Here is a 121,896-nt window from a genome sequence, read left to right as displayed (position 1 = left end):
ACTTGCATAAACAGACCCCAATCTCAGAAGTGGTGGAGGACAATTTGGTAAAACTGACGTAATTGTGGTTTATTAACATGAATTAAAATGCCCAACCAGTGCTTCAATGTGACAGTATATTTAAAATAGAGGAATTAGCCATATACTGTACTACTTTCACAAAGATCACACAGTTCTGCAAAGACATGTCATATGTACAGTGCTATATGTCAAATGAGAAAAGCTGTAAGCGATTATATACGCAAAAGAAATGCAGTATTTACAGTTTGTCAGGAGACATTAAAAATCATCTATACATTAAATTACATTTTGCTTGCAAATAACCGATAAAACAAAATGAGCCATCTTCACACCAAACTAAAAATCTGTATTGCATTTTTTTATACATAAGATGCACTCACAGAACTGCTGATAGAAAATCCTCATACTGCCCTTACTTAGCCGTGTGTTTGTTTAATGCATATGTATAAAATAATATAGAAAACATTCACTAAATGAATTTAATTAACTCCAACAATAAAATTTAAAGATCATGTGGCATCAAATCTACTGCCAGAAAAACAGCTGGAATGTTCACTTACAAAATAAAAGATACCTACACTGGCTTAACAGCACATTTTTTTTTTTAAGGAATTTTTTTTTAAAAAGCAAAAATGGGAAAAATACAATGAGAGAGCACTGGTGTTTTTTTGTTGTTTTTTTATACAAAGTTTCATGTACAAGCTTTAAAAAGTACCTTAACAGGTACATATGAAATATACAGTTTATCTTACAGAACATTTTAAAAAATGTTGTTGGAGTCCATTTTAATGCCACCCTGAACCATGGTAATTGTTCTGAAATGTTGGTGGCACCTGTGCTCTGTGAATTGGAATCTGTCCAGGCACTGGAGATGCCTGCTGAGGGCCTTGAACCCCATGTGGCAGGGCCACAGAGCCAGGATGAGGACAGAACCCTGAAGCGGTAGGTGTGGGAATACTGTTTGGTCCTTGGGGCTGGAGATGAGGACCTGCGACTGGTAAAGGACAATGTGGCCCTGTTCCAGAAGGCTGGTGTTGGGGTCCCGGTCCCAGAGTGGTGTGATGTGTAGTAGCTTGTGAGGGGTACGGTGGTACGGCTGGATGTGCACTCGAAGGAAAAAGTGGAGGTCCTTGATGAGGTGGGTGGTGTAAGGCTGGGGCCGATGGGGTGTGATGCCCGGAAGCCAGAACGCCGGGCGGCGGCGGCGGCGGGGGCGGTGGAGGGGCTGAGCTCACCACGTGCTGGTGCTGTGCTTGCAGAGCTGGGAGCCCCGCGGAGGCGTGGGGCGGTGGGTGGTGATGCGGGGCGGGCGGGGGCGGGGGCGGGGGCAGACGGTGTCCAGCCGTTTGAGAGTGGACGTGGGACCCCGGGGCGACGGCGTGGACAGGCCCCACGCCGTGCGCTACGGAGTGTGGCTGTGGCTGTGGCTGGGCGAGGTGTGGTCCCGGAGCGGGAGGCGGGGGTGGCGGCGGGGGGACCCCGGCCGCGGGGGTCTGGTGGTGGACGGGAGGGGGCTGCGAAGGCAGGAAGTGCCCCGGAGTCACGTGGTGTCCCGGCGCGGCCTGCTGGCCCGTGGTGCCGGGAAGAGCCTGATTTGGTCCGGGTGTAAACACGGTTTGTTGGGAAAGGCCGCCTTTCAGCTGATGATAGCTCTGGAAGTTCGCGGAGGGCTGCTGGTTTTGGTAGTACGAGGAGGGGGGCGGCGGGGGCGGCGGGGCCGCGCCGCCCGGGCTCGGCTGCGTAAACTGCTGACTGAGTGCCGCCGGGGGCTGTCCTGAGGGCGTCTGCGGGAACAGCGCTCCGGCCGGGGCCTGCTGCGGACTGGCCTGAAGGGTCTGTGCTGCTGGGTAAAAATTTCTGGGAGGCTCTCGCTGAGGTGTTCCCACTTGAGGGGGCTGCGAGTGGTGAGGCCTGTAGGGAGAGCCTAACTGCTGCGAAGGAGGCTTTGGTGAGAGATAACCGTGTTGTACAGGCGTGTGAGGCGTCGACGACTTTGGAGGATTTTCTACGTGAGGTGACGGGGGACAGTGCGACTTCCCGGGCGCAGAAGGCAGCTTCTGGGAAAGGTGCTCAGAGGAAGTGCGACCCAGCGGCTGTGCAGGAGGATTCTTCGAAAGTGCTTGGGTGTTGCCTGACGGCTGTTTCTGGTGGAGCTCTGTCTTCAGGGGGACACCGTTCTCAGCTTCTGACACAGTCACTGCTCCCTCCCAATGGGAATCTGCTTTTGTGAGTATTTTCCCATGTGGCTGGGCAGGAATGACAGGTCCCGGTGAACCAGGCTGTGAGAAGAAAACAAATTTGTATAAACTTTAGAAACATTTTATGTACACTGAGGTTTGCTATGACTGGTATTGAATGTTAGCTAAATATTCATTTTAACGGGGGCAGGGAATAAGAGGACAACTGCAGAGGCTTGGGATGTTAAAAAGCCAGTTTTTTTAAGTAGTTCAGCAAGTTCCAATAATAAGCTTCAACTGAATTCCCTGAATTTTTATTGAAGACAAGTTAAGGAAATTAATCTGCCTTTTTTTTCCCTGAGCACTGAAACCTGTCTTTGACTCCTATTCTGAAAGAACCACACTTAAACACTGCAGGCAAGTTTCAATTCCATAATTGAAATGTCTGTACTCCACCTAAGGATACATTTGCTTGGGTAGATAAACTTGCTCCCCCAAACTGTTTTCATTTGTAATACCTTGTCCATTGTTCAAATACAGGTAATCCAAGGATAGACTACTTGAATATATAACAGCGTTCTTTAAGGAAAAAGAAAAAATCAATCTGAGACTTCCTCATCGTTAGTTTCCAAAGATACTGCCCCACTGGGTTATCATGTCTTCATGACCCAGGATAGAGGCAGCATTTCTTTTAAATTAAGAATGTCACCTGACCGTTTGTTTTTAGAGAACTGGCCGGTCAAATATTTTATGAAAAGACTATGAATTTCCTAGACACCAGGATAAGGAAGGGGGAAAGGAACTCTTGGAGCCAATGTAAGCTGCTGCAGTACATTCAGCACATTGGAACTTTAACAGGAAAAGCGTCCAGAAATGAGAAAAACCTCCCGTGCACATTACCATCCACTTTTCTGAAGGGCCGCGTTCAAAGGTCAATGTTATTACCTTGCTCATTTTTGAAGGGCTTTTACAAGTATTTTGGGAAGTATCTGGGGATACACAGTCACTTGTAGTCGTGGGTTCTGGATTTTCAGGATCAGGATCTGTAAAGCATAAGGAACCACAGAAAATGTAAAACTGCACGATAAATACCGCTTTTTACTAACACTTCGACGTACATTCTACTATTCAAACCAACGTCTTATAAAGGCTCTCTCTTTCCTTTCTGAAAAGGTATTTAAAACAACAACCATGATAGGTCATCTGCTTACTGACCTTCCATAAGTTCACTGAAAGAAGGGACTGGGCCCTTGGGTTGCAACTGGGGAATGTGATTTGAATGAGATGAAGGTGAAGACGGAACATGAGTCGGTGAACATGGGACACAGGGCGACTCTCCCCCTAGAGATGAAGCAGAAGCAGACCCAAAGAGAACATTAGAAGCGCAGAACGGGGGTGCAGAGTGATGAGCTGACTCCACTTTTTGGCAAAGGAACAAGCTCACTTACCACTATCTTTATCTTTTCGGTGATCGCTGAGTAGTAAAGCTCTCTGGTAACTCCTCTCTCGCACTTGCTCCACTGAAGTTGAGGCGGTCCTTTAAAATCAAGTCATAACATCAGTTTGTGTCCCTTGATGGCCAACACAGCCCCTCAGATAAAGGCTTTTGCTCTTTGGGGAAAAGCTTTGAAAACAACTCCCCAGCCCAGCCCCCTACACCTCCCAAAACTGAGACTTTTATCCTCATTGGTCTGCAGAACTCGGGCAGACGCCATTCCTTTGTCTTAAGCAATTTCTTGGTGAAAAGGAGGGGGCTGTTGAAGGGGGCGGGTAGCAAAACAACATTCAGAACGTCACCACAGGTTACCAAAGGGACCACATGTACCCCTGACAAACTACCTTGGGTCTGGATTATAAGGCTAGCAGGAAGCTCTGAGGTAAGAGGACCATGGAGCAAAATGAATGTGGCCTCCTGCACTTTGCAGGACCCTTCTGTATCCAGCTGCTTCTATTCCTATCGAAGAAACACTAAACATGGCTGTTCTCTCAAGGCAACTGGTAAGGGTGGCAAAGAAACTGCCGGACGTTGACTAGGATAAAGGTTCTTTGGAGAGGAATACTTGTGTGAAAATTATCAAGGAGTAGAGATATAATGGACCTTTAATGGTGCAGGGAAATACTTAACTGGCTTAAAACTCTTATCAGCAAAAAGGATCTGTCAAAACTATGATCACAAACCTCTGCTTTAGGAGAACGACAAACAGGAAGGCAGCTGATTAACAAAAACTTTGTTTTTCAGAATAGCATACTACCAATCTTTACAAATATAGCTCCGTTCAAAATCAGCTATGTAAAAAGTTAAGATCCTGACTGGATGATAAAATAACAAAGACTACTGTCATTATAAGGTATATTACTTGTAGTTCTAAAGTTACCAGTTAGTTAGGTTTTTTTTTTCAACAGGCAGCTTACCATTGGACTTCTGGTTCATTCTTTTCACTGGCAGAAGCTTCCTTAACAGGACAGTTATTGCTGGTTTCTTCCAAAGTAGCATTATAAACTGTAGCTGGTGTTGGTAAAGGTAGGCTAGCAGTGCTTTCTACCTGCTCCCCATTTTCATTCCCGTTGGCACACCCATCAGCATTGTTGCTGCTCAAGTTTCCACTTGTGTGAGGTGATACATTAACCAGTGGAAAGTGTTCTGCCTTAGAGCCACTTTTCCTAGCTTCACGTTGTCTTTTCCGGTATTCTAATAGAGAAACCTTAAGCAAGAAAGATAAGGGAAAAGCAAATCTTTTATCCTTGTTTTTATATGTCAGTGTCAATCTATTTTTTTTCTAAAGAGAATTACTATATTTACATTAAGAAAATTATATAAAATAATTTGATTCTGAACAAACAATAATAATTAACAATTATCAAATGCCTACTATATGCCAGGCATTGTATTTAGATGATTTACATACATTATCTCATTTAATCCTCACAACAACCCTATGAAATAGGTATATTATCATCCCCATTTTACAGATGAGGAAATTGAGTAACTCACTCACTCAAGGTCACACAGCTGGTGAGTGTTGGAGCCGGGATTCGAACCTAGGTCTTACTTGAAAGCCCGTGCTCTTTCCACTATACTATATTGCTTCCCACAAAGTTGCCAACTGGACTCTGTTATAAAAATTAAAAGCACACATCACTAAAATTCTTTCGACTTGCAAAGCAATAAGCCTATTAACAAATAAAATACGTGTTGTAGTTTCTCCCACTGATCTGAAATAAGGCATTCTAATTGTCTCGGTATGTCTGCCAACCAAATAATGGTGGTAAATCAGGGAACTTATTATTTATATAATAAATACTTTTATATCCATGGCCTAAATACTGTAGGTATCAAGGATGAGGAAAGACGCATTTCTTCCTGTTCTATGTAAAATAAGGGTAGTAAGAACACAAATATTATTCAATTCTGTTTATTTGGTTGGGAAGTGGTTATCTTTAAAAGTTACTCTTTCAGTGAAATAAATCACCTTGAGGTTTCGATCTCTGAAACCATGCTCCTTATAGGAATTTTCCATATCACTAGCTCTCTGCAAACATTATCTAATTCACTGAGCATTTACAAAAGGTTTAAAAATGTACATATCAATAATTTATGAATGCCTTACACAATACATATTATAACTACTATTACCCTCAGAAGTAGTATGAAAAAAACACTATTAAAAGGACTATAAATCGTTAAATTTGTAACCTTTTTCTTTTGTGGTGGATTCTGGGGTGTGCAACTTCCGTCGATCAAATTGTCATTAATAGTCCGTCCAAAACCAGATACAAGCCCATCTTCTGAAGTACAAAACACAGGTGTTTCCATAAACATGCCTCTAGTATCATCCTGCATCAGGCACTTTGACTCACTTATTCGGAAGCCTCCTCCAACCTCCAACTGATGTGAGGGTGTCAGGTCCCTCAAGTTGGAGTTTACTGAGAAGTTAACTCCTGCTCTGTCGGGACTCTTTACCCAGGAAGAATACATTGGGCCCCGTCCAGCGTGAGCAGATTCCAGTTGGCTGTTAGACTCAGTCCTATCATGTGCAGGTGTTTCCATGGTTTTATGTAAGGCAGCTTGCTCGACCGTATCGAGTCCCAGTTGAAGGTCCGATACAGATTCCTTTTCTCCAGGGCACTGCCTACTGACGTCAGTCCTACTCCTAGGGCTGGTATAACCAATAGTCTTTATTTCTTGCAGACTGAGCTCAGTTAAATTAGAATTTCTAAAAGGCCCCAATGTTAACATGGTTGAAGATCTGTCAAAGCCCTGTTTACAGAATTAAAAAAAAAAAATTACACAAATAACCACAATAACCACATTTGGAAGCTAGTTACATTCAATCTACCAATAATTTATAATGATACTAGGGAAAAGTCGCCGATTTATAAAAACCTTTTTAAATATCTCCTTACCTCTTGACTATAAGTGCGTCTCTTAATTTCTGGAGAACTTTCTGGGGAAGAAATATTCTACATAAAAGAAATAATCATAATTGAAAATTGAAATGTTAACAAAAAAATTAATTAATATATTATATTTTAATACATTAATATTTATAGAAATGAGAACGTAAAATGAGAAACTCCTACACAGACTTTGGTCTTAAACTTTTTTATTTCCATTCCCCTTATATTTTGCTTTAAGGTCACTTTGATACACATAGTCATTCAGTCTGACTTTTGTATATCAGTCAGATGAAATGGAAGTTATGTGCATTTTAATAAAAAATAAAGTTTAAATTCACAAATGCATGTTCCAAATTTTTGCTCTTAGATTCTTAAGAACTTTTTTTTCTGCTCTCAGTACGCTAATTATTAAAGGGAGAAAAAAACAGCTATTAAAGAAACCCCATCCCCATGGGTTTTTGTTTCTGTTTTTTCTCACCTCAAAGTGCATGGTATTTCCCGGTGTCCCAGGAGTTACTGGGGTAACTGGTGAATAAATGGGCTTATAACCATTTCTACAAGCTTCATCGTCTGACTTCACCCGTGGAGGAGTGGCGAACGATGGATCCGTCGGAGTGACATCTGTGTGAGTTGGGGTAGCATATGGTGACGGAGTAGGCGTGGAGGTCTCTGAGTAAGCAGAATCTAGGAGCTGATAGAGTCTTCGTTTTTTTAGTGGGGTAGTTAAATCTGTTGGTGAAATACGAAATTACACTGCTGCTATTTGCTATAATCTGTAATATATTCTGGGAAAGATCAAAAAACTTCAGCAATCGTAATTATGATTTTCACCCCGAAACTAAATTCCACGGTTTTTAAAGATAACAGGGGGCTTCCCTGGTGGCGCAGAGGTTGAGAGTCCGCCTGCCGATGCAGGGGACGCGGGTTCGTGCCCCGGTCTGGGAGGATCCCGCGTGCCGCGGAGCGGCTGGGCCCGTGAGCTATGGCCGCTGGGCCTGCGCGTCCGGAGCCTGTGCTCCGCAACGGGAGAGGCCACAACAGTGAGAGGCCCGCGTACCGCAAAAAAAAAAAAAAAAAAAAAAAGATAACAGGAAGCAATCTCTCCCCCACCCCCCCGCCCCCCAACTTAAGTCATTTTCACTGTTAGCAAGCATATTATCTTGCCAGAAGGCTTACAGGCCTGGTGGGGGGGGGCTCTAAGAAATCTTGCAAGTACAGCTGCTAATTTAACTGATTTCTAAGAGTCCTTTTGAATCTTGTTGAAAAACAGCTGGCCAACCAGGCCCAAAATTCAACCATAAGCCCCAACATATTGTACATGGTACTTCAAATTAAGGTTTTCATGTCCACCTTCGTCTAAAACTTTGGAGGACAGAAAAGAGAAAATATATGTAACAATGTGCTTCTTTTGAAAGGTACATAATAATTAGAATATATATATATATATATGCTATATATATCCTGCCACATTCTCCACACTAGAACAACACTGAAAAGAAATTCTACCTGGAAGAGAACAGCTATCATTTAATAGTAGTGGACTTCTATTTTCACCATTGACTGTAGGACTTCTGGATCTTTCTTGACAGGGTGAATTAAATCTGTGTAAAATTGCTGAGTTTTCTTCTTCCAGAGCTTGTTTCAACCACCGCTGAAATACATTAGAACAATAAATGAAGAGAAATCAGTTTGTAGCTGTCTACATATCCTATAACTGTACAGCCAAGTCCAAAAGCATTTCACTACCAGGCCTGGTAGACTAAGGAATGAGAATGGCCTCGGGCTCGTACTGGATTTTCATCTCCAAAGCAAAGTTTACCTTCTTGCACGAGCCAGAAATGTTTTCAGGAGGTTCTTTTCTTCTCCTTTTTTCTGAAAGGAACGGGGAAGTGAATCGAATGTAGTGCTTAGGAGTACAGTAGACGTGCGGACTGGAAGTGAGACCCGGTAAAGAATTGAGCTGCGTAGCTAACACTTCAGGATCTGTAGTTATGCGCAGAGGCTTTTCGGAAAGGGTGTCTGAAGGTTTTCCTGTCTTCTCATTCTTCTCACTTAACCATTCATTGACCAAGTGCTAGAGAGAAGGAAGATCCGGATCACTATATATGTAATTATACAGATTCTCCTATAGAATATTCTAATACCAAATTTGTAACTGACATTATCTAAAATGAGAGATTAAATCATTCATATATGATGTCTAAGAAGTCAATATAAGTCATTCTGCATTTCCTTGGTTACCTACACTTATTACGAAAATTTTTTTACACAATTATACTTCGTAGGAACAAAACACATGATAGTTTTTATAAAATAGTAAAAATCTAGGAGACCTCAGTACTATCTTAAAAACACAAACCCTAAACTGCTTCTATATTATGTGTAAAATGTTTAGTTTGTCAGACTTTAGGCAGTGTTTGTTTGTGGTACGTGGGCCTCTCACTGTTGTGGCCTCTCCCGTCGCGGAGCACAGGCTCCAGACGCGCAGACTCAGCGGCCATGGCTCACGGGCCCAGCCGCTCCGCGGCATGTGGGATCTTCCCGGACCGGGGCACGAACCCGTGTCCCCTGCATCGGCAGGCGGACTCTCAACCACTGTGCCACCAGGGAAGCCCTAGGCAGTGTTTTTCTACTCTGGCTGCCCATCAGAATCTCCAGATGAGGCCAGTGCATGCATGCATATATATATATATATATATATATATATATATATATATATATATATATATATATATATATATATATATATATATATTAAAGCTGTCAGCATTGACAATCACTAATGATTTAAGGGGGTTGAAATCTCTAAGTTCCCATGCTTTGAAAATTCACATAATCCCTTTCTTGATTCTGTTTTTTTTTTTGCATCTACAATGTACATAGTTCAGTCTTTACTGGCTGTATGAATATACCTGATCCTAAAGTATAATGATTACTCAACTTTTTCTTTTTTTAAAAACTAGTTATTTAGTAAAGTTCATATGTAATGGGCGTGGAAATAAGGATTACATTTCTCAGCTCAAGCACATTTTCTTTGCTGTGTGGGCATTTATATCTTTTCTATCTAGCTATCAAATTATACTCCTTTTATTTTTATTATAAATGTAATTTGTAGAATATGTAGAAAAACTATATGTATTTACACATACATTCTCACAATACACATACAGAAATACATACATTAAAAAAAGTATGCCCACATCCTGTCTTCTAGAGATAATCACTATAAGCATTTTGGCATCTTTTCTTTCCTTCCTTTTTTCAATGTATGTAAACTTCCTTTCTAGGACAAGCAACAGTGGGGCTATAAAGCACTTGGGAGTCTGCAACAGACTGCCCCGGTGTGAATCCTGGCTTTGCCACTTACTGTAACCTCAAGCAAGTTACATAACTTTTCTACATCTCAATCCTGATCTATAAAAGAAGGGTCATGAGAGAAACTAGCTCTACAAATAGGGTTATTGTAAGGATTACAAGAGTTAAATAACCAAAGCTCTTCATAGAGTATCTGGCACAGAATAAGTGCCATGTATGAAACTGAAGAAGGCCTTTACATTATAGGAAATCACGATAATTTGGTATTCTGTCAAACAGTAATGTTGTTTAAGATAACAGTATATATCATACGCAAAACCTGTGGGAAAAAGGCTTATTTTTATTTTATTTTATTTTTTAGAGAATCAGGATACAGGAACCTATATCTCAAGACCAGGGAATTAAATCTATAGTGCCACAATAGTTTAGTCATTTAATAATTAAAGGGCAGGGACTATGTCATATTTGTAATCAAGAAAGCAGCCTTTTTTTTGTTTTCCTGCACTGTGCAGCTTGGTCTTGGTTTCCAGACCAGGAATTGAACCCAGGCCCTCAGCAGTGAGAGTGCAGAGTTTTAACCACTGACCACCAGTGAATTCCCAGAAGTAGCTTTTCTTTTAAACATGAATCTTTTTTCTTTCTCACTAATCCGAATTATGGAGAAAATCTGCAGCTACTTTTTGTCCTCCCAAAGTGGGCAAAAGTAACTGCTCATTGTCAACATCAAGTGCTGGCTTGCTTGTTCAGGATCCATGGTGCAAAGGTGAGCACAGACTTCAAATCAGAGCTGTGTTTAGATCGTCTCTGTCTAATCCTCTGACTCGCCACTGAAGTATACTCCCAGGTTCCTCCTAGATACTTATGAAGTATACTTCTCATGGGTTTCACAGTACCTACGAACTATACTGAGTTTGGTAAGAATGAAGACCAGGTAAAGTGGGTTTCGAAGCATTCTGTTGTAGAAGGGCGTGAGAAGGATCCATTTATGATCCACCCCACCGCCCAAAGAGCCTAAGGGTTGCACTTTGGTATCTCGGCTCCAATCTGCTGTACTCAGAATGGAAGAAAAACAAAGCTTCATAAGGGTGTTCTGTATTTCTGGCCTTCCTGTAAAACTCAGGTTGGTTTATCTCAGTGATTGTTTACCACAATTACTTTATTAAATCTGACAGTTTTTGAAAGATTTTTATTAATAAATTGATCTAAAACTACCCTTCCTGAAACCCTCCTACACTGTTGGTGGGAATGTAAATTGGTACAAACAGTATGGAGGTTCCTTAAAAAACTAAAAATAGAGCTACCATATGATCTGGTAATCCCACTCCTGGGCACATATCCGGAGAAAACCGTAATCCGAAAGGATACATGCACCCCAGAGTTCACTGCAGCAGGACCTAGAGATGATCATACTAAATGAAGTAAGTCAGAGAAAGACAAATATCATATGATAGCACTCATGGAATCTAATTTTTTAAACAAAGAAACAAATGAACTTATTTACAAAACAGAAACAGACTTACAGGTTACCAAAGGGGAAATGGCGGGGGCGGGGGGCGGATAAATCAGAAGCTTGGGATGAACACATACACACTATATATAAGATAACCACCAAGGACCTACTGTATAGCACAGGGAACTCAATATTCTGTGATACGCTATATGAGAAAAGAATCTAAAAAAGAACACATGTACGCATGTGTATAACTGAATCACTTTGCTGTACACCTGAAACTAAGACAACATTGTAAATCAACTACACTCCAATAAAATTAAAATGAAACTACCCTTCCTTATAAATTTTCACATCCTACTACATTCTATGGAAATCAACAATTTCTTCACATTTAGTTGTTGTAATCTACCTTTACCATGAAATTTATAAAAACTACAAAGAATAAAGAAAGGATAACACATCTCAAACTAGCTGTTTCTGAGAAGTGTAGTTTAGTACGTAAAGTAGGCAAAATTAAATCATTAGAAATCAGAATTGCAACACTACAAGGAAGCCTTGATATACTGGATATTTTAATGATGCAAACATTTCTATTAACTGATTTTACAGTTTTGCAATTCTCATTCTTAGTTTAAAACTTTGCTAGTATAAAAACTATGACTTTATCACTCTTCCTTATGAGATGTTATAGACTGGATTCCTAAAACATGAATATATTTAACATCATAAGACATCTGTTAAAAAACAGTTCTTACATTCATTAAGAATCATACCTTTTTTGTTTTGGGATACTTTGTTGGACATTTATTAAGTGCTGGAACTTCAGTTTCACTAATTATTTCTGCTAATGCAGTTTCACTTTCTGGTTCTATTGCAAGTACAGTATTTTCAGTATCATTTTGTTGTGAAGTAACTTCTACATCAGGAGAAGACGGTTGGATATCTGAGCACATGCTGACAGTTCTGTGTCTCCGACGCTGCTGTCCGATGTGAGTCCTACTTCGAGAAAAACTTTTTCTCTGTTTAGTTCTATTTACTTTGGCAGGAGTTGGCTTGCTAGCAGTTTCTTCTTTTGCTTGTTCCTAATTCAAAAGAGAATGGAACTTTTAATACGCTGTTTATATAACTTAGTAGTTGAAATCTAACGGCATCAATCTGCTTCAGAAGCTAACTGCCCCAAATGTCTTTATGAATTGATATATATTAAATTGACATAATTAAAAATTTTCTTACTCTCAAAAACAAAGCAAGTAGAGTCTCATAGCTGAAGTCTAAATTCTCATAGGATTTGAAAAATGCTACTGAAAAGCTAGCATCACATCAAAAATCCTTTATAGATGTCATTAAATTGTGGAAATTTTATTGGAAAGTGGTTAAGTGTGACAATAAAACTAGACCTGGATAATAATACCTGAATAACTTCAGCATCAGTGACGATCTGTGCATCTTTACACTCAGTTTTAACTTCAGTTTTGGCAGTGCTGATCCTTTCCAAAGCTTGTTCTCTTCTTTTCTCTCTTTTTTCAAGTCTGGCAAAAGCTTGCAGAATTGCTTCCATTTTCCTTTCTTCTCTTGTCTACAAAATTTACAGTAACATAATAAATACTGCTCTGAAGTAAAATTCAAAAGTCCAAATGTTCATGGCAAATTAAAAAAAAAATTCTATGATGGTGTTAGCAAAACACCTCTTTTGATGGTAGATATGGGATTAAAAACATTTATACTCATTTGAGATCTTTGAGAATCCCAAACATCTTGGTAAACCCTGTCATTACAAATATATTTCAATGAAAGGAATGTTTGGATGATTGTATGTCAATGATAAAGGTAAGGCAAAACCAAAAAAAGACTCAAGAACGACCCTGCTTTATCAAACCAAAAATCTTTTTTTCTCAATAATACATTAGGCAGCCTTTTAAAAATAAGATCAAAGTTCCTAAGGTAATAATATGTTGAAAAGGTTAAACCCATATGAACGTAAGGAGTGAATATATTCACATGTCATAGCAGGATATTGTGGGGTGAAGTCCTGGGTTTAAATCATGATGCTACCAGTCATTTACTATCTCTGTGATCCTAGGCAATGTAACAACCCTGGTTATTAACCTTTTTGAGCATCTTATAAAATGTGGGTAACAATATTTACACTTCACAGAATTGTTAATGAGTTCAAATATAAAATATCTGTGAAGTTTTCCAACCTTACTTGGAAAATGGTAGGCATTTCTTAGGTGTTATTATTTCTCCTTTGGCTCTCTTGCCCTCCGTTATAATTGTTATAAGGCATTCCTCTATCTTCTGCTCTTCCTGTCTACACTGACAGTTCAAGGCAGAGACTGGAAAACAGCAAGAGTTCCTTTGAGCGTCAGTTCTCTTTGCAGAGAGAACATTAAAAGCAAGACCCAGAGCCTTGGCCAGGGGGCCTGGCAAATGCTTCAGGTTTCAACCAGAAACAGGAAGCATGTCCATCAACTGTCCAGTTCTCCAAATGGAAAGAACCAGGTCCTGAGGCTCAGATCCATTCGTCTTTCTTCCTTTATTGTCATCGACATGGGAGAGAAAAATCAATAACTCAAGGTCTGGCTGCATGGTCTTCTCAATATCAGAGCTTTAGAGTTCGGGTAATTATCAGCAGAGATTCAAGCATTAAGACACCGACGGTATGAAAACTATTACTTACTCTTTCCTATATTTTTGTCTTTCATTGTTCCACTAGGTAAGGGAAATTTGTAAACAAAACTCTTCTGAGAACTTTATAATTAGTGAAAACAAACTACCCTACTGCAAATGTGTCAGTCTTATAAAATGTGTTATCCTCACCCTCTTTATTTTACAGGTGAGGAAACTGAGATCCAAAGAGGTAAGATTACTTGTTCATGGACACATATCTGCATCTTAGCTCTCTTGGTCTGGGATGGATAATAAGACACTAAAATAAAGGACATAGGCAAAAGAGGATCACTTTACTGGAACTGGAAGTTTCAAAGCTGAATTCTTTTTCCTTAGATAACTCATGTCTCTGGTCTTATAAAATCACTTTACTCGACTCCCTCTCATTTATGGCTCTCTATAAAAATCCTGTCTCAATATATTAGGGCTTTTCTAAAACCCTAAATTTAGAAGTCTGGAGTAACTAAAAAATACGATTTTCATAATTGCTTCACCTGTGGAACGGGGGTGGGTAGAAAAAGAAGGGGTTCATTAGTGTGCTTATAAATTTAAAAATAAATCTGGGAAAAGTACATTTTTCCAAAAGAAACAAACTTGTCTTAGCAAGAATCATTTTATGTATAAAATAAATTTACCCACGGGCCAGGCACCCAAAGGAGATATTTTCTATGTCATGATTATCCAAGGTTTCCTAAGATAAATACGAATTTATGCCAAAAGAAGTTTCCTTGACATGGTCCATTATTCACTTGTTTTAGATAGAGTAAGGGTCAAAGATAAAATTACTTGATGTAAAGACAAAATTAATTCATTTAAAAATTGAACTCCCTTGGTAAACAATGCAGCTAATGGATAGTCAAAGCAAAATCCTTTATTTCAAGATGACTCGATCTTTTTGAGCTGGTCAGGATCTTAAAAATAATCTAGTCCTACACTGCTGAAGAAACCAGAGCCCACGTGTATTAAGTGAATCACTCAAAGGCAGAGCCATAATTATTATCCAAGTTTCCAGGCTCCTGGTTTGCTCTTCTTTCCAATTATCAACCACTGACACACTACAAAATGCAAAATAAAGCATAGCTCTTCCTACATTTATACATCTATTAACTGAAAGCACTAAACAGGTATCCTAATAGCTTTAACCCAGCTTCATCTTAAAACACACACTTTAGAAAATGTAAACATGCTTTTTATTATGTGAAGAAAAAAGAAACATTAGTTACTAATCTACTTTTATTTTAAATTCCTTAAGGTTCATATGTCATTCAGCTTTTATATTCACCAGTGTATTCTTTGATACACACAACCAGATATACAGTATGTAATGACTGAAAATTTACCACCCACTTTATAGATCTGATAAATAAGTTTTATATATAGCTTCAGATAATTACAGCTGATTCTGCAGGGGACTAGAGAAATTAGGAGTCTTAATTAGTCCCAGCAGACTGTCCATAGACCCTGACATCTGAGCTGGATGTAGTTTAGATGATACTTGTCACATAAGGCTACCACCAGGACCTGCATGTTTCATTATCAGGACTTATTCCAAGCCACTGACTGTTCAGACCTCAAAAGTCATTTTTACTCTCTATGAGCTTGGCACCTGATAGACCCTGATATATAATTAGAATCAGACAGGGTCGACTTTTGACTTTTGTTGTTAACACCAACACTGTTGTTAACGCTGGGGTGTTGGGTGCTGAACTAAACAAACTGTGAGAGACCTCTGATGAGATCTACAGATTGCTTTTATGACGTTTTTCAGTTTATGGCTTTACAGTAACACACAAGAGTACAGTAATTTTCTGTAAGCAGAAAGTCTGCTTAATATCCCTTTACAGGATTTTATCACTTGAGGAGTGGGTACAGTGAGAATTTTTATTACAATTTTGTGCTTCAATGTATAAACACACTGGAACACAAATTTAACTTGAAATCATGTCACCTTGTACTTGGAAGAGACTATGGAGATCTTCTTGTATGAGCCCCTATTCAACAAATGGTGAGGGACTTCCCTGGTGGTACAGTTGTTAAGAATCCGCCTGCCAATGCAGGGGACACGGGTTCGAGCCCTGGTCTGGGAAGATCCCACGTGCCGTGGAGGAACTAAGCCCGCAAGCCACAACTACTGAAGCCCCTGCACCGCAGGGAAGAGTAGCCCCCACTCGCAGCAACTAGAGAAGGCCTGTGCACAGCAACAAAGACCCAACACAGCCAAAAATAAATAAATTTTTTTATATTAAAAAAAAATGGTGATGGGCTTCCCTGGTGGTGCAGTGGTTGAGAGTCCGCCTGCCGATGCAGGGGACACGGGTTCGTGCCCCGGTCCAGGAAGATCCCACATGCCGCGGAGTGGCTGGGCCTGTGAGCCATGGCCGTTGAGCCTGCGAGCCATGGCCGTTGAGCCTGCGCGCCCAGAGCCTGTGCTCCACTACGGGAGAGGCCACAACAGTGAGAGGCCCGCGTACCGAAAAAAAAAAAAAAAAAGGGTGAAAACCTAAGGTCCATATAGTTCAAGGACTACATAATAAAGAACATGAATTAAAGTTTTATACAATATCACAACTGAAAAAATAAACTACACTGACTAAACTGTTAGAATTCATCCCAATTAGAGATATTTGGTAATTTGAAGCTGAGTGAAAATAAGCTTATGTACTCTGGATGCCTTACAGTGGCTTTAGAAGGAAATTTGCTAGTAGTAGGATGTAAGAATTGAGAAGGAAACAAAATGAAGACACTTAGGTATTTTGTGATTTCCTTTTTTTTTTTTTTTTTTTTTTAACCTTACTACCAAGTAGGAAGTGGCTCTTAAAAACAAAAACAACAGGGCTTCCCTGGTGGCGCAGTGGTTGAGAGTCTGTCTGCTGATGCAGGGGACACGGGTTCGTGCCCCGGTCTGGGAAGATCCCACATGCCGTGGAGCGGCTGGGCCCGTGAGCCATGGCCGCTGAGCCTGCGTGTCCGGAGCCTGTGCTCCGCAACGGGAGAGGCCACAACAGTGAGAGGCCCGCGTACCGCAAAAACAAACAAACAAACAAAAAAACCAAAAACAACAAAGTTGCCTTTTAAAGGAAAAGGGAAATGGCAGGGCCAACCTACCAAATTACTTACAGCGCTGAAATAGAGAAATTAAAAGACTTCTTACTCAACTAACTTCCCTTAACCTTTTGAATGGGAATTTATTAATTTATTAATTTTTTTAAAATGCTAAGATTACTGCTTACCAATAAACTTGTTCCAACAGAGTAAGCGTCTCCGTCTCTTCCACCACATGCTGGTCTAGTCTCACTTCACAGTTACTCTTTCCTGTTGGATGTTTGCTTTCCCTTCCACCCCATCCTGCGTGAAAGCTGCTCCAGAACAGGGATCTTGCTTTCTTTTGTTCACCCAGTACTTTAAATGGTGCTCAGCATATAACAAACACCCGAATTTTTAAGTGAATAAGAATTGTGTATACATTCTATAAACCATGTATATCACTGTAATTTGAAGGTATGTAATGAAGTCTTTAAACAAGATTTTGGAAATCTTGAATATTTACTACAAGGCAGCTGAAGCTGAATATCCTCATTTCGTTTGAACAGACAACCTATAAAAATAAACAGGTTCCTTTTTGCTAGTCGATACTACGATTAATTACCCATTCATTAATTATTCATATTTGGAAAAACAATTCCTAAACACTGTGATGAAGAAAATGGGACTTTAGAAAATTAAAACTAGTAATCAACATTAACTTAGTCATGCTCTGAGGAGAGAAAAGTAAGATGGACAATACATGTCAGATGACTTTTCTGGCAAATTTACCCTCCCTATAGTTTACTATTATTAAAAATCCTTTTGCATCTTCTAAACTGATCTTCTAAATCAAGTCACTTCCTAGAGACATTAGTAAGAGCATGGATTCTGTATAGTAGTGTTTTCTCAGAGTGTTTTTTCTATGGAATAAAAATCTGCAGGATGTCAAAGGTGTCACTACAAAAAAACAAGCTGAGGAAATGCTGACGTAAACAGAATTTCTCAAGAGGTTTCAAACACACCATGTATACTGGAAATCTCGAAGTTGGGGGCAAGGTATACTGTTTACTAAAGTCAACTGGCCACAAAACTCTTTCACAAAACATCTTAAATTAGAGTTCCATGGAATACTTTTTGATGTGAAGGATCAAGGCTGAGAAAATTGTGGGGAATCCTGCATCCTGCCTGGACTATAAGCTTCAGTTAGTTCACACTCATGGGCCTATCTATAGCTTTCCTCAAATGGCTGCCAGGAACATCTAATAAGCTCAATTATAGACCACCTACTTTTATAAAATACAGACCTTTTTTTTCCCCTAGAAGCTAGGGCTAAGGCAATGAGCCCTACAAATCCTTGCCCTTACGTAGTTTATATTCTAGTGATATACAGTTAATTCTAGGTTGTCCTAGATGCTTGACAGGCTTAAGAAACTCATAGCTAGGTGACTATCCCTCATATCCTTTTGTTGGTCTCAAATTTCTATCCTCCTACATGTGAAGACCACCTGAACCACCTTGCAGGGACTCCAGTTTAAGTAATCTGACTATAATAGGCCATCAAATATTACCAAGACTATATTCCCAAAGTAGTCTTTCCATAAGGTTGTGGAGAAGTATTTTGAAAATAAAATATTAAAATATACCACAAAGGAGGTTCTTTTCATTTCGTTATAAGTGGGGTGAAGGAGGGGAAAGCAAGACTCCTTTTGAATTTAAATCTTTCAAAGGTTTTATATCTTTCATCAACCACCTGTTCATCAAAACAAGGTGAGCTTCCCAATCTCTAACCCCCTTCTGTACACTTAACCTCTGACAAGGTTATGGCCACCTAACTTCAACTCAACTACCATGGACCTGGGAGAGTCTACTCAGTAGTACCCCGGTTTGGAAACCAGGTGAGTGTAAACAGCCTGCTGTATTTCAACTTACCGTATTATTGTATTTCAACCCACTGTATTTCAGCTTAAGATTCAAGAATTCTAGGATGCATGCTTTTGCATTCTAGTCATTTGAGTATAGCAAAAATTCTATAATTAAAACATCCAGGCAAACATAGCAATTACAACTAACCTCATTACAGTGACTTTGAAGGCTACAGGTTAAGGAGCCAAGGATTTTTAAATACTTACTTCAAAAGGGAACCCTCGTACACTGTTGGTGGGAATGTAAATTGGTGCAGTCACTAAGCAAAACAGTGTGGTGGTTCCTCAAAAAATTAACAGGATCCAGTAATTCCACTTCTCAGTGTGTAAAGAAAACAAAACCACTAATTTGAAAACATACGTGTACCCCAATGTTCACAGCAGCATTATTTATAATTGCCAAGATATGGCAGCAACCTAAGTGTCCATCAACAGATGAATGGATAAAGATGTGACCAATATACACATATATATGTGTGTGTATATATATATATCACACACATACAATGGTAGTAGTCCACTCCCAATGGACTACTACTCAGCCATAAAAAAGGAATGAAATTTTGCCATTTGCAGCAACATGGATGTGGAAGGCATTATGCTAAATGAAATAAGTCAGAGAAAAACAAATACTGTATGATATCGCTTATATGTGGAATCTAAGAAATACAACTAGTGAATATAAGAAAAAAGAAGCAGACTCACAGACATAGAATAAACTAGTGGTTACCAGTGGGGGGAGGGAAGGGGGGAGGGGAAATATAGGGGTAGGGGATTAAGAGGTACAAACTACTAGGTATAAAATAAGCTACAAGGATATATTGTACAGCACAGGGAACACAGCCAATATTTTATAATAACTATAAATGGAGTATAACCTTTAAAAACTGAACCACTATTGTACGCCTGTAACTTATACAATATTGTACATCAACAATACTTCAATAAAAAATATTTCATATCCCTTCAAAATACCAAATTCTAAATATTTACGTTTGTTTATTCCTATGAAAAATACTCAGCTGCACAACCGCCTTAGTGGCATATATTAAAATGAATATGCTGAAACAGATATAAAAACATGAAGTATGGGGCTTCCCTGGTGGTGCAGTGGTTGAGAGTCCGCCTGCCGATGCAGGGGACACGGGTTCGTGCCCCGGTCCGGGAAGATCCCACATGCCGTGGAGCGGCTGGACCCATGAGCCATGGCCGCTGAGCCTGCACGTCCGGAGCCTGTGCTCCGCAACGGGAGAGGCCACAACAGCGAGATGCCCGCGTACCGCAAAAAAAAAAAAAAAAAAAAAATGAAGTATTCATTTATATTAATATAGCATACTAGTAGGCAAAATCTGGACAAAACCGGATTCCCAAGTACGCCTTTTTGTCTACCTATCCAAAGTTCCATCATGTTCAACAAAAAGGCATTTCTCTTTCCTTCTGCGATCTCAAACTGAGGAGGTTCTAAGTTCCACTAACTTTCTCAGCACTGAAAGAAGGAAGTATTTTAAAAGTAGCCCCAGAATCATATAGCAAACCTCCAGGTTTGAGTTTTCTTTTTTCCTCTCATTTCTCTCCCCACAAAAGCATTGTTATAGCCCTTAAAGCCGTATTTGTATCAGACGCATGCCTCATACAGAAACCAATCATACCCTAAAGTGATCTTCTAAAAGTTTCTGCAGGATTATTGCAAAGACAAGGCTGTGGCAACTGTGGACTGAACTGGCCAATATTGAACATCTAGTCAAGAAAGGGCCATAGGTAATTTGGATAGGTACAGGTAATTTATTAGATGTAACCCAATCTTGAAAAAGGTTCAAGATAATTCCTTTAGGTAGAGGAAGAACTCCTTTTTCTTTATAAGCAAGCTCCTCCAATATTTTCTCCTATATTTGTTTTTCTTCTCTCCTATTCCTAACACTACCCTGTCCCACCAGAGCAGTGCTTCTGAAATCCTGAGGCTGTGAAACAGTTCTGCATTGCTTTTGCAATTTTGAACATCAACAATACATCAGTGTTAGAGGAATGACCATCAAGGCAATAAGAGAGAGTTACATTTAAGCAGGCCTACAATGACCAAAATCCAAAGATCCTACCGCTAAGTATATGACACCTGAGATTCCATGAAATACAACATGAAAATCACTAAAACAGGAAACAAGGGAGCATATAAAGGGGAGTGGGGAAAACCCGTACTAAGATCATCAGCTGGTATATAAAGTCATTTTCAAATCTTAAGGCAAACTATATCATAATATCTTCTTAACTGGCCTAGTAGACATTCTATCAATTGCTAAGTTACCATGGATTTTTAAGAAAATATCTTGTCCTAGTTTTTATATACATTAAGATATTTCAAATAAATAGTACAAGGAGTATAAATACTAAACTTATTTTAATGAAAACCTTATTTTATGATAGCAGTATGAGATGCAAAAATAGCAGCTGCCAAACAGTGGGTTTTCTTCTTTTTTGCATAACCCATTTATTTAGTGCTATTATAAGCTTTAAAATTCCATTTTTGTTTTACATTAAATTATGAAGAGAAAGGATACATTTAGTTAATGAAAAACATTTTGAACAGTAATTCTGGCATTAAAATTTATTAATAGTACTCTGCTTCAAAAATGTTAAAAAATTATTTCTTAAATGTCAGAAATTCTAAATTGTCTAATGAACACACAGTGAAAATACAAAAGATTAGTGGAAGTTACTTGAATGGTAATGACAAAGCCAAATAGAAATGCTCAGTGACACATCATGTTTGCTAACTTCAAAGAACAAGGTAAAGGCCCTCCTAAAGGCAGCAGCAGCAAGTATTTTGGGAAGAGCAGTGTCACTAAACCCATGTGACAGCATGAAGCTGCTACTGGCCTTCCAACTTACCATCTTCCTTCTTCTTTCTGCAATCTGTTCCTCTGACTCCATTTCTACTTCATTGCTAATGGGAGTTTTTTCTTCTATATCATCAATAAAATCTGGTTCCTGAAAGATGGAAATGACTGCTTTATAGAAACTACTACTCCATCTACAAACTAGAGGCACAGAACCATGTATTTTAAATGTCTTTCAACCAGAACTAATTAAACATAAAAATTACAATAGTACTTAAATCCATTTCAGAAACTTAAAACTGGCTCCTAATTCAGGAAACTTTTCAAAATCATGCAGTCAAATCATTTTGTTTTTCAAAGTTCTAGTCAATAATGTTCTTTATCAATAGAGTCCACAAAGCCTTAAGTTTATATTCTTACCAACACATAAACATACAAATTATTTCACAAAACCCAGTGCCTACAAATACCAAGTGCTTAATAAAGGTTTGTTCAATTTAACACTTAAGGGAAACTATCCTTAGAAGATAAGACACTGGAGACGAATAAAAGCTTACTTAATCTTCACATTTAAAAGGTCCCTCCTAACTAACTTCCATTTGTTTAGAGGGCATATAACAAAATACTTCCTGGTGAAGCAGAAGTACGGGCCAAACTCTTTCCCCAAATTTATCTTATGTGTTTTTAAAAGAACTTCCTCTCAAAAATCATATGTCACCCCTATAGAACTGATTTCATTATGTCCCAAATATTAAAGGAAAGGAATCATTATGGCTTAAGACTTTAAATAAGAACATTTATTATAAACATAAGGACAGTGGCATCTGGAAGAATGTTTTTAATTACCCAGTCTTAAGGAAAATCTTGTATTCAGTTCTACAAGGATTTGCTGGGTGAGCTGTTTCTTAAAAGTTTAACAACTATTGTACAAATTCTAGCAGAACCTGTAGTTTACATTTATAAGTACTTCATTAAATAACAGAATGGACTTAAAAGGTTTAAGCCATTTTATGTAAAAAAGAGGATAAAATATGACAAACTAATTTTCTTCTGTTCACTTCTTTCACCAAGGATCAGCAGAGCACAGTTCAGTACCTGATTATTTGACACCGAGAGCCTCAGAGGAGAAAGCTTTCTCTGTTTAGTTTCCGGGCTCTTCATTTTGTTCGCTGTTCCTTCACAATCCAAAGTAATATTCTGATTTTGTGTATCTTTTTCTTTTGAAATATCCTTTTCTTTTTTTCCTTTCTTCCTTCTGGTCTCATAACCACTATTGATGTTTTCCGTGGATTCAGAACTACGTTTCAGAACAGGGCACTCTGGATTTTCTTTGAGGCATGCGCAATCCACCTTGTACTTACTGGAAAGAAAACCAGTTAAATATTTGTTCAAGATATAGATTGTAATACCTTCTAATCCATTTTAAGCTACATCTCCACAAAACTGTATGCTATTACTAATTATAAGCAACCGTTTTCGCTAATTTTCATTCCTTGTAACTATGACAAAATAAATTTTCTCATAAAGACAATATAATAATTAGAAGTTGACTTCTGACCAGAGGTTGGGCCCTCAATCATAAGGATAACCAGTGATGGGTTACAGAAGGAAAAAACCCCAATAAATTAAAACGGAGTCTTTTTAAGTCAAATGATACCATGGCATATATTAAGGCAAAAACGCCAGGTTACCTCAGAGTGCTATAAAGTGTATATGCAGAGTATGATAAAATACTCTAAATCTGACCTAAATAAAAAACGCTAGGTACAATAAATACCAAACCTTAACTAGTTTGTCTTATACTTTAAGGAATGATTTCAATAACCAGGGTTCTTTAAAAAGCCACCTTGAAAAAACTGAATGTCATGTTTGCCTTTGCCCTTAGGTATTCCCTCTTTCAAATAAACGGAAGCTTGAAAAATAATTGCAGTACCTCTCATCTTCACAGTAGTGATAATTATTACTCCCATTTTACAGATGAGATGAAAGCTCAGAGGGCCAGTATCTTGTCCAAAGTCACACATTAAGTGGTAGGGATGACATTCAAATACAGGTCTGAGTCCAAAGCCCACACTTTTCGGCTCTTCAGTATTTCTTAACTCTCTACCCTCCTGTCTATCGTCAAGAGTCAGTTCATCTCTAGGATATAGGCTGAATGCCCAAACCAGAGTTAAACAATAATGGAAGGCTCCCACTTTGCATGTTTTGAGTAGTTTGTTCATAATAAAAAATAACTTACTTTTCCAAGTTTCTAATACGCCCAGCTCATTCACTTTCAACACTGGTAGAAAGCTACAAGTCAAACTGTCTAATTCTGTGAACCAGGGGTAGAACTCAGACATCATGGTCTACCCCTCACCTCTCCAAATCAGGCAGTAATAGAAACTAGCTGGAAACTTTTTCTAGATATTTTCTTTGATTTTAGGACAACAGAACTGCAAATAATAATGATGACAACTGCTAATATTTATTCAGCGCTTATTTTGTATCAAGAACGGTTTTAAACCCTTTATATGTGTTAACTCAATCTTCGAAATATTCCTGTTAGGTGAGTATTATTTTTCTCATATTATAACGAGGTAATGAGGCAGAGAGAGATGATGAAATCGGTCCAAGGTTATTACATAACTAATATAACTGACTGAGCTAGGATTTGAAACCAGAGAGTCAGATTATAAAAAGCTTATATTTTTAACCACTGTGGGAAACAGTCCCCCAAAGCAATGAGCAAAGAGCTATTATGCTCAATTTTCCACCTTGGGGGTGGGGCGGAGAAAGAGCTAAAAAGGAAACACTTTAGTTATCAGGATAAATCTGACTCCAACAATCAAGCAGAGATGCATATACTGAAGGAAGAGGGATTTCATTGACAGAAAACATAATGGACATTAAAAATGTCTGCATGTAAAATGGATACCACACAAACTTTTAAAAATAAAATACAGGAGGATATGAACTGAAATCCTTATAACCCAAAAGATTATAGAATATATAAAGAAGTGCCTCCACCCACACTGGTTTAAAAAAAAAAAGACTACCCAGCAGAAAAATGAACAGATGATGAGACAAGTCATAAGAGAGGAAATCCAAATGACAAATGAATATATAAAAGGATCCTTGGGCTCTTAAAATAATCATGGAAAATGGTAATTACAAATATAAAAAGATACTATCTCACACAGATTAACATCGATTTTTAAAGTACAGTAAAGAAGTGTTGCAAGGAAGTAAAGTTATGGGAGTATCAACTGGTCATTCACCCACGTCTGGTAAAAACTGAGGCTGTACACATTCTACAACCCAGCAATTCCACCTCTACGTCCCTATCATGGAGAGAACATGTACACATGCAGCATTTTTCGTAAATCTAAAGGTCCACCAAGAGTGGAATGGATAAATGCCATCAGCAGTGAAAATAAATGAATTAGAGCTACACATAACAAAAGAACTGAATCTCACAAAAGTAATGAATGAGAAAAGATGAATGCAAAATAATACAGATTATAATTTCCATAAATTTTAAAAATATACAAAACTACTCGATACTATTTAGGGACGTCTACAGACATAGTAAAAATGTTAAACTCATAAAAATGTTAAACTCACCAAATTAAAGATGGCAGTTATCTCTGGTAAAAGACAGAGGATAGACGCAATTGGGCTGCTAAACATATGGGCCTTTAATGGATAATGTTTTGCTTCTTAACTTGGAAATGAGGCACATGGACTTTGTTTTTTTGGCCGCACGGTTCGTAGGATCTCAGTTCCCTGACCACGGATTGAACTCAGGCCACAGAAGTGAAAGCACGGAGTCCTAACCACCAGGCCACCAGGGAACTCCCTACATGGACTTTTGTATTACTATTTTTTACAGTAAGTTTTTTTTGTGTGTGTGTGTGTGGTACGTGGGCCTCTCACTGCTGTGGCCTCTCCCGTTGCGGAGCACAGGCTCCGGACGCGCAGGCTCAGCGGCCATGGCTCACGGGCCCAGCCGCTCCGCGGCATGTGGGATCTTCCCGGACCGGGGCACGAGCCCGCGTCCCCTGCATCGGCAGGCGGACTCTCAACCACTGCGCCACCAGGGAAGCCCTACAGTAAAACGTTTAAAATTTAAATTGCAGTTTCTCTACTCAGGATTAACTTTTCTTAGTGTTAATTAACTCTTCTTTAGTGTTTCAGAACAACAGTTCTCAGAGTTTCCTCGGACGGTCTCCAACAAACCCTTTCAATTTATACTGCAAAGAGACTTTGGCACAATTCCTTCTCTTCTGAGAGGCAGTAAGTGACATTATCCATTTCTACTGATTAAACCAAGTTAACTGAACGAGTAAAACTCTATACTCTACCTAAACTACAAGAAAGAAAAGAAGGAAAAAGTCTCACATAAACAAGGTCAGTAGTGCTCAATTAGGATTCCTAAGTATTATACTATGAGCATTACATTACAATAATAAGAACGTTTGGAAGAGCAAAGCAACCATGCTGTAATGGAAGCTGATATCAGAATGCTTGTTTCCAAGTATTTTTAATTGCCTAATTGTAAATAAAAATAAAAAGCTAAAGCAGTAATGACAATACCTACATTTTTATAAGGACATTAAGGAATTATTTCAAAACAACAGGTATCATATTTACAGGCTTGAACTTACCAATTCCCATAGTCAAAATCAAAGGCAATAGTAATTTCAGTTCCCTTTGGAATACTTTGTACGGAATAAATGTAAAGATGTATGGTTCCATCCTCAATTTCATGCCTCACCTGTTAAAAGGATAATTTTGTATTTCCATAAATAGTTATATATCTCTATAAATTATTTTCTACCTTTAGAAGCATCTCATCTTGCAATTTTGAAAACTATTCTTTTCAAAGTAATTCACAAATACAACATGGAAAATATGCTTTTAATTACAAGACTTGTACCTAAATCAGTGGTTATCAACTGGGAATCAATGCAAGTTTGATGCAGGCTCTATGAACATTAAAAAGAAAATAACTCTATTTTATCAATTCTATGGTGCATATTTTTTCCCCTTTTAAAATCTGTGAAATTGGGAGTTTTACAAGTGATGGCATCTTTGATTTAATGAAACGCATTAATGGTACAGTTTATAAGTATACAGTTAAAGTACAGTTTAACACTATACTTTTCTGTGATATACACTGTTCTAGGTACTCTACATGTATTAACTCCTTTAGTCCACATAACATCTTTTTACAGATAAAACTGAAGCACAGACAAGGTTACAAAGCTAGTAAATCAAAAAGAAGACATGAATCTGTAAGTCTTGCTTCAAAACCTACACTCTTAACTGTAACATTATATAACTAGAAAACATTTATTTTGGTACGTGAAAAACAAAACCAGAAATATTATTTTACACACCACTTCTAAAACATAATTTTATAAAAAATTTTATACTAGCACATATAAAATCTACTTTAGTTTTCAGCTTCGTCATCTACCTTGATCAAATCAGAGCATATATTTGACTCATAAATAGAGCTTCCAGAATAAACAGAGAAGTCCAGTATTTTCTCTTATAAGTAACATCACAATTTCTTCAATGCTCAAAGTAACTTGAGACCTCACAGCCAGTTATCACCTAAATTTTCGTAATGGAAAGATGTTGGGCAGTATAAAATGCATCAACAACTAAAAATCGGTGGTCTGTTTTAGGCCACCAGACTTTTTTGTGCTTAATACTCAGATTCCACACACTCCCTACCCCTGCCTCCCCAAAGGATTTCTATACGCTTACCTCTGCATTCGGTGTACAAGAACGCCTAATGAACCGAGCTTCATTCCCAAAAGTCCTTGCATCAACACACATTTCTAGACCATGAAATTTAGAATAGAATAAAACAAAAGGGTATGGTCTACAAAAAAAAGAAATGCATTAGAAACTATTAACATTTTGAATTTAAGAAATTTCTAAAAGACTCAGACTAAGTAGGGAGGCCAAGATTTGAATATACGCAGTCTGATACCAGAACCCATTCTTAACCACTAGGCTAATTCATGCTAATAAGATTTTTACCTGCTCCTATAACCTTACCTAAACCAAAGGTAATTAATTCAGGTGGGAATTCAAATTTACAAGGAATGATAAAAAGGGAGTGACCACTGCCTTTACATGAGGATTCATAATGAGATGCCATTAAAGTTCCTATCAGGGCCTCCCTGGTGGCGCAGAGGTTGAGAGTCCGCCTGCCGATGCAGGGGATACGGGATCGTGCCCCGGTCCGGGAGGATCCCATATGCCGCGGAGCGGCTGGGCCCGTGAGCCATGGCTGCTGAGCCTGCGCATCCAGAGCCTGTGCTCCGCAACGGGAGAGGCCACAACAGTGAGAGGCCCGCGTACCGCAAAAAAAAAAAAAAAAAAAAGTTCCTATCAGTGCACTTACGTGTTTGATTTACAACACTGTTTCAGATCAAATCTGCTATACGAAAGGGAAAGATTCTTGTATATCTTTCATAACTTAAGTAACTCAGTTATAAACAATATGAAATATTTTAAATAATTATAGTATATAGGCTGAGAATGTTATTTCCCTAGAGATGCAAACATATTTCTAGACCTCAGGGAAGCGATGGCTATCACAAGATCACATCAATTCCCACCCCCAAAATCACAAACGATAGAAGAGGGCTCCAAAGTCCTTCCAGTACCAAGAAAGTGGCAGTTGAAAGTGGTGACAATAATGTAAGACCAAATCTAACATCCTCTGATAAAAGAAGGACGTGGTCACCAGTGGTCTTTGCAGGTTCTAGCAATTATAAGGAATTAGGAAGGGTCCTAGATGGAAAGGGTTCCTTATAATCTTCAGGTAATCAGACTTTTTCATTAATGTCCACCTATATTGCTACAGTTTATCTTTGAAGTAGATTGTTTTAGAAGTGTCAGCAAGATAGGGATGGGGAAGAGACTAAGGAATAGGGACTTCCCTGGTGGCACAGTGGTTAAGAAGCCACCTGCCAATGCAGGGGACACGGGTTTGATCCCTGGTCCGGGAAGATCCCACATACCGCAGAACAACTAAGTCCATGTGCCACAACTGAGCCTGTGCTCTAGAGCCCATGAGCCACAACTCCTGAGCCCACGAGCCACAACTCCTGAAGCCCGCGTGCCTAGAGCCTGTGCTCCACAACAAGAGAAGCCACCACAATGAGACGCCCGCACACAGCAACAAAGAGTAGCCCCCGCTTGCCACAACTAGAGAAAACCCACACATAACAATGAAGACCCAACACAAGCAAAAATTAATTAATTAATTAAAAAAAGAGACTAAGGAATATATCTGCATCTACAGTTTTAAATATTAAAATAATCCCTTAGAAAACAAAATACACATAAACAATAGCTTTGTGCTTAAAACAGCCAAAAATTCAATACTTAACTACAGAAAAATAATATGGAGAAATAAATGAATATACCTCTTAAAGAAATATCCATTTGCTTCAAACTGTTCTCTTAACATAAACTTCCCTCTGTATTCAATGATAAGTGCATCAGGAGGCAAGTCTTTTGCAGATCTCAGAATTTTCTTATTTTTTTGTATATGGCTCTACAATCAGAGAAAAGTTGAGATTAACTAAAACCAGACTGCTTTCAGTCTAAGTACTTAAGATATACAGTAGAAAAAGGTTTTTGCTTTATCATCTCTTGGCAAATGATATATTTACCTCTACAGGAGGTTTGAAGATCAAATTATTGGTATTCAAATCTGATTTATTTATCTCTTTTTTGTCATTTCCGTTGCCCAGTCTCAGAGCTATTCTTTGTGCCTCCCTCTGAACACCCTCACTATATTGGTTATTATTTGCCTCTTCATATCGATCCATCCATGCTTTGATTTTTGTCTCCCATCCAAAATTTGAACCATCAGATGAAGGATCAATCTCTGGAGCTGAGCCCTAAAATCACAGCAAGCTAAGCATTAATATCTGGATTTTAAGTATTTACACACACACACACACACACACACACAAAATATGACAATCTATATAAAAGAATATAATATAAACCAGAAATAATGACAGGCTTTCTAAGTTGGTCCTAGTAGGAAAAAGAAAAAAAAAAAAGACCATAAGTGAGCAGCTTTACACTGATGCCAGACACATGAGTTGGAAAACTGAAGGAAGCAGAGTTAAGTTGAATAGCAGAAATTTAAGTTTCACTACTGTAGCCAAATGGGGGCTTTCAATAAAATTAAAAATACCCAAAATTTTGGAGTCACTGTCAGCTAACGGTTAAAAAAAGATAGCGTATAATAATTTTTTTGAGACTGCCAATATCTACTCTGTACTCACAGTTTTATTTAACCAGAATAAATTTGCAATTATTATGTAAACTATACATACTGCATATTAAGCATAAACTTATTTTCTGATATAATACTTCAACTTTTAACATGTTTTATAATAAAAATATACTTTGATATCTTAATTTTGTATAATTCCAAGATGTATAATCAACTGTCCACATGATAAATTCAACATGAGAATAAAATGTCTCACAAAATAAAGACCTTTAAGCTTAAGTGCTTGCTCCTCCTCATACCCCCCATTAAAATCTGTAAGATAACACTGCTAAATGCCAAAATGCAGCAAGATGTTTTTTGATCTATCTCTTAGAGTAATGAAAATAAAAACAAAAATAAACAAATGGGACCTAATTAAACTTAAAAACTTTTGCACACCAAAGGAAACCATGAACACAACGAAGAGACAACCTACAGAATGGGAGAAAATATTTGCAAACAAAGTGACCAACAAGGGATTAACCTCCAAAGTATACAAACAGCTCAGGCGGCTCAATATCAAAAAAGCTAACAACTCAATCAAAAAATGGGCGGACGACCTAAATAGACATCTCTCCAAAGAAGACAAACAGATGGCCAAGAGGCAAATGAAAAGATACTCAACATCACTAATCATCAGAGAAATGCAAATCAAAACTACAATGAGGTATCACCTCTCACCCGTCAGAATGGCCATCATCAAAAAATCTACAAACAATAAATGCTGGAGAGGGTGTGGAGAAAAGGGAACCCTCTTGCACTGTTGGTGGGAATGTAAATTGGTACAGCCACTATGGAGAACAGTATGGAGGTTCCTTAAAAAACTGAAAATAGAGCTACCACATGATCCAGCAATCCTACTCCTGGGCATACGTCTGCAGAAAACCTTAATTCGAAAAGATACATGCACCCCATTGTTCACTGCAGCACTATATACAATAGCCAGGACATGGACAACCTAAATGTCCATCGATGGATGAATGGATAAAGAAGAGGTGGTACATACATACAATGGAATATTACTCAGCCATAGAAAGAACGAAATAATGCCATTTGCAGCAACATGGATGGATCTAGAGATTGTCAGACTGAGTGAAGTAAGTCAAAGAGAGAAAGACAAATGTCATACGATCTCGCTTGTATGTGGAATCTAAAACAATGGTACAAATGAACTAATTTACAAAACAGAAATAGAGTCACAGATGCAGAAAACAAACTTATGGTTTGGTTACCAAGGGGGAAAGGAGGGAGGGATAAATTGGGACATTGGGATTGACATATACACACTGCTATATATAAAATAGATAACTAATAAGAACCTAGTGTATAGCACAGGGAACTCTGCTCAGTACTCCGTAATGACTTATATGGGAAAAGAATCTAAAAAAGTGTATATATGTATATGTATAACTGATTCACTTTGCTGTACACCTGAAACTAACAAAACATTGTAAATCAACAATACTCTAATAAAAATTTTAAAAAAAAAGAAAAAGAATGCTAAATGCCAAGCAGTGAAAAGTTACAACCTCTCAATAGGTTTTAGGAAACAAAAAGGGAATCCTTTTCTCATTGGAATGCAACTTATAGAAAGGCATAATTACCACACATTTAAAAAGTTTATTAAAGCCTGGACTCCTTCAATTAATTATTTGCAGTCTTAAGACGAAAATCAATTAATGCAGATAACAAAAACATATATCTTATCGATAGCATAATTCAAATTTATAATGGATTTATTAACACAAGAAGTTTCAATTTAGTTGTTTGCAAATGCTGTTCATCAATTTTTCTACAGAATGGAACACCTTTATGAGAAGATAGATTATTTCTATAATGTGTACAACCTACCATAACTGTGAAATTTTAAAATCACATATAGATTTCATGAAAGTTCTTATATATGCTGTTAGACATGTACATGTGTATGGTAACACTTACTAAAATTTACCATCAGTCCAACTTCCATATAAGTAACTAATCTTTATTACAAAAAGTATTCTTTTCTATAATGAAACAAACGATAGTAAGTTGCTCAACTATTTGATAGGGGTAGGTTTCTTTTACTAATTGATCTTTTATGGAATTATATTCTACATTATAATGACCACTTGATAAAGAACAGATTTTTATACAAATATGAAATATCACATATTTTGGGGCCTTTATTTATTTTTATTCTTTTTTTATTTTTCAGAATTTTCTATAGTGAATATGGCTTATATAATACAAAAATATTTTTCAAATACTATATACAGACACAAAAGTTTACAATCACTTTTTTTTTTACTACCCCTATTATTTATTTGTTTATTTATATATTGAGGTATAACTGATTTACAATATTATATTAGTTTCAGGTGTACAACGTAGTGATTCAAAATTTTTTATTGATCATACTTCATTTAAAGTGATTATAAAATATTGGCTATATTCCCTTTGCTTATTATTATTATCCTTGTACCTTATTTATTCTATACATAGTAGTTTGTACCTCTTAATCCCCTAACTCCATCTTGCCCTTGTCCCCTCTTCCCCCACTGGTAACTACTAGTTTGTTCTCTGTATCTGTGAGTCTGTTTCTATTCTATTTATTCATTTGTTTTATTGTTTAGATTCCGCATATAAGTGATAATATACGGTATATTTGTCTTTCTCCTATACGACACTACCTATTAAGGTTTTCATCACCTTTATTAAAGAAATCTACTCAGTTTTTAATTTGTTTTCTTTTTTGCCCTCCTTCCCCCACCCCCCAAAATAAATCCTCTACTAACTTGGTTTCTCTTCAATACAGTTCTTCTATATCTCTTGAGCCTTTTTAATATGACAAAATTACTTATTAGAAATGTAATGATCTTAAAGACATATTCAAGTTAACAAAAAAATTTTCAAAGATGAACAAAGCATTTTTCAAATTTTAATTCCTTAGTCACTCCTTTACATAATAAATGAAAATATTTCAGTTAAGTAAAAGATGCTCCTTCCTCATTAAGCCTGCTATTCAGATTAGATAAAATGGGAAAAAAGGAAAACCACTGGAGTATCAGTAGTTCTAACAGCTTAACAAAAAACCCTTTTTCAGACCTCTTCGTTCTGGTGTCAGAGAAAGTCCCATAAATACAAGTTTAATATAGTAAATATAAAACCCCCAACTTTAACATATACAGCACATTTTATAAGACTTTGGACTTGCAGTATGCTGAGTGACACCATGTATTAACATTCTTAAGAAAGAGTTCCAAAACTATGCAAGAATAATCATTGGACAGCTGCTTAATGATCTGTTTTCCAGGAATGTGAAATAACTAATAATTATGACACTTTATACTATGGGGACAACAGATGTATTCTAACATGCTTCCCACATCCTATTTTAATATCTGGCAACTTGAGATACTCCTTCTCCTTTGCTACCTAACCTAGAAAGATAAGAGTAACACTGAATAGCTGACCTCCGTGATCCAACAGAAACCTATCTTTTAAGGGGATGCAGAGCTGGGGGGGCTTGTTTCTCTCAGCAATCTTGGCATCTACAACATTGAGGATGTATTCTAATTAATTCAAGGCACACGTGACTAGTTTGTACGTACACGGTGAATCTATGGTGATTTCATAATATTTTATAACTACTGACAACTAAATCACTACAATTCCAACTTTGCAAAAGAGCAAAATTTCAAATTCCAAATATTATTTTGCATTTCTATGTCTAGAATACTAGTGGTACTGGAGACACGGAATACAATGATAAATGAAAATTTTTAATTTTAGTATTCGAAATTTTACTATTAGAAATTACTTATATATCTCCTTTTGTTTAATGTTTTAACAGTGTTAATAAACTCCAAGAGTCGTATATTAACCGTATTATAATTCTCTATGGTCCCACTTCTGGTAAAGATAATAAGCAATAAAATGACACAGAATTAAGACAGCACAATTTACTTTATTATGAACAAGCAACCACTTAGTTAAGTTCCTAGATATTGGACAACTGATAATAAAGGCTTAAATTTAATGTGTTTACCTTAACTCTTGATGATTTCCTAGATCCTTCACGAAAGGCCTGAAATAACATGGAATTCTGAGTTAGTTTTTTAAAAACTGGATATAATTAATATTTAAAAATGAGTTCACTCAAGCTTTTTATTGAAGTCACATAAATAACACAAAATATGGTAATAACCAATAGTGTGAATGTTGAAGTAAAGTCATCTACTAGAACACTGTACTACTATTAAAAATAAATACAGACTATGTAATAACATGAAAATATGTATAAGATACAATGCTAAGAAAATTTCTAAATTTTCTGTGTGCTCAATATTATAATCATGGAAAAATATGTGATAAAAGTTGGAAGGTATTAAAAATATTGCAGTAGTTTTAAGTCATGAGCCAAGTTTTGGGGTGGGTTAAAATAATTTTGTTATTACTTTAATTTCTAAGTCAACTAGCAAGTAATACTTGAGCATTTACTAGTAGGGACTCAAATTATAAGCACTGTGGTGAAAAGAACTGTACTTACTCAGTAAATATTGAATGGGAGCTCTCTAATCTGCCAAGTCCTAAAGTGTTATCTAAGACTTACTTCACCACGCCACTCCCCAAAGTGTAAACTCTATTTCGAGAGACTTACGAACACTAAACCTAGAGTAAGCAATATAGTTCCTAATTTATTTAAGTTCCAAATTTGTGTGCAGACTATATGTTGGAAGACAGCAAGTTTTATTAAGAAGAGGAGGAGGAGGATGAGAAGGAGAAGCAGCAGCAGCAGCAAAGAACCTTCACGTAAAACACAGAAAAAGAGCTAGAACTGTGAAGAATAGATATATTCAGACAGATGGACAACTGAAAGAAATACAATTCTGATACTAAAGACATATGAAAGAAGGCACGCAATAGGAAGAAATACGTTGCATTCAAAGAAAAACTAATATACTGCACTTGTTACCTACTGAAAATAGTTATGATGTAAGACTGGCTAAAAAAAATGTAAAAGTAGGTCATGAAAGCCTTATTTAAAAAGTCGCATTTTAAGATTCTGACTTAAATACCGTATGTTCTTCACTATGATGGAGGGATCCATGAAATACCTCTGAGCAGAGAAGGGATATAAAGACGATATTCACAGAAAATGTCAGAACCAAATGCAGAATGGACTAAAGTAGAAAGAGGATAAAGTTGGAGAAATTGAAGAAGATATTACTGTACTGCCAAGAGGTAATAAGGGCGTAGACTGGGTTTATAGAAGCAAAAAGGAAGAAAAATAACAGTATACTGAAGAGACATTCCCAAGGAAAAATCAATAGTGCTTTTGACAATAACTCTGAATGTCAAAGACTAAACATGACTTAAAGATTTTTAAACCTGGATAATGGCTGTGCTGCTGAAACAAAAGAAGAATTTGAAGTATGATGAAAGAGGATGCAAGTTTGGTTTACAGAGGAAACACTGAAAGAAAAATAGAACATTCATAAGTAAGTAACATGTGCTGACCATAGTTTTATGAAAAAATTAATATCAAGTTTGAAAAATTCAAGTAAAATTAGAAAATTTTAAAAATTAAAAAAAAATTAAAATCCTAATATATGGGTCACAATACACAATCCATGTTTTTTTTTTTTTTTTTTTTTTTTTTGCGGTACGCGGGCCTCTCACTGTTGTGGCCTCTCCCGTTGCGGAGCACAGGCTCCGGACGCTCAGGCCCAGCGGTCATGGCTCACAGGCCCAGCCGCTCCGCGGCATGTGGGATCCTCCCGGACCAGGGCACGAACCCATGTCCCCTGCATCGGCAGGCGGACTCTCAACCACTGCGCCACCAGGGAAGCCCACACAATCCATGTTTTTAACAGTGTTAACGCTTCATGCCAAAGGCCAAATTGCTAAAACACCAACCAATACCTTAATAGGGTTTTATGAGTATTTTTTAAATGTCATCTGTCCAGAATGTCTATTGTTAACTCCATTCACATTTTTAACAGTTAGCCATAACAACAGGCTGAATAAAAAGCAAAATTAGATATATCCTTTTGCTATATATTTTTAACTACATATTGCCCCCAAATAATAGTAAAAACTTAACAGTAAAGCAAACTAAATCTTTTATGCCCAGTTCCTGGATTTTTTTTTTCTAATCCTTATCAAGTATTACTAACTTAACATGAGAGAAAAAATTCTCTTTTTAAATGTACAACAATATTCTGAAACAAATAAGATGTGCTCTAAGACAGAACTGATTCATTTTAAATAGCCAAAAGTCATTCCAGCCAGAGAAAATGCAAAATCTATGTTTTATTTAAAAAGTAGATTTGTTAATCTAGATGACCTAAAAATAGAACTACACAAGGATAACGTTTCCAAGTAACTTTTATACAGTAAACAAAGAAGGCATAATTTAAAAGCAGTAGATGAAAAAATTAGGTCAATACCTAAACATGAGTTCCTAAATTGTAAAAAGCACTTAAGAGACAATCATTTCTCTGCATAAGTTACAATCTGAGATGAGGAAAATAACAATGAAATAAAGCAAAATGTGCTTAAGTGCTGTAATAATAGGTTCAAGTGCCATGATGAAATGCAAAGAAAGATCATCATAGCAAATTTCATAAAAAAAAAGTAGTGCTTTAGATGGGCCTCAAAGTAGAGTAGGAGTTTAAAAGATAAAGATGGAGAAGAGAATATTCTAAACAATGAAGGGAACAGCTTAAGTAAAGATAACATATCAGAAATCAGAGGTAGAATTTGGTAATAGTTGTCCAGACTGAATAAAATACAGGGAGAAGAATAGCAAAATTAGAGAGAGAGACATATGTGAAGACTGCTAGAATCAAGACTTATTTTAAACAGGGAGGTGAAATTAGAAAATGAAAAAGGTATTTAAAAGTACATGCTGCCGGGGCTTCCCTGGTGGCGCAGTGGTTGGGAGTCCGCCTGCCGATGCAGGGGGCGCGGGTTCGTGTCCCGGTCTGGGAAGATCCCACATGCCGTGGAGTGGCTGGGTCCGTGAGCCATGGCCGCTGAGCCTTGCGCATCCGGAGCCTGTGCTCCGCAACGGGAGAGGCCACAACAGTGAGAGGCCCGCGTACCACAAAAAAATAAAAATAAAATAAAAGTACATGCTGCCGGACTTCCCTGGTGGCGCAGGGTTAAGAGTCCGACTGCCAATGCAGGGGACACCGGTTTGAGCCCTGGTCTGGGAAGATCCCACCCGCCGCGGAGCAACTAAGCCCATGTGCCACAACTACTGAGCCTGCGCTCTAGAGCCCACAAGCCACAACTACTGAGCCCATGCACCTAGAGCCCATGCTCCACAACAAGAGAAGCAACCACAGTGAGAAGCCTGTGCACCGCAATGAAGAGTAGCCCCCGCTCACCTCAAGTAGAGAAAGCCTGTGTGCAGCAACCAAGACCCAACGCAGCCCCCAAAATTAATTAATTAAATGTAAAAAACAAAAAAGTACATGCTGCCTATTAAATAACATCATAAAGAATTACTCAAAAAAATGATTTTATACCTACGTATAATTTCACTCTTTAATAAATATATAGTCATTATGGAAAGTATCTTTTACCTTACATGACAAAAAACTTCATTAGCAATTATAACAAATTTATTAAAAAGTGGCTTATAAATAGTTTTCTGCCATCATATCCTGGTGATATTTTAATACAAAAATTTAAGTGAGAAAGATCTAGGTAGTAAGAAATTCAACAAATGTGGAGCCTTATTAAAATGATTAAATGTGACTCAGAGACAAACAGCTATAAACCACCGTTCACAATCATTACATGCTCCTCCACCTCTTTATAAACTAGCAGAAATTTAGAACTGTTATTTCTGTTTTCTAAAACAACAACCTTCACTAAATCTTATTTTAGCTTTTGCATTTCTCTGACTAGTCTCATCAGAGTGATGATTTAAAGCAGTTTGCAAACATTTTCTCTACTCCATTTCAATCTTTAAAACACATTAAAAATTTTAAATGAGTGTGATTAAGCTTAGATCCTGCTACCTTCTCTAGCTACTATCCATTACTCCTACGACTTCCTATCTACTCATCTTCAAAATAGGAAAAACTTACTTTTTTACATTTTGAAATGTTTTGTTCTTTCTCCCCACTTTTTTTCCTTCTTTTATCATTAACCTTGGAAACTCTTGAAGCAGTTAAAGTAATCGATGTCGGGGTATGCTGAAATGCAGTATATAATTCCACAGGAACCTCATCACCACTCTCAGTTGCACTGGTATCACCATCTTCAAAGGCAAAATAAAAATTATTGCACAAGTAATACTTCTGCTTCGAACAATAAAACAGCATTCCACATGACAAACTATTATTCCCCCATCTTTCTGAAGAATAAACATTTTTTTTCACTTCCTCACTCAGTAAGACACACTTACATGCAAACTGCAAATATATTTCTCAAATGTTAAACTAGAAAGGATACAAAATCTGACAACACAGTCAGGTGGTGTGACTGTGGGAAACAGACACTTACAAACATAGCCAGTGGAAATTCAAAATTCTCTATGAAGGGGAATTTAGCTATATCTAGCAGAATTCTATATACACTTACCCTCTTCACCCAGCAACCCCATTTCTAGGGATCTATCCACAGATAAACTGGGAAAAGTATAAAAAAACCCTTATCCAAGAGGGTTTCATGACGTTACTATTTGTAGTAACAAAAAACACTGGAAACACCCCAAATGTCCATCAAACAGTTCAATAAACTATGGTTATTCAAAACCAGTTGTATTGGTGGCAACATGTTTTATAAGCCAAAGTGGAAGTTTAGCATATGTTACAACTTCAAATCCTGTTCCTAAAAATGAAATAAACACTATTGCACATGATCAACAAACAGATCACCATCTTTCAAAAGAGCAAACATATTTTACTTCTTTAAACCAATAGGTTACCTATGTGCAAGAAAATATGGATGATTTTAGATTTTTATTTATTTTCCATATTTCCTAAAATAAATAAATTATTGTTCTATAAAATATGTAAAATAGAGTATTTAAAATCTACACTTGAGATTGTAAATTATATATACAATCAACGTTCATTAGCAAGGAGTTTATGTCTGACTAAAAAATATGCAGGCCACTTATTCTCTCAATCATACTGAAGTTAATTTAGTATAGATCCTTTTCACCCACCTGACATATTTTCCCTTTTCCGGCGTTGTAGTAGCACCGCCCTCTCTTTATCCAAACTCCTATATTAAAATATTAACATGATTATTTATAAACTTTCATAAATTTAGATATAAAGCAGATTTGTTTTAAATGTGATAAACTTTATAATTTCTCTAATGTTCTTATTGAAAATGTACAGTATAAAATATATGTACTATCACTTGCCTTACAGTTTAGATTTGATCTAGCAGAATTAGCAGTAGATGCCAGTTAAGTGACTCTGCTGTGTTAAGAAAATCATTTTTTACTTTGGAAACTAGTACTTTTTTTTTCCAAACTGAAAAAAAAAGCAAAATGTCTGGGGGGAAATGTTAGTGTACTTATTGCATTATTACTATTTGCCTAAATTATTTCCAATTTTGAAGTAATAAACACTAAACATTTAACAATTGGGCAAACTGTTTCATTAACCTCCCCCAGCCTCCGCTCATGAACTGCATCATCCATAGTAACCGTTTACTCGCCCCCCTCTCCGCCCCCAAAGCATTGTCACTGTCTAAACTTATTAGTCTAAATGTCAAGTAACTAGATATAGTTCTTAGATGGGAGCTGAGATGGGGGAATAAGAGCTTTAGACTGAAATACCTACTACTCAGTAATAAGACTTGCCTTAATATCTAGTAGGACATAAAACTATCCTAGCATCACTGATAATTCTAGTTATCACAGAAGAATAAGCAGATAACACTCAAGTGACTGTCCTCCCTAATGGTCAGTTTTTAAGCAACCTTTACTGAAAATCAGCAGATATTTACCCCATGATTAAAAAGAAAAGATTTTAATATGTGAAAAAAAAAACCCAACTATCTGGAAAAAGGCAAGTAACTATTATAAAGTGAAACAAAATCAAAGAAAAACCTCACTCATACAAGGATGTCCACTCTCACCACTCTTATTCAACATAGTTTTGGAATTCCTAGCCACGGCAATCAGACAAGAAAAAGAAAAGAAATCCAAATTGGAAAAGAAGAAGTAAAACTGTCATTGTTTGCAGATGACATGATACTATACATAGAAAATCCTAAAGATGCTACCAGAAAACTACTAGAGCTCATCAATGAATTTGGTAAAGTTGCAGGATACAATATTAATGCACAGAAATCTCTTGCATTCCTATACACTAACAATGCAAGATCAGAAAGAGAAATTAAGGAAACAATCCCATTTACTGCAACAAAAAGAATAAAATACCTAGGAATAAACCTACCTAAGGAGGCAAAAGACCTGTACTCAGAAAACTATAAAAAACTCATGAAGGAAATCAAAGATGACACAAACAGATGGGAGAAATACACCATGTTCTTGGATTGGAAGAATCAATATTGTGAAAATGACTATACCACCCAAAGCAACCTACAGATTCAATACAAACCCTATCAAATTACCAATGGCATTCTTCACAGAATTAGAACAAAAAATTTTACAATTTGTATGGAAACACAGAAGACCCCGAATAGCCAAAGCAATCTTGAGAAAGAAAAACAGAGCTGGAGGAATCAGACTCCCTGACTTCAAACTATACTACAAAGCTACAGTAATCAAGACAGCATGGTACTAGCACAAAAACAGACATATAGATCAACGGAACAGGAGAGAAAGCCCAGAGATAAACCCATGCACCTATGGTCACCTAATCTATGACAAAGGAAGCAAGAATATACAATGGAGACAAGACAGCCTCTTCAATAAGTGGTGCTGGGAAAACTGGACAGCTACATGTAAAAGAATGAAATTAGAACACTCCCTAACACCATACACAAAAATAAACTCAAAATGGATTAAAGACCTAAATGTAAGACCAGACACTATAAAACTTTCAGAGGAAAACATAGGAAAAACAGTCTTTGACATAAACCACAGCAAGATCTTTTTTGACCCACCTCTTACAGTAATGAAGATAAAAACAGAAGTAAACAAATGGGACCTAATGAAACTTAAAAGCTTTTGCACAGCAAAGGAAACCATAAACAAACCGAAAAGACAACCCTCAGAATGGGAGAAAGTATTTGCAAACAAAGCAACCAATAGGGGATTAATCTCCAAAATATACAAACAGCTCATGGAGCTTAATATAAAAAAAAAAACTAACAACCCAATCAAAAAATGGGCGGATGACCTAAAGAGACATCTCTCCAAAGAAGACATACAGATGGCTAAGAGGCACATGAAAAGATGCTCAACATCACTAATTATTAGAGAAATGCAAATCAAAACTACAATGAGGTATCACCTCTCACCAGTCAGAATGGCCATCATCAAAAAATCTACAAACAGGGCTTCCCTGGTGGTGCAGTGGTTGAGAGTCTGCCTGCCGATGCAGGGGACACGGGTTCGTGCCCCAGTCCGGGAAGATCCCACATGCCGCGGAGCGGCTAGGCGCATGAGCCATAGCCGCTGAGCCTGTACGTCTGGAGCCTGTGCTCCGCAACGGGAGAGGCCACAACACTGAGAGGCCCATGTACCGCCAAAAAAAAAAAAAAAAAAAAAAATCTACAAACAATAAATGCTGGAGAGGGTGTGGAGAAAAGGGAACCCTCTTGCACTGTTGGTGGGAATGTAAACTGATACAGCCACTATGGAGAACAGTATGGAGGTTCCTTAAAAAACTAAAAATACAACTATCATATGACCCAGCAATCCCACTATTGGTCACATACCCTGAGAAAACCGTAATTCAAAAGAACACATGTATCCCAGTGTTCACTGCAGCACTATTTACAATAGCTAGGATATGGAAACAACCTAAATGTCTAACAATAGATGAATGGATAAAGAAGATGTGGTACATATATACAATGGAATATTACTTAGCCATAAAAAGGAATGAAATTGGGTCATTTGTAGAGATGTGGATGGACCTAGAGTCTGTCATACAGAGAAAAGTAAGTCAGAAAAACAAATATTGTACATTAATGCATATACATGGAATCTAGAAAAATGGTAGAGATGAACCTACTTCCAGGGCAGGAATAGAGACGCAAACGTAGAGGATGGACATGTGGACATGGCTGGGGGGGCGGGAAGGGGAAGGTGGGATGAACTGGGAGATAAGGATTGACATATATACATTACCAAGCATAAAACAGATAGCCAGTGGGAACCTGCTATAAAGCACAGGAAGCTTGGCTCGGTGCTCTGTGATGACCTAGATGGGTCGGATGGGGGGGTGCGGTGGGAGGGAGGTCCAAGAGGGAGGGGATATATGCATACATATAGCCGATTCAGTTTACTGTACAGCAGAAACTAACACATTGTAAGGCAATTATACTCCAATAAAAAAGAAAAAAAGGAAAAACCTCACTCATAATAAACAAATGAAAAGTATCAATAAAACACTGAGATTACCATTTCTCACCTAGTTAAACCAGCAAAAATCCAAGTCCATCAAAAACTCTACTGTGAGGCTGGGGAAAATAGGCATGCTTATCCATGACTGGTGGGAATTCAAAACTGGACAGTCGCTACTGGAGGGGAATTTGGCAATATCTGACAAAATTTGATATATACATTTACCCTTTTACTGAATAATCCCACTTCACTTGCAATTACATAAGACTGAAAACAACTCAAATGTCCACTCAAAGGGCTGACTAAACTATAGTACATGAAGATGGAGCACCTTGAAGCTACAGAAAGAAATGAGTCAATCTGTATATTACTACTATGAAGTGATCTTCAGGATTTTTTTTTTTTTTTTTTTTTTTTTTTTGCGGTACGCGGGCCTCTCACTGTTGTGGCCTCTCCCATTGCGGAGCACAGGCTCCGGACGCGCAGGCTCAGCGGCCATGGCTCACGGGCCCAGCCACTCCACGGCATGTGGGATCCTCCCGGACTGGGGCACGAACCCGCGTCCCCTGCATTGGCAGGTGGACTCTCAACCACTGCGCCACCAGGGAAGCCCTAGGATATATTTTTAAGACAAAAAGCTAATGTGGCAACAACTCTACATAATATACTACTGCTTATCTAAGTAAGGAGGAGAATATATATATATATATATATATATATGTGCATATCTGTTTCTAATATAACAAACAATGGAAGGAATAATCAATTTTTTAAAACTTGTTACTTCCAAAGTGGAAGGGACAGGGGTCGTGTATGTTAGACTTATTTGAATGTACCTTGTCTTAAATATCTGACTTTAGAATGATGTGACTACTTCTTACGTAATTAAACAAGCATATAATTATAAAAATAAAGTATAAAAAGCAATCCTTAAAAATAAAATTGCTGTATTACTCATCCATTTCTGGTAGGAATGAAAAATGATACAACTACTCTGCAAAATAATTTGACAATTTCTTATAAAACTGAACATGCAACTAACTACCATATGACCAAGCAATTGCACTCTTGGGCATTTATCCCAGAGAAAACAAAACTTAGGTTTACACCAAAACCTGTATACAAGTGTTCAGAGCAACTTTATTTGTAATAGCCAAAAACTGGAAATGACCCAAGTGTCCTTCAGTAGGTGAGTGGTTAAACAAACTCTGGTACATATATACCACATAACACTACTTAAAAATAGAAAAAAGTGAAATACTGCTATATGCCACAAATTAGCTGGCTTTCCAGGGAATTATGCTCAGTAAAAAAAATCCAATCCCAAGGGCTTCCCTGGTGGTGCAGTGGTGGAGAGTCCGCCTGCCGATGCAGGGGAGATGGGTTCGTGCCCCGGTCCGGGAAGATCCCACATGCCGTGGAGCAGCTGGGCCCACGAGCCATGGCCGCTGAGCCTGCGCAACTGGAGCCTGTGCTCCGCAGCGGGAGAGGCCACAGCAGTAAGAGGCCCGCGTGCCGCAAAAAAAAAAAAGCCAATCCCAAAAGGTCACATACTGTGTGATTCCATTTATGTAACATTCTTGAAATGACAGAATTACTGAAATGGAGTATAGATTTAGTGGTTGCCAAAGGTCAGGGATGGGAGGGGTAAGAGGTGGGAGGTAGGTATGGCTAGGAAAGGCAACATGAGGGATCTTTGTGATTGAAATGTTTTGTAGCTTGACTATACCAATGTCAATATTCTAGCTGTGATACTGTATTAACAGTTTTGCAAGATGTTACCACTGGGAGAAACTGAATAAAGGATATGCAGGATCTCTGTATTATTTCACAAATGCATGCAAACCCACATTACTTCAAAAGTTTGATTTTTAAAAAATCAAAAATAAAACTAGGGCTTCCCTGGTGGTGCAGGGGTTAAGAATCCGCCTGCCAATGTAGGGGACATGGGTTCGAGCCCTGCTCCCGGAAGATCCTACATGCCGTGGAGCAACTAAGCTTGTATGCCACAACTACTGAGCCTGCGTTCTAGAGTCTCTGAGCCACAACTACTGAGCCCGCGTGCTGCAACTACTGAAGCCCGTGCGCCCTAGAGCCTGTGCTCCTCAACAAGAGAAGCCACCGCAATGAGAAGGCCACGCACCGCAACAAAGAGTAGCCCCTGCTCGCCACAACTTGAGAAAGCCTGCACGCAGCAACAAAGACCCAACGCAGCCAAAAATAAGTAAATAAAATAAATAAATTTATTTTAAAAATAAAAAATAAAATAAAAAAATAAAACTAATAACCTAACCCAGAAGTGTGTACCCAGTTGGTGTTATAACCACACAATAAAATTCTTTTAAGAGACTTTAAACACAAAAAATTAACTATACATCCCTGTAGAAAATATCTTACAGGAAAAAAAAGTTCTAAACTGTTTTACATAATCATATTGTTACAGGTGCTATTGTTGGTACTGTTACTCTGAGACTGTTACATTCTTCTATGGGATTAAGCAGTTGAGCAAATTACATGATACTCTAATTACACTACTGTATGTGTTGTTGAGAACTAGGATAAAAAGAGACACAGATGGAATACAGAAACAGTTAAATGAAAACCTTGCACAGTTGACCTCTGAACAATGTGAGGGCTGGGGTTCCAAAATGCAGAGTGTGTAGTTCTGTAGTATTTACTATTGAAAAAATTCCATGCATAAGTGGACATGCACAGTTCAAACCTATGTTGTTCAAAGGTCAACTGTATTCCTAAATTTAAATTGCAATTATCTGTATAAACTCATGCATTTTATCTTAAAAATAAACAAACAGACAAAACTTATAGTAGACTAGGTTCATCTACTAAAAAGACCTAGCAACGTTGAGTAGTTCCAGAGGAAGGAGCATTACTAGCTCTCAGATTCTGGTCTTGAAAACCAATTCTGAGCGTGGGGCACAGAAGTATAAGATAAGCCCGAGACATCTTGTCGTATTAGATTGCACAAAGCTAGCAAGTACTACTAGGGTATTGTCAAAAGGACTGCAAAGCCAACTTGAAGTGGTTCCCACTGACCAAAAATGGGACAAAATTTGAACATAAATAAGGATAATAGGGGGACTTCCCTGGTGGCGCAGTGGTTAAGAATCTGCCTGCCAATGCAGGGGACATGGGTTCGATCCCTGGTCTGGGAAGAACCCACATGCCATAGAGCAACTAAGCCCATGCGCCACAACTACTGAGCCTGCACTCTAGAGGCCACGAGCCACAACTATTGAGCCTGCACGCCACAACTACTGAGCCCGCGTGCTGCAACTACTGAGCCCACGCACAGCAACTACTGAAGTCCATGTGCTCTAGGGCCCGCATGCTGCAACTACTGAGCCCGTGTGCTGCAACTACCGAAGCTTGTGTTCCTAGAGCCCGTGCACTGCAACGAGAAGCCACTGCAACGAGAAGCCCACGCACTACAACGAAGAGTAGGCCCTGCTCGCCGCAACTAGAGAAAGCCCGCACACAGCAACGAAGACCCAACACAGCCAACAAAAAAAAAAAGATAATAGGGACTTCCCTGGTGGTACAGTGGATAAGACTCCACGCTCCCAATGCAGGGGGCCCAGGTTCGATCCCTGGTCAGGGAACTAGGTCCCACATGCATGCTGCAACTAAGAGTTTGCATGCCACAACTAAGGAGCCTGCGTGCCACAACTAAGGAGCTGACAAGCCACAACTAAGGAGCTGGCGAGCTGCAACTAAGAAGCCCGTGAGCCAAAACTAAGCAGCCCGCATGCCACAACTAAGGAGCCCACATGCCGCAACTAAGGAGCCCGCCTGCCGTAACTAAGACCCTATGCAACCAAATAAATAAATATTTAAAAAGAAAGGAATAACTGCAACAGACTGATATCCAATATGTTTAAATCCCTGATTTCATAATGACACTTAAAATTCTTTTCACTATTCTAAAAACTGATAAAGCCTACAAATCAACAAGCATTTATGCTGCCTTTCCTCAGTGAAATATACCTTAAGAGAACTGAACAGTTAATATGGGGAAGTTTTCTACAGAAATAGTCCAGCTAATAAGTGATAAGCAACAGAATTAACATGTCACTAATTTGCAACCCCTAATAAATTAATGGATTTTAAAAATAACCATCAATGGGTCCCATTCAGATATTATAAGATGTGTCACCTGACAGAACACAGTGTATGAAAGTCTAACCCAAAAAAAAAAGGGACCTAAATCTAATCACACACCTATTTACAGAAATATCTATAGAGAGAAATCTGTTAAATCATGATAATGCAATTGGCAAACTCACCAGGATAAATAAACAATTCAGTCCCTTAAAGAAACACACTGCAAAGGAGACTGGGGTTGGTGGGGTAAGGGGTGTAGCTTTAGATTACTAGAGACTTAAAAGAGATGTATAGCAACCAATCAATACTTTAAGAATGGCTGGATGTAATAGATTTTGCTGCATGTATCAATATAATAATCGTTTTGTGGTTATAGATTTTTGTTAAAAAATTCTTTTATAGATACATACTGAAATACACATACACAAATACATACATACTGAAATACATAAGGATACACATGAATGAAATAATATATTTGGGATTTGCATTAAAACAATATGTGAAGGAGAAAAATACACAGCAATGTAAATGAAAAAAGATTATTGACAATTGTTGAAGCTGGGTGGTGGAAACATGCAGGTTCATTACACTATTACTTTTATATAGGTTTGAAATGTCCATTAAAAAAGATTTTTTTTAAAAAGCACAAAGAAGAAATGGGAAGAAAACACATTACTGCCAACAGGCAGAATGATAGTATAAGCCCTGCAAAATTCTGTAACTAACGAAATGCCCTTCTAGTAACTTTTTAACGTAATTTGCAGTCCACTGAAAAAAAGATGTCATCACTTAAAAAATGCACTATTATTTTATGCATCATTAAAAACCCTAGAAAATAAACCATGGCACGTTATCAGTGGAAAGATTCTTCTTGATTTTAGAGATGTCAGAATGGAAAAAGAAAAAAACCCAAAAAACAAACCAAACCATACAAAGGAAACTTCTTCCATCTTAGATTTGATGAAATACAGCATCCATTAATTGTTTAATCTAGAATTCATACATAACTTTCTAATAACTAAAGATTACCTCAGTAAAATGACTGGCAATTTTACTGTATGTACAACTTACCTAGGCTGACAACGTTCACAAAGATATGTATCAGGAATATGCTGCCTGTCAATCCCCATGCAGTCAATATGTTGCCAAACACTTTAAAAAGGAAAAGAAAAGAAAAGCAGAACATATAAAATATTATTAAAATCATCCTTAAATTAAGATTTGATATTCCATTTAACTATCCGTTAATAAGTGTCTACTTTGAGCTTAGCAGTGTAAAAGGTAATGTGAAGAATTCATAGAGATATGTCCTCGGGAAGATAAAACTTTGAGATGCAAAAATAAGAGGACAAAAATAGGCTATTATATATATGATATAAATTTCTAAAGCAAATATAATTTTAAAATGTAAAAGGTATACATTACAAATATTATTAGAAATCACAAACTGGAGATGTCCACAGTGCTTGGAATTAATGGGAAAAGAATCCTGGAGAATAATGGAGACTTGAAGAGAACCTCATTTGGGAAATTAGGAAGAAAAGACCTCATTATAGCAACATTTTCTCAAGTAGACAGACACCGGGAGCAACAGCCAGAAGGCAGTTAATATATCTGAAGAAGAATGTTCATTTTGAGAAACAGAGGGGGATAAAACTGAATTAGTAAAATGCAGTCAGATTATATACAACCTGGAATGTCAGGATTTGCGGAGCATTCCTCTAATTGGCAACAGGTAACAACTATAGGTTGCTTTGATGGTATACAGTGTTAATTCAAAGAAGTTAAGAAACTGGAGACATAAAAATCAACTAAGAGGCTTTTCCAACATTCCAGATCTAAGTTAAAGAACAACAGAAAGAACTAGAATGATGGCAGAGAAGATGAAGTTAAAGAATCCAAGAGTCATTTCATGAAGACAGAGACTAAACCTATTATGAACTCTATTTTTAATGTGATACATGGACCAACTTGAGGCAAATTTCTCAACGCTATTATTTTGTATTTTATTGCTAAGACTTTAATTGGTCTAAAGTTGATATATATGCCTGTTTCTAAAAATAGTCTTAATTATTCCTTATATAATAATGAGCTACTTTTAATATACAGCTACTGAGTTAACTGCTATGATCTTGCTCTTTACTTCTTAACTGAGGATGTTGGGACGAGAACTGGTAGAATGTGAAAGGTAATGGACTATGTATCAAAGATGTAGGGGAAAAAGTTTAAAAGAAAAGCAGAACACCTGACATGGAGAGTCAGAATAACAAATCAGGTTAAATTTGGGGGCTAACTAATAATGTCATGCAGACCACAGAAGAAATAAAACTAGAAAATGAATAAATAATCAGAGCTCTAGATGTCAAACTTGAAAGAGATGAGTATGGGCAGTAGGTACATGAAAATATATAGAGGCAATGTAAAACAAGAATAGAGGAAAAAAGATTAAGCCTTGTAGTATACTACAGGTTAAGCAGTAGAAAAGTAGAATAACAAAAAATAAATTCATAACTAATAGAGCAGTTGCTAAAAAGCAAATACCTTGAATAATCCAAAATACGTGAACTGGTCCTTCAAGAATTTGTAGATGGGTATAAGTCCTAAGGACTATTTCACTCTTTTCTAATAGATATAATTCTATATTATATATAGATCATTGTAATTAACCAAAACAAAAACACTTTAGATTATGCACTAAAATAAAATATTGTCCAATGGTATGTAATTTATCACATAAGACAAAATCAGCAATGAGAAAGCTATTTTATATGATTGGCTAAAATATGAATTCAGATTTGCTAATAAGTAGCTAATTAAAAAATAATGAGGAAAACAAGTTATCAGAGAAGTTATTTTCTGAGTTTTTAAACTCACCTCCTGAATAAGCTCACTGAGGTGACTGCTTATGGTAAGAGTATGTACCATAAGTTTATTTTTAAATTTTAAAAAGCAGCACAATATATTTTTATTATGAAAATTAACTCAAAGCATTAATATTACAACTTCCCATAAAAATAACATCAAATTTCACATTCCACTTAAGACTAATTTTCCCCCTTTTTGGCAAAGGTAAATAAATCAACTTTTTCATATAAACCTAACTGCCTGTTTATATCAATAACATCCCACTCCTAATCACCTAACTTAATCGGTGGGAACAAGATTACAAATAACGCAAAGTAATTTCTATGTGGCTCAGCAATGCATTTTTACACTCACATTCAAATATGGGTACTATTTCAAATAAAATGATGAAGCTATGCCTTAAGACCAGATCCAGGACATTCTGTAAACTATCAAACTTTCTTATCCTCTACAGTACATTGCTTAAATACTCTCTGTTTCCCAGCCTATGCAGGGGATGGACTCAGTAACTTTCAGGTTGAAATCCTACTGTTCCCTCTCCATCCTCCCCAACTCCCTCCCACCAGGAAAAAAAAAAAAGAAAAGAAAACAAAACAAAACCCCACTTTCTCTCCCAATCACACCTTCTCTAGGGGAGGAGGCCTTTCTTGGTGGTTGAACCAGGGTTGGGGGAGGGGAGACTGTGGTTCTGGTTCAAGGAGACTCCAGAGTGCTGCAAGGTTCAAGTCAAAAGGAGGTGAGAGAGTCAGGTCAAACAAACATCAATCAAAATGTATAATTCCCCCAAACTGGAAAATCACAGTTGACTATACAGCACAAATAATTCCAAAGGAAATACACAGGACTCAATTCTCCTCTCATTTCTGTCTTGTCTACTTTATGTAGTTGTATTACTACCGAATGAGTAAAAAGAGAGATGTGATTCTGTATGAATAAAGTTCAGAACTGACTGCCTATTACTGAATTAACAACGAGGATTTCTAAGAAAAACTCTAGGATAGCTTTTTTCCCATAGAGGCATTTCCTAGGAGCAAACCAGAGTGCACTGACAGTAGCAAAAGTATCACTTAAAAAACGCATTTATCAATTTCTTCAAAAGTCAGTTTATTTTTTCCAACATTAACAATCACAAAGGTTAGCAGCATTCAAGAAAAATAAGCAAATGGCATGAAACATTTTACCTGCATTTGTCACAACAGATCATGTATCCATCATCATGTGTAAAACCACATATGCACCTGGTTACATCAGTACCGTAACTTCCATCCTCAGATGTGCTGATTGTAGTAGCACTGGAAGTTTCATCAAAATTCGGAGTGGTCAATATGCCTACTTCATTTTTGCTAATAAGAACTGATGGAGGAGGGGAAGCCGGAGGTGTTGGTGGAGGACGAGCACCGTAATTATGGTCCTGGATAATTAATCACAAATACATCACAATGTAATGTCAATAAAAATAGAAACAACGTAAATAAAATTCAACCCTTAATTTAAATATGTGAGAGAGATGAAATTGGCCCGCTGCTTCCTTAATACCTTTAAAATAATGACTTGGTGAAATTAGATAGAGAACCTTGGTCACCTTCACAATGCAAGACGTGAGAATAGTAGTTAAAAAAAACAACAACTCAGGAAACTGGAGGCTAAAGAATAACAAAAACAATTACAAAAGACATATTATCACTGTAAAGGATACAATAGGGAGTTTTAAAGTTTTGGCAACACTGAATAAGTTAGCTTAGACAAGCTTTCATTTTCTCAGCTATGAAACGGGTATGAAAATTATACCTATCTTATGAGGTTGTTTTTGAAGATTAAATTAGATAATATATGCAAAAATGCTTAGCACAGAGCCTGACATATAAGTGCTAAATAAATGGTAACTATATAATTACTATATAATTTAGAATCAACAGTAGATAGTACAATTCTATCTACAGTCTTTTTATAGAGAAGGTAAAGAATTATAATACTAAACTATTAATAGCATAAAAAAGCAAATAATAATATAAAAACTAGTAGGGAATTCCTCTTATAGAATTTTAATCTCTTGAATAAATATAATTAGATCAATGAAAAAACTAAACTATGAATTACATACCTAATTGTTTAGATAGTATAAAACAAGTCTGCTTTTTAAATATTCAGTTTTAGGCACAATACCACACACATCAACTTTCAACTTCTAGAAATAAAAAATATATATAGACTTATATACAGATATAAAACATACCCTTCCAGAGAAATGTTTGACACTTACCGCATAGGGCAGACCAATGTAACTGTGTGAATGATGCGAGCTGCTGGTATATAACTGGTGGGGATAACTGTTGGATTTCTCAACTACCACAGGGCTAGCTTCTACAGATTCTGGTCTGGAGGGAAAAAAGTTGCATCAAGGAGAATTGCATTGATTTTTTTCCTTTCAATCTATTTAAAATTATAAGCACTTATTTTATTGGCTATCAAATAAAATGTCTTTAAAATGTCTAGAACAAAGACACCCTGTGGATATGATATATCCTATCTAGAATCTGCGTCATTAAAACAAACTTTTAATTAAGTACAATAAATGTCCCCCCCTCAAGTTCAGATATAGTTTCCCTATCATTAAAAAAAATTAGTAGAGATTAAACATTACTTAATATACTCAGTGGCACTGGGGACACTATGCACAGGATAGAGAAAAGTGGTAGAAATAATTTAAACAAGACTAAGGACATACTGAATCCACATGGACCCCAATTTGAATGTGAAGTATACATTTCAATGTCAAAGCTTCATGTATGTGTTAGTGTGTCATGATATAACAAAGCCTTGGAAATATCAGAAAACCTAAGGAACAGGAAACCTCACAATGAACCAAGGTTTGCTTATGAAAAAAATGTAACTAGCAGCCTATGGTAGTGTAAGATCAGCAGTTCTGGCCTGATAATGGCCAAATGATGATGGTCTGACCAACCACTGATACAACTGAGAGTAACAACTCACCCACTGTGGTTAACTTATAAATTCCCTGGCCTAGCATTTTACATTCATCACTTTCCCAAATTCTTCACTTATATCAATCCTCCTGAGCCCTAGCCTGGTAATTCCTATTGATCAATGTGGTAGTGAACCTACTTCTGAGGGCAATTCACACTGAAATTAATTTCTCCCTTGCACACACACAACATGACTCATTTCTGTGCCTTTATTCTTACCAACGCCACCCTTTGAGATGATTTTTTCATAACCCTTATGCTACCTCTTATTCAAAACCTTCCCTTAGAATTTGCACTACTTGCACTCTTCATGGTTTAAGTCTTCTTAATGCAGTTACAATCTAATTGGTCAAATTACTATTGTCAATTACTTCTTGATATACTGCCCCCCTCTACTCATCCCCTGCAGAAAGTCTCAATTTTGCTCTAAGTGACTGCTGCTTGGGATCCAGTGTGCTAAAATCAGTAGAGAGAGGAGGCACAAACGGAGGTCAAGTGGTTCTGAAGGAGATTACAAAAGAAGAGTCTCCAAAATGTTCTGAATATTTAGAAAACCAGTACTCACCTATTATCTATGCTGTTATGTTAAAATTTTACTTGCTTAATCTTTTTAAAAAATGTGTTTCTTAATTCCAAACTTAATACATGCTCATTGTACAAACTTTAAAACAGAGGTACATAAGAAAGTGAAAGATCATGTCTTCATCCAAACCTGACACAACCATGTTAAGATGCCATTTATCCCCTGCTAAATTTGTCTATCCATAAATACATCTAACAGTTGTTTTTTTAAAAAAAAATGAGAATGTACAATATGTATTTACAATTTTCTTTTTCAATCTTTCACTGTCAACACATATCTACCTTATTTTTGGTAATAACTGATTATTTCATTATATGAATGTACCATAGTTTATTTAACAAATTCCCTTTTGGTAGATGTTTAAATTGTTTCTATTTTTCAGTGTTAAAGGTATCAGTGAAATTGTACACCCTTCTATACACTGTTTTCTGCTTACATGGCAGTATTTCTACAACATGGATTCCTGGAGGCAGAAATGCTGAACAAAAGGGTAAATGCACATAAAATCAATACATACTGCCAAACTACCTTTGATTACAATATTGATTCCTTTAGAATTCTTTTAAAAATACATAGAGGGAAGAAATGGGGTTTTAGCAATTCCTGACCTATTAAGGCAAGATGTAGGAATTGTGGCCATTATAGAAAGATTCACTCTTGGGGATTTAGAGTGTGGCAAGAAATTTGTATTTTGGAGTAGATAATGGTTGGGAATTAAAAAAATAAGGCTTTCAGTGAATACAGATAAATTCAAGCATGTAAACAAGCCACAAATCCTTTGCATAACCTCATGATTCAAATTAAAGCTATACAGCACTATTCACAATAGCCAAGACACGGAAACAACCTAAATGTCCATCAACAGATCAACAGATAAATAAGATGTGGTATATATATACAATGGAATACTACTCAGCCATAAAAAAGAATGAAATAATGCCATTTGCAGCAACTTGTATGCAACTAGATATTATCATACTAAGTAAAGTAAGTCAGAAAGAGAAAGACAAATACCATATGATATCACTTATATGTGGAATTTAAAATAGGACAAAAATGAACCTATCTACAAAACAGAAACAGACTCACAGACATAGAGAACAGACTTGTGGTTGCCAAGGGGGAGGGGGAAGGGAGAGGGATGGACTGGAAGTTTGGGGTTAGTAGATGAAAACTATTACATTTAGAATGGATAAATAACATGGTCCTACTGCATAGGACATGGACTATATCCAATCTCCTAGGATAAACCATAATGGAAAAGAATATAAAAAAGAATGTATATATGTGTATAACTGAGTCACTTTGCTGTACAGCAGAAATTAGCACAACACTGTAAATCAACTATACTTTAATATTAAAAAATAAAAAATTAAAGTTGTAAATACTAACAAGTTGGCAATGCAAGAAGGCAGAAATACTTCATCAAGATCCTCATTTCTAATGCTGCTACTTAATAAAAGTAATTTTAAAAAGAAGGTAACAATTGTTAAAAAAAAAAAATGGGTTGACATATTTTAAGGATTTTTCCAAACTGTAAGATAGTATTAAAAAGAAAAACAAAAAAAGACAAAAAAACAAACAAACAAAAAAGGACACCAGACATCCTTAGAAATGTTCCCTAAGAAGTCCCATGGTGCTAAACATCCTCAAAGCACACAGTGAACCTGAAAACAGCTTTGTGACAAATACCAAAAGTCAAACATCCTTTAGATCCAGTAACCCCATTTTTGGAAATTTATCCTAAGAAAGTAATTCCCACTAAATAACGACCTGAAGAATTGAGATGTTCTTTTTTTTTTTTTTTTTTTTTTTTTTTTTGCGGTAGGCGGGCCTCTCACTGTTGTGGCCTCTCCCCTTGCGGAGCACAGGCTCCGGAGCACAGGCTCAGTGGCCATGGCTCACGGGCCTAGCCGCTCTGCGGCATGTGGGATCTTCCCAGACCGGGGCACGAACCCGTGTCCCCTGCATCGGCAGGCGGACTCTCAACCACTGCGCCACCAGGGAAGCCCCGAGATGTTCTTTTTAATACTATTCATAAAACTAGATATAAGAGTAGAAATCATTTAAATGTCCAATCAATAGAAAATGACTAAATCTGAGCAACCTACCATACTTACACATGGACAACAAACAGCACAGCAAGAACTCATGGTAACAAAAGTCACTACATTATGGTTAAAGGAGTTTTCCTCAAAATCTCCTGTAATGTTACCATAAAGCTTTAGTAAATTTTTAACTGCAGGGCTAAAGAGATAATATGTAATAGTAAGTTTCTGTGTAAATAGTTGCTTCAGGGCTCTGTTTAGCCAATTTACATTGTCACATAAATGCCGAGTTAATACACAGGTATAACATTTACCATCGAGAAACTACATTAGTATAATATTTCTATAAATAATTATGTATCAAAACATAAACCATGGTGCTGTGTTCACCCTGCAAATAAGATTTCACTTACATAACTGTGATGTCACTTTTCAAAGAGAGTGTGATTATTTGTATTCATTCATATATTGTTTTGTATGTGTTCTTTTTTTTTTTTTTTTTGCTGTACGCAGGCCTCTCACTGTTGTGGCCTCTCCCATTGCGGAGCACAGGCTCCGGACGCGCAGGCTCAGTGGCCATGGCTCACGGGCCCAGCCGCTCCGCGGCATGTGGGATCTCCCCGGACCGGGGCACGAACCCGTGTCCCCTGCATCGGCAGGTGGACTCTCAACCACTGCGCCACCAGGGAAGCCCTAACGTGTCATTCCTGATTGCTCCTTTGCCCTCACCCTCCACACTAATTCTATGTTCGATCCTGTGTCTCCTTCCAATATACATTTAGAATCAGTACACTTCTCTCCATTTCTACCATTTTCCTAGTCCAAGCCCTTGTCATCTCTTGCCTGGACACTGTGGTAACACTGTGAATGTACTTAATGTACTTTATGCCACCAACCTGTAAATTTAAAAATGGTTAAAATGCTAAGTTTTATGTTAAGTATATTTTACTAAAATTTAAGAAAAAGAAAGAAAACCACAAAAGGATAGTTTCACTAAAGCCAAAAGGTACAGAGAATCTATAGCATCAAATCCTGCTGAGAGAGCAAGCAATACGAGGCCTGAAAACCATGCATTAGCTTCAGTGTGCCAGTAGCATGGTCAAAGTAAAAGCCGATTTGTATGGAGCAAGTGGAAGAATTAATAAAAGGGTGAACGATGCAAAGATTCAAGCATCTGAATGGGCCTACAATTTAGACAGTGCACAAGGAATTACAGGAATGAGTGGCACAGATAATACTGACACAAGGTCAAGACTTAATCTGAATTAGCCACTCTCAGAACCTACCTCGGACCCCGTGAGGTGATACTGGGGTCTTGGAAAAGGTAAAAGGCTGTTGCTAAGACTTGGTTAGTAGAGCAGATAGAACAAAGATATAGTAGGGCTCGTCTGCATATGGCCCCAAGGGAGTGTCAGAATATTGTTTCTTTCCCTCAGATTGGAAGTAGTTTTGTTCTGGCCTAGAATTGGTGGTAGTAGATCTGCTCCTGCTGAGTCTAGAGAGGCATAATGTGGAGGGCAGTTTCTGGACCCCCAGACAATGCTGTCATGAAGCTACGGGTTGAGGATCAGCTGCTGAGTCCTGCTTGGTGTGGCATAGAGTGCAGTAGGACAGCTACTATTCAGGGAAACAGAGTATCTGCTGCTCTAAAGTGATGTTCAGGCACTGTTCTAGAAGGTATTTTAAACATCACATCGTCCAACCTCCAGTTTTACAGACCAGGAGATGACTGATCTAAGTGCCACAAACTCTAGATCCAAGCCCTAATTTATTATTAAGTCATTGTGTATCCATGGGACATGCCACATAATCACTCTGGGTCTCAGTTTCCACATTTATAAAATGAAGTCTTAATTCTAAGTCACATGGCATTATAATAGCAAAGAAAATACTAAAGCCCATATCTCTTATGTTGGTCTAGTACTTTTCCCACCAAACTGCATTATCCCCACTATTCCTGTGAAATTTACCAGAGTGGTATTTATGCCTATGGATTAATGATCTAATGAGGTAAACAGCTTTATACCTCATATCTGTATTACAAAATAGTACTATGTGTCATTTTATTAGAGTTACACAAAGCCTGCTTTCTGGTAATTCTGAATCTATGTCACTTTAATTGTCATTACTTTACAAACTTTACAAATATGGAGAACAATTTTGGTTATTAAAGTTGAAATTATTTATGTAATATTTCCATTCTTAAAAACGAAAATAGGCTATTTTCAAATATGTTACAGTTCTAGATTATTGCTGAAAACTCAGAAAGCAGGATGACTACCATTTTGTTTACAGTAATCTAACTGATGTTACCACATTTTCCTGGAAACACTTTACAAATTTAAAACCTTGTTTATATCAAAATATCCTTATTCTTTAAAAAGCCATCAAAAATCATCATTCATTACACATTTTAGTGCAGACCTTTAAGTAGTCAGGTGAACTGAAGATATAAAAAGAGAGAAAAGCCAATCATTAAATTAAGAGAGGCATTTACAGAAAAAGAATAGAATGACTGATCAAAATAAGCTCTGATTCCTCCTGAAATTGGACTTTTATGACTTCCTTCTTCCTCATCAAAAATTTAACTTCTGGGCTTCCCTGGTGGCGCAGTGGTTGAGAGTCCACCTGCCAATGCAGGGGACGCGGGTTCGTGCCCTGGTCCGGGAGGATCCCACATGCCGTGGAGCAGCTAGGCCCGTGAGCCATGGCCGCTGAGCCTGCGCGTCTGGAGCCTGTGCTCCACAACGGGAGTTCTTTTCCTCTGGAACCACTCTTAGTCTGTATTAGTCTAGGTTCTCTAGAGAAGAACCAATTATATATATATATATATAGTCCTCTCCAATGTGAGTGGGTTTCATCCAGCCCATTGAAGGCCTGTGTTAAATAAAAGGCTGTGTAAATAAGAATTATTTTATATATATATATATATATATATATATAAAATTTATTATAAGGAATCAGCTCACATAATTATGGAGGCTGAGAAGTACAGGTAAACTGAGTTTGAGTGTGAAGTTAGATATGCAAAATGTGGAAACAGGGCTTCCCTGGTGGCGCAGTGGTTGAGAGTCTGCCTGCTGATGCAGGGGACGTGGGTTCGTGCCCCGGTCCAGGAAGATCCCACGTGCCGCGGAGTGGCTGGGCCCGTCTGTGAGCCATGGCCGCTGGGCCTGCAAGTCCGGAGCCTGTGCTCCACAACGGGAGATGCCACAACAGTGAGAGGCTCGTGTACCGCAAAAAAAAAAAAAAGAAAAAAATTTAATTTCTTCCCTGTATAAACCTACAAGATATAGTTGGATTTTAATGAGAAGCTTATACCACTGTTTTAGGTGAAACCTCTAATTTTCCTTTTAATGTTAAAATATTCAATAACAGACACCTGGGTATCAGTAACTGCACATGGACAGACTGGCTCCCTAATTGTTATAGTAATGAATGTGAAAGATCTCCATGAGTTCTCAGTATGCTCCTTCAGATCTGTGATCAAAACATGTCTATCATTCTTGTTATATTACTTTTTAAAGATATATTAAAATTACACAAACTACAATAGTATACAAGAAATGTTTTTAAATGGAGAGGTTTGGTGTGACAATTGTCATCAGTTTATCACATGTGGCATTTTACTTCATTTAACTCATCCGTTAAGAAAACTTAGCTCTTTGCATCTATGTGGCAAAATGGATCTGGAGCCAAGCAGCCTTGGGTTTAACTCTCTTATTTTTTATTAACTATGGCCTTTTTTATTAACTATGGCCTTAGTTAATTAAGTCTGTTATCTCCTTGAGCTGCATTTCTTTTGCCAAATGGGAATAATACCTGCCCAACTTTTTGCTGGGGTTATGAAGAGGTATTACACAGTATGTTACAGACAACTCTATGAATGCAGTGTGAGCTCTGTAATCAGTATCACAAGTGGGAAAAAAAATTAGAGAAAAAATGTTTTTATTATTAAGTATAAAGCAAATGAGAAATTCAACGTCATTCTAAGAGCCGTCCTAAATAATTCTAAGACAGTACTTTAAAACAGGCTTGTGAATATTAAAACAAAATCACATTAAAATGAAAGCACTTCCAAATTAGGATAAGCAAATCAACACTTTAAGAGCAGCAGAAAGTATTAGCTTCTTGATAGTAGATTAAATGTAAAGAAATCATAAGCAGAAATGTTAAGTACTAGTGGAACATGAACAAGTAAAAAGCTACTGAAAACATTTCATTATACACAAAACATTTTAGTATCTTCAACTACAGAAATTCAGACTAAAAGCAACCAAACACTTCAACAAATTAATCAATTCTGTCAGCAGGTGGCTCTAGTGACACTGAAATAACTTAGTATCAAATACTATAAACAAAATATAGATAGTAAAAATGTACTGAATCTCAGAAATTTGGAGTCAAAGAGTCACAGTAATACTTCAATCCAAGCCCTGTTTTTCAAATAAAGACACAAAAGCCTACCATAATTAAGTGGCTTAAGTCTACCATAAGTAAGTCTACCATAATTAAGTATGTTAGTGGCAAAACAAAACTGAAAACCCAGATATCTCTCTTTAGTACTCTCAAGTCAACAAAGAGGCATTTACTGTATTGCCAGGCATAGTACTAAAAGCCCTCCTCCAAAATAATTCACCTACAACTTAGATATGTCACATTTACTAATTTGTCTACCTCATCCAAAAATACACATAATTATATAAAAGCTCATTATAAAGACTTCTACAGGAATATTTGGTAGTAATAATAATGTTAAAAGGAATACAACGTTAGCAATCATGTTCCCAGTGTCTGAGAGGAAAAAGTAATTTGGCTCTTGTTTTTTAAAAAGGCTAGGAAAGAATACATTTAACACTCCCCATTTATACCTCTTCCCACTTCCCAGCTCCAGAAGGGTTTCTCATCTTTGGTTCTTTAACCAATTTAGTAATTCAGATGGAATGTCAGACGTAAAATAGGTAAGAAGCAACAGAACAGGTCAATTTCTACCCATGAGGATAAAAAACACACAATTCTAATAAATGGCCGAACTCTGGCTCACTTTGCTATCTATCTAGTGGCAATGGAGTCTAGGTCTTCTTCCATATTTCTTGTCTTTGAGCAGAGACCTGAGGAGAACACCTTTGTTACATGCAGTCATATATTACACTGAATTTACTCCTCCTAACACTGAGGCTACTACTTACATGAACCATGTATCAAAATAAATCAGTTGTTATATATATCACTTTTTGTAACAGTATTAGAAAAGGAGCTATAATAGAAATAAGCTTAAAATCAACACGTCAATAAGTTCTGCCTCTGCCACTTAACTGCTCTGTGACTTCAGTTTCCTCACCTATAATTTGAAAATAATATCTACACCTCATACTTACATCTTTATCTTTCTTATTCAGAAAGAAACAGATCATTATGATCTCACTTAGAATTTTTATAACTAGCCTAGGCTTCACTGTTCTTCTCTCTTCTGAGAGCCTATACTTTGTTATTTGGTCTAGAACTTCTCTATCCAATACAGCAGCCTCTAGACATGTGCTACTGAACACCTGAAATGCGGCTAGTTTGAACTGAGAGGCACTGGATGTGTAAAACCAACTCAGAGCAGGGTAATGGGGAACAGAAAAAAGCAAAGTACAAGATCCCTAACTCTGCAGGAAAGGTAAAACAAACCCAAGATTTTTTAAAACTTAGTAATGAGAGGAAAAGAAGTATGTAACAAAGAAGCTGGACTTGATGGGAATAATGAGTCTTATTTTAGAGACACAATAATCCAAAAGCAAACGTTACTGAGTATGAAAATACCAGACTAGAGCTTAGTAAACCCATTCTTCATAGATCCTGAACCAGACCTTCAATTTCCTATCTATAAAATGCTACAGATAGCATGAACTCTATCTAGACGAACCCAGACTAGATGAACATTAAGAGATCAAATAAATTCCCCTTTACAGCCTTAGAAGTGAGTATAAATTTGGTCTAGTACACTAATTCACTCAATAAGCAATCATCAAGTACCTCCTAAACTTAAATTAGTTTAATTTATTAGTGATATAATTTAGCAGTACAATATTTTAAAATATATAACATATAATTAATAACATTATATAGCCACATGAGTGTAATAAAGTGTAATTCTCTTTTGAAAAAACATTTTGAAATAATTATGTAGCTTCACAGGATCCTGCATCAACACAACTATAGTATTTTCTGATTACGTATTTGAAATAAAGGAAGCAACTTGTTAATTCCATCAACATTTCTTATGAAAACAGCTCTAAAAGCTTTATGTATCTGTGGGAATGGGTGGTGGGGTGATATGATTTAAGGATCTTTTTAAGCTTCCAGGTTTTATATATTTATACATACATAGAAAAGTTTTTAAGTCTGAAAATTAAACCACAAAAATTCTGATAGCTGTCATATAATAGAAACTGGTACCAGCTATCCTTTCTGTGTCCACTGAGTAGAGGATACTACGCCCAAAGGACATATACTTGCATGTGGAATAGAAAAAACTAATTTCCTAAAACAGAAATGTTCTTTTAAAAAGAGTCATTCTGGGGCTTCCCTGGTGGCACAGTGGTTGAGAGTCCGCCTGCCGATGCAGGGGACACGGGTTCGTGCCCCAGTCTGGGAGGATCCCACATGCCGCAGAGCGGCTGGGCCTGTGAGCCATGGCTGCTGAGCCTGGAGCCAGTGCTCCGCAACGGGAGAGGCCACAACAGTGAGAGGCCCGCGTACCAAAAAAAAAAAAAAAAAAAAAAAAAGTCATTCTGTAACTACCTACAAATTGATCATTTTCTTATAATAAAAATGGCCACATTTGTATTAGGAAAGATTTGGCTCCACAATATAAATCATACTTTTTCTATACATGCTCTATAAATGCATTTAATAAAGAACATAGGCAGAAAGCAATCCCCTACCTGCCCTCTTTAAATATATTATTCATTCTCTTTTAACTGTATAATTAATATGCGGCTTTCATTCTGTTTGTGAATTGCCTTACAGTACACATACTAAACATGCAAACAAGGCAAAGGTGTATCTCACATTGTATACTGGACTAATTCCTACCTGGTATATAAATAATATTTCATAAACTACATCTTGTATTCAGTGCTTAAGAGGCCAATTTAAAAAAAGACTGTCAAGGTGAATATTTTTAGGAAGCAAAGAATCTTTGATTATCACCAATAAATGCCTGTAACTATCATCAGATATAAATTTGCATCTATCAGATGCTATACATTAAGAAAAACTAGTGCTTTAGCCTGGGAACCTCTTGCCTGTCAAGCCCTGCTTCCAGGTTCTTTCCTTCCTTAGTAGTGCCACTACCTGGGCAGAATGAATGTCAATCAACTGTCATAAGAGTGCCATGTTTGGGAATCTATTACTTTACAACAAAAATAACTTAACACATAGTGTAAAAAAATGGCTTTTAAAAACTGTATTATAATAATCATATAGTTAAAAGGACTATGTAGCATATTACAGGAATACTAGAGAGCATCCCTGAGTCTTTCTCAATGGCAGAAGCAGGAGTGGTGAAAACACTTCTAGACCATTTGAAATGCCAGCAAAAGGAGAATATTAACTGCAGTTTTTGTCCTTTCTACATACCAGTTTTAGGAGCTCAAAAATAAATAAATTTGTTGTTTTTTTTTTAAACTTGAATTCAGCTTTCTGGTCAATGAGCGTCCCATTTAGCACAATACAACTACATATTGAATCCGAGAGCAAACATATGCATCTTTCCATCCTTTAGATTCCAACACTGTCACATGAACCCCTTGCAATTTCCAAAAACAATCAATTTTCACAGCAATGACTTAGTGTTAATAATGTAGTGGTCTTTCAAGATCAAAATAAAATGAAATCTATCCACACAACTGCCAAGACCAAAGAGTTAGAGGCAAGGAAGAACCTTTCACTGAATCCCTCAGAAATGGCTCCCATAAGAGCAGTAAGTGGCAAAGTACACATCTAGAAGGAAATACTCCCTTTTTCTTATTTAAAAATGGCCTGAATTTTATTTTTCAACTCAACTTTTTAAAAAATGAAGTAATTACTGTGTTTAAATGGATATTACAATTTTTTAAGATTCAAATTTAAAACCAAATTAATTTTCCAATATAAACATGAAAGATCTTACAATTTAAAAAAAACAATAACCTGTTACCTTGACTCTTGATGTCAACAATTAGCAAATGGAAAAGACAAAAAAAATCTGAAAAAGAGCATTTTGGCTCAAAAGTTATTTACAAAGTAAGTTTAGTTAAAGGAATCTTTGCCTTTAACCTTCTGACATTTTATTTTAGCCAAGAGTCTAAAATGAGAAAAAATATAAATGCAAATCAAGCAGTGCTTGGTTGTGCTAAAATAATTACATGAAATATTTTGCCCTTCCCTATCCAAAATACCTTTAATTTAAATACTTACTCTGAGCCTGCAGCCATTTCCAAGTATGACGCTTCTGCTGTATCAACCCCCAATGGGATCACTATGCTCATGACGTTCGCCTCTGGTAAATTCGATTACTATGGAGTCCTATGCATTGGTATCCAAAACACTGGGGCATGCCAGCCACAGTGCTCATTGCAAACATCTAAGTGCATCCACAAACCCTATTTAAAAGAAAAGGGAACCAAAAGTTAAGAATCATCTTCATATTCCCAGCAACAGTCAACCTATAACAAAGGTAAGTAAAATACATGAAGAAAGCATTCTTTATTAAAATATCAATACCAATTGGAATTTGCTCAAGGGGTCTCTATTTTGTTTATTTTTCTGGAATTAAGTTATGAGATTATGATCAAAAGAAAAGTTTCTGAATCATAATCTTCCTTAGGGAATGAATTTAGGATGCCAAAAGAAGGATTACTAAGGCATATTGCTTAGTGAGGAACCAACAAATATTATTCATTTTGAAAGATAAAACAGAATTTCTTATAGCACTATCCAAAAATAAGTCTTCTTGGTTCAGTGAATGATTTAACAATAAACTAACAAATATTGAGACTTACTGTGGACTAAGCACCATACTAAGCTTTTACATGGATGGTCTATTTAATTCTCACAACTCTGAGATAGGGATCTCCATTTTACCACCGAGGAATTCAAAAGCAACTAAGGTTAAATAACATAACCAAAGTTGCTCAGTTTAAGAGATAAAACCAGAATTTGAACCAATTCTACTCTATTGTTTATATATTTTTTAAAAAATCTATTTTATTTGTAATAAAGTCAATTGTTTTATAGTGGTTGTGATTTTCCATACTACATAAATACATGTATATGGAGGGAGTTTATTTCTCCAGTTTTCTCCCATGAGTTAATGATCCCTAGTACAGACAATTAAAAGAGAAATATACTTGAATATTTTTAAATATTCTTGTCATATACTTGAATACTTATTTTAAACAAACTTACCATAGTAACAAAAACATATTCAGCTTCCGTAACAATTTTTCTAATCTAAATTCACTGTTTAACACCTGCTATATGTACTATATGTGAAATATATACTCGAAATATTTTCAGCAATGATACGGTACAACTCAGAACAAAGCAGATAGAGATAACCATATAAACAAGAGAAACAGTCAACATTGTCCCTCTCAGGTTATACCTGAAATACTGAAGAGAAGTGTTTCTTCAAATAGCAGTTCTTGTATTTACCTTTAATTTTTACAAGTAAGCTTGAGAATATCTACTCAGGTTAATTCCTATTTCACAGATGATGCAGACTGCGAGCTCATATCTTATGGGAAAAAAATACTAAAATATGGAAATAACGAGGTAATAGTGGTTTGAATTCTCTAAGAAAACGAGCCTTTACTTTTAAACCATGTATAACTGGGGGAGAGCTACTAGATTTCAAGTTATAACAAAAATATACAATAACAGGCAATTGCACTTAAAAGTGAAAAACATGAGCATTGGAGCCTATCTCTAACTCTCTAACAGTAGATGTGTGAGCTAGGCAAGTTATTTAACCACTCTAAGCCTCAGGTTCCTTGTTTATAAAATGGGGTATACATCCTCCTACGATTTCTGTGAAGAAAATGAAATAATGACTGTAAAGCATTTCATACACTGCATTATGCATATTTAGCAATCAATAAGTGGTAGTCACATAAGAAGAGTTGCTCTTATTTCATAACCAAAAAACTGTGTGGATAAAAAACTCTTTAGCTCTCATTTAAAGAGAATCTTCTAATAGTTTTTGAAAATAAAGTATGTAATTATGGTTCTCTATTTGCTACGATTTTACAGTTTTCACCAAATTAAAATCATCCTCTTAAAAAAAAAATCATCCTCTAAAAACAATTAAAGCAGGGTGAGAAAAAGGAAAAACTGCCCTACCTCCTTTTCTGTACCTGCGACTGTTTTAGAATTACTTCATAAAAAGCTATATTTATTAACATGCACAAAGCTATAAAATTATAAAATTAGATTCTAAATGACAAAATGCAAGCAATATATAAATCAAATGTTATATTATTCTGTATTTCTTTAAAATACTGAAAACTTGGACCTAAGAACAGATAATTAAAATTAAAAAAAAAAAATTCTCGGCCTCCCTGGTGGCGCAGTGGTTGAGAGTCCGCCTGCCGATGCAGGGGACACGGGTTCGTGCCCCGGTCCGGGAGGATCCCACATGCCGCGGAGCGGCTGGGCCCGTGAGCCATGGCCGCGGAGCCTGCGCTTCCGGAGCCTGTGCTCCGCAACGGGAGAGGCCACAACAGTGAGAGGCCCGCGTACCGCAAAAAAAAAAAAAAAAAAAATTCTCCTCCTGTTGGTAGCATCTAGTTGGTAGAAGTTTTCTTTAGCTCAGCTTACCTTAACATTAGACTCATAGGAAATCTTATATTTTAGGTATATGTTGTTAAATATTTCGTTGTATGTTTTTTCTTAAAACCAGAGGCAGAAACTAGAAAGCAGAAGTCAAATAATTATGTATTCTTTTAGGTAACTGAGTAATATTTCCAACCTAAAACAATTTATTTGAATACGTATTTAATAGTGTCCCCCATTTTTATATAAATATACAGTCCTCAATAAACACTATATTTGAGCTGTTTTTAAATAGCAGTGAAGAGCTTGCCATAAGCTTATTTCAGACAATGGCTTATATTTTTGTGATTACTGCCTGTCTCTCAAATCCTGCACAGTGCGTAGAACATAAAAGGCACTCTACAAAGAACTGGTGAATGAATTAGAGCACCCAGGATGAAACTGCAGTTCTGGCCTCATTAACCAAGTGAGTTGTCAACCTGTACAATTACGCGCTATAAAAACAACCACATGACACCTTTTCCAGAAATGCATCTCTCATCTAGAATCACAGAAGCTCATCCCCAGGGTAACAACTCATCATCACATCTGTAACAGAACCACAGACTCTGAGTTTGATTCAGCAAACAAAATGATCTCACAAATTTACTCACAAGAGGTAAGAAGGCAAGCGGTCATATCTATTGAGACCATAAAGTGGCAAATATTTCACTATATTCATTAATATCAAAAACTCCATAGCCAGAAAACTCACGTTGTTTAAAAATCCAGCTGATACTTAAAGCATAAATTCATTAGGGTCTTTAAAAATAAGAAAAAAAGAAAGGGAAAGACAATGCAGTAAACAGAAAAGATGTGAGCTTATAACATAGGCATAACTAGAGAAAAAAAATTCAACACGATACAAACAACTACCACAAAGCTTTCATATCTTACATGTGAACAAAAAACTGGTTATACAACTGGCAAGTAAAATATATACAAAATACATTGAGAATAAATGGCAGCCATTAAAGAAATAATATAAAAGGAAATACCATGAGATGTCTGGTAAATCTGAGGTCCAAGAAAGAATAAATGTCTTCACAAAACCTGCTATCCAGAATAGACCTAGAAACCAAGTGAACATAGGAGTATTGAGCTGTTTATAAATGGCATAAAATTATAGGTATTGATACTTCTGTCTAACATGGAACCTAAAATCAAAGACAGCAGCTAATTCTTTTTTTTTTTTTTTTTTTTGCGGTACGCAGGCCTCTCACCGCTGTGGCCTCTCCTGTTGCGAAGCACAGGCTCCGGACACGCAGGCTCAGTGGCCAAGGCTCACGGGCCCAGCCGCTCCACGGCATGTGGGATCTTCCCGGACCGGGGCACGAAACCGTGTCCCCTGCATTGGTAGGTGGACTCTCAACCACTGCGCCACCAGGGAAGCCCAGCAGCTAATTCTTAAAAAAATAAATTTATTCTTCACTCTTTTATACAAATGAATGTAAACAACACAAGTAAAGGAAACAATGCTAAATACCAAATCAAACTGGAAAGAAACTGGGAAAAACCGATATTAAAAACATATTTAGGGGAATTCCCTGGTGGTTCAGTGATTAGGACTCTGCACTTTCACTGCTGAGGTGTGGGTTCAATCCCTAGTCAGGGAACTAAGATCCCACAAGCCTCGTGGCACAGCCAAAAAAACACACAAAAAACAAAAAATACAAAACAAACAAAAAACAAACAAAACAACCCCACAGATTTAGCAGAGGCATTGATACCAAAACCAAACCAAACAAAACCCTAAAGTAGCAAAAATGAGATAAAAGGCAAGAAGGAAAAGCAATTAAATTAGAAAACAGTTTATCAGAAGAACTGGAAAACTGAGGCTGCTTTTAAGACCACATTAAGAAGTTCAAAAAACAAAAAAATACCACTGAAAAGATAAACATGATACCCAAAAGGCAAAAAAGATGAAAATATGAGGAAAATTTTTTTCTAAAATTACAAATAAAGAGCCCAACCCAATTTAACATAATCTCTTTGAGGAAAGGGTCATTTATTATTACCCTTCAGTCCTTAATAAACACCTTACACAGAGCTCAATAAATATTTAAAATTAAATCCATGTTTACATTTTGGACATGTAACAAGAGAATAAGCAGGTGAATCTGGGGCTGAATTACTAAATAGAAATGAAACAAAGAAACTTGAAAGAAATTGTGAGGTACCACATACCTGAGATTTTCTTATAAATCAGAAATTAAACTGCCCTCATTATTCATTTATGATTTTAATTTTACTTATAGCTTTGACTAAGGTATAACAAAAAAGGATACTAGTTAATCAAAATCTATTACCAAGTTACTACCTACGAAACTTTGGTCAACTCATTTCACTATTCTGGGCTTCAACCATAAATGGAGGCAGGTTAGGCTGATCATCTTACACTTTAAATTTTACAATCACAAGTACATTAACAGATTAGTCCTCATAATCAAAATGACAGATAAATATCAGATTCTAAAAAGAATAATAGAATGAACTATGTATTTCTCTAACTGGGTTAATGTTAGTATTAGCCAGTGCTCTATAAGCACTTACCCGATACTCAAACGTCCCCAAATAGAGGTTGTAATAATAATGATGATAAATACTGCTTACAATGCTTAATCCTCACAATGAGCCTATGGCATAGGTACATTTATTACCCCATTTTACAGATAAGGCAGAGAAGTTAAACTTGTCCAAAGTTCCATAGCTAATAAATAGAAGAATCAGGTTTTGAACCCTAACAGTCTGATTCCAGAACCTACACAATAGTTTCCCTGAAATTAAAATTTGCCAGATGATTGGTAAAATAAATAAAATAAAATCCAGAATTTACAGTTAAGGGGGAAAAACTGACAACTGCCTCGCTCAAAAAGAGGAGAAATTAAATAACTACATAACTGTTTCACTGCAGAACATATGGACTGCATTCATTCTGGCACACTAAATGAAACAACAGTAACAAAATCTACTTTGCTCCTCCCCAAAACCTAATCTACTTAATAAACCTACATGCATTCCACAGCAATGCATTAAAACACTACAAATTAAGTAAAGATGCATGGGCTCAAAGTCTAAAATTTGCTTTAAAATATTTCAGGGACAGTGCAAAGCACATACTCAAAGGATAAAAATATTTAAATTCCCTATTATTTTCAGGAACAAACAGATGCCTTGCTAGTGAACTGAAAGCAACCCAAAAGTTAAGGGAACCAGGCTCCAAATTTGAGATTACTAATGTATATATAAGTATACTCAATTCCTTATATACATCTATTTGTTAAGCAAAGACCACCTATCTAACCAGTTGAATTTTAACTTGAGTCTCCCTTTGATAACCATTTCATTCCTAGAGATAAAGAATTTCACCAATTCAACTTACACTATAATCTTTTATAGCAAATAAACTCTCTATTTAAAAAATCTTTCTTCTGGTAGTCAGGATTAATGTTGATGGACCTACATGAAAAATGGAAACCTATATATGAAATTCAATGTTCAAAACACACAGTTTCTGGCTCTATACGAGAGTACCACAGAGTTTCACCATATCGTATTTTAGTACAATTCCGACCACTAGTTCTAAATTCAATATCAAAATAGCAATGCTTCAATTTTCACACTCTGCCACCTATTAATAATGGTTACTGATTCTCTTGAAGCCTTAGTTCCTCATCTGTAAATAGGAATAATCATAAAACATATTTCTGAATTGCTTCAAGGAATCTGTGTGCCACTCAGTTAAGTATTAGCTATGATAACCAGATAACATTTCTGGGAATTAAATATTTAGGAAAAGTCCTTAAAAAGATTAGTACTGGACCATATGATATCACTTACAACATCACTGGAATCTAAAACATGATACAAATGAACTTATTTACAAAACAGAAACAGACTCACAGACATAAAAAACAAATTTATGGTTACCACAGGGAAAGGGGGTTGGGGAGGAATAAATTAGGAGTTTGGGATTAGCAGACACCAACTACTATATATAAAATAGATAAACAACAAGATCCTACTGTATAGCACAGGGAACTATAGTCAATATCCTGTAATAAACCGTTAAACGAAAAGAAAAAAAAAGTATTGGAGAACAATTCTCAGCTATTATACTTGTAAAAGTCAAGTAAACTATTAAGAATTTCTGATCTATTCTAGAATCCATTCTTGTCAGTAAAGGAGAAAGGATGCTTCCGTGTTGGACTGCAAATCAGAGAATGTGATAGAAGTAGCTTCACTTAAAAAGTTAACAGCCAGGGACTTCGCTGGTGGTCCACCCGCTAAGACTCCACGCTTCCACTGCAGGGGGCCCGGCTGATCCCAGGTGGGGGAATTAAGATTCCGCATGCTGTGTGGTATGGCCAAAAAAAGGAGAAGGGAGGGAAAAAAAAAAAAAAAAAAAAAAGCCAACAGCCAAACCTCTTTATTATAAACTCTAAACACTGTTTTGATTATTTTCTTAAAATAAAAACAGAGTAATGGTTAAAATAACTAGGGCATCAGGCCCTTGAAATCCTTTTTACAGAATTTTTGTCAAAACAAGATTGGCTCTAGTAAGAGTAAATTCTTTAAAGAATAAGCCAATGTCAACCCTCATGATATTACCCAACAAGCACCAAACCACCCCTATACAGCTAAGAATGAGGCACTTTCCCAAATCAGCCAGTATTTGGCATTACTTCACACTGGCTTACCTTGCAACCCAGTTTACCTTATCTTCAGCTCACTAGAGATTTGATATTGTAATCAAAATAAATTAAAGTATCTAGAAGTACAACCTTTAAAAAAAAATGAATACAAAGAGTGAGGCTTAGTGTAAATTTTGGTTGATAATGATGTGCCAATGTTGGTTCATAGAATGTAACACATGTACCATAATGATGAGAAATGTTGATGGTGAATATGATATTGTGAACTGTTTGGCATCATATAATGAGGTTTGGGGAAGCTATTCTGAACACCAATTCTTCAATCTGTCAAAGTACTGGTACACTCCTCCATTACCACCCCAAAACAACCTTGAATTAAAATAATTAATTTCATAAAATAATTAATTTCAATACTATCCAGTTTTTTAACGTACCACGTCATTATTTTAAAACAGTATTCATCATTCCCTAAAGTGTTGGATTTCACTAACCTCTGGTGTAAAATCTAATAAAATGCAGCCTTTGAAGCAATTCAGTGATTGGTAACTGGTTAGTCTCTGGGTGCAAATGTACAATTTCTGTTTCCTACACACACAAACTATTTTTAGAATGAGTTCAGTCTTTGTTCATACCCGACTATATAAGTAACAAAAGTGATTTCATTCTAAACAGTTACCTATTCCCACTTTCTACTTGCCATGTGGCCCACAACTATATGTCGTAGAATGTACTCCTTGATATACAAACACAGAAGAAAAAGAATCTTCAAATTTAAGAACTTCATCTTCCCAATTCCTTAAAATCTTACTTTTATGTACAAAAGTAATGAGTACTGTAAAGCATAACACCACATACCTTCAGTGGGTTCTAAACCTTCCTTTAGTTAAAAAAAAAAAAAAGGAAAGAAATTGTTGTCTACATGAGCAATTTTTAAACTGTGCTCCCAATAGTCCTAACAGAGTTGGGGATTGAGATAATAAAAGAAAACAGAGTCAGGGAACTTAACAAAAGAAAATGAGAGACAATATGTTCTGCAGGTTTAAAAGGAAAAGTCTGAAGCTGCATGTTCTATGGGGTAGCTACGAAGTGAGAAAATAACATTATGGAATGTTAAGTAGTGGAACACTACTTAGCATTATAAAGGAATGAACTACAGATACATGCAATACCTTGGATGAATCTCAAGGAAACTGTACTGAGTGAAACAAAGCCAATCTCAAAAATGTCACACATACTGTATAATTTCATTTATCTAACATTCTTGAATGACAAATTATAGAAACAAAGAATAGTGTGGTAGTAAGAGCACAACACCAGGGATCCTTGTGGTGATGGAACTGTTCTGCATCTTAACTGTGGTGGTGGAGATACGAACCTACATATGATAAAAATGAAAAGAACTATATACACACACACACAAGTACAAGTACAACTAGGGAAATCTGAACATAATGGGTGAACTGAATCAATGTCAATATTGTGGTCATATTGTGCTACAGTTTTGCAAGATGTTACCACTGAGGGAAACCAGGGAAAGGATACAGAATTTCTATTATTTCTTACAATTGCCTCAAAATTAAAACTTTTAAAAGTGACATTAAAATTGTGGCCTTCAAACTTTGACTATTGATAGAAACTTTCCTACAAATAAAATCTTACACAGAAATCTAATCATTTATTTTTATTCTAGGATTAAAAAAACATTTTAATCTCCTATGCTTTTCCCAGTGATTGCTAGTGTCAACTTTAAATGTTGTGTTAAGGAGGCTACAGCCAGATACAAATGGGAGGTGGCCCCAGTGATTAATGATATTTGTTAATGGGCACAGTAGGCCCATTATTTGCTTTTTTACTTCATTATTTGCTATGTCTGCAGTTAAAGAAGGTGGCAAGGGAATGTCCCTGCCTGAACATCCTCCCACCTACCAGTTAAGTTCCATTAAAAACCTAAGAATTCCTGGAGAATAGTTTGAAAATCATTGGCTAAAAGAAAATACTTATTGACTCAACATGTGACATAAAAACCTTATCGCACTGGTGAATTCTCTTGTCCAAAGGCAAAAAACAAAAACAAACAAAAAAACAGTCTTCCAAAAAGTAGTGTTAAAACACTGTAATTAAAAATCAACAATAAAAATCCTGCATTTATCTTTTAGTCACTCAACCTATACAATCAAGCTGGTTCATTCTTGCCTTTTTAGCTTTCAAATAAGTATGTCACCAGGAAAGGGCATACTTTTTGACGGAAACAAACTCGGCAATAATTTTATTCTCTCATTCTTGATTCTAATCTCAAGCAAAACAAGGTCCTCACTCTTCAGGATGAACTAAGTATTCCTTCTATCACTATTTCAATCATTTCTTTTAGTCTGAACCTTGAATCCTCTCATTTCCCTATAGAAAAACAATGTGCATCAAATCTAATTAATTAATAGGATTTAAACAAATCTTTCTGATCCTACTGTCTACATTTTCTTATCTCAGACCTAGGCTACCAGAATAAGTTTCTAAGTAGTCTCTCGTCCTATTCTGACTTGACCTTTAAACCAGTGGTTCTCAAACATAGATCCACAAAATGCCACTTTTCATATACCTGGGGTTAGGGGTTGAAAATAACAGATTCATAGGCCTCACCCTAGAGATTCTGATTAAGTAGGTCTGGGATGTGGCCTGGATGTCTTAAAAAAAAAAGAAAGAAGAAAGACATTTGCTCCAGTGCTCTATTTTAGAACACTTGCTGAAACACTGAATATACTTCAAAGCCCACTAGTTTCCTAATTTTGCCCTCTTCAAAAAAGCCTAATAGCAGGCTTCCCTGGTGGCGCAGTGGTTGAGAGTCCGCCTGCCGATGCAGGGGACACGGGTTCGTGCCCTGGTCCTGGAAGATCCCACATGCCGCGGAGCGACTGGGCCCGTGAGCCATGGCCGCTGAGCCTGCGCGTCCAGAGCCTGTGCTCCGCAACGGGAGAGGCCACAGCAGTGAGAGGCCAGCGTACTGCGCAAAAAAAAAAAAAAAAAAAAAAAAAGCATAATAGCTCACAGTAATAACAGATTCCTAATCTTGGCATTATCAGGTTACCCTGTTCCATACTAATATCCCAATATATCAATCCACTGATTATGTCAGTCTTTTTGTGATTGTTGGCATATCCTTGTTCATTCTCCTTCAAGTTTTCAAAAGTCATTTTCCTCTATTTATATCCATCCCACTCTATAAATAAAACTCTTATTAAACCTTCGAGGATTGTTCAAGTACCAGCACTTCCTTGAAGCCTCAACTTCCCAACTTTGACATCTCTGCCACAAAACTAGCTTTGAGATCTCCAGCAGATCAACCTCCTGAGCACTGTTTCCTTATCTGCAAACAAACATTTGACTACGTTAACTCAAAAAACTGTTACAGCTACAAGGTCTCTCATACACTAATCTCTTCCCTTCTTAACTTCCCGAAGAATATATTACTTACATTTTTTTAACCACTGGTTTATATTTTGACACACGTTTTGGAAACAAAGGTTAGATATACAGCTTCCCCAACTAGACCATCTACTTCACTCTACAGCGAGAACTGAAATATTATATATTAGCTCTCCAGGCTTGGAACACAGTGGCTAAGATACCACCTAAGTTATTCTTGCTTAAACCACACTTTCTTTAACACATTTAATCCTCTCCTCTCCTTTTAGATGAACGTGAACATACCTTAAAAACAAAACAAAAAATCTGCCATTAAAGAATGTTAGTGACTGACTTCCTTTAGGAACCTTTTTTTTTTTTTTTTTGCGTTACGCGGGCCTCTCACTGTTGTGGCCTCTCCCGTTGCGGAGCACAGGCTCCGGACGCGCAGGCTCAGCGGCCATGGCAGCCGCTCCGCGGCATGTGGGATCTTCCCGAACCGGGGCACAAACCTGCGTCCCCTGCATCGGCAGGTGGACTCCCAACCACTGCGCCACCAGGGAAGCCCTAGGAACCTTTTTTTTAATTGCGTCTTTCTCCCTTATTACTCTAAAATCTGGTTGTCCTTTAAGGCTCAATCCTCCCCATTATTAGTCTCCACCAATCTTGGACATAACCATTAATTCCTGATTTCCTATTCCTAGCCATCTACAAGATATATATCTATTCAAATACCTGCTATCACTACACAAATCAAACTTTCAAACTGAATCTTTTTCACACACCTCTTCCATTCCATTTTTTATTAGTATGCTTTTCTCCCAGTTCTCTTTTTTTTTTTTGCGGTACGCGGGCCTCTCACTGCTGTGGCCTCTCCCGTTGTGGAGCACAGGCTCCGGACGCGCAGGCCCAGCGGCCATGGCTCCCGGGCCCAGCCGCTCCGTGGCATGTGGGATCCTCCCAGACCGGGGCACGAACCCGTGTCCCCTGCATCAGCAGACGGACTCTCAACCACTGCGCCACCAGGGAAGCCCCCAGTTCTCTTTTTAATCGTTCTTTTCTCTAGTCTATTACATTTGGTCACCCCGTCTTCTGTGCCTCCCCAGTGCTTCAGATTCACTCTTCCTCAATTTCTGTGGCCCCCACCACGATCTTCATCATCTGAATAACTTCCAACGACCAACAACTCTTCCAGCTTATCACCATCAAGTTCTGAGTTACTTTGTCTCCAAACAATGTAAGAAATCTTGAGTGTTAAGCATTACTCCAGCCAGATTATGGCAACTATTCCTTCAAAATACAATAAATTCAAATTCATTCGTTTAACATACTTATTGAGCACATACTATTCCCTGGATACTGTTCTAAGTGCTGGGGAAGGATCAGTGAACAACATTAAGCTGCCCTTCCTTCTAGAGTAATGAAAACAAAAACAAAACGGGACCTAATGAAACTTCAAAGCTTCTGCACAGCAAAGGAAACCATAAACAAGGCAAAAAGACAACCCTCAGGATGGGAGAAAATTAAGTTGCTCTTAAGACACCTCAAATGAGCTATGACAATCTAATATAATCAAGGGTATCTTAGAATAGTTTTCTTCAATAACTGCCTTGGATTAATAATTTGTGTATTCTCATTACCATGCCAAGAACTAGTCCTTTTTAAGGATCAGTGGAAAGCTATGATGATTTTCAAATGACTTGAATTAAAATTCTTGATCAGTCCCTCTTTAGCTATGTGACCCTCAGACTGTCTAGGCCTCTCATGAAAAATGGGTAAAAGATCTACCGGCAGAGTTGCTGTGCAGAGAAAATAAGATATGTATATACACTGTAGATACTCATTTATGGATGTTAGTGTTGTGCCTCTTAGAATTAAACCTATGAAGTTTATATTTTCCAATCCAAAGATAATTTAATCAATTCCAGTCCAAATATTGTTGGCTACCAAGGACATACAAATGGTGAAAGAACACGTGAAAGAACAAATGGTTAAAGAATACATGTGTTTAAAATATTTATTTTTGGGCATCCCTGGTGGCGCAGTGGTTAAGAATCCACCTGCCAATGCAGGGGACACGCGTTCAAGCCCTGGTCCGGGAAGATCCCACGTGCCGCGGAGCAACTAAGCCCGTGCGCCACAACTACTGAGCCTGCGTTCTAGAGCCCGCGAGCCACAACTACTGAAGCCCGTACGCCTAGAGCCAGTGCTCCACAACAAGAGAAGCCACTGCAATGAGAAGCCTGCGCATCGCAACAAAGAGTAGCCCCCACTCAGCACAACTGGAGAAAGTCCATGCGCAGCAACAAAGACCCAACACAGGCCAAAAAATAAATAAATAATAAATAAATACATTTAAAAATTTACTATCAAATCTTAAGTCTAAAATAAGAGTACTTTAATTTCTAAGTATCTAACAACCTACAAAGTCAGCAAGAGACCAAAATGAATAAAAAAAGGAAAAATACTTTCCATGTTTAAACCGTTTACTTTTATGTAATTTTTCCCAGTCCTTTGATCCCAGGGCTTACAGTATTCAAAGATCAGCTTCCCCCTCTTCATATGTTAATATAAAAACAAAAACCAAAACCTAGAAATGGAGGACTGATGTATTACTACTAGAGAGTTGAAACTTAGAGAAAAAGTCTATGTATCTTACTCAAAAATGAACTATGGCATTAATAGATCTAAGTCTCTATTAGAAAAGCTTTTACAGGCATATAATCACTGAGAAATTTTACAATAAAGAAAAAAATAAAATGTCAAGAATGACAACGAGCTCTATAGTGACCAGTATATTTGCTATAAGACAGGCTGCACCCACTTTCACTTTCAAACTTCATTGTAAAGACCTTTATGTGAAGAGATTAAATGAAAAATAATCCACATGTACTGAGCTGACCAGCCACTCTTATAAAAGTCATTTGAACATGAAGAAAGAAGTTGCTGTGTGAAATCAGGGACCGAACTAGAAACACTTTTGCCCAAATCCATAATGAACCACTTACTTCAGTCTATAAGAAGCATAAACCTGAAACTTCTTCTAAGTGATAGTTTAGGCTATACCAGCAGAATGTCTTCTGAAATCTCCACCATGATTCTAGATTAAATTTAAATGATAAATACCACAGCTTCTCAGATACTCTCAAAGTAAATACACAACAAAAGAACTTTCGTGTTTTGGCACAACCACACCACATCCATAAAATCTGCCAGTTTTAACACGGAATTAAAAAATCAAGCAGTTACTACATTAATGTAAAACTAAAAAGTTACTACTAACATAGAACAACTAGGTTACAACACACCAAACAATTACAGGCTGAAATTTGAAAATGAAACAAACTGATCCCAGGTTTATTAGCCAACACAATCATCAGCTACTTCCCTTAGGAAATATGTGCAAGATCAGCAAGCCAAAATTAGTAGCTACCATGATGCTTCCACATAGAGGGCATTCAACTATATGCCACTATATGAATCTAATTTATAATACTATCAGAGTTATAAATCTAATTTATAATACTTCACTCTCCTAAAGAAGAGTACAATTTAAATCTCACAAGATAACAAAGGCTATTGGATCTTAACATGTCAATGTATCTGTTAAATTCTAGAGAAAAATGAAATCTGTCATTTCATCTGGGTAGGGTCATATAAATCCCATTGGACAAACCTGAGTCTAATTCTGAGAGAACATTTTTAGATCTACAAGATACTAAATGAAAAAAGAAAGTTACAGAATACAGTTAAGATCCATCCTGTTTTGGATTAAACATTGAAATCTGGATTTATATACAAAAAATAGGGACTAGAAGTTTGAGTTCATCAAAGTCAGTCATTTAACATGGAGAATCATGAAAAAATTATATATAAATATATATTATTATAAAGACTGTATTTTTAATTTATAATATCATTCATCAATATTTTGGTGTCAAGTCAAAATATTTTTTGAATATGGCTCCCCTAATTCGTATTCTGGGTTCTCGTTCTTGTAGAAACCATACCTATAATGTATTACCTATGGTTTTTGGTTTTAGATTATTCCAAGGTAAGAAATCACCTAGACACTTGTGCAGCAGTGTGAATGTAGACTTTCTTCTAGATTTTTATTATTTTTCCCCATAATCTTTTAGTTGTCTTACCAATACCTAACTTGACAATTTTCTTCAGCAATTAATTTGCCTTTATCAAGTTTTCCAAAGCACTTAACTTAGTTTTCATTTAAACAATTCTCTTTTCACATTCACTTATCTCTGTTTTATGTAATACCTAATATAAACACAATACAAGTACAGTGGGATTCGCCAATTTGGGAACAAACATGACTATTGTCAACATTCAACTCAACTAGTGGCAGCAGCACAGAGTAGTTTATTTACATCATTCAACATGTAATGGGCATCTGTAGTTTTTACAGAAGGAATTTTTTTTTTTTTTTTTTTTTTTTTGCGGTACGCGGGCCTCTCACTGCTGCGGCCTCCCCCGTTGCGGAGCACAGGCCCCGGACGCGCAGGCCCAGCGGCCATGTTTCATGGGCCCAGCCGCTCCGCGGCATGTGGGATCCCCCCAGACCGGGGCACGAACCCGTGTCCCCTGCATCAGCAGGCGGACTCTCAACCACTGCGCCACCAGGGAAGCCCTACAGAAGGAATATTAATCCTGAAGGTTGGTTAAACGAAGGTTAAAGAAACTTCTACAGCATCTACATAAAACACCAAAAGAAAAATACAGAAATTAGAAACAGTCATCACCTCAGCATAAGAGAGAAGCTAAGGATGGGAGTCAGAGACTCACTTTTTTCCTGAAACAACTATAGCAGCAACAACTTATAGAGCTTACCAAGATTTTATACGTATTAACTCATAGAATTTCAAAACAACTCTATATCAACTATATTCCAATTAATAAAAAAGACTCTATAAGATAGGCTCTATTATTATGTCCATTTTGCAGATCAAGAACCTAAGGCACAAAAAGGTAAGTAACTTGCCCAAGGTCACACAGGAGTACAACCTAGTTTGAATGCAGTCAAATTAAAGCAGCATGGTTCTAGAGTTTCTACTCTTCACCCCTCTGCAATACGGCCTCTAAAGAAGTACTGAGTTCTTTTAATAAGCATATATTACCTTCATAATCTTAACAGTTTTAAGGAGTAAATAAGCATGTCCTAATATATCACTCCCCAAGGGTAATTTTTCAGTGGCTCTTCCATAAAAGCCACTCTTTTATCCTGGCATTCAAGACTCACCACAACTTGATCCCAATTTGTACTGCTGTAATTCCAATCCAAGACTCTTCTAGAAACCAACAGATCATCTTGAATTGGGATATAGAAAAGCACTAAATATAGAGTCTGTCACATGACATTGCACAAAGACCAGTATTTCCTCATTTAGAGAATCCAGAAGCCTGGCTTCTCAAGAGAAGAGTCAGCATGGTTTCTTGGAGAAGTATAAAGCACCAAGCATCAGGATCTAAATTTTAATTCTTGATCAACCATAATCTAATATGATCTTGGGAAAATTATTTAACCTCCCTGGGGCTGAGGCTACCTGTAATATAAAAGACAGGAGCTAAAATAGTGTAAAAATCAGCTGAGGGGCTTCCCTGGTGGCGCAGTGGTTGAGAATCCGCCTGCCGATGCAGGGGACACTGGTTCATGCCCCGGTATGGGAAGATCCCACATGCCGCGGAGCGGCTGGGCCCGTGAGCCATGGCCGCTGAGCCTGCACGTCCGGAGCCTGTGCTCCGCAACAGGAGAGGCCACAACAGTGAGAGGCCCACGTACCACAAAAAAAAAAAAAAAAAAATCATCTGAGACTAGTACTCAAATGCAAATTCAAGGCCCCTCTAGATGTGATTATGTAGGTCTGGAATGGGGCCCAAGAATGTTCATTTTAATAAGCACTCCATGTAAATGATACATGTGGTCCCTGGGCCACAATAAGAATATTTAAACAAAAGATCTCCCAAGTCAATTATAACTCTAGTTTCTTAACTTTAGTCAATAGGGTGCTACTTTACATGTCCAGATTGGGGGTTTGGGCCTAAAAGAAAATCCTCTAATTCAACATGGGACTTGTTTTTGCACCTTTCCCTTTATACTTTTTTAAAACAACGGGCTAAGATTTGGTAATGCTACAAATTGAACTTTCCTTCTCTTAAGATACAGTTGGATACAGTTGATTCAAATGAGTTTTAAGTCAACAAAGCACCTACAGAATGCTACAAATCCACTGTATCATCTTGTTAATCCTCACTATTCTGAAATATGATCATCTTAATTTTCTCAGAAGGGAATTTAAGTTTTATAGAATAAAATCTCCACTCTATAAGTATTCACAACACTTTTCTTCTACCAGTCCCTCTGAAAATTTCCCAAGAAATTAAATTAATAATTTTCATTCAATATGTTACCCAGGACCTGAATCAGTATAACATTCAAATTATCATCCAAATTCACTACCAATATTTTGCTATCAATGAAAGGAAATATGCCAAATTGATAAAAGTGTCATCACAATGTAACTAAAGTCTAAATATGTGTTTTGTTTCTTGTCCCTTTCTTGTTCTTCTGAACTTCTTTACAATGAGTATTTCTTTCATTACAAGGTTCCAAAAATCATACACTGCTTTGACCTAAGGGTTATAGATGTTTGATGCTCTGCTGTATTACCATCTTACCAACCCCTTTTTAAAAAGCATTGACTTGTGTATATGGAAGAAAAGAACCTGTCTCAATGATTTCAGAAAAAAAATACTTTAACTTTAAAAAAATTACTTAAAGGAAGAATTTTTTTAATGGAAGAAGGGAAATAGCACCATAATTAAAATATGTATTTTTAGCCTTGTGTTAGAAATCAAACTGCTAGCATTAGTAACAAATGATAAACCTAAACAACTGTTAAAGGCTCATTTAGCAATAATTCTAAAAACTGAATGAGGAATTGGAACTACATCATTTAAAAATGTTTTTAACAATCTAAGTACTTAATTTCTGTGTTCTGAATTTCAAATTAGGCTAGATTCAAGAAACTATTTTAAATCCCCATTTGTGTGGAAAGTCGTGCAGGAATACTATCGATACTATCTAAATTATCTATACTTTTCTTCCTTAAAATTCATTTATTTGTTGTGATTACAAAAGCAACCTATATGCATTACAGAAAAGCCAAAATGGAAAAAGAAACTCCCACAATACCAATTACCCAGAAACAAACCACTGCTAAAAACCTTGGTAAATGTGCAGTCACCATAGTGAAAACTTATTCAGGTAAGAATCATCAATAGACACTAAATCTAAGAGAGGAAAGTCTCATGAGGAACAGGATATTTACACAATTTCAAAATATCTCCCCACAAATTACTTAATAATGGCACAATGAGAAACAGTAACTATACAATAGAGAAACTCCTCAACACCTTAACCAAGCAATCAAAACGAACATACTGGTAGTGGGCAAACAAACATCAAGTGCCTCCAGATGAGAGAAAAACACATATTACTTATCTAGTGTTCCAGCCCAAAATGTAAAATCTGAATTTAATTATGAAGAAAACTTAGACAAACCCAAATTGAGAGGAACTGAATAAATATCTAGCCTACCAATGTTATGACAAAAGACTGAGGAACTCTCTTTCAGACTACAGGAAACTAAAGAGACCTAAGAACTAAATGCAATCTACGATCCTGGATTAACTACTGTACCAGAAAAAAATACTAATAAAGGGCATAATTGGGACAACTGATGAAAATGGAATATGGACAATAGTCTAGATAAAAGTATTACACGCATGCTAAATTTCCTGAATTTAACCACTCCGGTTACCTAAGAAAAGATGCTTGTTCTTAGGAAATGCATACTTAAGTATTAAGGGCTCTAAGAGGGCATGATGTATGCAATATACTCTCAAACGGTTCAGAATTTTTTTTTTTATATGTACAGAGAGAACAGCACATAGTGACAAAATGTTAAAAATCAGGGGATCTGGATGAAGGATACAAGGCAAGTTTATACCACTCATGTAACTCGTCTGGAAGTTTGAAATTATTACAAAATAAAAAATTAACACCCCCCAAAGAAACCTGTTTTTTTGGGAACATTGGTCAACATTCATATTTTTATATATATATATATATATATATACCATATTTGCATTTTTAAGTTAAAAATAGAATCATCATTTGATATTAATTATTTAGTTTTAGAGGCCCTCCAAGGTGTATCTGAGTATCTGCGGAAAAAAGGCAATTATTTTCAGATGAATTAGAGGTGTTTTTCTTTTGCTCTCCATACAAGGAAACTACCCCCCCCAACACACACACACACACTTATACCTTAAATACTCACCCCACTACCATCTCCTTAACCAGTCACAACTAATTAGAGGGATCAAGATGGAGAATACTGGCTCTCTGACACCTTGCCAATTCCTGTGAGGCCCAACTGTACTTTTTCAAATAAGTTCTGTGAGATTTTCCTACAGCCTTATAACAAATCTTTTACTTTAGCTAGTTGGAGCTGATTTCTGTTCCTTGCACCCAAACAAATCCTAAAACAGTAGGCTTTTGAGAAATAGAAACAAATGGTGCAAGGCAAACAGTAGCTACTCAAATTAATCTTTCGTCTGTGCCTCAAAAATAGTGTTTAGGTAGGGGTTTAATGCTAAAATGTAATAAGGCTGTGTCAAATTCAACCAATTATGCAGCTTCATTTAAAGAGAAAAGCAAATAATTCCAAAAGGAACAATCTTACTTTCTCAAGAAGAATTGCTATGTATCAGACCAACCGCAGACCCTACTGCCGGGCCATCAATTTATGGCTATTAAAGTATCTTCCCATCTTGGGACTCCCCTGGTGGGGCAGGGGTTAAGAATCCGCCTGCCAATGCAGGGGACACAGTTTCCATCCCTGGTCCAGGAAGATCCCACATGCTGTGTAGCAACTAAGCCCATTCGCCCCAACTACTGAGCCTGTGCTCTAGAACCCAAAAGCCACAACTACTGAGCCCACGTATGCCTAGAGCCCATGCTCCGCAACAAGAGAAGCCACCACAGTAAGAAGTGCACACACAGCAATGGAGAGTAGAGAAAGCCCGCACATAACAAAGAAGACCCAATGCACCAAAAACAAATAAATGAATTAATTTGTTAAAAATGTTTAATCATCTTTTGCCACATGATTATAAAGATGAAATGGGTTTTCAAATTCCTGAAACTTGTCTTTCTTTAAATGACATACAAAATAAGATAAGAGAAATGCAAGAGGTCTCTCTGTAAAATCAAAAATAGAAACTATGATCTCATTATTAGTCTGTGATATAAGAAAAAGTATTAGAAGGACGTATGTTTCTCACAGATAGTCTCCTGATATGTAAACTTTTGAAAAAACAAACCTGTGCTTTCCGGACAATATCTTAAGTGATAATGGTTAATTTCCACCACATTCCTCACTTTTTGCCAAAAACCATTGACACTAGGCTTTACCTAATTCTTACACCAAACAGTGAGAAAAATGGAAAACATATAGCTCTAAAGTTTAAACTTATTTAGTTTAAATTAATTTATCATGGTAAATTTTGTTGAAGTCTTTAAATAAAAATTGTTTTAAATACTTTTTGAAAATAAGACTCAACAAAGATTAAAAAAATTTTTTAATTTTCTGGTCTCAGATAAAATGTTAGATAACATAATTATGTGAACTTGAAATTATCTTATAAATGCCACAAACCAAAACTAACTCAATCCCACTGTTATATTATTTAGCTTCTGCCACAGGCTCAGACCTTAAATGGTGCACCTGTGTCGGTTATAACACAGGTGTGATTACTCAATATTATCTTTCTCAATAATAAACCTCAGGACCAAGAATGTTTATACGTTTGGATTAACTCTAAACTGCGCAATCTTCTAAGAGTTAGTAGAAAATTATCTCTTCTCCAGTTGTATAAAGAAAGCTGTACTTATCATTCTGTATCTCATGTTGACCTGTATATAGGTCCTTCCTTAAACCCAGATTTCACATTTGAGATAGTTTTAAAATGCAAAAATAGGTATTTTAATTTAAAATGATGGACAAGTAATTATTTACTCATTAAATTATAAATTATTTACTCATTAAAAAGCATAATGTCTGTTTTGATGGCATCTTAATGCAACACACCAAAGAAGAAATCTGTGACTGACCTGTTGCATGGAAAATGTCCAACGTCCCTAAAAGCTTAAATAGATTTGGTAAATAACCAAATGAGATTTTCCACAAAGGTGTGAAATTTACCTAACAATACAAACATGGCTTTCCTACGGAATTTAAAATAAAATTTGATTTATGAGCTATCCACAAGAACTGAAGTGATATCAAGCAAAAATACATATCAAGTGAAATATAAAACTATCTTCTTGATTCTGATTTAAGTAAAAAGCATCCTGGTTACCAATGGTTAATAAAAACCTCTCATATTCTTAAAGATACAAGTAAGATCTAATTAACCTAGCCTGAGTCACTACCATTTGATTTTTACTGTGGCACTCATCATAAGTGCTCACAATAACAGAAAACAATTTCTTTTGGTCAACTCCTACCTCTTTACAAAATACTCATCCTTAAATTGCAATGGCAAGACTGTTACCATTAAATACTGTCTACTTCAAAATTTTACTGCACTAAAAACAATTTTCAACCACAAATATTGCTCTTCCATATTAAATAAATTTTTAGGTAATACAAAAATATTTTTTTCGTTCGATATTAAGGAAAAAAATGAGGCTACTCCCAACTATTACAAAAGAGGCAGTAAAAAAGAGATAGTAAGCCACTCCAATTTTAAACCCAGCCTACAAACTGAATAACATGTACACAGCAATATCTCAAATAGTACCTGTCTTGTTATTTTGCCAGTCAACACAAAAAATAATTTTATCACAAAATAAAAATAATTCTATATTCAACATTAAAAAGTAAATCTCACAGAATACATGTATTTAACATTTATTTTCACACAGGACAAGGAACAGTCCCTGATCACCCTAAATACCTGAGATGTATAAATGTGTTCACTTAACAAAAGCTTTAAATTGAACAAAAAATTGGGCACCTACTATCTGCTAAGAATGAATCCTTTGGAGATAGAAGCTATTATATATTATTAAAATATTTTTTAAAAAGTAAACATAATGTCTCTTAAGAAGATTCCATACTAATATTCCTTAAGCAGTTTTTTGATAGCTCTTCAAAGTCCTGTTGATTTTATACAATACTTGAAACACACAATGGTAGTATACATTTTAAGTCCCAGTAGTAACTTCCAGAAAAGAAGAGCTGTTAAGATTTATAAAATACACTTTAAAAAATAAAACCATAAACTTCTTTAAGAGTTTGATGCATAAAAATGGGCAATATTATTCTTAGAAATAAGAAACCAATTTAATAAGTTCTAATTTCACTAAGACCACTACAGTATATATTGAGAGGAAGAGCTTCTCCTAACTTATTAATTGGCTTTTTGCCTCACTTCCTCATTTTTAGATTCAAGAAATCCTAGAGCTTACTGCGGTATATATGGTAAAAATTCTCCAGCTGGAAGCAGTGAGGAAAACAGACGAGGGAAAATCGTAGAAGAGTTATCAGAGACCTAAAGAGTTGAAGAGAAATGAGAAGTCCTGTAAAGGTTCTAAACTTAAATTGAGATCGAAGGGATCCTGTAACTTATACTGACAACAAAAGGGAAGCATGATCAAAATGTGGTCTCTAAAATTTGCTCTCCAATTACATTATGATTTTCTACAAATCCACTTAAACAGATAAACAACTAATCCCTCAAATTCAGCTATTCTAAGAACAAAGACCATTTGACTAGTTTTGCCCCAAGGCACCAAATGTTTCAAAACTCTCTGGGAACAAAAATTATGCCTCACCTTTTAATAAATTTGCCTTGACAATCCAAAACACAGATAGTCAATTGGGGTATACATGAATAAAAGCAAACATTTACAACCATGTTATTTATAAAGTGCAATATACAAAAAATAAATAAAAAGCCAGACTCACTTTATAGGAACCAAAAACATATCAATACAAACAAAAAGAAACAAACCACAAAGCAATGAAACAGGCCAGTATGAAGAAAGCTCGTACCAGTGAAGGCAGCTTTTCTTATCATTTCTAACTTGATATTGTTTGTTTGAAGCCAAATAAATCCAAATGCCTTATAAGTCTAGATGTGATCAAGGTCAAGATCAACAAAAACATGCGTAAAAACAGTGTTCCCTCCTCTGGCTATATAAACCAAGTTTTCCCAAGAGTATACTAATTACCTACGTTAGATAGTAAGTTTAAAGTACCAACCTTCTGAACCACAGATCTTAACCACTTAGTCTATAAAATAAATGTACAATCTTTACACAGCAGTTAAGGATCTGAATTATATGATCAGTCAGAGCATATTACAAATGAGTACTGACCCCAAATCCCTACACAAACTCTTCCACCACCCACCAACACTTCATCTTATAAAATATGTCAAAGATTCTAAGTAAAGTTGTATGCTCAGTCTTCCATGATAAAACTCCCTAAGCAGGTAACTTCTACTATTATTTTGTAAATTAGAAATTTTTCATCAGTCTAATTCATATATGAACTTCATAAACCTCTTATTCCACTGTAAGTATTTTAGAGCAGAATTTACAATGAAATGAGAGAATCCTGAAAGGGTGTATCCTCTCCAACCTTAAGTACTACTGGATTGAAAGGCACTCATCTTCCAGTTGCTCCACAATCAGAATGGTCATTAAATGCCATTAAGAGCCCACTCTTACCTCACTGCTTACTTCAGGCCAAAAAAGATCAACTTCCCACTACAGAGATGAATTCTAATTATTTACACTTTAAAAAATAAAGTTAAATGACGTCATTTAATTTTCTGCCCCAATCTGTAAGATTCTGAAAATAGCATAAAATGGATTCAAAACCCTGTTATGATATGGCTTTTATTTAAAGTCTATTAAAACAGACTAAATTCCACATCCCATAATGGGTAAATAAATGGGCATGCTTGGGAAGGAAAAACATCAAGAGCTAGAGCCTTACTTTTTTACTTACATAATTATAACAGAATGCTGTAAGACAACTGTAAGGCAGCAAAGCATGGAGCTCCACTTTATCAAATACACACTCAACTTACAAAATTCCTAAGGAATGCTTAAATATATGGGAAAAATGGATGCCAAATATAATAGTGACAAGAACAAGCATCTCCACACCCAGTGGAGTAACAGGTTTAGGCTTGTTTGTACAGCTCCCTAAAAATTTGAAAGATTACAAAAACCAAAATTCACAAAATTGGTCAAAAGTTGGATGGGAAACGTTCCACTCTAGACTTAAATGCCTCATCACACAAAATAGGTTGTACTTACACACTTACTAAACATTTTAATTTACTTTGGGTTATTGAATAAAAGACGCTTTGGATTAAACCAAACAAAAACTATTATTTGCCCCTAAATAATTTTTTAATATGTAAGAGCACCTGGCCTCACTACTGAAATTTCTATTAAAAGCACCTGAGTGTGTTTATTTTTTTCAAAAGTGGTGTCATTTTATTTGCCTCTCAGGAAAAACCCATAAAATTAATCAACTAAGACACAGCATTGTAATTTGCAGTAAAATCAACACATCTCTGTAAACGGTTTGGGGAAGAAAAAAAGCCCAGCCTTTTCATGTAAACATAATAAGCCTGTAATATGCTGCAGACAAACGCACTGCAAGGGGTGTGGAGGACCCGAGCTGATTAGATTACCACAACATCAGCCTGGGGCCGCCATTTTTAGAAGCTGTAAAGGACAAAAGAGGGAAATTTCACTTTTTACTGCCCATCTCGGAGATTAAAGGAAAAAATGGACTGTTTTCCAATTAGGTATTGATGTCTCCACCCCAGAGTTGAATGCACCTCACTTAATTCTCTCCAAGGTCTCCAGAACTCCAAACACCTTACGTTATTCACATCTCTAAAAAGGGGGGAAACAGGCAAAACGGGGTTTACTCTATAGCTAACTCTAGCGATTTCCCTTTGCCTTGAAACTGCATCGTTCTTAAGACAGAGTCTAGCAAGAACGGATCTCTACGGAGCTAAGGCCGGTGGAAGAGAGCCCTCCGGATTGTTTTCTCTCTCCCCCTCCCCCGTTTAGCACAGTGAACCGTTTGTTTCTCTTCTGTGTCTGCTGCCACAGTGTTTGTGCCAATCCCTTGGTCAAAATCAGCTTCCCTGAAATGTGCCATATTGTGGCTTCTAAGCCTCCGCTACAGTAAAGGACGGCGATAATGCGAGGCGGGGGTGGGGAGGAGACTGAGCAGGCTGGGTACTGGGGTGACCACCTCAGGGGCGGTTTTACCCTCTCCTGGGGAGAATGAAGAGCTGTCTCGTTCTCCCACAAAGGGAGATACCCAGGGCGTTCTTTCCACCCCCTTCGTATTTACGAGAAAATTAAACCACAGGCTGCCAGGCGAGAAATGGAAGCAGCAGCAGCAAATGGGGCCTAGACGGGTTCCCAGCACCTGAACGAGATGCGGTAGAGGACAGGGAGAGCTGGCAGCTCCTGGGACCACTTCGACACAAACCCTACTAACAGTCACAAGCCTCCCTCCTCCCCCGAGCGGCCCTAACCCGCTGCCAGCGAGGAGCGCGCCCCCTCCCTAACTCCCACTCTCAAGGGGGTTTAACTGCCAGTTTCCCCTTCCCCAACCCTAAAACCCGCCATAATGCTCCCTTTCTAGGGACAGAGAAGAGAAAGGATAAATTCGATTCAAACAACCAACGTCTTGCCCCCGCCAAGACACCTGAGAGCCAACGTCGACACCCCCCCCCGCCGGAAGGATAAAGAAGCGAAAGCCCCCTACCCCTGGAAACACACGTCCCTCCACCCCGCAAACCCCATGAACTCCCAAGGAGACGACAAGCACTGACCTGTGATGTTCACACACCAGACACCCGAACCCCGTTATGTGCTCGACCCCCAAGGAGTCTGTCCACACCTCCGCGGTCGGACGACCCCCCGACAGCAGCCACTGCGGAGTCAGGACCCGGCTCCACACACCCCCTCCCCAAACAGCAGCGCGCAGCCTCTTCACCAGCAACCGAGGAGTAGGGGAGGGGGCACCGAGGAAGTCAACAGGAACGCAGAGGCGACGGCGAGGCTGCTCAACAGTGTCTATACCCCCTCTGTTGCCGCTCCCGAACTCAGGTACCGTCTCGGACTCGGCCCCCTGCGCCCGCTCAGTGTCACTGCCTCTCGCTCTGGGAAAATGGCGGCTGACGGCGGCGGCGGCCGCGGCGGCGGCGGCGGCGGCGGCGGCGGCCGCGGCGGCGGCAAGTGCACGGGGCCCGCCCGCCCCGCTCCGCAGGGGCAGAGGGGGAGGGGACGAAGCTGTCCGCCGCCATTTTGCTTGTGGGCTGCCGCCCGCCGTTCCCTCTCCATCGCGGCTAGAAGACAGCCAACTGGAGGCAGAGCGGTGGACAGAATCTCCGTCTATTTCACAACAGATGCATTCAACAATTCACCGAAGGTTTGGGAAAGTTTCGGAATTTGATGGGATTGGTTCTTTATCCCCTTTCCCTGAGTAGCCCTCAAGTCTGGATATCGGTGAGCTTGGGCGCGCCACTGCTGGGTGGAAGGATAATGACTGGAGGCCCTGGAAAGACCCCCCCCCCGTGCACTTTCTCCCACTCCCAAAACCACCTCAGCCCTGGTCTGCCCTTCTCCCTCCCCCTCCTCAGTCTAGCCTCCAGCGCGGGATGAACTCGGTTGGGGTGTCACTCGACGCCCACTAGGGGCTGAGGCGGTTCCAGTGCGCAGGCTCCGAGCACCGGATAAAAGCGGAGCTGGCGAGTCCAGCGCCGTCTCGATGGAGGAGCGAGAAACGGAAGAGGTCGGGGGGAGAAGCAGCAGGAAAAATACAGCCACCGTCAGCGCCGCCTCCCTGCCACCGTGTATCGGGGTAAAAAGCTGCCGTTGCCGTCGGTGCAGTTGCCGTCTGTGCCTCCTACTTTGGCCCCGGGGAAGGATTTCCCCGCCGGCGGGACAATGTGCGGGGAGGGGAGCGGGAATTCCTTTATGCGGCGGTGATTAAACGAGGGAGGGTCAGAGAGACGGTTATCTCGAAGAACAAAGGGGCAAGCCAAAGAATAAAGGGTTTCCCCAGTAAAATGACACGCTGATTGCGGCTCCTGTTTTCGGGGTCTTTCCCCGTAATGGCGGTTTCCGTCTTCTAGCTCCACAGCCTCCCGGAGCGCTTGGTAAGCGGAGTCGGGAGAGGCAGAGGCGGTCCGTGCAGCCAATCAGTGCCCGAGGTGTTCTGTCGGGCGTGTCGTGATTGGCTAGCGGTGACCTCATGCTGCAGCAGCGGGTGGGGCCAGAGCCGTCGGGGGAGGCTGTTGCAGAGAGAGAGCAGTGACGATGGTGATCATTGCTGCCGCGGCCGGTATGGAATCCAAGCGGTGGCGAAGGGAATCTCAAGGCTTTTCCTTGACTATTTTCTCCTGTCCCTGCGCGAGGTGAGGGCCCCGGCTCGGCCTCTGCGAAACTTCGGGGTGCTGGCGTGGACGCGGAGACACAAATTCTCCCATGATTTTAGTAACTGCGTCAGGGCAAGATGGCGCTGGGTCTCCTTGGGGCGCGGGGGGAGAGGCACGTTCACCGCCGCCGCAGCGCATGTGACCGGGCTGCATTCCTGTGGGGCTTGGCTCAGACCCAGGTTGGGGCGGGGGAGGGGAAAGGGCTGGGGCGGAGGAGACTGTGGTGCGGTCGGCGTCGGCCGCCTGAAGAGTAAGAGTTGACTGTTGAGGGCGCTTCTCCTCCCCCAGACTGCTTATAACAGCGGCGGCTCTCTGGGAAAAGCCCCCGCAGGGACACTCCTTAGGGGGTGTGACGGCTGTTGGTGGAGGGGAAGGTTTGGCGTCCTCTTTTCTTACCTGCCTTTCTCCTTGCGAGGTGTATTTACTTAAGGTGGCTGGTCCCTAACGTGGGAGTCGGAATCAACCGTGGGTCCCGAAGGGCCACTGGACTGAGTAAACAGGAGAGTCTAGTTCCTGGGCCACAGCGCCGAGGAGTATCGATTATTTTCTGAGAAAACGTAAAGTTTCTCAGATCCGAATGGCAAAATAGTCCGTAAGTTTGGAAACAAGTGTAAAAGGCGCGATAGTACCCAGGAACACTTTTAGTTACCTAAAAGAAGAAACCAAGGAGTATATCATCTGAAGTTTGAGGGGCCCTCTTCAAACTTGTTTTTTTCCGTCTGTATTTACTTTCTTCCCGTTTCCTCCGTATCTGTATATTCTACAAGAATGTGAAATCTTATCAGTGGATTTGTTTTTTTAATTTAGACGTGATTAGGAATACAGAATAAAAGTTGTCAGTGTTGTACATGAAGTTGTGAGGCTGTTTTCAATACTCTTAGTCTTCTGTTTTTCTGTCGCCCTCTTACTGTGGTTTTTAAAAATAAAAGATGAAATTATAATCACTTTCGGTAAATACTATTAAGATTCCTGCACCAGTATGAAATACTAAAGCGTACCTCTATAAATCACTTTTGTATAAGTATGAATTTTAATTTTAGTATTTGGAACCTTGGTAGATAAAGATCTCCAGCAGCTCAGAAGTTCTTATGGTCAATATTGGCAGATTCAGTAAGAAAGATTAATTTTGTTTTTGTCTTTTCCCACTTGGCCAAACTAGTAGCCATTCACGGAACCAGAGAAGATTTAAAAGGGCTTCTCTCCTTGGGTGGTGTTGAGTGAGAGCTGCGAGTTATTCAACAAAGATTTTCCCACCTAACACCTGACTTGCTTTTTGACTGAACACCTGTATTTGATGCTTGGAGGAAATGCTTGTTGGACCTGAAAAGATGAGTTAACCTGGAGTCAAGGTTGCGCTCTTTCCTTTAGTCTTAGTTATAGACTTGGTAGTTTGAAAACAACATTGAATTTTTAGTATTTATTTTAAGTACTACAAAGATTTTAAAGTTCAAAACTTTTCTGTGTGTTCTATGACTATAAATTGGGCATTTACCTATATAAGAATTCTTGAATAATTTCAGGGGTCTATTACATGTAAGTAACGACTCCCTTACCCTTATAGCCATTTTCTTACGGCTTAGAAAAGAGGAACTAAATATGAAGTCAGTAGATTTAAAGGCAATTTTCAGAAGATTCTAACTTCACTGTGCCTTAATAAGGGAAAGAGGCCGCATTGCAAGCTAATGGAAACAAATCCTTGTTTTGTACTTTTAAGTAGCTTGGGTCCTCATTGTTCGTAATTGCCAAACCCACGAACCTCTTGAGCTCTAATTTTTCTTTACTTTCCTGTGGCATTTAAAATACTACTTGCAGTTACTTCTTGTCTTTGTCTATCTTCTTGCATTGTATTAATATGTTCTCCCTAGACAATTTCCTTTGTGCCTGTTCTCTAATGAAACACCCAAATTTTCATCTCAGAGCCGCAGATGCAGTGTTTAGGTTTACCAGGGGCCCCAGGCTTCCTGAACTCATAAAAATATTTATGCTTGGTACTTTATTCCAAATTGTAAAATCAACAACAACAACAACAACAACCCGTCTTTTGATCACCAGAGTTTTGAAAAGAGGTAGAAGAGGATTGATGAGACTCAGCGGGAGGGTTTCCTCCCCTTTCACATGTGAGATGGGGTGGGGAGGCAGCTGATGGGACAGCCGTACTGCTGCCCCGCGAAAGGGTGGGAAGGCAACTGGCCTTCGTATTTTTCAACATCCGTATTTCTCACATCTACCAGACATTTTAACCTGCAAACTTCAACAGCATACAAACACCAGTTGTTATTTGGGTTTACAGTTCCTTGATGTATTGGGGGTTTATCAAGTTACGTAGTACTGCTTGCTCTGATACTAGGGGATCCGATAAGTTGTGCCCTTGTATTTTTGTCACTTTTCCTCTGGTCATTTATGTGTCACCGTGCCAGCCACTAGTAGCTACGTGTGTTTTATGTATTATAAGGTTGGCATTCCAGTAATAGGGCTTATTAAAATTGTATGTAAACTGAAGCTCTGCAGTAAATCAAATTTGGGCTTTTGGCATAAACACTGATAACCCTTTTGTCTGCTCTTAAAGTTTTGGGGGGGATTTTTGAATAGTCATTGTCTATTTATCTTTTGACATACTTGCTGAAACAATTCAAAGTAAAAAACAAGATTCAGAATTACATGTGACTTTCACTGGATTTTGTTTTTATATAAAACTTTCCTCTGCCTCACCCCACCCCTGACTTTAATGGCCTTTAAATGTAGAATGAAAAGGTTTATATCTGAGAACTGTTTGAGTCGAAACCATTAAATATACCTTAAAATGTTACGGTTAAACAGCATTACAGCCTGCTTAGTTCCTGAAAAAAATAAAATGCCATCTCTCGTTCTTCCTGGGCAAGGTGTTAACACTAAACCTAAAATGCATATTTGCAAATGGTAGTCAAAAGAACTTTCCAGGGTGTGGATACCTTGAGTCAATTTGATTATTTTTCTTGAGGAGAGGTAATAAGTTTGTTCGTAAGTATCTAAAAACCATTTTGAAAATTACCTGCCCTCTGCTATCCAAAAAGATCAGGTCCATAGTCTCTTCCCTGTTGACTGTTTACGTTTAGTTAAAGTTTGAAACATCTGTAAGTACGGGATTTCACCTGCAAACTAGAAAAACTAATACTATTCTGCTTCTGCCTAGATGAAGCAGATAGGAAGTAGCAAAAACTTACAGATTTCACCATTCTCTGGAGTGGTCCAAGAAAAGTATTTTATGCCATTTTGTCCTTCAGTGGTTATGATTGCCATAAACTCTGCATACTTCAATGCTTATCTTGCACTTGTATTTCTTACAAAAGAAAAGTGGGTTTGGGGTTTTTTTGTTTCTCCTTTATTGTATGCACGCCACAAAACAGAAAAGGCCATGGTCAACATTGTCTTTTTGAGGTACAGAATATACCTTCCGTAAACAACTATCTTTTATATGGTGCTGGTCCTAATAAGTTGGTTATGGACCCAGGGTAAATGGTATTTCATACAACTGAAAGCAAGTTAAATTATGTAGTGATTTATTCCTAGAGATTATATCACTTTAATATTTTTTTTGGTGTCACTTTAATATTTTTTATTCTCAAAAGTATTTAAAGGTACCCTTCCCAAAGTATAATAGTATTTGCGTCTTAGACTTAAAACTATATTCTGGTTTTCCCTCTCCAGTTTCTTTGTTCCTGGGACAGATTGGAACTCCAGCTCTAATTTCAGTCAAATAATTTGCATTCCTACCATATTTAAGATACCTGGAACATAATTCTTAGCTGTTAACATTTTTCAGTTAGGTTGACAAGATAAACTACTCAGTAGTTTACAGAAATCCTTTGAAAAATTAGATGGCTGAGAGGAGATATTCTGCCCATAACATCTGAGGTCAAGGGTTCACTTGTGCCAGCTATAGACTTTAAATGTCTAAAAGTTAACTAGTTCCCTTTCTCCACAAACAGCCTTTTAAGTAAGTTTTATCTTACGGAATAAGAAAAGATTATATGCAATTATTTGCATCTATAACATTTTGTGAAAGTCTTGTATTCTTATATGCTCCAGGTGTGGGTGGTCTTATATAACCTATAGCAGTTGATTCCTTAGAACATAACTTTTTAAAATACCATGGTTTATATGCTAATACCCTTTGCTAGTTGCTACTCCTGTCCTGCCTGTTTTCATTAGTTGCTTTCCTCTGCTTCTTAATTGTTGCTATTTCCCAGTGTTGTGACCCCAGCCACTTTTTCACCAATTAATCAATTCCCACACCTTTACCTATTGATGACTCCAGAATTTATCATCTCTGAACTCAATTGGAACTACTAAATATCTTACCTGTCCCTTAGGTACTTCAAACTAAACAAATTCAAAACTGAGCTATTTTTTCTTTTAAACTTCTCCTTTTGTTTCCCTTTTTTGTTTTATTTTATTATTTTTTTGTTCTCCCCTTCTAGGTTAACTTACATAATCAAACATCTTTCCAAACAATTTTTTTTGCTTAAAACACTCAGCTAGTTGATCACATTTGAGGATCAAGCTAGAACACACCCTATGATATGCAGGCTCGTTCATCTGTCTCCTGCTTATGAGCCTCATGGGTCACCACTAAAGTTAAAATGACCCAAGTCTACATAGCTGCTCTTCTTATCTCCAGAAAATGAGACATTCCCTTTTCTTTGTTAATTCTGTATCTATCACACTGTCACATTCATGTTCCTCTTTTCTGTTAGTTTATGAGATATTGGTAGACAGTGTCTCATCTTTGTAGCTAAGGTGCAAAGTTCCTGGCATGTAATAGGCACTCAGTTTTGTTGTACACATAACGTAATATGCTTTGATGCTAAGTGCCTGAAAATTTCACGATAGCATGTGTTTTTGTTAATAATAGTAACTCAGTTGGATATATAAATGGACGCAAAATGCTCTGGTTGATTCCATACCATCATGTTACAAAACTTCGGGTTTGTTTCCCCTGCCCCACTTAACACCTATTTTGCCAGTGGTGTTAGCCCTCTAATCTGGTTTCTGCCACCTGGTTCTCTTCACTTAAACATTTGTACCTGTTACTAATTCTACTCTATTAATTTATAACCTAGTTTGGGATTAAGCCACGTAGGTATTTACCGTAAGCATTCAGCCAGGAACCCCAGTTAACAGGTAATGTGCTTCGTAGAAGAAATCGAATTTTTGAACTAGGAGGCAAAATGTTTGTGGATTTCAATAATGGATGGGGTGGAGACAGTGAAACACAGTGTATTTGCCGTCAGCATGGCTTTATGTGCAAAGGCATAGAACAGGAATAGAAAAAACATGTTCTGAGTATAAGAAACCCGTTTGACTAGTCTTGCATGAAGTACATTGAGAGATGAGACAGGAAAAGAAGCTGGATTAAAACCAGGTGATTTCATTAGTTTTCTTAAATCTAGAGTCCTTTTGCCAATGAAGCTCAAGCCATTTATGCTTTTTTTTTTTTCCTCTTTTATTTTGAGGAAGTAGTCTCAAAGAGGCAAATGACTGGCCTAAGTCTCACAGTAGGTTTGGCACCCAGATATTGCTAAAACGTCAACTCAGGTCTTGATGTTTTAACTTTTATGCTGAGAATCCATGTAGCACAGGCAACCTGTGTTTATACCTATATAGCAAAAGGCAGAACTTATAATTTTCTTGCTACATCAGGAAATACGTCTTTTTTTTCTTCTTGGGCGCACCATGCAGCTTGTGGGATCTTGGTTCCCCAACCAGGTATTGAACCTGGGCCCGTGGCAGTGAGAGCGCAGACTCCTAACCACTGGACTGCCAGGGAATTCCCAGGAAACATATCTTGATTCCTTACTTATTAAAATGCTAGGCTCCCAAAAACTTTTATTAAAATGCTTCAAATTTCAGGTTAGCATTTTTGTTCATGTTTGTACATCTTAAATTCATTATGCCCATGCAAATGCATTTTTAATGGCTTTTAGAACATGCGTGAACATTTGGCAGTCAGAAGAAATGATAGAATTTAAGGGTTTTTTTAGGTGATGTGTTAAACCCTTGTTTCAGCACATAAGGTATTGTTAAATATGGTACTGTATTGGTCTTACAGCTGTTTCTGAAGGTTGTTCTGCTACCTTGAAGAATGAGCCCTCCAAGGCTCCAACAGTTGCACATTTTGAAAAACAAAGCTTGACTTAATACTGCTTGTATATCAAGGGTCTGATTTGTAGTTTGTGCTTAAAACTGTTTTGTTTTGTTAGAGACTAACATTTTAAATACCCAAGTCATAATTGTAAATGTCCACAGATAGCTAAAAGTCAGAAGACGCTAAGAATGAATACCATTTATACAGTCATCCCTTGGTATCCGTGGGGCAAGGATATGGAGGGACAGTTGTACTTAATGTATGTCAGCTGAGCTTGTGTTACCTTTGCCTTATGGTGTGTCTTATAGAAATTAGTTTTTAGTGATAGAAGAGACTTATTTTGATTTAGGCTTTTAACAAATGAGGAAATTAATATCCATCAAGATCACTTGGTTTTAAGTACTTCATTTTCCTAGGTATGATCAAATTTGATATTTTCTTTTTTCCTTCATTTTTATATGAATTCAGTCACCTAATCAATGCTTATGTTAAGTAAGTCATTCGTGTTTGTTTTCAGTACTTTATCCTGTGTCTTGCTTTCCTAGGTGATCATTAACATAGAGTAGGCATCCAATTTTTGGTTCCCATTCTTACTGGCTCCCCCTTTTTTTCACCCCTATACTCTACAGACTTCCCTCTTGATTAATAACTATACAATTTCTATATATATATATATATAACACTGTATACTTTTCAAATATATGTGTGTCAAAGTGTTTTTAATTTGTTATCCTTACCTCTGTAGGCAGTAATCAGTTCTGTTTAACTAACAAATCAAACTTTGGTATTATTGAAGCCCTCAGCCTCTGTAAAGATGACCAGAGGTTAGCATAGTTAAATTGAGGGGGAGATTAAGACTTTCTTAAACGTTACTCATATTAAGCTACAAAGTAAACTGACCTTAAATTGCAGTTAGGTAGTAGATTACTTCCTAATTCATAGCTTTAGGTCCAAATAGCCGTCTCTGTAATTAAAAACAAAACCGAAAACATTGGAAGTAGTAGAGGTTTATGTCATGAAAATCAAAATTTCATGACTATGAGACTTCAATAGCTGTGGCATAGTTATTTCTGTGTATCCCTGCCTTGTTTCTGTCAGCCAAATGGTCATTATCAAATTATGTTCAAGGATAAGGACTAAATTCTGAGAGGAGTTTAATCGGAGGCCTAGTTCAAAGTGTAATTTTTTTAAGGTAAACTCTTTAAACACATGGTTAAGTTTTCTGTACCAGGTGCTTAGTAGAATTATTTATGTGTGGAAGAGAAGCAGATGCTTGGTTTTCTATGCGTAAACTCCCCCAGCCCTTGCCATCGTGTATGCCAAAAATAATAGTAATAAACAATATTAGGCTATGTCTTCCATTTTTAAAACTGTGAAACAAGTCATATGTTCTGCTTGGAATAAATTTTCCATTTGTAAATAAACCGAAATCATTTTTCCTTGCGATGCATTTTTGTGAAATAACTATAATTTGTGTGAAAATTAAAATATAATCATTCTGAAATATGAATTAGCAAAGTAAAATGAAGGAACCAGATTACAAAATCAAGTCATGAGGTAAGGCTTAAGAAGATGGGAAGAGGTCAGTTAAGCATTCATATATACATTTTTAATCTCTTTGGAAAGGAATTCTCATCGTAAAAAATATCTTCATGGCAGTCATAAAATTTGGTATTTTAGACCTCAATAATTACAGCCAGACCAGCAAAGTTCTTAAAACTTGGGGCCCCAGAATGTTCAGGTGAAGGTAAATGTGTACGGTACTGGTCCTGTTTAGATTGAGGGTGTAGGAAGAGTTTTGACATCACAGGCTGTTTTGACTTGAAGCATGAACTTGAAAGTAGTTTCATTTTTTAGAGTTGACTATTCACTCCCTTGCAGCCTCTCCCTCTCACTGGCAGAACTTATTTCCTTGCTTGCTCATTCTGTTACTATGCATCAAAGAGGCATTGTGTACCAGAAGTCTTTAAGCTACTTGGAAGAAAGGTACTTACAAGAACCGCGTAATTGTTAATCATAATAAACAGTCTGTTGAGGTGCGTGGGTAACTAACTCCCTGATGTATTAGTAGCAGTCAGCAACTAGATAGCTTCCCAACAAGCGGGTTAGATTTGTTCCTTCTAAATCAAGGACTTCAGCTTCATAATCTAGGTCTTGTGTCTCATACGAGCCTTTATAATATAGAATGGTTAAGGTGGGAAAGGCTCACACTTTATATATCCCTGGAATACAGAGCCACTGTTTTGACTTCAAGGATTTAGGACAAATGGAACAATGTGTGTCCATAGATATCTAAGATATGAGTCAACAAAGCTAAATAATGATTCTGTAGAGTTTTTTTGGTAGAATGTAGCAATCCAGTATGTAGGAGAGGCAAACTAAAAAGAAATCGTTGGCAGGATTTTAGACCTAATCAAATACATTGGTTCCTAGACTTTGGGATTTCTTGAATGAATCAAATGATAAATATGGAAACCAATGTAGTTACTATTTTTAGTTCTCTAAACAGCAACACCATATCCTTGGTTTTAAAAAATGGGTGTTAACAGCAAATAAGGACATAGTCTCTTAATTTAAAAAATTATTTTGAAAAACCTGCTACATTGTTCTTATTCTCATTTTCCTGTGGAATAATGAAAAATTATCCAGAATTCATTTTAGATTGTTATTTGTGAATCATTCATGTATCTCAACTCTCATTTTAATTGTGACAAGTCAGTCTTAGACGAATGTGTAAAAGGCTTATAAATTTTTTCAACAGAATCTGTTTAAATGAGGCTATGTCCATGAATACAGCCATTAAAATTATTTTTAAAGAATCATTTCAGGGCATCGCATACTACAAAGAAATGGTAACAAAAATATGAAAAACAGATTACAGTTTGTAGGGCTTTTGTATATTGTGTTTGCTTTCATAGAAATGGGGGTAAAGGAAGTAAAGTACAGTGGTTTCACTGGTTCTCTCCGGGTTGTAGGCATACAGATGGATTTTCTACAACAGACAGATATTACCAGAAAGCATTTTTTTCAAAGTTGTTCTAGTTTGTAATGATAAGGCACAATGCTTGGATATTATTTTTTTAAATGGGATGCAAACAGTATGGTCTACAACTTATCAGAACCCAGGAACCATCCTCAATTCTTTAATACCTTGTTATGTCCCTAAGTAATGTCCATTCTGAGTTTTTATTTCTTGGTCTGACCCCCCCCTTGTCTTCATGACCATTGCCACTACTTTAGTTCAGGCCTGGCATAGAGTAGTCAGTCACCCTGAATATTTGCCGAATAAATGAGTCTTTATACATAACTATGTGGTGATGTAGTTTACTCTGCTTTAATCTTGCCCCTTCTAATCCATCTGTCATCCTTCAAAGTGATTTTACTAAAATGTGATCTTACTTGAAATGATTTTAATGGAGTCCGTGCTCCTTAGAATGGCATAAAGGAAGGCCCTCTGATTTGTTGTCTCCTGCCTTTTTTTCCAATCAGAGATCCAGATGCTGCTCCTTTTGCTTCGACCCACATGACTGCTTTCAGTTCCCTAAACTTACCTTGCTCTCTCAGACCTTTCTTTTTGTTATTACCGTTTCATGGAATCCCCCTATTCTCCCCCTTGTGAATGCATCCTTCAGTTCAAATGTTTTTCCTCTTTGAAGCTTTCTCTGGTGTTCTTCCAAGAAGTCTATTGTTATTTATAATTCCATGTACCTTTTACTCAGTTCTGTTATAGCAGTTTGTTGTATTGGGTTGGCCAAAAAGTTTGTTTGGGTTTTTCCATAACATCTTACGAAAAACCTGAATGAACTTTTGGGCCAACCCAAATGATTTAGAATCTCCTCAACCCTGCTAGAATGTGAGCCCCTGAAGGGCAGTGTTTACCTTGCATTCTCTCTCAGATAAATGCATACAGCTTGCATTAATTCCCAGGACATATACTAAGTACTCAAATGTTTTAATTAATTAGGTCTCTTCTCGTTTTGGGGTGAGTATGAGTCTGCAAAATAGTAAAAGCTCTTGAACTTAGTGAAGAGAAGGAAAGAAGGTTAGAGATGTATTTGTGTAGTTAAAAGTTAGGAAACCTAGGGCTTCCCTGGTGGCACAGTGGTTGAGAGTCCGCCTGCCGATGCAGGGGACACGGGTTCGTGCCCCGGTCTGGGAAGATCCCACGTGCCGCAGAGCGGCTGGGCCCGTGAGCCATGGCCGCTGAGCCTGCACGTCCAGAGCCTGTGCTCCGCAACGTGAGAGGCCCGTATACTGCAAAAAAAAAAAAAAAAAAAAAAAAAGTTAGGAAACCTAAAATTGGTAATGATTTGTGACCAAGAGCAAAGCCACTCTATTCTAGAGGGGGGGAAAAAAAGAAAATAATTGAACATCAACTAGTCTTTGAAAGACTAACAATCCCAAGTGAAGCATATCCTAGTACTTTTCTCTGTCCATTGCAGATAAAAGCCTCCTTTCAAAAAAAAAGTGTTAAATTGTGTTGAGAAAATTGAAAATTCCTATCCATCCTCTGGTGTTTGGTTATAAATTCTTACTTTTCAGGTTTAATCTGCCTTTCCAAAGCATGATAATAATAAGAAAAAAATAACTGTACAGGTACTTTAACTTAATTAGAGAAGAGAACCTTCCCACTGCTAACTTTTCTAAACAGTTCAGCAACCCTATTAACACGATGGAAGTTCAGGGCTAGATTCTGGTAGCTTATTCAAAGGAATAGCTATGGTCCCCCAAATACGGATGGAGATTATAGATGCTTACCAATATGCAGCAACAAGCCTAGGGACTAACATCCCAAAATGGCATGGTAAAAACACATGTTTACCTCTGCACAGAAAGATACTTAGTCTAAATTCTTAACAGTTTACAATCAACAGATGGTGTTGATACCCATTTTTATAAAGCTGAATCCATTAATGTACTAACCAATCCCTTCCACAACACAAGCAATTTTATATTCTTCAGGCAGGTTTGGCACTAAGTTAAAAATCACTCCTAAGATTTGTAACATAAAAGTTGATATGGGGCTTCCCTGGTGGCGCAGTGGTTGAGAGTCCGCCTGCCGATGCAGGGGACACGGGTTCGTGCCCCGGTCTGGGAAGATCCCACATGCTGTGGAGCGGCTGGGCCCGTGAGCCATGGCTGCTGAGCCTGCGCGTCCGGAGCCTGTGCTCCGCAACGGGAGAGGCCGCAACAGTGAGAGGCCCACGTACCGCAAAAAAAAAAAAAAAAAAAAAAAAGTTGATATGTTCTGTTACACAGACACCAACAAATTTCTTTTCCAAAGTGTTAGTTGAAAGTACTACATACATAAAGAACTGGTAGAAATATCACACATTTAATTCTCAAGGCAGAACTTAAGTTGGTCTTGCATTTCTAACAACTTAATTGATTTTTCATTGAAGGCAAATTCTTAACGCCCAGGGTTATAGTCGTGGCTACGAAGCCTTTAAAAAAAAAAAAAAATCCACTTAAAAAATAAGTTTCCCTACTACAGGCATGTTGAACTGCTGGTCGGTAGTTCCCAAGCCAGTTTGACTACCATAATTATTTGGGAAACTTGTTAACTATACATTCCAGGGCTCCACCCAGAGTTCCCCCAAACAAGGTGTTATGTATCATTAACAATTTTCTTAAGAATGTAGCAATTCATTAAGAACCATATGCTGAACTCCTTAGTGTGACCCAGGAATCTGCATTTTTCACAGACCTCATCCTCAGGTACTTTTCATGCAAATTGCTACTTTGATAAACATTTAGATACATGGAATGAAGCATTGCACTAAAATGTGTATTTAAAGTTACAGTGCCAAGACAGTTTTGTTTTACCCATTTCTTTTTTGGTGAGTGTTGCTGTACTAGTAGACGTCTCCAACCTGAGAAGCTTGGATGTACTATTGGCGTGAACCATTTCCTTCATTTCTTCTTGGAGATTTCATCAGAACAGCAACGTAAATTGTTTTCTAAGAAATTTAGAATATTCTGATGGACTGACCCTTTTTTTCTGTAGCAGATAAGGGTCAAGTCTTGTTAGCCTGGGAATCAGTCTGTCTTTTTAATGAGTGTTTAGGGTTTTTTTGTGAAAAGCCTTATTTCTATACTCCTCCCTTCTTAATATGTAGGAGCATTTTAAACGGGGAGGAGCTATCAACTGTTACTTTAAACATAGTGACATTTCATCCTGCCTTTTTTTTTTTTTTTTTTTTTTTTTTTTTTTTTTTTTTTGCGGTACGCGGGCCTCTCACTGCCGCAGCGTCTCCCGTTGCGGAGCACAGGCTCCGGACGCGCAGGCTCAGCGGCCATGGCTCACGGGCCCGGCCTCTCCGCGGCATGTGGGATCTTCCCGGACCGGGGCACGAACCCGTGTCCCCTGCATCGGCAGGCGGACTCAACCACTGCACCACCAGGGAAGCCCCATCCTGCTTTTACAGCTAATTATTCTAAGATGCTTAGACAGTGTAATCTTTTAACCAAGGTTACTGTTTTCCCTTAAAGGTGAAACCAGTAACTTTAAATTCCAGAAGTGTAACTCAGAGTAGAAAGAAGCATCCTTTCATTTAATATTAGTAACTTAAGAGTAGTAGATCTTAAGGAATTTAGATGTCATGAGCTAGGACTTTAAGGACTCACTTCAACATAAAAAATCTAGTCCCAATACCAGTAAATATTCTCATATAATTCACATGTTTTGGTATGTTTACCAGGCAACTTTATGCATATAATTAGACTTCCTATATAATTAACCTTCTTGGAGGAAACTACTGGCCAAAGAGTTAATCATGTGTCTTTTCTTCATTAAAAAAATAAATCATCTGATTTATCAGTTTTAACACACCTGTCCCTTGGTTACTGAGCCTTCAGACTGAGATACCGATGTGCTTATTAACAAAGTCAGGTTTTTTGACGTTATATGTTAGATAAACATTCTTTTGACTTTTAAATTATTTATAAATGCCGAATATAAAGAACTAGAAATTACTTCAGCAAATTCATAGTACAGCATATGGAGATACATATGAAATATAGTAAATAGTATACCAAGAATTCATTCTTTCATCAAGCTGGTAGTAAACATTGTGTGTGTGTGTGTGTGTGAGGGAGAGGGAGGTTGCTTCTGAGAAGACTGACATATATGTTTTAGTCTTAAGGAACTCCCACTATGTCACCATATTATCCAGAAGGTTAACCAGGAATAGAAAATGTAAAATTTAACTTATCCTAGATCAAAATTAAGCTCATCCAGGTCTTTGCCTGCTGATTCTGCCAAGCTAATTGCCTTGGCAGTGTTTCCATGGATACTAGGTAGGGGCAGTGGGGGTTGTATTCATAGGCATCACTATTTAGATGATGAGGCATCTGGCTATCTTAAGAGTCATAGCTACTCCTTATCTTACCCTCACTTCATTGATTTGGTTTTGTTTTTTAATTTTTATTGGAGTATAGTTGATTTACAGTGTTGTTAGTTTCTGCTGTACAGCAAAGTGAATCAGTTGTACATATACATCCACTCATTTTTAGATTCTTTCCCCATATAGGTCATTACAGAGTACTGAGTAGAATTCCCTGTGCTATACAGTAGGTCCTTATTATCTATTTTATATATAATAGTGTGTATATCTCACTTAATTGAATTTCTTTACTTTTTTTTTTCCTTCAAATTAAAGCATAGATTTGCCTCAGATTGGAAACCAAAGTAGTCATGTCATTAGCTATGGGATTCTTTAACCTGAAAGGCAAAAGACAACACGATTGCATTTAAGAATGTATGAATAAGATAAAGAATTATGGGGTGAGATCGGAAGAAATCTTTTTAAGATGGCTGTATTTTAACACCTCCTGCCTAATAAATTCACGTCTGAAGGGACAAATGTGTGGAATTTAGTCCTTCCAACATTCCACTGAGTTAATCATTCTTTCTGTTCAAAGAGGCAGTGAGGAATAATTTGTGAGTCGCTGCCGTTGAAAATAAAGTGCCATATAAGCACCCAAGGGGCAGAGATAAGGATGGAGTTATGGGTCTTAAGAGAAGAACCTGGCTTAGTTTACACGAGTGCCAAATACATGAACAAGAACACTCCATTAAAATTCCTCTCAAACATTGTATACCTTACGAGAGTAGGTATATCTGTGGGCTTTCACAGTGGTCAATCTTGCTCCATTCAGCATAAGCTTAACAAATATTTGCAGAGATTGATAGAATTTAGGATTAGCCTAAAACCTTCTCAGGTATCCAGTGTTAATTATCTCTCCCTCCCTCTTTATGCATGCATTAGTTTGCCCAACAAGTGACTGACCTCTGTTTAAATAGCCACCGTGATATTGGGGCAGTTCATTGCATCTTTGGTCAACTCCTTTTTCCTCTGGATCCCTAGAACTGAATGCATTATTCCAAATTGGTTTTGTCCCACAAAACATGAGTAAGATGAGGAACTGGGTAGGTAAGTGGCAAACAGCATAAGTTATTTGGACATGTAGCTCACTCCATAAGTAGACTAACCAAGTAAACAGGAAGCTATTTGAGAAATTTAACCTTAATGTTTTTTTTCAAATGTTATTTTTAAATCTTTGGGAATATTTTCATAAAATAACAACTTCCACGTTACTTAGTAGAATTACAGCAAGTTTTAGGAGCTATCCGAGATGAAAGATGTTGCATGTAAAACTAAAATTATAGGGCCTCCCTGGTGGCGCAGTGGTTGAGAGTCCGCCTGCCGATGCAGGGGATACGGGTTCGTGCCCCGGTCTGGGAGGATCCCATATGCCGCGGAGCGGCTGGGCCCGTGAGCCATGGCTGCTGAGCCTGCGCATCCGGAGCCTGTGCTCCGCAACGGGAGAGGCCACAACAGTGAGAGGCCCGCGTACCACAAAAAAAAAAAAAAAAAAAAAAAAAACTAAAATTATACACATAAGTATGTAATTATTGTACACATGTTGTAATAAACTTAAATCTCAGTTTGAGTTATTTCTTACTTTATAATCATTGAGTCTTTTCACCCAAGGTAAAGTGTGAGCATGTTTTTATACTTGGCTGTACTAATTGACCAAACAAGCACTCAGTGATATTTTCAGATGCCAAAAAGCATTATGGTGAAGACCATGTTGAATTAAATATCCAGCCAGCACTTTTAAGTTACTGTGATCATACACGCATGCATGAAGTTGAGCTTTCTTTACCCTTTTTCCCATTAAGGACTAGAGCAGGAATGGGCAAGCTATAGCAAGCACTGTCTGTGTTTTTATAGCTGGGCAGTTCAGAAGGTTGTTCACATTTTTAAAGGGTTATTGTGTGTGTAGGGGGGTGACCCTATGTGACTGAGACTGTTTGTGGTTTGAAAAGCCTAAAATGTTTCCTGTGCGGCCCCCTATACAGAAAAAAATGTGTGGATTCCTGAACTAGAGCAATTAAAGGAAATATTGTGAACTTAAGACTTCTAAAAACAAGTAATGATTAATTGGTAACTGCTAAGCCAGAGAGCCTGCTCGTCATCAAGGGATCAATTGGGACATAGGAAAGATGGAAGCCGGTTTAGGCAGGAGGTCAAAATACAAATATCAAGAACTAGCTAATGAATAGGCAAATAATTATATACCCTGGGTCAGAGCCAGTAGATGGAATAATATGCTATAATTAAAATGAACTTATAACATGTAAAAATGTTTTTGATATATTTAAACTATTAGTATAAGGCTTTATACCCCATGTCTTAGTGACATATAGGGAAAAAATGTAATTAAAGAAGACGTATCACAGCAACTAGCGCAAATATAAAGTCATGTTTGATTCAGTGCATGTGTCTGTTGTGGCGGTGAGGGTTTTGCTTAGTCTCTTACCCACTGAGTGCTAGGTAATTGGTTGTGCAGCAGCATTCTCTGAAGTATCATGTCGGCACTACCTTTAAACAGAAACTGATAGGTTAAGGAAATGGTGAGTCAAGGCCTGAATCATGCTCATTATTCAAAAAGAATAATGGATGTGACATTAATAAACGGAAAAGGATTATTTGCCTCCTCACTAGGAAAATTTAACCTTCAAATACGGTACTACTAAGTAAAAGTTTTAATGCACTGGAATCAAATTACTATGATTACTTTTTATTACTTGGTAGACTAATAAAGTTAATCGGACATAATAAGCATTGTCAAGCTATTCTTTTAAAATGATGGACTCTTCGGTGAGGTGTCGGCATTTTATAAAGCAATTATTAAAGCTATATTGGACTTAAAAATTGGTCACCAGTTCATGTACATACCATGTAAGGTTGCCCTCCTTGGGCAGCCTTTGACTCATCCTAAAATTTAAAACAGGGCTGTGTACTTAATCACATTCACCAAAAAGAGATGAGGGATTAAAAGTAATATATTTTACTGACAACTTCACAGGGGAGGCTGAGTAGGGAGTTTAAATTGCAAAAATTATCCTACTTTGCTCACAAAAATCCCATGCAGTTATTTCCTAAGATGTTTTTTTAATTGTGGTAAAAGAAATACATGAGGTCTGTCCTCTTAAATTTTAAAGTGTACAGTATTGTTTCTCCTAAGCTTTTGCTTCTCACTTTCCAGTTGCCCAGTCTTTCTAAAAATGTCCTCCTCTAAGTCGTCTTTCTTATGCAGAACAATTTAGCAGTTGTGGGCCATATACAAACTTAGCAAGTATATTCTTATACTTGCTTAGGAAGTAGCAAATATGATCAGATTGTATGTTCTTCTACCTGTGGCAAGGCCCCACTGGGTAGAGGACTGGTAGTACCAAGAACCTTGTAGCTGCTTGTCACAGAGGGACACAGCTATAAAAGAAACAGAGCAGCTAACATCTTTGCGGAGTGTCTCACTGGATTTAGCCACTAATTTTACCAGGTATTTGGCAAGGTGTCACTGCAGTACAGGGTCTTTTTTTCCCCACATCTTGATTTAGGTCCTGGGCCTGCAAAGGCTTGATATGCTCCAGTGCTTTCCCTCAACCCAGGCCCTTAGTCAGCGTTATTAGGGTAATAAAGAATTGTAAATTTTAATCATATATAGGTGGAGGAGAACTTAATCTGGTTTAATAAACTTGGAATACATTATCTCTGAGCCTGAACATCTTGAATAAATAACATAAAGCATGTGTAAAGACAGGTTGTTCTATAAAAAGGCCTCATTTCTATCCAGCACATTTTATTTGGCTGTGTTCCTTCCCTATAATAGGGTAGAACTTCAAGAAATTCCAAAGCAGATTTGCACTTTTGCATAAATTCCTCAGTTTGTTGGCTGTCAGGCCTCCATAGGTTTTCTGATTATATAAAATCAGGATAACTCGGGACTAACCAGGGAAATGATTCCAAGCAACCATGATGTATTTGCCTTTAAAAGGCCAGTGGTTCTTAAAATGGGGATTCTGGGTCAACCTGTAGCAGAATTACCTGTGGTGCCTGTTGAGAGTTCCTGTTTTTGACAAACCTACCAAGCTAAAATCAAAATCAGTCCTATATTTTGAAAAGGTAACTATAATCAAAAGAAATGTTCCCCTTTTTTGAGATACTGAAACTGCAATGAAGAGCTTGTCTCTTAAAATAGTTATGAGAAATGATGCCATAATATCAGGCTCCTCATTTATGGGATGTTTTTTATGAAACCCAGATCAATATTTTAACAAGACTTGAAGAATGCAAATATTATAGGCTATCTAGCATGAACAGATGTAAATGGGAGTGTATTTGAGCAACCATGGTTTTTTAAGGGAGCTATGAATTTACAGTGCAATCCTACAGGGAAAGAAGGGAGAGAAAACTGCTATTTTGAGCTGCACACAGATGAACTGCATCACATCTGAGATTTGATAGTCCCCTCTCACTATTCTTGTTGCACAGGAAAACTACATGATTAAAGGGAACTTGATGTAAAAAAGATACTTAACTGTAGAAGTCAGGGAATCATGATACCACGTTCCAAGATTAGGGTGTGTGTGTGTGTGTGTGTGTGTGTGTGTGTGTGTGTGTGTGTGTGTGTGTGTGTGTGTGTGTGTGTGTGTGTGTGTGTGTGTGTGTGTGTGTGTGTGTGTGTGTGTGTGTGTGTGTGTGTGTGTGTGTGTGTGTGTGTGTGTGTGTGTGTGTGTGTGTGTGTGTGTCCAGAGGAGTTAAAATACAATGGGATTAACAATGTTCAAGAAAATTTGTATCAAAAAGGAAGTTATTTGTCTGCATGATGGGTTCAACATAAACAATCTGATACTGCTACCCAAGTCTTTGGTAGTCTTTAAAATTTTTTTTAACAGTTACATTAGTAATCTGTGAACCCAACCATTAACTGGAAGATAGTCGAGGGGAATCCAGGTGCAAAAAGCAGGTTCTTTGTACATAAGGAATACAGCTTCAAAACACCTCCAAAGTATGGATTAAAATAGCAATTCACCGTATCACCTACCCCGGACTAAGAGCCCCACCTTTAAGACTTCCCCTGATTCCAGGGAAGGCGGTCACAGTTCTTGAGGTGCTGGCATGCTGTGTTTTCCCATTTCCCTGGCAAAGATAAAGCTATTTTTCTTTAACTCAAAAAAAAAAAAAAAAAAAAAATCCTCAGAATCCTTCCTTTTCTGATGGTTTCATGGAACCAAATTATTTGTGGTAAGATTGTTTCAAGCTCCCAGAAAGTAAGCTTAAATGGCCTTAACCTGAGTTTCCTCCAGAGATACTTCCCTTTGTGCCGTGACCTTCTGACAGCGCCATAAAGCCTATGATCCCTTCTCAGCATGCTGTAAATGTGCATTACATAGTGCACACACAACTCTTCATTCTGTCTGCGGACTCGTGGTTAGCAATCCTTTGCCACGGCTCACAATTCTGAGAGAAGGCTACGTAATGAGGCCTGTAACTGCTGTTACCCCAGCACCCTGTTCTAGAACCCCTTCTCTGAACTGACTTCGGAGAAACTAGCTCGCTTCCAAGTGGCTGAGGTGAGAAGCCACAGTGGGGAATTTTTCTTTAGTTGGACACGGAAAGAGAAGGAAGTTCGCCCTCTTCGGTCTGACCGGAGGAGGGAGAGGTTCTGTCACCCAGTTCTGGCCTTTTGTGGAAATAGCCCCTTTCACTGTGTCCATGATAAACGGGCTTAATCATAACCTTGGACACACCCAAGACCCCCTTTCTCTTCATCGCGATCTCGCTCGCTCTTGGTGGGGTGGTATTTGCCCTCATGACCTCTACCAAGCCGTCCAAACACTGGCTCCCCCGTCTGGAAGAGCGCGCTGTGGGTGGCTGCGCAGCAGATTTAGGCTCGGGGCCTGGCCGTCTGCCCAAACGAGTCGGGACCTGGAGTTTTCGTCAGGGTGGCCGGCTGGCCAGCGCCGTCGAGAGCGCAGCCGGCCCTCTTCCTGCGTCGCAGGGGCACCGCCCTCGCGGCCGGGGCAGGGGTCGGCGCCAGAAAGCCGCTCTCCCCTCCCCAGAGCCTTCCTGGTGGCCGGCGGCCAGCAGCGTTGCAGGGTCGGAGGCGGGGAGGGCCGTCCCGCGCAGCCGCTGCGCCACTGGAGCAGCCGCCCCGCCCGCCTCGTCGCGGAGGAGCCCCGTAAACGCACTTCCACCGCGGCCGAGCCCACTTCCGCCTGCTGCTTCCTGAGGCCGCCGGGCCAGAGCTTTAGCTTCTCCGGGATTCATTATCCTGCTTAACACCCTTTAACGCCATCCTCTCCTCGTTCTTGCCAAAACCCGTATAATGCCGCTTCCACTTCGCCGTGGCGCACACTGCTCAAACTGAACCCGGCGCAACCGCCATCTTCGGAAATGCTGGTAGCTGTCATATGCCCCGCGTCCTGTGTGCAGAGCGGAAATGACTGCTCGTTATTCTCGATGCTCTACTAGGGGAGGCCAGAGCAATAATGTCCCTGCTATGGGAAGGACCTGCTTTTGAATTCTGAGCCCCCTATCACCGCTTAGCAGCTGTGTCCAAATTTAAAAGGTTACTTAATTTCGCTGAGTCTCTCATAGATGGATCAAACGAGGTAAAGCATACAGAGCCCTTAGAACAATACCTGGCATAGAGCGGTATCTAGCATAAAGGTTAAGTAAAAACAAGGAAAAGTTTAAAGGATTTTTCGAGCACCTATTTGCCCAATATTATGTTGGTTGTGTTAGGTAAGGATTCTCTCCGTCCCCATAGGTATGGCCTCCCACCTGAAAGAGCTGGTGTTTGTCTAATGGTTTCTCAGTGTGTTTACCAGCTCCCAGGCATCCTTTCAAGCTCCTGGTTCCTAAGGAAGTTTCTGCTCGTGTTCAACGTGACTTTCCCCTATTTCAGAGCTTTGTGCTGGATGAGTATTCTGTAGGGATGGTGCACAAGCCTGGGTTTGGTATGACTGTAGTATCATCGTGTTTTCATTTCACAGGGAGAATGGAGATGAACAGGTAGACAGGCCTCTTCCCAGGTACCTTTTAGGCTGCTGCCTGACAGGCCATAATGCTTCCCAACCCTGGCCCCCTACCATTTGCAACCAGGTTGTGCTAATGACTCTAGTAGTTGTCTGTGCTTCTTGTGATAACTTATAAGGGAATGATAGAGAATTAAACGTACAAACGATTTATTATTTTTCACCAAAAAATGGAGAAACTCCAAACCTGTGACCAACTCATTCATGATCCACTGAGTCTCACTGAGTCTTGACATGTTGAAGAATAATTAGAACTTTTCTGTTCCGGGCTGAGTTGTTAACTTGTTTCGATTGATTTCTGCATTCCCAGCAGGACTCTTTTTTAAGTCCTTGCCCCTTCAGACCCTAACTATTCTCACTGCAGCATAACTTGAGACTGGATGATACCTTCAAACACCACAGTTCCCACTGTGGAGTGAAATTATCTGATCCTTACACCGGTTAAAGAGGTGGAGGTTCCTTATACTTAAGAACTTTTTTTTAACGTAAGTTATACTACAATAAAAAACCAAAAATGAAATGACATTTTTAACGTTGAATGGCATGGAAAGGTGAGCATCTTGTATAGTTTGATGAAATCACATGTACAAGGTAATCTCATTTTTGTAAAAAAATGCATAAGAATATGCATCAAAACGGTAATTTTCCTCTTTATGTTTACTTTTTAAATGTTCTGCAATTATAATAGTGGAAAATAAAAGTTATTTTGTAAACTGCCTGTGTGACTTGTAAGAGATGAATATTCTGTTAGCTAACTCCTTAGTTTCCATAGAGGTAAACAAATAACGTCAGTTTGATAAATCAAGAAATAGAAACATAAACATATTATTTCGGAATCTGGAGTTACCTCTAAAAGATGTTGCCTCTTGAGGCTGAGGATGGGGTCATGTTCCTTTTCATTTTAAGCTCTTGGATATAAGTGTGGGGTTCTTCTTTTCTTTTTAAAAAATATATGTACGTTGTACTTTGCTAAATAAATTTTAAAAGGTGAAATATATCTCAGTGTGTAATTTTTTTAAATTTATTTTCATCCGTGTGGCCCTACCCTTTCCAGGTTACTCTTCCTTTCCCTTCACACTCTTCCCTTTGCCCTTCAGCAGGCAGGGCAAAGAGAAATTTGAAAACCTGGCTGAAAGGCACTTTGAATAAAAATCAGTAGAGACAAATTACAAATTGCTCAGTATAAAGCATGAGGGTTTTGTTTTTGTTTTTTAATTGGGGGCTAAAAATACAGCTGCTTAATTGTCATAAACTGCATCGTACTCTTTCTGGGATGGCCTTTTGGCTTGAATCCGTTACTGATTATATATCTTGTAGCACTGTGGGAACGGCATTATCAAAACAGTTTTAAAGTCACAGCTTGCGTATTTGGTGCCCTCTAGTGCACTATTTTTAAATGACAAAAGCATAGTTTCTCCTTGCCAAGCTGTTAACTGGAAGAGGATAAAATGTAAATTTCAATCCACCTTCCCGGTGTGATTGATCTTGTTTCTTTTCCTGACATCCAAAGACACTGATTCCTCTCTGCACATACACATTATTTCATAGTCATGACACTCACTGGGCTGTGACCTTGCACTAACTAGTTCCTTAATCTCTGGGCTTCAATTTCCTCATCTGTAAAATGAGCATGATAATCACAAGAACTCTAATGTGGATGCCCTGCACATACGAGGAGCGCGCTCATTGCTGGCTATCTTTTTTTTACATTTAATAGATCCAGTCAATACTAAACATGCTTGAAGACAGTAATCCATCTTGACTCAGGTATCATAATCTGGTGGTTGGGGAATGTGAAGAATGTTCATGAGTAGCTTAAAAGATAAAGAATAGAAGTCTAGGTGTGATTCTCATCTCTGGTCTCATGTTACTGAGTCATTTCATTCCAATTCTCAAGTCTGGAAGCATGGTAAATTGCTCTGCATCCTTCACAGTACCTGTAATTACATACCCTTAAGAAATATTTGTCTTGTTTTAACGTTCAAGGTAAATGGTGTTTTGGTTGAACCTAGAAAATGCTGAATGACAGAAAATAGTTAGTTTAAAGGTTTAAAGATTTGGATTCAAACTTGTTTTGTAAGCCAGAGCTTTCAAATGCCTCTTTATGGATTTAGTGTGGTTTCTCAGTGGGCTGTGGACAGTTTTTCTGTTATCCATGTACAGTGTGAAGGCATGATTGACTGTGGAACCCATGTGAACCAGGATTTACAAATCAGTAAGAGGTAGTAGGTTCCAGAATTCTCATCCACTCTCACCTAACTCCAGTTTTGCTTAGGCTATGCAGAAAAATCTATGTTCCCTGACACACCTCTAGGAGACCTTCTCTAGTTTTCCTGCATTGACAGACTTGGACTTTGGTGCTTAACATCACCACCTCCTAGATTCCCCAAGAGCCCGGTTACCTGAAGAAAGCACTGGGTGCTTCCGACCCCGTGAATGCCTCTGGAGTCTTTGGTCTTGTATGTAATAAATGTCCCCATGCTTATTTTTCCTATGTGTCTTATATTAGGCATGTCAGTATTGCTCCTCCTCCACTTCTACCTGCCTCAGTGCTATATCAGATTTTTTCTTGAACATCTACCTGCTGACCATTTATTGAAGCCCTATTATATGCTTGGACACTATGTAAAGCATTTTACGTACATTACTTCTAACTCTCACAACCACAGTCCAGTTAGGCAGAGGGTATTATCCCCATTTTCCAGAAGAGAAAATCGCTCTAGGTCACCCAGATAAATGTCAGAGCCACATTTCCAACTCAAGCCAGCCTCTAGAGCCCATGGCCTCAATACTGCATCAGAAACACTCCCCAAAGGGAGAATCTTGAGTTATTTAGCCTTTAGAAGTGCAGGGAGAACCTTGCAACTCCCTTCAGGCACTCAGCCATCAGTCCTGAGGCTTATTCCCTTCAGGAAAGCCCACCTGTCCAGCCCTGCCGTAATGATCATTTTTAAAACCATGATGGTTCACATTTGCTTGGCACCTTGCGGTTTTTGAAGGTTGGCCCATGGGGTATCTCATTTTCTATTCGAGAAAGCCTTTTGCCCTCATCATCCACTGAATCTCCAAGCTGGGGCAGCAACTTCTTTCCTGGCAGAAGATTGCAGCTGTTATTATTTACCCTCCAGGGGATACACTGCGCATCCCAAGCCTTTCAGCTGGGAACACTGACATCTAGCTGTGCAAGCATATAGAATAATCTTGACGAAGGGGAGGGGTGTGCACTCGCAGGCCATCCTGGTCACAGCATGTTGGGCAATGAACTCTCCCAACTGGAAGCTGTGCCGCAGAACCAAAGGCACCGTCTTAGCCATCCAAACCACATTCAGCAGTCCTTCACTCAGCCGGGCCTCCCCAGCACATGTGCTCATCCACTGGGGCCAAGCATGTGGTCGTCTAATTGCTTTACCTCCTCTTTAACTCCCTCCCTCCTTCCCCGCCATTCCCAACTCTCTCTTGTCCTTAAAAGCTTCCTCCAGGTTTACACGCCAAGGCTCGTGTGGGTGGGAGATTCTAAATCAGCTGCGGACACAGGCCTGGGGGGTGGGCTGCCTGGAGTGTAGAAGGGCCACAACTTGAAAACAAATGAGCCTCTTTTCATCCCAATAGGATTTTTGTTGTTGTTTTCTAAAGCCTGCTGTTCCAGCAGGGCACTTCACCAGAAGCTATGGTGTCTGGAACTTTTAGAATGCATAAGCACTAACAGAGCTGCCCATACATGTGTCCTCTGCAAGACTTTCAGCAGAACTTGGGGGCCTGGAAAAATTGTTTTTTAAACAAGCCTGTTTCTCCCTTAGCAAAACAGGTTTGAAAAGTATCAGTAGCTTGAAGCATATCATCCACCATCATCTTCTCCATAATTAAGAAGTTTCACAAAATGACAGGGTCAGATTTCATACTGTCAGTTCTCAATTATTTGCTGGTGGAGGGACTCCAGAGACAGAATTCCAGTGGGACTTAAACACACTGTTTGTTCATTTACATTGGTTTTACGAGGCATTTTAGTCATTAACATTTTTAAAGGGGTGTGTCTGCGGTTCTGGAAATTTACAACTGTTTACAGCAAATAACAAAGCTACTCAGTGAGGATGCTGACGGGACTGGAATGCTGTCGAATATCTTTTCCACCCTTTGTACCAACTCTGCTCAGTGAGGGCTGGAAACAAAATGGGATTTGGCCTTAGACAAAGAAAAGTTTAAACCCCGATGCTGCTGTGTGACTTTTCAGATCCCTTTCTTGGAAAATGGGGGAAATGAAATAATATCAACTACCTTCATGGTATCAGAGAATAACCTTGGAAGTTGTGAGGGAATTCTCAAACAACCATGAAATGTTTCCTGCATTCACTCAGGTATTTTAATCTGGAGGAGCCTGGATGTGCCACACATGTCCATGAATAGACCAGAGCTGCTAATTATCTTGGGTTGGGAGGCTTCGCAAACCTCTCTAAATTATGACATTCTGGCTATAGATTATAAACAAAGGGGCTCAGGATGACCCAGGAAAGTCACAGACTAGAGTCTCTGGCCGGAATCTGGTCAGTGAGCAACTCAGCTTGGAAGGTAAGCATATTTTGTGTTCCTAAGAGCCATCGAAAAAAAGCTCAATTTCTTTTAAGAAGTTGCTGCTCCGTGGTTTATGCTAACTCAACTTATCCTGTTTGTTAATACATGATTCATTTTCAATAATTCATATGAATGTATACTAAGTGGCAGATGTGGCCTTGAATTCACGATGTTGCCTGAGAGGTTAGACGGCAGACAGGCTCATTTGAGCAGCCGTCCTACACAAAATCCCCGGCACCATGTGCACAAGTTCTGAATTGGAGCGGGGTGGAGGGTGAGTATGGAATAAAGGGGGGATGGATTGGTTAGTATCAGGCAGAAAGAACTGAAAAGTGAGAACCCAAGTATATATGATCTGCCGAAAATACCAGATGAGTTTCTGCAGTTTCTTTTTTTTTTTTTTTTTTTGCGGTAGGCGGGCCTCTCACTGTTGTGGTCTCTCCCACTGCGGAGCACAGGCTCCCGACGCGCAGGCTCAGCGGCCATGGCTCACGGGCCCAGCCGCTCCGCGGCATGTGGGATCTTCCCGGACCGGGGCACGAACCCGCGTCCCCTGCATCGGCAGGCGGACTCCCAACCACTGCGCCACCAGGGAAGCCCATCTGCAGTTTCTTAATTATCCGTATTATATAACTAACATGTTCTGGATTAAGGACTCGCTCTTGATCCCCAGGGTAGAATCGGGTCCTTGTGCCCATAAACAAGAGAAAGCTTGACAAACTCAATAGTATGTTCTTTCCAAAGAGCACATTTGTTTTCAGGATCAGGAAGTCGGAGCACTGTTCTACTAAATGTTTAGATCTGTATTACTTAGGATACGGGTTCAACAACTAACAGAGATGCCAAAACACAGTAGCGGTTCAGCAGTGTCAGGGGCCCCATTTCTCTCATTTTGCTGCCACCCTCAATACATGGCTTCCATTTCATGGTCCAAGATAGCTCCTCCAGCTCCAGCCGTCACATCAACACTCCAGCAGAACGGGAGAAGGTGAGGGCAACAATCTGAATTGCTGTGTACATCACGTCTACTCCCAACTTTGGCAACATCTAGTTGCAAGGGAGGATGGGAAACTGGTGACTGTGTCCAGCTAGAAACTCTATTATAAGAAAAGTTCAGACTGGAGGGCAACTAGCAGTTCCTGCCATGATTCCCTTCCTGTGCTTTTCCACTCCAAACCTACCTGATTAATAATTCAAAGTGCTGAGCTAGAAGCCCACTGAATTCCTTATATACAGAAAACAGTTTTACCTCCTCTATTATTTTTGGATAGCATAGGTAATAAATGCTATTTATTATTCTTACGTAATAATAATATTATTATTCTTGGGCAAAGAGTAGAAAATACAAATCAGTAAGAACTTAAGGATTAGCATAGTAAGACTCCATCCCCTAGTGATAATGATGTTAGGATGTTGATGTCTTTCCTGATAGACTTACCTACTACAAATGACATAAACAACATAGAATCTTGGGACGATAATTTACATTACACGATGGCAGTGATGATAAATGGTCTATATCATCATGTGGGGTGGGGAAAGGACTTTTCACTGGTTAAACAGTTGAAAGAAAATAGAAACTGGGAGACTTGGATTTTAGTTCCACCTCTTAACTGACCCCTGTGTGACTCTGAGCAAGTAACAAATTCTTAATGTTTCCATTCTTCCATACATAAAACAGAAATTGTATTTGATTTTCTCACTCCCCGTTAGAAAGATAGCCATGAGAATCAAGTATTCCTTCCTGTATTCCTCCAGGCACTCTTGGGTGCCCTCTACACGGTGGGTGTTGGGACATGTCTCCTTGCCCCCATGGAGCGGAATCCAGTGGGTGAGGCAGAGCACCATGTTTCGACGAACGTCAGCTGGGACACACATGTCGAAGGTTACTATCGAGGGGTGACTACCAACTATCAGAATGTTCCTTGACCCTTCACTTCTCTCTTCATACCTCTCTGCCAAGACCACAGTGGTGGCAGAGGTAGGAGGTAGAGTGGTCGGTGGCGGGGAGGTGGTCTGGCTTGGTCAGGCTGCCATTTCTCTCTCCTCCTCTCCCCCCCAAAGCCCATCAGTCCTAACTCTACGACTATACAGATCAGCATTTTCTGGTTTCATCTCGTCTCTTTGCCCCGCCCTCTTGACAGGGAAGTAGGAAAATTGAGATTTGCAGAAGTTGGTAAAAAACTCATGTCAGAAGGCAGAGTTCCATTTCTAGATCCAAGAAAAACTTCCTGTTGTGTTAAGACCCTTCTTAGGAGCGGAAACTAGCTCACTCAGATGAAAACCACAATGAATAATTTCACTGATTTGTACCGTATGTTTAGTAAGCCTAAAATCCCAAGAGGAGGTTGGTGAATCAGAAGAGAAGCCATCAGAAGGGAACTGTCCCATTCACCCCACCCCACCCCCCACCGGCCAGGGCTCTTCCTCACTTCCTCCCTCAAAACGCCCTACAGGAACAGTGACAACCCACCGAGTGGAATAAGTTTGGGGGCACGTGATGCAAAGGCAAACTGGCAGAGCCTCAATGGTTGGTTCAAGGATGGCACCACTCAGATTATTCATCCCTTCCCCAGATGGATTTTTGATTTTTTTACAAAGAGATCTAGAAAAGCAGCTGTATTCCCTTAGACTATGCTGCAGTAACCAGTTAAGCCCAGAATCCTGGCTCAACACAATGAAAATGTATTCTTGCTTTCCTTATGTGACCAGCACAGGTTGGTGGTAGAGTGGAAGGTAGACACAAGGGAATCCTGCTCAACAGCCCTGGTTGACAGAGGCTCTGACATTTGGAGTCTTGGGCCTCCATCATCCTGGCTGGCAGGAGAGGAACAGAACAAGTGGAGAACACACACGTACTCTCCTGTGCACAGCCTGGAAGTGACACAGTTCACTTCTGTCCCAGTGGTTGGACAGAACACACTACAGAGCAGCTGCGACTGACGGGGAAGCATGCAGATACTTGGCAAGCAACCAGTGCCCCTGCCCTAGCAGCACTCGAACGCCAAGCGCGTGCTGCAACACGTAACGGCAGCTCAGAATCCCAGACCGTGGAAAAATCGTTTGAATCCAAATCCTCCGAGATGTATCATCTGTGGGTCTTCCCTATCGGTTTCCTGAGTGCCTAACAGGCAGCTCTCGGGTCAAAAATGGCCCACCCCATTTAAGGAAGGTTCTTCATAAGGGTTTTACTGGCACCACCTGTTCATTTGCCTAATTAGCTAGTTCACAAGAACTGGTTGCCCAGAATGGCCTCACCATAGGGTGTTGGGGGACTAACATAGCTTGGTGTCCCTGGAAGCATGGATCGATTGATCACTGGAATCAAAGTTGACTTTTCATAAGTGATGGAATTTTAAGCTGTTCACATTTAATTGCACAAAAATGACACCATAAAACTGGAGGATTGTTCTCTGAAGGACTGTTGACCAAAATTGTTCAAAATATGATTCAAGCCTCCTCTTGCAGTTGACTCATGTCTGACTCTTGTCCAATGTTTTTATGCCAAGGGAGGATGCTCTGTACTCACTATTACCAATACTTAGATATACATACAGCCCATACATGGATGATGGAGTTTTCTTGAATGAACGTTGTACGCCCCTGCCAGGGGGGAAGCAGTCACCTCCTATGTAATAGCTTATCCAGGACTGGAATTTCTCTACCTCCCCTCCCGTTGCTCCTCGCTCTGGGGACAGTTTGCCATCCACCAAAACGGCAGGAGAGAAGCAAGGGAAATACAGCTTAGTTCAAGGCCGACTGACTTCACAGGGTGGTTCGCAGTTTGTTTGACTTGGCCTGCTTTGGAGCTGTTTTGGGACATATGAGGTTCTTCAACCAAGAGGCCTTTTCCAGACCTGATTTCCCCTTGGAATGACACATTATCCTCCCTTCCAGTGTAGCAATTGTAAATTCCTGCCTGCGGAGCAGCAATTGCTTTGAATTACACACTATTCGAATAACCCGGTATGGGATTAACAAAGCCTTATTGTTCGGCAGTCCTCCACTGAAATTTGCGAGAATAATTTCTGGTGACATTACTTTTCCCTGCCTAGCATTTGACTATGCAAAGACCACTTCTCTGCACTTTAATTGGTCCTTTTTAGTTGTATGTAATAGAAACCTCTTTTTACCATTCTACCAACACTGAACAGGATGAAATAATACTATCAGGGTTTTTTTTTAGTTCACCTTTTTTCTCCCTTTCCCTCTGGCATGTTTACTATAATTCCACCCCTTAAGAGTTTCTCAGTTTTTTTGTGTCTAAAATACGACTTCCTGACCACTATATACACATGCAAGTATGCACACTGTAAGGCAAAATTTAGGATTCTCTCTTTTACAATATGTGTATATGTTATTTTTTAAATAGACCTCAGGAGCACAGAGTAAAAACAGTGATTATCCCCGGTTTGTGACACAACTCTCATTGTTGGTCTGGAAATGCTATTTTAAACATGTTTTTTTTTTTTTTTTTTTTTTTTAAGAAGATGTTGGGGGTAGGAGTTTATTAATTTATTTTTTTTTTTTTTTAATTTTTGCTGTGTTGGGTCTTCGTTTCTGTGCGAGGGCTTTCTCTAGTTGTGGCAACTGGGGGCCACTCTTCATCGCGGTGCGCGGGCCTCTCGCTATCGCGGCCTCTCTTGTTGCGGAGCACAGGCTCCAGACGCGCAGGCTCAGTAGTTGTGGCTCACGGGCCTAGTTGCTCCGCGGCATGTGGGATCCTCCCAGACCAGGGCTCGAACCCGTGTCCCCTGCATTAGCAGGCAGATTCTCAACCACTGCGCCACCAGGGAAGCCCCTAAACATGTTTTTATGATGACTTGAGGAAACCCATTTACATTTACTCTATTCCATTTCTTTAAAAAAAATTCTCATTCACTTTTTAATCATCTGCAAATAAAACTCAATAACTAAGAATAAATCTACCAAAATTTACTTCCTAACCAAAGTTATTTCTTTTCTCTTTTTTTTTTTTTTTCCCGGTACGCGGGCCTCTCACTGCTGCGGCCCCTCCCGCTGCGGAACACAGGCTCCGGACGCCCAGGCTCAGCGGACACGGCCCACGGGCCCAGCCGCTCCGTGGCATGCAGGATCCTCCCGGACTGGGGCACGAACCTGTGTCCCCTGCATCTGCAGGCGGACTCTCAACCACTGCGCCACCAGGGAAGCCCCAAAGTTATTTCTGCCAGTACCAAAACGTATCTCTTTACAGTGACAAAGTCTAAAGGAAGGACTATGAAAATGGTGAGACCAAGACATTATTTACCAATAAAATAGATCTCTATAAAAGCTTCTGATTCTGCAAATGTGAAACCAAAATCTAGAGCTATAATGGAATTTTTTTCTAGCTGGTTTTAGACCAGTTAAATCTAATAAAGATTATGAAGATACGAAACTAACTTGAAACCAAAATAACTACCAAGAACACTTTGTATTCCATTAATAAGTAATAAAAATCTATGCACTGCTAAATGAAAATATAAAACCTGATTATTTATGTAAAACTTTAGGCCCACATAATTATCGCTCCAAAAAACAGCTTAATAGCACAATATTTTTAAAACAGCCTTTAATGAAATCCACAAAAAAATAATCTTTACCCATTTGTCCCCAAACTATCTCCTCAGATCCTACACCTAAGTTGAAATTTTTGTTCCAGAGGGAGTTGGAAGATATTTCAGATATAGTTATAAGAAGTATGATAAATTAGTATTTTTAAACCATTCGATGATGACCATGAACTCAGCTAAAAAAAAAACAAAAACAAAAAAAACCCAAGTCTAGAATCTGCACTGAGAAGATTTTAATCTGTACAGATATGAGCCAGCTTTTCCCGTTTTTCAAACCAGAGACTTTGAAGCATTTCCTCTTAGAAAAAAATAAAAAGAAATGGTGTTGCTGCTGTTAGTCATTTCATTAGCAAGGAGATAGAATTAATGCCTTTAGGGAACTTGTTTCAAAGTTGAGGTGTAGATGAAATCCAACGACACACAACTGGAGCTGAGGGGGCCTTATATAGACACTTGGTCACAGGCAGCATAAACAAGAACGTTCAGTAAGCTCAGACAAAGCTGAGGCCAAAATCACGTAGTGATTTGTAGAGGAACAAGAGGTAAGTACCATAAACAG

The 121,896-nt window shown here is 38.2% G+C and overlaps 1 protein-coding gene and 1 long non-coding RNA gene across 3 annotated transcripts; one reads left to right on the top strand and one right to left on the bottom strand.

The window, feature by feature from the left end:
* Positions 1-219: 219 nt before the first annotated feature.
* On the bottom strand, positions 220-89,200 carry KMT2E (lysine methyltransferase 2E (inactive)). The gene is made up of 26 exons (XM_079710929.1): positions 89,075-89,200; positions 63,663-63,847; positions 51,863-51,977; positions 50,784-51,013; positions 47,809-47,889; positions 39,286-39,344; positions 38,201-38,373; positions 34,144-34,182; positions 29,497-29,727; positions 29,248-29,378; positions 27,572-27,689; positions 26,461-26,570; positions 22,907-23,171; positions 21,864-21,962; positions 12,776-12,940; positions 12,138-12,446; positions 8,416-8,670; positions 8,103-8,247; positions 7,075-7,325; positions 6,603-6,659; positions 5,893-6,456; positions 4,611-4,900; positions 3,647-3,735; positions 3,414-3,539; positions 3,144-3,241; positions 220-2,300 (listed from the first exon to the last, which is right to left on the bottom strand). The coding sequence occupies exons 2-26, from the start codon at positions 63,731-63,733 to the stop codon at positions 807-809; spliced, it is 5,565 nt and encodes a 1,854-aa protein (XP_079567055.1). The 5' UTR covers positions 63,734-63,847; positions 89,075-89,200; the 3' UTR covers positions 220-806.
* Positions 89,201-89,550: 350 nt separating this feature from the next.
* Positions 89,551-90,319, top strand: LOC307057695. Of its 2 annotated transcripts, none has more exons than XR_013811067.1 (2): positions 89,551-89,673; positions 89,885-90,319. It is a non-coding gene; the product is annotated as an uncharacterized lncRNA (long non-coding RNA). The 2 variants fall into 2 exon arrangements; XR_013811068.1 differs by having other exon boundaries at positions 89,599-89,750.
* Positions 90,320-121,896: the final 31,577 nt, after the last annotated feature.

The sequence above is a fragment of the Hyperoodon ampullatus genome, assembly GCF_949752795.1.
Source record: "Hyperoodon ampullatus genome assembly, chromosome: 9".
Classification (NCBI taxonomy): domain Eukaryota; kingdom Metazoa; phylum Chordata; class Mammalia; order Artiodactyla; family Ziphiidae; genus Hyperoodon; species Hyperoodon ampullatus.
This window is presented reverse-complemented; position numbering and strand designations above follow the sequence as displayed.

Bases quoted from the DNA above. Each gene is read 5' to 3' on its own strand.
- KMT2E (XM_079710929.1), bottom strand. From the start codon at position 63,733: ATGAGCATAGTGATCCCATTGGGGGTTGATACAGCAGAAGCGTCATAC. The intron at 23,172-26,460 runs GTAAGTTCAAGC...TTTTCTTTCCAG, and splicing joins GATTTTGACTATGGGAATTG to TAAGTACAAGGTGGATTGCG. The intron at 8,671-12,137 runs GTATGATTCTTA...CCTTCTCTCTAG, and splicing joins AGTATCCCAAAACAAAAAAG to CACTTGGTCAATGAATGGTT.